The sequence below is a fragment of the Mytilus trossulus genome, chromosome 4 (genome assembly GCF_036588685.1).
Source record: "Mytilus trossulus isolate FHL-02 chromosome 4, PNRI_Mtr1.1.1.hap1, whole genome shotgun sequence".
NCBI lineage: Eukaryota > Metazoa > Mollusca > Bivalvia > Mytilida > Mytilidae > Mytilus > Mytilus trossulus.
Window position 1 is genome coordinate 74,711,039 of NC_086376.1, and position 109,001 is coordinate 74,820,039.

Sequence of the window (109,001 nt, forward strand, 5' to 3'; positions counted from 1 at the left end):
TTTTTCCTGCTTCTTTAACAGGGACGTTAGAAAGAACCCATCGAGCGTATCTTTAGTTTGGCTACATCATTTTTTCCATGTGGACTGCTTCCCAAAAATGACACCAGATAATCTCCAGAAAACTTCAGCATGACATCTCAAAGTCCCCTTCTACAGGCATGGGCAGGAAGCCTGTAGCTGTCGTAGGCCGCTAGCAAACATCCGAGGCCGCCCGTCCTCGCGAGTCTGCGACGTAGGCCATTTCAACATCCATGACTGTCGTCCCATTTGGAGGTCACCAGCTACTTCCAGGAAACGCCACAAGCAGCAAAATCACTTAATCCTACTTACATTGCCTATATTTCTTCAAGTCTTTCACTGTTGGCTGCTTAATTCTTCTGTCCATCCTCCTTGGTAGAATTGGAAATAAAAGAAAGTCATTATTATTCACATTAATGTACACAAATCAAAACATTTTTATACACAAAGTTTTATATCTAAACATTTTCTCATTGTTGAAGGACTGGTCTGTGAACTTGAATATGAAGAACAGCAATACAATAAAAGGGTTTCTTTGCTGTAGACCAAGTAAATTTGACATTTTCCATCTCATATTCTTCTATTTTTTCCTGCTTCTTTAACAGGGACGTTAGAAAGAACCCATCGAGCGTATCTTTAGTTTGGCTACATCATTTTTTCCATGTGGACTGCTTCCCAAAAATGACACCAGATAATCTCCAGAAAACTTCAGCATGACATCTCAAAGTCCCCTTCTACAGGCATGGGCAGGAAGCCTGTAGCTGTCGTAGGCCGCTAGCGAACATCCCAGGCCGCCCGTCCTCGCGAGTCTGCGACGTAGGCCATTTCAACATCCATGACTGTCGTCCCATTTGGAGGTCACCAGCTACTTCCAGGAAACGCCACAAGCAGCAAAATCACTTAATCCTACTTACATTGCCTATATTTCTTCAAGTCTTTCACTGTAGGCTGCTTAATTCTTCTGTCCATCCTCCATCAAGTTGGTAGAATTGGAAATAAAAGAAAGTCATTATTATTCACATTAATGTACACAAATCAAAACATTTTTATACACAATTTTTTATATCTAAACATTTTCTCATTGTTGAAGGACTGGTCTGTGAACTTGAATATGAAGAACAGCAATACAATAAAAGGGTTTCTTTGCTGTAGACCAAGTAAATTTGACATTTTCCATCTCATATTCTTCTATTTTTTCCTGCTTCTTTAACAGGGACGTTAGAAAGAACCCATCGAGCGTATCTTTAGTTTGGCTACATCATTTTTTCCATGTGGACTGCTTCCCAAAAATGACACCAGATAATCTCCAGAAAACTTCAGCATGACATCTCAAAGTCCCCTTCTACAGGCATGGGCAGGAAGCCTGTAGCTGTCGTAGGCCGCTAGCGAACATCCGAGGCCGCCCGTCCTCGCGAGTCTGCGACGTAGGCCATTTCAACATCCATGACTGTCGTCCCATTTGGAGGTCACCAGCTACTTCCAGGAAACGCCACAAGCAGCAAAATCACTTAATCCTACTTACATTGCCTATATTTCTTCAAGTCTTTCACTGTAGGCTGCTTAATTCTTCTGTCCATCCTCCTTCAAGTTGGTAGAATTGGAAATAAAAGAAAGTCATTATTATTCACATTAATGTACACAAATCAAAACATTTTTATACACAATTTTTTATATCTAAACATTTTCTCATTGTTGAAGGACTGGTCTGTGAACTTGAATATGAAGAACAGCAATACAATAAAAGGGTTTCTTTGCTGTAGACCAAGTAAATTTGACATTTTCCATCTCATATTCTTCTATTTTTTCCTGCTTCTTTAACAGGGACGTTAGAAAGAACCCATCGAGCGTATCTTTAGTTTGGCTACATCATTTTTTCCATGTGGACCGCTTCCCAAAAATGACACCAGATAATCTCCAGAAAACTTCAGCATGACATCTCAAAGTCCCCTTCTACAGGCATGGGCAGGAAGCCTGTAGCTGTCGTAGGCCGCTAGCGAACATCCGAGGCCGCCCGTCCTCGCGAGTCTGCGATGTAGGCCATTTCAACATCCATGACTGTCGTCCCATTTGGAGGTCACCAGCTACTTCCAGGAAACGCCACAAGCAGCAAAATCACTTAATCCTACTTACATTGCCTATATTTCTTCAAGTCTTTCACTGTTGGCTGCTTAATTCTTCTGTCCATCCTCCTTGGTAGAATTGGAAATAAAAGAAAGTCATTATTATTCACATTAATGTACACAAATCAAAACATTTTTATACACAATTTTTTATATCTAAACATTTTCTCATTGTTGAAGGACTGGTCTGTGAACTTGAATATGAAGAACAGCAATACAATAAAAGGGTTTCTTTGCTGTAGACCAAGTAAATTTGACATTTTCCATCTCATATTCTTCTATTTTTTCCTGCTTCTTTAACAGGGACGTTAGAAAGAACCCATCGAGCGTATCTTTAGTTTGGCTACATCATTTTTTCCATGTGGACTGCTTCCCAAAAATGACACCAGATAATCTCCAGAAAACTTCAGCATGACATCTCAAAGTCCCCTTCTACAGGCATGGGCAGGAAGCCTGTAGCTGTCGTAGGCCGCTAGCGAACATCCGAGGCCGCCCGTCCTCGCGAGTCTGCGACGTAGGCCATTTCAACATCCATGACTGTCGTCCCATTTGGAGGTCACCAGCTACTTCCAGGAAACGCCACAAGCAGCAAAATCACTTAATCCTACTTACATTGCCTATATTTCTTCAAGTCTTTCACTGTAGGCTGCTTAATTCTTCTGTCCATCCTCCTTCAAGTTGGTAGAATTGGAAATAAAAGAAAGTCATTATTATTCACATTAATGTACACAAATCAAAACATTTTTATACACAATTTTTTATATCTAAACATTTTCTCATTGTTGAAGGACTGGTCTGTGAACTTGAATATGAAGAACAGCAATACAATAAAAGGGTTTCTTTGCTGTAGACCAAGTAAATTTGACATTTTCTATCTCATATTCTTCTATTTTTTCCTGCTTCTTTAACAGGGACGTTAGAAAGAACCCATCGAGCGTATCTTTAGTTTGGCTACATCATTTTTTCCATGTGGACTGCTTCCCAAAAATGACACCAGATAATCTCCAGAAAACTTCAGCATGACATCTCAAAGTCCCCTTCTACAGGCATGGGCAGGAAGCCTGTAGCTGTCGTAGGCCGCTAGCGAACATCCGAGGCCGCCCGTCCTCGCGAGTCTGCGACGTAGGCCATTTCAACATCCATGACTGTCGTCCCATTTGGAGGTCACCAGCTACTTCCAGGAAACGCCACAAGCAGCAAAATCACTTAATCCTACTTACATTGCCTATATTTCTTCAAGTCTTTCACTGTAGGCTGCTTAATTCTTCTGTCCATCCTCCTTGGTAGAATTGGAAATAAAAGAAAGTCATTATTATTCACATTAATGTACACAAATCAAAACATTTTTATACACAATTTTTTATATCTAAACATTTTCTCATTGTTGAAGGACTGGTCTGTGAACTTGAATATGAAGAACAGCAATACAATAAAAGGGTTTCTTTGCTGTAGACCAAGTAAATTTGACATTTTCCATCTCATATTCTTCTATTTTTTCCTGCTTCTTTAACAGGGACGTTAGAAAGAACCCATCGAGCGTATCTTTAGTTTGGCTACATCATTTTTTCCATGTGGACTGCTTCCCAAAAATGACACCAGATAATCTCCAGAAAACTTCAGCATGACATCTCAAAGTCCCCTTCTACAGGCATGGGCAGGAAGCCTGTAGCTGTCGTAGGCCGCTAGCGAACATCCGAGGCCGCCCGTCCTCGCGAGTCTGCGACGTAGGCCATTTCAACATCCATGACTGTCGTCCCATTTGGAGGTCACCAGCTACTTCCAGGAAACGCCACAAGCAGCAAAATCACTTAATCCTACTTACATTGCCTATATTTCTTCAAGTCTTTCACTGTAGGCTGCTTAATTCTTCTGTCCATCCTCCTTGGTAGAATTGGAAATAAAAGAAAGTCATTATTATTCACATTAATGTACACAAATCAAAACATTTTTATACACAATTTTTTATATCTAAACATTGTCTCATTGTTGAAGGACTGGTCTGTGAACTTGAATATGAAGAACAGCAATACAATAAAAGGGTTTCTTTGCTGTAGACCAAGTAAATTTGACATTTTCCATCTCATATTCTTCTATTTTTTCCTGCTTCTTTAACAGGGACGTTAGAAAGAACCCATCGAGCGTATCTTTAGTTTGGCTACATCATTTTTTCCATGTGGACTGCTTCCCAAAAATGACACCAGATAATCTCCAGAAACCTTCAGCATGACATCTCAAAGTCCCCTTCTACAGGCATGGGCAGGAAGCCTGTAGCTGTCGTAGGCCGCTAGCGAACATCCGAGGCCGCCCGTCCTCGCGAGTCTGCGACGTAGGCCATTTCAACATCCATGACTGTCGTCCCATTTGGAGGTCACCAGCTACTTCCAGGAAACGCCACAAGCAGCAAAATCACTTAATCCTACTTACATTGCCTATATTTCTTCAAGTCTTTCACTGTAGGCTGCTTAATTCTTCTGTCCATCCTCCTTCAAGTTGGTAGAATTGGAAATAAAAGAAAGTCATTATTATTCACATTAATGTACACAAATCAAAACATTTTTATACACAATTTTTTATATCTAAACATTTTCTCATTGTTGAAGGACTGGTCTGTGAACTTGAATATGAAGAACAGCAATACAATAAAAGGGTTTCTTTGCTGTAGACCAAGTAAATTTGACATTTTCTATCTCATATTCTTCTATTTTTTCCTGCTTCTTTAACAGGGACGTTAGAAAGAACCCATCGAGCGTATCTTTAGTTTGGCTACATCATTTTTTCCATGTGGACTGCTTCCCAAAAATGACACCAGATAATCTCCAGAAAACTTCAGCATGACATCTCAAAGTCCCCTTCTACAGGCATGGGCAGGAAGCCTGTAGCTGTCGTAGGCCGCTAGCGAACATCCGAGGCCGCCCGTCCTCGCGAGTCTGCGACGTAGGCCATTTCAACATCCATGACTGTCGTCCCATTTGGAGGTCACCAGCTACTTCCAGGAAACGCCACAAGCAGCAAAATCACTTAATCCTACTTACATTGCCTATATTTCTTCAAGTCTTTCACTGTAGGCTGCTTAATTCTTCTGTCCATCCTCCTTGGTAGAATTGGAAATAAAAGAAAGTCATTATTATTCACATTAATGTACACAAATCAAAACATTTTTATACACAATTTTTTATATCTAAACATTTTCTCATTGTTGAAGGACTGGTCTGTGAACTTGAATATGAAGAACAGCAATACAATAAAAGGGTTTCTTTGCTGTAGACCAAGTAAATTTGACATTTTCCATCTCATATTCTTCTATTTTTTCCTGCTTCTTTAACAGGGACGTTAGAAAGAACCCATCGAGCGTATCTTTAGTTTGGCTACATCATTTTTTCCATGTGGACTGCTTCCCAAAAATGACACCAGATAATCTCCAGAAAACTTCAGCATGACATCTCAAAGTCCCCTTCTACAGGCATGGGCAGGAAGCCTGTAGCTGTCGTAGGCCGCTAGCGAACATCCCAGGCCGCCCGTCCTCGCGAGTCTGCGACGTAGGCCATTTCAACATCCATGACTGTCGTCCCATTTGGAGGTCACCAGCTACTTCCAGGAAACGCCACAAGCAGCAAAATCACTTAATCCTACTTACATTGCCTATATTTCTTCAAGTCTTTCACTGTAGGCTGCTTAATTCTTCTGTCCATCCTCCTTCAAGTTGGTAGAATTGGAAATAAAAGAAAGTCATTATTATTCACATTAATGTACACAAATCAAAACATTTTTATACACAATTTTTTATATCTAAACATTTTCTCATTGTTGAAGGACTGGTCTGTGAACTTGAATATGAAGAACAGCAATACAATAAAAGGGTTTCTTTGCTGTAGACCAAGTAAATTTGACATTTTCCATCTCATATTCTTCTATTTTTTCCTGCTTCTTTAACAGGGACGTTAGAAAGAACCCATCGAGCGTATCTTTAGTTTGGCTACATCATTTTTTCCATGTGGACTGCTTCCCAAAAATGACACCAGATAATCTCCAGAAAACTTCAGCATGACATCTCAAAGTCCCCTTCTACAGGCATGGGCAGGAAGCCTGTAGCTGTCGTAGGCCGCTAGCGAACATCCCAGGCCGCCCGTCCTCGCGAGTCTGCGACGTAGGCCATTTCAACATCCATGACTGTCGTCCCATTTGGAGGTCACCAGCTACTTCCAGGAAACGCCACAAGCAGCAAAATCACTTAATCCTACTTACATTGCCTATATTTCTTCAAGTCTTTCACTGTAGGCTGCTTAATTCTTCTGTCCATCCTCCTTGGTCGAATTGGAAATAAAAGAAAGTCATTATTATTCACATTAATGTACACAAATCAAAACATTTTTATACACAATTTTTTATATCTAAACATTTTCTCATTGTTGAAGGACTGGTCTGTGAACTTGAATATGAAGAACAGCAATACAATAAAAGGGTTTCTTTGCTGTAGACCAAGTAAATTTGACATTTTCCATCTCATATTCTTCTATTTTTTCCTGCTTCTTTAACAGGGACGTTAGAAAGAACCCATCGAGCGTATCTTTAGTTTGGCTACATCATTTTTTCCATGTGGACTGCTTCCCAAAAATGACACCAGATAATCTCCAGAAAACTTCAGCATGACATCTCAAAGTCCCCTTCTACAGGCATGGGCAGGAAGCCTGTAGCTGTCGTAGGCCGCTAGCGAACATCCCAGGCCGCCCGTCCTCGCGAGTCTGCGACGTAGGCCATTTCAACATCCATGACTGTCGTCCCATTTGGAGGTCACCAGCTACTTCCAGGAAACGCCACAAGCAGCAAAATCACTTAATCCTACTTACATTGCCTATATTTCTTCAAGTCTTTCACTGTAGGCTGCTTAATTCTTCTGTCCATCCTCCTTCAAGTTGGTAGAATTGGAAATAAAAGAAAGTCATTATTATTCACATTAATGTACACAAATCAAAACATTTTTATACACAATTTTTTATATCTAAACATTTTCTCATTGTTGAAGGACTGGTCTGTGAACTTGAATATGAAGAACAGCAATACAATAAAAGGGTTTCTTTGCTGTAGACCAAGTAAATTTGACATTTTCCATCTCATATTCTTCTATTTTTTCCTGCTTCTTTAACAGGGACGTTAGAAAGAACCCATCGAGCGTATCTTTAGTTTGGCTACATCATTTTTTCCATGTGGACTGCTTCCCAAAAATGACACCAGATAATCTCCAGAAAACTTCAGCATGACATCTCAAAGTCCCCTTCTACAGGCATGGGCAGGAAGCCTGTAGCTGTCGTAGGCCGCTAGCGAACATCCGAGGCCGCCCGTCCTCGCGAGTCTGCGACGTAGGCCATTTCAACATCCATGACTGTCGTCCCATTTGGAGGTCACCAGCTACTTCCAGGAAACGCCACAAGCAGCAAAATCACTTAATCCTACTTACATTGCCTATATTTCTTCAAGTCTTTCACTGTAGGCTGCTTAATTCTTCTGTCCATCCTCCATCAAGTTGGTAGAATTGGAAATAAAAGAAAGTCATTATTATTCACATTAATGTACACAAATCAAAACATTTTTATACACAATTTTTTATATCTAAACATTTTCTCATTGTTGAAGGACTGGTCTGTGAACTTGAATATGAAGAACAGCAATACAATAAAAGGGTTTCTTTGCTGTAGACCAAGTAAATTTGACATTTTCCATCTCATATTCTTCTATTTTTTCCTGCTTCTTTAACAGGGACGTTAGAAAGAACCCATCGAGCGTATCTTTAGTTTGGCTACATCATTTTTTCCATGTGGACTGCTTCCCAAAAATGACACCAGATAATCTCCAGAAAACTTCAGCATGACATCTCAAAGTCCCCTTCTACAGGCATGGGCAGGAAGCCTGTAGCTGTCGTAGGCCGCTAGCGAACATCCGAGGCCGCCCGTCCTCGCGAGTCTGCGACGTAGGCCATTTCAACATCCATGACTGTCGTCCCATTTGGAGGTCACCAGCTACTTCCAGGAAACGCCACAAGCAGCAAAATCACTTAATCCTACTTACATTGCCTATATTTCTTCAAGTCTTTCACTGTAGGCTGCTTAATTCTTCTGTCCATCCTCCTTCAAGTTGGTAGAATTGGAAATAAAAGAAAGTCATTATTATTCACATTAATGTACACAAATCAAAACATTTTTATACACAATTTTTTATATCTAAACATTTTCTCATTGTTGAAGGACTGGTCTGTGAACTTGAATATGAAGAACAGCAATACAATAAAAGGGTTTCTTTGCTGTAGACCAAGTAAATTTGACATTTTCCATCTCATATTCTTCTATTTTTTCCTGCTTCTTTAACAGGGACGTTAGAAAGAACCCATCGAGCGTATCTTTAGTTTGGCTACATCATTTTTTCCATGTGGACTGCTTCCCAAAAATGACACCAGATAATCTCCAGAAAACTTCAGCATGACATCTCAAAGTCCCCTTCTACAGGCATGGGCAGGAAGCCTGTAGCTGTCGTAGGCCGCTAGCAAACATCCGAGGCCGCCCGTCCTCGCGAGTCTGCGACGTAGGCCATTTCAACATCCATGACTGTCGTCCCATTTGGAGGTCACCAGCTACTTCCAGGAAACGCCACAAGCAGCAAAATCACTTAATCCTACTTACATTGCCTATATTTCTTCAAGTCTTTCACTGTTGGCTGCTTAATTCTTCTGTCCATCCTCCTTGGTAGAATTGGAAATAAAAGAAAGTCATTATTATTCACATTAATGTACACAAATCAAAACATTTTTATACACAATTTTTTATATCTAAACATTTTCTCATTGTTGAAGGACTGGTCTGTGAACTTGAATATGAAGAACAGCAATACAATAAAAGGGTTTCTTTGCTGTAGACCAAGTAAATTTGACATTTTCCATCTCATATTCTTCTATTTTTTCCTGCTTCTTTAACAGGGACGTTAGAAAGAACCCATCGAGCGTATCTTTAGTTTGGCTACATCATTTTTTCCATGTGGACTGCTTCCCAAAAATGACACCAGATAATCTCCAGAAAACTTCAGCATGACATCTCAAAGTCCCCTTCTACAGGCATGGGCAGGAAGCCTGTAGCTGTCGTAGGCCGCTAGCGAACATCCCAGGCCGCCCGTCCTCGCGAGTCTGCGACGTAGGCCATTTCAACATCCATGACTGTCGTCCCATTTGGAGGTCACCAGCTACTTCCAGGAAACGCCACAAGCAGCAAAATCACTTAATCCTACTTACATTGCCTATATTTCTTCAAGTCTTTCACTGTAGGCTGCTTAATTCTTCTGTCCATCCTCCATCAAGTTGGTAGAATTGGAAATAAAAGAAAGTCATTATTATTCACATTAATGTACACAAATCAAAACATTTTTATACACAATTTTTTATATCTAAACATTTTCTCATTGTTGAAGGACTGGTCTGTGAACTTGAATATGAAGAACAGCAATACAATAAAAGGGTTTCTTTGCTGTAGACCAAGTAAATTTGACATTTTCCATCTCATATTCTTCTATTTTTTCCTGCTTCTTTAACAGGGACGTTAGAAAGAACCCATCGAGCGTATCTTTAGTTTGGCTACATCATTTTTTCCATGTGGACTGCTTCCCAAAAATGACACCAGATAATCTCCAGAAAACTTCAGCATGACATCTCAAAGTCCCCTTCTACAGGCATGGGCAGGAAGCCTGTAGCTGTCGTAGGCCGCTAGCGAACATCCGAGGCCGCCCGTCCTCGCGAGTCTGCGACGTAGGCCATTTCAACATCCATGACTGTCGTCCCATTTGGAGGTCACCAGCTACTTCCAGGAAACGCCACAAGCAGCAAAATCACTTAATCCTACTTACATTGCCTATATTTCTTCAAGTCTTTCACTGTAGGCTGCTTAATTCTTCTGTCCATCCTCCTTCAAGTTGGTAGAATTGGAAATAAAAGAAAGTCATTATTATTCACATTAATGTACACAAATCAAAACATTTTTATACACAATTTTTTATATCTAAACATTTTCTCATTGTTGAAGGACTGGTCTGTGAACTTGAATATGAAGAACAGCAATACAATAAAAGGGTTTCTTTGCTGTAGACCAAGTAAATTTGACATTTTCCATCTCATATTCTTCTATTTTTTCCTGCTTCTTTAACAGGGACGTTAGAAAGAACCCATCGAGCGTATCTTTAGTTTGGCTACATCATTTTTTCCATGTGGACCGCTTCCCAAAAATGACACCAGATAATCTCCAGAAAACTTCAGCATGACATCTCAAAGTCCCCTTCTACAGGCATGGGCAGGAAGCCTGTAGCTGTCGTAGGCCGCTAGCGAACATCCGAGGCCGCCCGTCCTCGCGAGTCTGCGATGTAGGCCATTTCAACATCCATGACTGTCGTCCCATTTGGAGGTCACCAGCTACTTCCAGGAAACGCCACAAGCAGCAAAATCACTTAATCCTACTTACATTGCCTATATTTCTTCAAGTCTTTCACTGTTGGCTGCTTAATTCTTCTGTCCATCCTCCTTGGTAGAATTGGAAATAAAAGAAAGTCATTATTATTCACATTAATGTACACAAATCAAAACATTTTTATACACAATTTTTTATATCTAAACATTTTCTCATTGTTGAAGGACTGGTCTGTGAACTTGAATATGAAGAACAGCAATACAATAAAAGGGTTTCTTTGCTGTAGACCAAGTAAATTTGACATTTTCCATCTCATATTCTTCTATTTTTTCCTGCTTCTTTAACAGGGACGTTAGAAAGAACCCATCGAGCGTATCTTTAGTTTGGCTACATCATTTTTTCCATGTGGACTGCTTCCCAAAAATGACACCAGATAATCTCCAGAAAACTTCAGCATGACATCTCAAAGTCCCCTTCTACAGGCATGGGCAGGAAGCCTGTAGCTGTCGTAGGCCGCTAGCGAACATCCGAGGCCGCCCGTCCTCGCGAGTCTGCGACGTAGGCCATTTCAACATCCATGACTGTCGTCCCATTTGGAGGTCACCAGCTACTTCCAGGAAACGCCACAAGCAGCAAAATCACTTAATCCTACTTACATTGCCTATATTTCTTCAAGTCTTTCACTGTAGGCTGCTTAATTCTTCTGTCCATCCTCCTTCAAGTTGGTAGAATTGGAAATAAAAGAAAGTCATTATTATTCACATTAATGTACACAAATCAAAACATTTTTATACACAATTTTTTATATCTAAACATTTTCTCATTGTTGAAGGACTGGTCTGTGAACTTGAATATGAAGAACAGCAATACAATAAAAGGGTTTCTTTGCTGTAGACCAAGTAAATTTGACATTTTCTATCTCATATTCTTCTATTTTTTCCTGCTTCTTTAACAGGGACGTTAGAAAGAACCCATCGAGCGTATCTTTAGTTTGGCTACATCATTTTTTCCATGTGGACTGCTTCCCAAAAATGACACCAGATAATCTCCAGAAAACTTCAGCATGACATCTCAAAGTCCCCTTCTACAGGCATGGGCAGGAAGCCTGTAGCTGTCGTAGGCCGCTAGCGAACATCCGAGGCCGCCCGTCCTCGCGAGTCTGCGACGTAGGCCATTTCAACATCCATGACTGTCGTCCCATTTGGAGGTCACCAGCTACTTCCAGGAAACGCCACAAGCAGCAAAATCACTTAATCCTACTTACATTGCCTATATTTCTTCAAGTCTTTCACTGTAGGCTGCTTAATTCTTCTGTCCATCCTCCTTGGTTGAATTGGAAATAAAAGAAAGTCATTATTATTCACATTAATGTACACAAATCAAAACATTTTTATACACAATTTTTTATATCTAAACATTTTCTCATTGTTGAAGGACTGGTCTGTGAACTTGAATATGAAGAACAGCAATACAATAAAAGGGTTTCTTTGCTGTAGACCAAGTAAATTTGACATTTTCCATCTCATATTCTTCTATTTTTTCCTGCTTCTTTAACAGGGACGTTAGAAAGAACCCATCGAGCGTATCTTTAGTTTGGCTACATCATTTTTTCCATGTGGACTGCTTCCCAAAAATGACACCAGATAATCTCCAGAAAACTTCAGCATGACATCTCAAAGTCCCCTTCTACAGGCATGGGCAGGAAGCCTGTAGCTGTCGTAGGCCGCTAGCGAACATCCCAGGCCGCCCGTCCTCGCGAGTCTGCGACGTAGGCCATTTCAACATCCATGACTGTCGTCCCATTTGGAGGTCACCAGCTACTTCCAGGAAACGCCACAAGCAGCAAAATCACTTAATCCTACTTACATTGCCTATATTTCTTCAAGTCTTTCACTGTAGGCTGCTTAATTCTTCTGTCCATCCTCCTTGGTAGAATTGGAAATAAAAGAAAGTCATTATTATTCACATTAATGTACACAAATCAAAACATTTTTATACACAATTTTTTATATCTAAACATTTTCTCATTGTTGAAGGACTGGTCTGTGAACTTGAATATGAAGAACAGCAATACAATAAAAGGGTTTCTTTGCTGTAGACCAAGTAAATTTGACATTTTCCATCTCATATTCTTCTATTTTTTCCTGCTTCTTTAACAGGGACGTTAGAAAGAACCCATCGAGCGTATCTTTAGTTTGGCTACATCATTTTTTCCATGTGGACTGCTTCCCAAAAATGACACCAGATAATCTCCAGAAAACTTCAGCATGACATCTCAAAGTCCCCTTCTACAGGCATGGGCAGGAAGCCTGTAGCTGTCGTAGGCCGCTAGCGAACATCCCAGGCCGCCCGTCCTCGCGAGTCTGCGACGTAGGCCATTTCAACATCCATGACTGTCGTCCCATTTGGAGGTCACCAGCTACTTCCAGGAAACGCCACAAGCAGCAAAATCACTTAATCCTACTTACATTGCCTATATTTCTTCAAGTCTTTCACTGTAGGCTGCTTAATTCTTCTGTCCATCCTCCTTCAAGTTGGTAGAATTGGAAATAAAAGAAAGTCATTATTATTCACATTAATGTACACAAATCAAAACATTTTTATACACAATTTTTTATATCTAAACATTTTCTCATTGTTGAAGGACTGGTCTGTGAACTTGAATATGAAGAACAGCAATACAATAAAAGGGTTTCTTTGCTGTAGACCAAGTAAATTTGACATTTTCCATCTCATATTCTTCTATTTTTTCCTGCTTCTTTAACAGGGACGTTAGAAAGAACCCATCGAGCGTATCTTTAGTTTGGCTACATCATTTTTTCCATGTGGACTGCTTCCCAAAAATGACACCAGATAATCTCCAGAAAACTTCAGCATGACATCTCAAAGTCCCCTTCTACAGGCATGGGCAGGAAGCCTGTAGCTGTCGTAGGCCGCTAGCGAACATCCGAGGCCGCCCGTCCTCGCGAGTCTGCGACGTAGGCCATTTCAACATCCATGACTGTCGTCCCATTTGGAGGTCACCAGCTACTTCCAGGAAACGCCACAAGCAGCAAAATCACTTAATCCTACTTACATTGCCTATATTTCTTCAAGTCTTTCACTGTAGGCTGCTTAATTCTTCTGTCCATCCTCCTTGGTCAAATTGGAAATAAAAGAAAGTCATTATTATTCACATTAATGTACACAAATCAAAACATTTTTATACACAATTTTTTATATCTAAACATTTTCTCATTGTTGAAGGACTGGTCTGTGAACTTGAATATGAAGAACAGCAATACAATAAAAGGGTTTCTTTGCTGTAGACCAAGTAAATTTGACATTTTCCATCTCATATTCTTCTATTTTTTCCTGCTTCTTTAACAGGGACGTTAGAAAGAACCCATCGAGCGTATCTTTAGTTTGGCTACATCATTTTTTCCATGTGGACTGCTTCCCAAAAATGACACCAGATAATCTCCAGAAAACTTCAGCATGACATCTCAAAGTCCCCTTCTACAGGCATGGGCAGGAAGCCTGTAGCTGTCGTAGGCCGCTAGCGAACATCCCAGGCCGCCCGTCCTCGCGAGTCTGCGACGTAGGCCATTTCAACATCCATGACTGTCGTCCCATTTGGAGGTCACCAGCTACTTCCAGGAAACGCCACAAGCAGCAAAATCACTTAATCCTACTTACATTGCCTATATTTCTTCAAGTCTTTCACTGTAGGCTGCTTAATTCTTCTGTCCATCCTCCTTCAAGTTGGTAGAATTGGAAATAAAAGAAAGTCATTATTATTCACATTAATGTACACAAATCAAAACATTTTTATACACAATTTTTTATATCTAAACATTTTCTCATTGTTGAAGGACTGGTCTGTGAACTTGAATATGAAGAACAGCAATACAATAAAAGGGTTTCTTTGCTGTAGACCAAGTAAATTTGACATTTTCCATCTCATATTCTTCTATTTTTCCTGCTTCTTTAACAGGGACGTTAGAAAGAACCCATCGAGCGTATCTTTAGTTTGGCTACATCATTTTTTCCATGTGGACTGCTTCCCAAAAATGACACCAGATAATCTCCAGAAAACTTCAGCATGACATCTCAAAGTCCCCTTCTACAGGCATGGGCAGGAAGCCTGTAGCTGTCGTAGGCTGCTAGCGAACATCCGAGGCCGCCCGTCCTCGCGAGTCTGCGACGTAGGCCATTTCAACATCCATGACTGTCGTCCCATTTGGAGGTCACCAGCTACTTCCAGGAAACCCCACAAGCAGCAAAATCACTTAATCCTACTTACATTGCCTATATTTCTTCAAGTCTTTCACTGTAGGCTGCTTAATTCTTCTGTCCATCCTCCTTGGTAGAATTGGAAATAAAAGAAAGTCATTATTATTCACATTAATGTACACAAATCAAAACATTTTTATACACAATTTTTTATATCTAAACATTTTCTCATTGTTGAAGGACTGGTCTGTCAACTTGAATATGAAGAACAGCAATACAATAAAAGGGTTTCTTTGCTGTAGACCAAGTAAATTTGACATTTTCCATCTCATATTCTTCTATTTTTTCCTGCTTCTTTAACAGGGACGTTAGAAAGAACCCATCGAGCGTATCTTTAGTTTGGCTACATCATTTTTTCCATGTGGACTGCTTCCCAAAAATGACACCAGATAATCTCCAGAAAACTTCAGCATGACATCTCAAAGTCCCCTTCTACAGGCATGGGCAGGAAGCCTGTAGCTGTCGTAGGCCGCTAGCGAACATCCGAGGCTGCCCGTCCTCGCAAGTCTGCGACGTGGTCCATTTCAACATCCATGACTGTCGTCCCATTTGGGGGTAACCAGCTTCCTAAGAGGAAATGAATGTTTTTTGTGGATCAAATCAGTCAATCAAATTGATTTACCTTCTTTTCACTTTCAATGTTGACATTCTTTTCCTTTTAATAACTTTACACATATAATTCAGGTGCTATTCATATCCAGCTAAGATGTCAAATTGAAGTTCACATGAATATGGATTCAGTGAGGTTGAATTATTCACTTGCAAGTGAATAATTAATAGTCAATGTTATTAAGCTGATTTTGAATCATGTTGTCTGTTTACAGTGATTTATTATTTCACTATTTGCTTTTCATTAATGATTGAGCCAAAAAAATAACATATTAGATTTTTTATATTTCTCATAGCTAGTGCCCCTTTAAGAGTAGAATCTCTTACACATTCTAGACTAAACCAATAAAAAAACCTTTAACCAACCAAAAAGGTTTGACATTTAATATGAATTTCCTTAAATATAATTAATTCAAATATAACAAGAAAGGACTAGTGACATTGCCAATTACAAGCCTTTAACATGGATATTCGATTTTAAAGATTGGGTTTTGTAACATTTTCAACATTCACAATGTTAAATAGATTTTGATTCAAAATGTTTTTTCAACTTTATTTTAAAAATTATAAACAAAATTAAAACCACCTTTATCAAAATTAATTTGGCTTGTTGAATTTTCGTAAAGTTTTGACAAAATACTAACTTTGACCCTTTGACAAAAATATAAACATTTCAAAAAAATTGAACCAACCTTTTTATCAGAAAAATTACACTGGTTATATAGCAGTTTGACAAACACTAATTTTGATCATTGAGAAGCTTAATATTCCCTAACAACACAACGTCATAAAAACATTTAGCTGATTTTACAGAGTTATCTCCCTGTAGTGCAAGGTACCACCTTAATGCACTATAATATTTGGTCTTTTCAATCTCAATTAATATCAAATATCAAATGTATATCATTTCAAAATTACATAAAAAGATCCCTCTGAATAACACACACCATATCCTGAAAAACAAGATACCACTGAACTATCCATAGAACAAAAGCAAGAAACAGACAATAAAACCTGACCAATCAGAACTAGCTCAGAAAACAACTATGTTAATTGTTAATTGTTAATTGTTAGAAGAGACTTTGCACTTGAAACACAATGTATTTCTAAAATGATCATTTGATATTTGTTTTGTCAATAGCAAATTGTTTTCAAATTACGATAAATATTCTGTTTCAAAATTCTACTATTAAGGTGGTACATCTGACCTTAGAAACAGAGGTACTCCAAAAATAACCCCTGGTTTTCTGGAAATCTTAAATTAGTATACTATGGAGCACATTAATGCTGAAATTTAATGCAAACTGATAGACAAGTGAATTTTGGCTCAAAATGATTGAAAATATATATATTTCTCTTTTAACAAAAGTTTCATTTCTGCAAATTTGTTGGTTAAATTAAGTTAACAATGATATCAAAAGCACTATCTTGTGTAAGAGTAGGACTTCTTTTACATATGTTCTAAATTTGAGGGAGTAATTAGTGGTCTGACGCCCACATGACACTAAGAAGATAACTCTGTAAACAGAGCTGAACGTTTTAATCACATTCTTTAGTTGAGGAAATATTAAGCTTCTCAATGATAAAAAATAGTCTTTATCATACTGCTATATATCCAATGAAATTTTTCTAATAAAGTATGTGGCTTAAGTTTTTTTGAGATTTTTATATTTAAGAGTCAAAGCAAATATTTTGTCAAAATTTTATGAAAATTAAAAGAGCAAAATTTTTTTTATTCAAGCTGTTTAAATCAAATTAATTAAAAAGTTATGCTGTTTTACAATCTATCACGATGCATTCAATAATGAAAAAATTATTTCACCAATATGCCCGTTATATCCTCAGGATCTTAAAAATAATTTTGACCGAAGCTGTCAGGATACTCTATATGAAAGTTATTTCCCCTTCTGTATTTAAAATTATGTAGAATGTAATTATAATTGGTAAACCACAAGTAATAGAGACCTAGGTTTCTTTTGATTTGAGATCCTTGGTCAAAAAAAAAAAAAAATAGGGTCAAGGTCAAAGGTCAAGGTAATTTCCAAATTTTTGATTTTGGCTTATTTTAACCTCTTTTCAAACAAGATATAAGATATAAAATATTGACAACATATTTTTACTTAACCCTTTTGCCGATGAGTCCCGGTTTACTGGGATTCACGCTTCAGACTGCTGACAATGAGTCCCGTTTTACCGGGATTGGAATACATCTTTTATATTTCCCGCTCAAAACAGTGCAAACATGAGTTATCTTTCTTTGATGAATACCCGGATGAAAGTGTAAACATGGCGCTTCCGTTTGCTGAAAACGATGTCAAAATCAGAGGAAATTTACAGAATTTACGGGAATTTGAAATGAGGGAACATTTTTTGTTAAAGAATATGGAAGAATTGAAGCCAAACTAGAATACTTTTTTTTTACATCAAATGTCGTTTAATGTCCAAAACACTTGGAATGGACATTGTTCAGTGTGAGGAATTTGTACAGCCTCATTATTTTTTCAATATTTTGCCGTTTTGGGTTAAAAAAATTACGATTTTGGGTCAATTAGCAGAATTTTCAGAATTTCACTAAAATAATGCCACAAGCAGCCAAATCATTTAATGGTACTTACATTGCCTATATTTCTTCGCCGCTAGCGAACATCCGAGGCCGCCCGTCCTCGCGAGTCTGCGACGTAGGCCATTTCAACATCCATGACTGTCGTCCCATTTGGAGGTCACCAGCTACTTCCAGGAAACGCCACAAGCAGCAAAATCACTTAATCCTACTAACATTGCCTATATTTCTTCAAGTCTTTCACTGTTGGCTGCTTAATTCTTCTGTCCATCCTCCTTGGTAGAATTGGAAATAAAAGAAAGTCATTATTATTCACATTAATGTACACAAATCAAAACATTTTTATACACAATTTTTTATATCTAAACCTTTTCTCATTGTTGAAGGACTTGTCTGTGAACATGAATATCAAAAGATATAAACAATTCATCAAAGTTCATTAAAATTGGTTATAGTGTTTTTCTGGTTAACATCCAACATGTCAGAATCGGGGGACAACGGTATACCATGATACGTCCCATAAACAGGCGAAAAAAAAATCACTTATCTGTTATCTGCACTTTTTTTTACATTCATGAAGATATAGATTTGATAATAGGTATATATTTTTGTTATAATGACATGTTACAGTCCTCAAGACATAGTTTGAATTTTGTTCGGTCTGATGTTTTGCTGTAGAGTTTTCAGTTCCTTTTACTTTAAAAATTCCATAAAAATAATAAATTTTCCGATTTGTTTCTGATTATATGATAGTATCCAGATTCCAGAAGTATAATTTTGTAAACCAAATCCTTTTTATCCTTATTTTACTTATAAATGGACTTAGTTTTTCTGCCAATAAACAGTACATTCACTCTGTGGTTAAAGTTTTAAATTTCTTATAACTTTCTTCCTACCTTTGATTTCTATCATACCGTACTTGAACGGAAGCTTGTTTATGATCAAAAACTAGTATCTAGATGGAAATTTTGTAATAATTTATTTCCTGTTTTTCTTTATATAACATATATGGACTTAGTTTTTCTTCCATTACGTTATTATACAGTTTGCAGTTAAACAGGTTCGGGAAAAAAAACCAAATGAATGTTATCCCTAAAATGAAGGACTGTTCTTCAGACAAGGGGTCATTTTACTGTTGTAGAAAAGTAGCAGTCCATCACTGAAGATTAACATAACTGATAATGACTGTCATTTTGGTCTCTTGTGGACAGTTGTCTCATTGGCAATCATACCACATCTTTTTTTTAAGTACACAAAGTCAAAATAATTCAGAATACCAGGAGTTTTTCTTAGAGAAAAAAGGAAGGAACCAGAAACAAAATGAACCACATAAACCTTGTTGGCGAAACATGTCGACCAAAATAAACTCTTACCATGCAGTAATTGATGGATGTTGTTGTGTTTATTATGCAGGAGAAAAAATCATTATATTTGGAACAACTTTTCTAAAAGAGGGGTCAAATTATTTTAAATAATAAAGAACATACAAGTCAAGGAATATTACAAAATTCTTGGACATGTTTATTCTTGGACATGTTTTGACCATATAATACCAGATAGCTGTATGGTTCTTTGGAAAATTTCTTCAAAATAATATAAATATGTGCTGATCATATGTACTAAAAAGTATTTTTTACAAAGAAAAAACTGTTTTTTATCACTTCTAATGTACCCCTCATTAAAGGGATAGTCATTTCATTGATGAGAACATTGAGGGTTTTTTGTCGTTCCCAACCTGTTAAAAGTTTTAAAAGTATTTATTTCTTGTACAGAAGCTTTTTACAATCAAAAGATAGTATCTGGAGGAAATTTTTAATAATTTTCCCTCCATTTTTTGTTGATCAGGTTCGTGTTGCTTATTCTTTTATAGTTTTCTATGTTGTGTCATGTGTACTGTTGTTTGTCTGTTTTTCTTTTTTCATTTTAAGCCATGGCGTTGTCAGTTTATTTTTAGATTATGAGTTTGACTGTCCCTTTGGTATCTTTCGTCCCTCTTTTTCTGAGCCTGCGACAAACAGAAAAAGTAGGCGAGACATTGGTTTCTGTGGAACCCTTTCGTTTTTTTCTGCTTTAAATCCATTTTAAACAAATCAAGTTTGTTCCAAACCAATGAATTTTTAACCAGTGCAATACTCACAGAATGTTTGTTTATATAAATATTTGCTGAAGTCTTTGAGGGGTATAAATCTGTAAATTGCCATAAATTTGTATTGTTCAGTTGATTATAAAAATAATTATTCTACAAATTAACAGAATGGGCTAGATTTTATTTCTTTGTTAAAATCATTCATACTTATCGATTTAAATACACTTTAAAATTCAAATATCAGCATGTACATGTATACCGGTCCACTCGATTACCATATTATCTCATTTAAATATGTCAACTTTAATTTTCGCAAGTTTGACCTTTTAACTTTCATTGGCAGGAGTTACGACTTGAAATGAATATCTGGACTGGTAACAATAAAACATAAATGATCTAGCCATACATAGGAGGTGTATCATCAAATATTTACTTGTTCTCACCATTCAACAGTTGAACAAGCTTAACATTCATAATATCGGTTAACATTAAATTACACAGTGATAAGGCCATTTTGTGTCATTAGTCTAATGATTAGAGAAAGAATAAGACTGACCTGACTGATAACATAATGAATTTCCAACCACAAAGTCAGGTTATTAATTAGGTGTTCATTTTTTTGCAGTTCCAGTGTTTAGATTCATGACTTCCGGTCTCGACAGAATTTACCCGCCAAATACATTAACCAATAAATGGATAGCGGCTTAATGAACCGTGAATAGGCAAATGCGTACGGTGAAAACAAACAAAAAAAAAGCAGGATTCAATCGATGTATTTAGTTTTCTGTCCTTTGATCGGGTTTTGTATCTTTGTCACATCCCCCACTTTCATTCTAAATTATATGCACTTAAACAAAAGACAAGTCCGCCTGTAGTCCAGGTCCACGTCATTGATAGTATATATGAAGGGGGTACCTTCGTGACGAATAACGGTAAAATTTCTTGCCAAATGACGTTAATGATTATTTTTGGTGCATAACGATAAAATGTGCACGTTCTTTTAGACGATAAAACAAATCGAACTATTTTGACGAATTGCGTTATTTTTTTCACAAAAATAACGGTATTAACGATACTTATTTGAGACCTCTGACGAATCACGCCGTAATATTTTATTGATTTGACACTAACGGTAGCCGAAAATGACCGTTTGATGCCTGACGGTGAAGGGCATCACTACCCTCACATATATGCCACTGTCTTGACAAGTGCGCCTCCAGGATTTTGGGCCTGATACTCAAATGTTGGAAGTGATACATTTACTTTTTTTTTGCGCCTGTCCCAAGTCACGTCAGGACACTCTGGTCTTTGTTAAACTTGTATGATTTTTAATTTTAGTTTCTTGTTTATAATTCGGAGTTTAGTATGACGTCCATTATCACTGTACTAGTATACATTTTTTAAGGGGCCAGCTGAAGGACGCCTCTGGGTGCGGGAGTTTCTCGCTACATTAATTGAAGACCCATTGGTGGCCTTCGGCTATTGTCTGTTCTATGGTCGGGTTGTTGTCGCTTTGAGACATTCCCAATTTCCTTTTTTTATTTTACTTGTATTTTTTTTTTAATAGTTTGCTTTTAAGACCCATCTAATTAAGTAGAGGAATCAAAACAAATCTTTATAGTAAAAATAACATAGCTTGACCGATGAAGGCATGACTTGAAATCATATAATCACAGCCTACTTCTGTCCTTATGTTGGATGGAATGTCAATATACTATCCTATATAGTTACAAAAGCAATTACAGGTCACTGAACGGCGGTGTTTAGCAATGAGCACCCATAACAAACTGTAAAACATATATGATATAAAAAAGGGGGAGAGTTGATCAATGAAAAAACGGAAAACAGATGTAACAATTTAACAGCAAGCAACCATACAGACTGCGATATGCATGCAAATTATTTGGCGTGGTTTAATATATTTGTGAGCGCTCAACCTCTCTTTAACTTTGAAAAATGATGCTTCCATCAGAGCGCAAAAAAAACTAAACTATATCAACATTTTTAAGCAATCATTCGTAAAAATATTGTATTGATTCTTACTCTTGTTTTCAGTGACGGATCCATAAATTTTTATAAAAGGGGGGCATTGCTGCCCTTAGAGGGGGTTGGCTCCAGTCAAGCGTCAGTGATTCCCTATATAACCACCCAAATTTTCCCACAAAAGGGGGAATAGCTGGATTCGCTTATAATTTTAGATGGGCAAGTAAGCTAGTTTTATATTAGAGTCGAGAACAAATGTGTGTCATATGATTTCCCCCTCACTTAAAACAAAAGAAGAATAGTTGAATGGTTAGTGGATACAAATATGTTTTTGTGTTAAAAATACAATATTAAAATACAAGGAACCTCAGTCTGGTTAAAACAAGCCCCCACTATCCACAAACGCAAGTAGATAGTGGGGGCTGGTTTTAATCATTCTGAATGAACCTATACTATTTGTAAAACGTATATTAGGCGTGTTTGATTTGTCAATGCTTTGAATTGTTTAAGGTCATTACATGTGCATTACAATAGTGTTAGTAGTGCAAGACGGGTCCAGGATTTTAGGTTAGGGGCACACACTTAAATTATGGGTATAACGGGGCTTTATTATGTGTGTTGTTTTAGGACTGCTAATTGTTTCGGGATGTATAGTACGTATTATATCCGGGATCGTACTCCATCTTATTGCCCGTTATATTGTGAACTAGCACTCGCATACTTTTCACCATTAAGTCACCGTTAGAAACGCATGTATAACGAAGTCTACTTTATGTTCACATCTTTAATCTTGTAACAGTACATGTATAAATAATATTCACGTTTATAAATTCCAATATAAAATTACATGTTACTTCATTCTAATCTATGAACTCGAAAGTGGTCTAAATTGCTTTTCCGAAGAAAAAAAAAGTTGACGTTTCCGGAGAAAAAAAGTTTACGTTTCCAATATTTTCAAAATATCTTACTTTTCCGGGAAAAAAGTAACTATTCCGGAAAATATATTATTACTTTTCCTGAAATATTTAAGGAATACCTGTCGAAAGCAAAGCCATATTTAAATATTTATTAAGTTAAAGGTCATCATAACATGCAAGTAAAATTCATTTTTAAAATGTATGAAAACGTATGTTCAAAAGTCAGCACTAATCTGATATATCTTGATATAATCTGATATGAGTTTATAATTCAGTTGTGGCAGAATATTTGTACCCCAACACGTGATGGCTAGCGAAAAACTGCTCGTTCAGGCTTTTCCTCGAGTTCAGGAGGTGATGCCCAAATGGTTGGTGGCTCGGAAATCTCGAATTGCCATCTATATAGAATTCCAATATAGTATAATCACAAACTTCATGCATTTATCGTCAGAAGGAGCATTATCTATTTATATTTCAAATATAATTTACCAGGTAAATTTCCGGAAAAATGATAAATACAAATTTCGGAAACGTAGGCCTATAGTTTAAATTTGCGGAAACGTAGTATTGGGCCTTTGCAAAATTAGCGGAAATGCAATACGCCGGCCCAAGTTAGGGATCATCCTTGTGGTTTTCCAAGCATGAAATGATCATTAAAGCGAATCTTTGTCAATATCAATAAAATAAAAGGACACACATTTAAATAACCATACACACTTTGGGTTGTAACCAGGCAGTCTGGTGGAGAATTAGCTAAAACAGAATCAGCAACCCTGAAAAGTAACGGCTAAACGTCTTGACATGTCTCATACTAGAATATATATTTCTGTTTCAAAGGCGGTTTAATTGCATTGAAAAAAACGACCTCGATTTTATAGTGTGAGGAGCTGAAAATAAATTTAAAAAATAACACTGACTGAAAAAATAATTATTTGGAGATGCTATGAATATTCCACAAATAAGAAACAAAAAGGAGACGACTTTATAAAAGTTTTTCCAAACTTGTTTCCGAATCCCATATTTGTACTTTATGTAACATTGTAATATTTGTCTTGAAAATGTTTATTATTAATAAATATTGTTTAAACTAAGAAACAAAAAAAACTCTTATAAAGATTTACAAACATATCAATAAAATATGAATTTTCTTTATATAATGAAAAGTTATGGGTTATTCAAATTTTAAGATTTTTTTTTTAATTCTTGAAACACGTTCTCCATATGACAGCAACTGTTCCAATTAATGCCGATTGTTCGAAAAGAAGCTGAGCATTACTATCATCTAACCTTTCATTAAAATGTAAAATGATTTCTTATTTGTGTATGCTGCAAGGTTTCGTCGGAAAATTGCAAGACTACCATGCAGCATAACTTATTACCGTGCATTATCAATATTATTACACAGAAAACTCAACACCGGTATCTGCCTTGTAAAAGTTTACACTAAATATAACAATTATACGTCCAGCTACAAATAGTACATTTATAACTGAATATTTAGCGCGATACTTTGTTTAATAACGAGATACGCATACACTCTGTTTTGAAATAGTCCAAAATACTGAAGTGTAAAACGATAAGAAATATGTCACCTTATATGGTAACATATAATTATTCTTACTTTGAGCAAATCAGTCCTAGGCTTGTACTCTTATTCTTGATAGCGGTGGTCTCGGTGTAGACTGAGAAGATCTGGGAAGGAAGTGACTATCCTAAAACACGCTATATATGATCATTAAAGCAATAAATTGTCTCCTTGTCAACATCTATGTACGTTCAACACCTGGGATTGAAGTCATAAACTTTGCTCAGTGCTCGGCGCACAAAAAAACATGCTCGAAACATGAAATCCAGTATTTTGATTGGTTGATTCTTGAGTCTGAGTACAAAAATCGTGCTCGAAAGTTTTATGACTGAAGGCTTGTACATACGTTTCGATAATAAAGTTTACTGACATAGTGTAGGTATTTCTATGGGCACATATTACGCCCCTTAAGGGCATACGATACAGTTACAGGAGAGGTATTGACGTTGCTAACGTAATTTGTTATTTTCGCGACGTCAAACTGTGACATATCGGGAAAAGATGCATTTTTCGACTGATTTTTATCATTCAAACTGATTTAATTTGAAAACGAGTTCATTGACCCCTATTTTTCAAAACCGCAATTTGTTTCATTTTGCAGGGAGATTATGTGGCCAGAATTTCATAAAACTGTAAATAGAGGATTTTTTTAAATTTTGATAAACATGCAGTAAAAAATGACGTTTTTTCCTCAATTCATGAACATTTGATAAATATGAGTTATTTCTGAATAAAAAAATGCATATTTTTTTTAAGATACTTATAAACTACAGAAATTAAAGATTATTTAACAAAAAACAATTTGCGTTTATCTTTTATAACAAAAAAGTTATGTCTTTCTTTCGAAAAAGAAATTACAGCCACAAATCTGAATTTTGAGCAAATATACAAAATTTCAACCTCATTTTACTCAAAAAGTAGCACATGAAGGTATATTTTTTATTACATATTTGATTTAATCAGGTAAAAAATAGCCTATATGCAAATTTTCATGAACTTGTAAATACAGGATCAAAACTGTATCGTATGCCCTTAAGGGCAGCCGTAACAGTAGCCAATTTTCTTCATATTTTTGGTGTCTTGAAATGCATTAGGTATACAAGTAAGGATATACATTATGAGTATTACCAGAGAGACAACTACAAAGTATCCATTTAAAACAAAAGGAAAAAGCAAGTCTTCGAATGGTATTCACTAATGATCTAACACAATCCTGCATCTGTGTTTAACTATATATAAGTCCTTGAAATACAAAATTAGATACAATTCAAAAGAGGTAATCGCAGGCCTAAGATTTACTAAATATTAACGAAATATATACTTAGACGGAACTAACAACGACAACTAACAACCGGCTTCTGGTAGCGGCACAAACAGTTTGTATACCTAGAGTAAACATGTTTCCTATAGTGTTCAATTCTACCCCTTCGCGGTCACTTCACTTTGGACACTGGGGTAGTTTATATTTACACTAATTGTTTGTTAATATTTTTGCATTGTACATAAATCTATAAGGTCTTGGGTTCTCAAACTGTTCACGACGTCTTTTCACTAAATCCGTCGGATGTGTATACACCATCTATCTATTAGCTAGTTGAAATGCATGACTTTGAAGTAGCTCTCCGAAACTGCTGGTACTCCTGTAAATAACTCAATGAGAAAGATAACAAGAACACAAAATAATGAAAAAATATCCCGTATTTAATAGTAAAAATACACACAAACAAAATTATTCTGACAATCTAGACAATTTAAGTTTTTCTAGTTAATATTTTCTTTTTTTTTACAAATGCTGATTTCTCAACAACTAAAAATCACACAAAACTTTCATACTATTATTTAATACTATAATTTAGTGATCTAAATGTATCACATACATTTTTTTTTTTTGCCATTTGAAAAAAGTTTAGCCACCTGTACATAAGATTTGTTCCCACTTGTAAACTATATGTCATTTAAATGTTCATTACGTAGAACTGACTTCAAAATTTTTGGACAATTTTTCTAGCGGTAAGGAAACAACCATTTGACTTCAAAAGGGGGGTGGGGGTGGGAATGGAAATATTCCGATCCCAAATTTGATAAAAAAAAAATGTTCATACAGATGAAAAAAATATATTCTGGATCAAGAGTTTCCCCATACATTATAGTGTTAAATATTGAAAAAAAATGTATTTGATCACCAGCATCGAAAAAAAAGGAATAAAAACGTACGCGCGAGAAAAAAAATCTGACTCAGATACCCCCCCCCCCCCTTTTTTTAAGTTTACTGGTTGCTACTTTATGAAAGCCATTTTAATAATTTGCAGTAGTTTGAATATACTAGAGATGTCTCGATTACGCATTAGAAAACGTTAGCTGCAGCAGCGTGCTTACAGCCAAAAAAGGATTGAGATATTAGGGATCACTACATTTTTATCTTTTCTGTTTGTTTCAAATGGTATTTCTTCTCCAAGGCGTATTTGGTAAAAGAATAGGGTAACGTTTTTTTAATTTATTTTAAGTGTTTTTTAACGGATCTGGAATACTAGACAAACATATCATTTACCCCACACTTTTTTTAGTCATGCATTTATGCGTGAATCGCTGTTTGAGTAAAGACCAGTGGCAAATATTTCTGTGTATGTCAAGTCGATTCGGGAAGACCTTTTAAAATGAATTAGGCAGCAACTATTTACTTCATTTCTTGGGGAAGGGGGGTAGATGGGCGTGGGCTATTGATTTTTTTCAGGATTTTTGTGACAAGTCGAAATAAATTTTAGCATTATATATAGTGGCAGCTGAGGGTGAAACAAACAAACAAATATTTCAGGGCCAAAAACTGGAAACACTTTTTGTTTCCAAAACAAAATTCATAGCTCAACACCCTCACCCCCTTGCTTATATATTTTATACTCAACTATAATAGCCCCCCCCCCGAAAATCAATTTGTTGCTGCCTTATGGGTTCGACAATGATGCTGCTTTGAGTCTTGATCAGGGGTTAATAAAGTACGTGAATTTTTTTTAACAAAAAAAAACTGTAAAATTTAGACAACAATTTCTGTAAAGAACTATACTGATAATTATCAAAAATATCAATTTTACTCAAAAATACTTTCCTCCTTAAATACATACACGGTAAAACTAATGTCCTAAATGCCTAGTTTTGTGTACACTTAACCTACACAAGGCCTACATTGACTATCGACTGTGTGTAGATTAAACATGATTTAAACTACATGTAAACATTGAGTTTTATCAATGGGAACGCAATTGTGTTTAGTTTACGTGTGAGTTACACTAACACAACACCGAATTTAGGTCAATGTGAACACGGCCTAACTCTTGCACCGTGTAGTAAATCTAGAATATTCGCCAAAATCAAATTGCTTTCCAAAAAAACCTATATTTATATCTCCTAGAATTATAATTTGTGATAGATGATAACTATTAAAAGCTAGTAAGTATCCAATGCAAAAGTGTTCAATCAGCAACTTTAAAGCTCATTAGTCAAATTAGAAAAACCAGGGACCAGTAGTTTTAGGGTCTTTCATATATGTTTTGACTGTATTGTCGAGTGTCTGGTCAGTGTTTTCTCCTATTCCAAAATTTTGGGCCTCCATGTTGGTAAATTCATTGTAGCCCGACGAAGTGAGCGGCGGCGGTGCTCCTCTTACAAACGTGTCCTGTTGTTTAAAATTTGGATGAATTCTTTTCTGTACATACGGAGAATAATCAGTTATAAATTCACTTAATTTAGGAATTTTATTCAAAACATGAGAAGAGCTAAATTCGGGTAATGCTTCTGTTTGCTGAATAGAAGACAGCGTATTAGATTGGCTAAGTCTGCGTTTATTTTTAATTTTAGTCCCCTGGTCTGGAGAAAACTCGTCGATATTCTGTTGTTTAAATAATTGTGAATTATCGGCGATACTTTGTTCTTGAAACAGTTGAGAATTATCGGCGATTCTTTGTTCTTGGAATAGTTTTGAATTATCGGCGATACTTTGTTTTTGAGGAAATTGTGAATCGAATAGCGACGGTTCCTGTGATATTGATCTTGACTCGAACTGACTATTCTCATTTTTGTTTAAAAGGTCCATATTGTTTTGATCGAAATTAGGACCATCTGTTAAAGAATTGATTCGCTCGATTCCAATACCTGGATCGACCAATTCTCCAAAACTTGGCCTCCGTCTCGATTTTCTTCTCTTTGAAGTCACCACAACATCTTGAGCTTTTATCATATCAGCCTTTATCATGTCAGCTTGTAATCTATTTGCTCTCATATTGTCTGTTTTGATATAGTTTGCCTGGAGTTCTTTTGCCCTTAACAGTCCATTTGAAGCTTCTACTCTTGTTCTTCGTCGTCCTCCTTCTCGAAGTACGGGCCTTTCGGAAATTTCATTGCGTGGTTCTAACGTGGCTTCAATTAACGGATCTTTTTGTTTTCGTCGTCGTCGTTTCTTCGTTTTACGACGACGGGACACCGACCCAGTACCATCCATATCCATCATAGCTTGGGCTGCGTTACGTTTCCGTAGGACGTGATGTATCCCACCATCTGGATAAAAGTCCTTCAAGGTGTTGAATTTTTCAATAAAAGTTATTTCCCCTGGACTTACACTATGCTTAATTTTACTGAGAAGTGTTTCTTCATAGTGCCTCGGTAACTTCTGGCTCTCGGCTTCTGAAATGACAAAAGGGGAAGATTAATCTTCAGCAAAGAGAGAAAATAGATATATTTCTAAGTACTTTGAGTTCACTTGTTCTCGTCCGTCCAGAACATGCATGAAGTATCATATATTTGCTATATGATATTAATCAAGCTAACATCAATCAATCAATCTGTAAGGTGTTTCTAAGAAAGACTTATTAAACAGACTGTTTAATTATAAAACATGTACAAACCATTTATTAAAGACGATTTGTGTGATAATAAAAGGTCATTACCGGGTTGCATTTGATTCATTTCCTTGTTACGTGTAAAACGACTTTGTTAAGTAATAATTGATGATGGCAATGGATCCGGTAGAAATATTTCTTTAACGAATTTAAGCAGTCATGTTATTTTATTACTTTATCATAAGCCCCGTAAATATTAAATACTGATGTATTGAAGAATATAAATTTTGGAGATGTGTTATGATTGCCAATGAGACAACTATCCACCAAATGACGCGGGTTAAGTCCATTTACTCAGTAAGCAACTGGTAGGTTTCGTACGGCCTTCCACAAGGAACAAAACTTACACCATATAACCGGCTACTAAGACCCCAACGTGACATAAAGAAAAACAGATTTAATCACTTCTTCACCGTAAACCGGTGTATCAGTTTTTTTCAAAACTATAGATTTTTTTTACCATAAATGCCTTGCTCTTATAAACACTTAAAAAACATATTATAACCAATCATGGTATATAATAGCTTACAAGATTTATTGCTTCACAGTATAAAAACACATTTGAAACTTCCGTTTCAAGCAATATTTAGAATGTGTTTTGACAGCCTTTAACCGAATGAAACCAGTTTTACTGTTTGACACATCCGATCTATCTATAATACTAAAATTACGAGGTCCAATTTGTCAGCCGTCATCACGTAAAAACGACGAATCACAGAATTCAACTTTATATATAACTAATATAGTACAAAGGTGTAGATTAAAAATTACACCACTCCAGGCCCTTTTGTTTTCCACGTAATTAATATTGCCAATAATTAAGAAGTTCCGGGTCGAGTCCGATACCGATACCAATAGTATATTCACCTGTCACCTATTACCTTATCTACGTTCCGCATCTGACAGGCGCACCACCAAACGGTGTATCCAGGATTAATATGCTATATACACGGGTCATAATCACAGGGTTGACACTACTAAATTGTCCAATTGTTACCTATTGTAGTATTTTAATCAGTAAGACTTTCTGAGATAACAATACGAATACTAAAAATCTGGACTAAAAATAAGGCGTATAGGTACAGTTTTCAATTTGTTAGTGGGCATGACGTAAAACAGCGAATCTTTATTTATAACTTATATAGGACAATGCTGGTGGCTCCATTCCAGGACCTATTGTTTTCCAAATAATAAATATTACCAATAATTGATAAGTTCCAGTTCGACGGGTTCAAACAGAAAGATTTGAAAGCAGAGAAAACTGTGTATCTTATAATCGGCATGACTTTATCAGATGACAATACTAATTTTAAAATAAGACTTGCGCAAAGTTATATACTTTAATTCAGTCACGGACCCGTGAGATCACGGGTGTGTTCTAGTTTATTTTATTTGGCTGTTATGATTTATTGAAGGTGGTGTAGGATAATTCATTGTTATCAATTCCACACCTAAAGAAAATCGTGCCCCATCCCTTTCCATATTTTTTAAGCTCTAATACATGAAAGGAACAAGATAGATAACAACAAGGAATTTCATACATAAATATACAATTCCTTAAAAAGAATAATATATAAATACATATTAATCAAAGTGATGACGTGCTGTTAACTCGGACGACCCTTATAGATTTGATGAGTGGCGAAAATAAATCATACCGACGATGTCCATTTCCCTTTAGACGGCTTTCATACTAAGAGTCAATGTCAAACATTTCAGCTATATTTGGGAGGATTACAAATTTATCCGTTTATCAATGAGGTTTGGTTCTGTGGGCACAGAAGATCGAAAGGGACAATTGAAAAATGTGTTATTTTGTCCGAATGCCGGATAATGCACTCAACGAATCTTCGCAATCCGATGACACGTGATTGTGTATCAAACAGCCAAACAGACATCTTTCCCTAATACAAGACTTGACTATTTGTAATTGACTAGAATTCTATACTCATGTTACCCTCCTTGTGTAGACAGTACATCATTGTGTGGGTGCTGTCTTTCTTGGTTTTCTTTAATTAGTGAAATAGTTCAAATTTTAAAGTCAATACCCCAACCATTGCATTTCAGTTATGCCATGATCCAACTAATGCAAAACATATATCTTAAAATAACTACTGATTATATTGGCCACTGTCTTGTCCTAACGGAAGCGGTCATTCATAACTATTTATTTGGTTCGCCTATCGGAATCAGTAGTGGATCCAGGACTATTCAGAGGGGAAGCGGTAACATGTGAATTATGGGAGGAGATAGGAGACACACGTTATATCAGTATAATTTTACTTGTTTTCCAATAGTTTAAATAATGTGGGACCCTGAACCTTTTTTACGAGCCCTCTAAAACTAATAATCCTGTTTTATCCCTTATTTGATTGTTCGTTAATTTATTGCCAGTAAGAATAGGCATAGGTTTTTTAATACACCTGAAGTGATGGACAGTTTTCCCTTTTTTAATGGGTTGACATGATCAGTAGATATAAAGCTGAAAACAAAAAATATAGTCTGTCCTAGGTAAAAGTTAGCAGGCCAGCATCCGCGATTGGCCTTTTGGTATGTTATCGGGAAAAGGGAAAAGGAAAAAATATTCGGTTTGTTTGAACTAAAATATCGAAATAAAGTTTTAAGCTTCAGTAAAGTCAAGGGCGTTTGAGTTGTGAGTAGGACAAGGAAGACAACACTATGCATTTGTCCATCAAACTCTTAGACAAAATAAAATAATTGAAAATACAAAACGAAAACTAAATAGGACTCTGACCTATACTTCAGACTGTTAGAATACAGGAAAGATATATTTTTCAGTTGTGTGCTTTTCAAAAGTTTGCCCCCATGTCCCATTTTCAGTTTTATCCTACGCCGTTTAAAGATGTTACAACACTTGTCTGCACGAAAATACATGAGTGACTGACACCTCTTGACTGTTTTATTAACTTGCAACATGTCATTTTGTTACCTACAACAATAAATCTGATCCATTTTTCCAATAAAAGCTTTAAATATTCGGTAGTATGTATGTCTATTTCAAAAATTTAACATTTGAATAAAAAAAATCATACATGTTTCAAAGAGAAAGTTACAACGGAGTGAAACAAAACGAAAGACACCTACAAGTATGTTACTTTTGGATTAGAATAGCTGTTTATAACACACATATCTCTGATAACATGAAACAGATAGTTTTTTGTTCCAAAATTGAAATTGCACCGATTGTGGGTTTGTTTTTACTATTTTCGGTTGCTCTTACTTAACCAAAACACCATGCAGAATGTCATATCCACAGGAAATTTCATTTCCATGAAATGAAAAGCATCGTACTCAGAAAATCCATCGTGACATCGTAATGTTTCCCTTTCGCTCAGTAAAACTAATAGAGTCAGCACTTCGGTGTTGACATGAATATCAATTATATGGTCCTTTTTGTTATAAATTTCTGTTTACAAAATTTTGAATTTTTCGAAAAACTAAGGATTTTCTTTCCCCAGGAGTAGATTACCTTAGCCGTATTTGGCACAACTTTTTGGAATTTTGGGTCCTCAATGCTCTTCAACTTTGTATTTATTTGGCTTTTTCAACTATTTTGATCTGAGCGTCACTGATGAGTCTTATGTAGACGAAACGCGCGTCTGGCGTATAAAATTATAATCCTGGTACTTTTGATAACTTTTTTTTGAATACTATAGAAGCTGAAATTGGATGAAAACATCACTACAGATTGTATCCGAATAATAATTAAAAAGCACCGACGTATACTGTTATCTCAAATCACAAAAAGACCAGAAGGCTGGCAAATGAATAATACAGATTACAATCTCTCTTTCGACTTTATACTAAAAGAAACTTTCATGTGTTTTCTACGTCCAGTGTCAATTATTTGAATACATTTGCGGAGATTACATATTTTAACAGTTACCAATTTGGTAAGCTTTACTGGGTGAGAATAAAGGGTATTCATTGAAAGGGGCAACTAAAAGAGAAAAATATATAAAAAGCTATCGTATGTGTTGTGTCTTATATTTAGACATAAGAAGATGCGGTATTAGTGCCAATGAAACAACTCTCCACCTTAAGTCACAATTTATAAAAGTAAACTAGTATAGGTCGAAGTACGGCATTCACCACGGAGCTTTGGCTCACCCCGAAAAGCAAACTCTAAATGACTCCAACATATAATTAGTGTAAAACCATTCAAACGGGGAAAATAACGGTCTAATCTGTAGAAGAAGAAAAAAAAGAGAAACGAGAAACACATAGGAACCACATCAACAAACGAAAACTATACTGAGCTTTCTTCTCTATTTTGTGTACGTGACATGCCATTCATATACATATATGTATATTAACAGATTTTTTTGTCCTTTCACATAGTAAAATCCAAAGATCTCATTTACTGTCTTACCTGCTATAAAGAAAACTATTTGAAAAGCAAGGATAAAAATAATCAGCTCCTTCATCATCCGAACACTTCCCGTCCTGAAAATCTGACTTTCCTATCCTATACTGTCCTATAGTCTCTAAACAAAAGAACATTGTATATCTTGTTTGATATAATTTATTGTACAGATGTAATGGCCTTTTGTGACAGGTTAAGTATATACAATCAGGTGAACCAAATACACTGATTATCACGGTATGTATAGTGCCCGACTTAGGTCGTGTTTTTTTGAGTGAATCATCACTTAGTATTAGGTGCGATCGCTCAGATTGATTTGCTATCCTCTTTATAATATTTTAATCATGACTGTTAATTTATTCTGAAAACTAAAAACATATGGAGCAAAAATTGACACAAAAAATGACACAAAATGTCCTTGTATTTTACATAAAAATAAGTGTTTTACATTGTAAAAATGCGTTTTTTCGAGTATAACGTACAATTTTTTAACAAATGGTTCTGTTTTTTTTTTTTTTTTTTTTTTTATAAAGACAAGTGAATCAGACAGAAGGCATTGTTGGGCTCAAAATGTACATATCTAGTTTGCAGCTGTTATTTAGCGATTGCCAATATTATCTATATTCCTTATTAATTGTGGAAAAACATACCACTATGCTGATCAAATTTAACTCCTTTCAATCTAATGATAATTTGCTGTTCTGATTTTTTGGTACTATAATCTTGCAGTATTTAGATATAGATTTATTAGAAATGAATGAAACTTTTATAATTTAATTTTATACTACATTTTGTTTTTACAGTAAATTATGTTTGATAATTTATATAAATTGCACCTGGAGTTTGAAAGATAGGGGTACGAAAACTAAGTGACAGGAGTAAAAATCAGTAAAATGCATTATAAACACAACTATTTTACCAAGAGAGAATTGAGACAAGAGGCAAATGACCAAGCATAACATAGGCTTGATTGACTCCTCTCCACGCAGATGTTACATTTGAACATTGTTCTTGTTTTCCATTTTGAGTACTATAAATTAAGTCATCATCAAGACAAAAAGTAAATAAAAACATTTAGGGTGTAATAACACATAGATATAGGAAGATGTGGTGTGAGTGCCAATGAAACAACTCTCCATCCAAGTAACAATTTAAAAAGTAAACCATTATAGGTTAAAGTACGGCCTTCACGCTTTACACTGAATATGCATGAAGATCTAAATACAACATTGAACTGCTTGAAACTTTAGTCTGGGAAAACAAACTTTATTGATTTTAAAAGTCTAATTGGCTTTGAACTAGCTTTCAGTAACTTCAAGCACTCTTACAATGGTACTTTGTGTCTATTGTTTTTATGTTAGTTTGTTTGTATGTGTTTCGTGCCAATCTATTGAGATAAGTTAATAAAAAATCATCTTAACAGTGTGTTCTTATGTGCGTGTCCTTAGTCAAGATCCTGTCCAGTGAATATCGTTGGTTCACGGCCGTCATATTTTTTTAGTTTTAATTTGTATTACTAGTATACAGACTATTTCGTTATTTTTTTTTATTTTTTCTCATTATTCATAGCAAAGTCTTTTATTGCTGGAATGTTTGGTACAGGTTTTTTCTCACTGTTGAATGCAAGTATACCTACGCGTTGTCGTGTTGGATAGTTCCAACATATTTACATGGGTGTGGACATTTTAGATTGATCCAAACATACATAAACCTGTGTGTTGGTAAAATACAATGAATGTGCATGATGTTAACAGTGGTTACTTGCGTGCAGACATGTTTGATCTATCCAAATATATGTTTGCCTTTGTCTATTTTTTAAGATGTGGCAAACAATAATATACCGGTAAACAAATGAACGATGGTTATTTTAATGTACATGTGTTATGTAATACAGCATTGCCATTGTCTTTTAAACGTAAATGCACTGACATATAACATGATAAGTCAATAAAATTGTATTTGCTCACTCGATAAAATCCGAACCGCACTCAAAAAAGCCAGGTCTGATCACCTAAAAACCACGAACATTTAAAATTAGATTTATTCTGAGAATATCCTGAACGCAATAACAAGCATTTCTATATAAAGTGTCTGTATATCTTAGGATATTTAGTTTTTCAATATACATTTGCCTGTGACAGTTGCATATTTGTATGAATACGAAACAGCTTCATTCTACATTTCGGAACTATTGAAAACTTGTAAAGCCGAATTATACTTTTTTTTAACAAAAAATATTGTAGATTTGATAATACATTTTATCACAAATACTAGCTTAGCAGTGTAAGTTATTGTCTTACAACAAAAAAAGTCTGTTTGTTTACCTTGTCATATTCACTCAACAACAAAAAATGTGGTCCCACTAACAACGATCAATTCTCTCGAAAAAGCATGATCCCAGCTGGACACTATACCTACTGTGATTGTTTACTTACAAGTAAATAAAAAATAAAATAAGACAAGAACTGTATTTTATATAACAACTTTAAAAACTGAAAACATAATCTTTTGTCATCGTTCAAATTAAAGAGATATAAAATGTATTTGACGGTTAAAGTGAATACATTTCCGGTATTATTCTGTAAAAAATTTCTTAGATATATATTTGCTAAACATAATTGAGGCTTCGGTTTAATTAATCACTTGACAGTCAACACTGGGGTTGTGAGTTCGAACCCTGCTCGTGCGGGTAAACTGACTCGACCCAATATTAATTGACTAGGATTTTCGTTTTTCCTATCGAAAGTTGGTTATTTTCTACGGGCACTCCGGCTTCCACCACCAATAAAAACTTGCCACCAGGAAATAGCCCAAATGCGGTGCTTAACAGTGGCGTTAAAACCAAGAAAATCAATCAAAACATAATTTGCACTCCTAAGCAACGATTTTCTTATGTAGACGATCGTCGTGAAAGTGTTTAAACATTTTAACCACATATACGTTAAGCAGGCGACATTCAATCAATCTTATGTAGACGAAATGCGTTTCAAGGGTACGAACTTATTACACCAGAAGTTAGATTTTTTGTTAAATACAAAACGAATATCTTGTCAATAAAAAAACCCCCAGAATCTTGATCATATCATATGAAAAATGGGATGTGGAATGATTGTCCATGTGACAACTCTCCACAAGAGACCAAATGACACAAAATTTAACAACTATTGGTCACCGTACAGTCTTCAACAATGAACAAAGCCCACATCGCAGTCAGTTTGAATCCGGGTGTGGTTTTTTTTCTTCATGATTTCCTCCAAGAAGATATTTGTATTTACATTTGACATTCTTTTTTGGTATGTCTTTAAGTTTCACGGGAATTCAACGGGATATACTAGTGTCAAGGGTAAAGAAGTCAAATATTTGTTTTTCTACTGTAAATATACCAAGAGTGTATGTATTCTAACATATCTTTGAGGTTGTTTGGTATATCAACACCAATAGGAAAGGTTTTATCATAAAATCATGAATCGTTATTTAAAGTTAACATGACAGTAACATTACAGATTAATTATGATAATTTAGGTTTGAAAAACAGTGCAAGAAATAATTTTCGATTTCTTAATACAGATTTGTAATTACATAAAGTCTACAGAGGGTAAAAGGGTGACTATTTCGTTACGTGTGTTTCAAATAGTTACGATATGTCCATTGTTTTAATTGCTGTAAACTTCTGTCACTGCAGCGTTTATAAGCGACCAAAATTATCAGCCTCTTACACGAGATTAAGACTGAAATACTCTAAAACACTAACAAATGTATTCATAACATATTCTTATTCTTATTACAACTGAAATTAAAAAGTTGTAAAGTTTATAAAGTGTTTTTAGGTGCACTTGCCCATCGGCCAAATGGTTGAAACATGGGTCTTAATTATGGGGTAAATTGATTCTCCCCGGGTTTTTGTTTTTATCTGAAAGGGCATCAAGTATACAACGAACATGATTTAGGCGCGGTAATTGTTGAGTATATTCGATGAGTAGAAGATGATGATAACATGATTTTTTAAAAGCTAATAATAAATGCGGACTTCATATACAAGCAGACGTAAGCTGAAATTCGTTAGTATGTATTAAAGTCTTGTAAAATAAAGTTGTTCTTTAACAGCGATGATGTTATAGTACGATAGTACTCTGAACGAAAACTACACAAACAAAATGTGGCTGATTTGTTAAACAAGGTTGTTGTTGACAAGTTCAAAACAAAACTGTAAATTATTACTCTGTATACTTACTTAATGTATAATTTATAATTTTGTTACTAACTTGTCAACAACCACTTTGTTTTGACAGAACAGCCTCATCTTGTTTGTGTAGTTTCCGCTATCAGTTTGACATCTACAAGTGTAATATTCAAGTGACCTCAGGTTATTAGTATCCATTTTTTAATTTGTCGGACATCTTCAATTAACGGAAAGTTGACATGTCAGATAAAATCAAACACCGCAATAGTTGGGGAATATTATGTACATCAGACAGATTCTTTGCATATTAACAATTGGTTATCTGACCAATCAAGCACACCCTCAGGTTATTGAAAACACGTGGTTAGAATAGACCACTGCTTGATGTTGGCTTTAATCGAATGTTGATAATCATATAAGGATCTACACTATACATGTAAGTACTTTTAATTTTATTTTGTATATTTCATTTTAACTAAAGCAGTCTATCAATTAAACTTATTAATACACGTTTCATGATAAAAATAAATGTAAATTGCCAAAATAATCTGTACATTGAATTATATGTTTGTAAAGTAGATAATAGGACAGCGTGCTACTGTTAAATGTCGGGTGGTCATTTTAAAAGATAAGTTTGTAACGGGAAAACATTGCAGTAGCTAATCGCAACTGAAAATCGAGCGAGACAATTGCGTGGACAGGCTGAATGAGTATTTGTTGCTTGCAGCAAAATTTGCATGCATCACCCGTTTTACTATTTTTAGTTATATCACTTAGAAAGTATCAAAAGGTTCAAGCAAGGGACATGACGAAATGAGATACAAAGTCAGTTATAAAAAAGTGTACACGAGGGATCTATGACTATAGTTATTTTAGCTGTTATTCATCTGTTCATACATAGTCTTTCTGAAAAACATTCTATCGTTGTGAAATCGAAATGACTAGTACTAGTATTTGCTTTTGAGTATCATATGAAGAATACAGATAGTGAGATGAACTTGTGAAGCTGTATCTTTAGTCGTTCTGCATAATCATGCTGGAATATATTCTATGTTAGTAAAATCGTAATATTGAGTACTTGCTCTTGTTTTCTTTCCGTTACAGTATCAGTAATTGTATTTTTTGTTGGTGCCGCTTTAACAGATTACACACTTCAAGAAGAAGTGTAACCCTACGTACTCTGACTCAGTGTTATGACTCAGAGTTGCTAAACCATGAATTTACTCTTAAATGCTTTATTCTCGCTGCAGCAATAAATTATCTTTAACTAGTATATATAGTGTTTGGCCTGGTTGGGGTCGTTACACATCATCCTAACAACAAAAAGCAAGCAATTCACTCACACAGGTGGTTCTTTCCAGAGCGATGACACTAAATTAAAGCCGTTTTAAATAACGTTGTCGAGGTGGGTTTTTTTTTAACTGTTTTTCAAATTACATAAAAAAAAATTTAAAGAAATAACTTATTTGAATATGTCCCGAATTACAAGTCTTTTGTAAACTGTTAGACTTCTATAAATGTCTTTCTGTTGATTTAATATCCCCTTTTCTTTTGCTTATGGAGAGAAAGATGCATTGAGAGAGAGGTGCGACAAACAAATCTTGGTCTTATAAGGATAATTTAAACTTTCTATATTAAACTAGTACGATTAATTTCGTGGAATTTTGTTTATTAATTTCTTAGAAGTAATTGAAACTATAAGTATTGTCCTTGATTGTAAATAAAAAAAGATTTTTGTAGAATTTTAAAGTTTAAAAAATCCGAATACAATGCCTTCGATTTAATACAATTACACACGCAAATATACTGGTGATTTGCCAGCAAACCGTTTCTATACCCCCTTTTCATAGTTAACCAGCATTTGTTGTTTAAGTAAGAAGGAATAAAAGAATATGGATTGCATCTTTGACTTATCAGAAGTTACACTAACAACTTCATTATTTTAAAGTTGGCAAATTTCGTAATCTTACTACCCATAGTATATGGTCCCAGATAGATATATATATATATATGGAGATTTTGTTTGATGCCAAACATGCAACTAACTAAAGCTGACCATAATATATATATATGTCTCTGAGCTGACAATATGAACAATTACACATTATTTTATAGCAGCCTTCAACAGTGAGCAACACTCACGCCGTATATACATGTAGTAAGCTTTCAAAGAACTAGGATGATAGATGTGAATCAAATCAAATGCATGAGAAACCCAACTAAATAATTTATAACACAGCAATAAACGAAAAACAATTATGACAGACTTGCATTTTTTGTTAGATGCTCCTTTTTAAATCGTGCTATTGGGTAAATGCAAACAATGATCAACCGTCCTAGACTCAGGGATAGAACTTAAGACAGTTAGACTTGAGCAATGGTAGCTCACAGTTTACTGTATATTGTGTAGCCCATATATACAGTCCTATGCAAGAAAAGCAGAAATTTCAGTAGCCCACACCAATTTTAGGGGCCATTGGTCTGTGGGCCCCTGCTTATTTCATACCCTGCTAGAACTGTCAACTTGATATTATGTTTTTTTTCGGTATGATGGCCAATGAGACAACTCTTCACAAGAGACCAAAATGACACAGTAATTAACAACTAAAGGTCACCGTATGGCCTTCACCAATGAAAAAAAGTCCACATAGTTCACATAAAAAAAAGACAAATGCAAGACCATCCAAACGAGAAAACTAACTGACTAATTTGTGTACAAAATAATAAACGAATAACAAATATGTTCCTTTTATAGTGTGTTATAAGGTAAATGCCAAAAAATACTGTCCTAGTATTGTCAGCGCTTTTTCTAGTTTGATTATTTTTTAATTGCAGCTTACGATTAAGAAATTTCACACAGCTATCGTTTATAATATTGCAGTATATCTTTTTCCAAAAATCTCGGGACCAGCTGTTTATTAAAGGGACGTTTATTAATTTATTTTTTAACTGATTCTAATCGGTGATGAAAATGTATTAAGGGTAAAAGGTTGCGGGTTTAATAACATTCCATGTTTAAGGTTTATTTTTAGGAAGTATTTTTTAAAAACCGTCTATCAATTTAAAACTACTTGACCTAAATGGGAAATAATGTTATATGCTTAAAAAATAGTGGACTCAGGCCCTAGACGTCCCTATTATGTTAACTGAGTGTGACACATGTCAATGACAGGAAGAATAAAAGATAGAATGCATCTCTTTTTTTATCTTTTAATCTTTCTGCATTATAATAAGTATAATTCTCAACAGGTCTTTATTCAAGCTGACCTACAAACGTTTGTTTTGGTCCACTGATATTGCATTTCGTAATCCATTCAGCGATTTAAACTGATCATCAGTCTGTGTGGTTATAATCTATGTGGACCAACCTGCCGTATGTAATAAAAGTGCTAATTAGCTGCATAATTGTAGTATTTAGAGACACATTTTTCGTAATTTGGATAGCTAAACGTCAAAAGGAGTAATACTGTCAAATATTTACTCAAATTAAGACTTATATTAAAACAACGACCGGACAATTATTTGTACATGGGAAGTTAAACACGTAAAAGGAAAGAAGTGAGTATTCTTTAATTTCCGAAATTTTTGTATTGGATAAGTTTTTAAAAACAAAATATTTTATATATTTTTCTTCTTTTTAAATTCGATAAAAATACCAAAATACCCGAATCGATTCAGGAAACATGAACATTCATTACAATCATATTTGCAAGACGTTTTTTTTTTAATATTATATGTTAGTATTTAAAAATGCAATGATATTTTATAAAATATTCGAGTATATAAACATGTTGTCTACTTCTTTCATGTGTAGACCAATCCACGTTCCAGATTATTCATTTAGACAATTTTATCTTCACGTAAAAATACCCCCAAAAAATAAATGAAACGTATAAGCTGTGTTCCTTTTCTATAATTCGAAAACAATATTCTAGCTCACCGTCTTTTCAAATAGTTTATATTAATTAATGATATAAACAAATAATGTATAACGATGAAAATTAGACGGAGGTATTTACAGATATCCCCCCCCCCCCCCAATGTATTGAGAAATGCAAATACCATTGTAAAGTAATTTTTGGGGTCCGTTATAGCTTGCTGTTCGGTGTCAGTCAATGCGCCGTGTTGAAGACCGTACTATTCTATATAATGTTTTTTTTCTTTTACAAATTGTGACTTGGATGGAAATTTGTCGCATTGGCACTCATACTTCATCTTCTTATAATTATATCTTTGTATAATTGGGACCGGTTTGTGACAAAACTTCGAAATGGGTGCAATTTGTATGACTATATTTATCTTTCAATTTTAAATTTCAAATAGGCTGACACCTTGAATGAAGTTGTAACATTTTTGTGGTCATCATAGTTACTCATTGATTAATGTCTTTGACATATAGTAGGTTTCAGCTAATAAAGAAAATCATTTGAAGTTAAGAAAGATATTAAGCTCTAAATTCAAAACAGAAATAACTGAAACATTCTTTCAAATTACAACTGCTTTCCAAAATCGTTCCTAACAAAAATCTCCATTTTAAACACATTTCTCTAGTACAAGACTATCGATTTACATTAAGACAAAACATATATCCCCAGGCTCTGAAAAAAATCCGGACATGCAGATTTAACCGGCTATTTCTAGTATTTTACTGGTTTTTCTTCTGGGACATAATAGCTCGCTCGGACAGTAAAAAGATTAAGCTTTTAATAAAAATAGAAATCTTTCATCAGATCCGCTTCAAATGTTTTTATTTCAAATAATTTGCCTTAAGAAATACGATTTATTTTCCCACACAATGCTGGTATTGTAATGTTTTCTCGGGTACCTGGTATCGGGTTCAGAAACTCTCATTAGTGTACATGCTCTTGATCTTTACTGTATTATAACTACTTTAGATGAAGTGTGTACTTTAAAATTCAGGTAGGTGGAATCTATAATTATATGAGGGTAGTAGATATTCATCGTGTGAAGACTTTATTCGTTTGCTTGTCATTTCTCTATTCCTCAAGTTTCCAGTTGGGAAGTCAACATGAACCTTAAATGAAAGGTGTTTGAGTATCAAATTTCGTGCCCTCCGGACTACCTAAACATCATAATTGATTAAATTGTAATCTTGCTTTACAATGCTGCATGTTCTTCTGGGTATATTTTTCAGATATATTTTTCAGATATACCTAAGACCAAAATCGGATGTAGAAAGTTTGTAATGCTTTTATGCTCCGACCCCCACGAGGGACAATAAGGTTAACCATTGTCAGTCCGTACGTCTGTCTGTTGGTCCGTACATTTACCTGTCTATCCGTAGGTCCCGAAATTGTTTTCAGTTCTCTTACTAAGTTTGACTCAACCAAATGTTATATAACAAAAACATAATGTAGCTTGCTCATAACCACAAACCTCAGATCAAGTTCTTATTTTATTGTCGCCACTTTTATTGTTCTGGTGTTATGCCCCTTCATTACTGTATATGCAAGCGGGGATCATCTGTGTCCCACGGACACATTCTAAATGTTTGTCATAAGCAAAGCGTGGACCAAGGATCTTTATTTCAATCGGTTTGATTTTCTCATCACTTGAATTGTTCACATTTGATTTACTCTAAATCCTACAATCATATCAATTCAAATCCATCCAGAATAGAAACAGGTCACGGTGATCCAGTTTGTGTACGTTGCTAAAATGTCAGTTTTGATGTTTGCCTCAATATAACAGTCGTGCTGGAGTTACATCAAGAAAGAAAAAATCCATTAAAACCGGTGCCAGTGACCTTCTTAAACTTGCACTCAGTGAGTGAGGTGACACATTATGCTTCGTGTAGATGTCTTCACTGTGACTTTGAAATGAAGAACCGCAATTAAAGATCTAGCTCTTGCGCTTTTTTATATGCCCTTCAAAACTTTGACCGGACGTTTTATGGTATACAAATGTCCAGCGTCCGTCCGTCTGTATGTATGTATGTATGTCCGGCTTTCACATGCCACGGTGCGACCATAACTTGAGAACCGTTATCAAAATGTCATGAAACTTAACATATAGTTGTTTCTTATGATGGTCAAACGATCTGTATACTTTTTGAGTTAGGAGCTTTTATAACTAAAACAGGTGTGCGTTTTTCTCTCTCGCATGTACGCCGTATCTCAAAACGATTTATGATGTATTTTGCTTCAAACTTTACACATTTCTTATTTATATTAATATCAAGATCTGTATACTTTTTGATGATGTCAGATTCAAAATTTTATTTATTGAGGGGGGGGGTTCACATATCGCACTAATGACCAGGGGCGTAGCTAGAAAGAAACGACGTGGAAGCAACTACCGCCGAGCGGAGCGAGGCGAAAAATTTTTGAAACCCTATTATCGCGGCAGAACTTTTTTTTTCGGTTTTGGGGTCATAGGACGGTTAAAAGAGGCGCTATATGTAAATTAAAATTCATGAATGAAAAACTATTAATTATATAAATCTTCTGAATAGAGTTATGTATAAACAACACATATTTGTGATACAGAATCTACTCAAAACTGTCCAATATCTGCTCTATGGGTCTGGGCAGAAACAAACTTCTCTATTACTTTGTCAATATTTACACTGAAGTCCCGATGAATATGCAGTATTTCTATGTAACGGTCGTTGTTCATTGTTGATCCTACATTTGTTGTCAATTGCATACGTAGTACCGTGGTTGATAGATCTCCATCATGGCATGGTAGCACTCGCAAGATGTTATAAACCAGCGTACGTGTTCGGCATCGAGCGACCTCCCAATCGAATTCGCCAAAATTACATGCCAAGTCAGTTTCATATGTCTCAGACAAATTTCTGATAATACTTGGCGCGATTCCACTCTCCAGTTCCCTTATCATATGATATATGAACGCAAAAAAAATAATGAGACTTTCCAATACTGCTTTGACGTAGTTGCAGGGTAATTGGCTCCGGTAGTCAGTGGACCACATCGCCTCGGCATATTTTTTAACGATATCGAAGGGATCTGATAATTCTAATGCCGATTGGTACATCTCATTACAAACTGATGAACTGTACACTGTAAAATTTGCATCAAAACTTCATGTTTTAGACTGAGTATTACAAATTCAAATCTTGTTAAATATACAAGCTAGTTACTTCCGATTTTGTCATAACCTCCAAAATAAAAATTATTTTGAAACGTTATTTAATGTTATGTCATCGATAAAAAGAGTGACAACATAGTTCTTTCCTTTAACATTCAATTTATAAATTTTTATTTTGCCATTTCTTTCTTGCTTGCCGAATCCATGTGCACGCAATTGTGTGTTAGCGTATAGGGAGCTACGATCTTTTTCTGCATGACTCGAAAACTTGTTACTATGTTGTCAAATTAATATCCGGGATAGATGGATAGACTACAACAGTCTCCGAACGATAAACAAATATCATAATCATAATAGTCTTAGTTAATACATACATCACGCTGTCCGATTCCGATTAACCAACTCATCTCTCTCTCTTCTGTTTTTTTTTTTTTTTTTTTTTTTTTTGTGAAAACGACGTGGAAGCACGTGCTGTCGTGCCTCCGGGTAGCTACGCCCCTGATGACTATTGCTTAAAACTTACACACTTTTAGTTATATTAACCTAAAGATCTGTATATGTAATGATGATTCAAAAATTTATATTAGAGTTATTGAGTTTTTTGTAAAAGAAAAAGGCGTGATTCATATGTCGCGCCCTATCTCCGAAACTGTTTATATGATTATTGCATAAAACTTCACACACAAGACGAAGGGCGTATCATGCGCTCATGGCGCAGCTGTTTATTGCTGTTCATACATTTAGTTTGTGTCGTGGATAGACACTACATATCGAATATGGGGACCAACTGAAGCCCGCCTCCGGATGTCGGGACTTTTTCGCTGTGTTAAAGACCCATTGGTCACCTCTGGTTGTTTTCTGCCCTTGGGTAGGGTCGTTATTCTTTGACACATTTTCCATTCCCAATGTCAATTTTATTAGGTCTCTTTGATATAAATATGAATGTTCCCTTTTTGTAAATCATAAAAAAACCGACGCAAATTCTTTAACTTTTTGGATACTTTGTTTCGTGACTCGTATGAGATGTACTTGTAAAATCTATTTAATTTTAAATTCCATAAAATAGATTAACCTGCAAAATTTCTCAAGAAAAAAAGTTTTACTTGGTCAATGGACCTTACAGTTTCGATAAACAAAATAATTGCTACCTTTGTGAAATGTAACCGATTAGTTAAATTCGAGCGACAAATTGGCGAGTCTGATAAAACGATTTGAACAATTACCACATAAAAGTACAGTACAACTGGAAACAAAAGATGCATGCGATCCCGAACAAAACATAATAAATAAATATAAAGTTTTCTTAATTTTTTGCTTCCTGCTTAAAAAAAAACCCATGTCCTAAAGCTTGTTTTAATTCAAAATTCCCGTCGTGTTGAATAGTAAGTCATTTATTCTACAAAAAAAACAATCCCAAGTAAACCTTAAGATGCACAACACATATATAATTACATTTTGATCATATATCTATGATTTGTAACAGTATTAAACTATTTTTGTTTGTTTCAGATCTTAAAAAAAGTCATGCAAACTCAAAAGACGACACGAGGATTTTCTGTCCGAGCGTTTTCAGAAGGTCTGAAGAGGAGGCTATCCCCAAAGGGAAAAGAAATACAACAACCGAAAGGAATACTTCGGAACAACTCATCTGAATCTATATCATGTGTTTACTGTGATCAAAACAATAATACCAGATCTTACACAGGAACAGATACTCTCCGCAGCCGGATTGGCAATATACCAGGATGCCAGACGTGTGCAGCAATGAATACGGACAATTCGTCTAAAAAGAGCGTTAGATTTAACACCGTTGTTCGGGAGAGGAACTACATAAGATCGGATGAGGAAAATCCGACAAACAGGAAGTACAGAAAAGTTTCATCGGACTATAATAGTGCAAAAACCACAAAACCTTGCTTTCAAGCAGCAATGTTCGCATGCAGTATATGTCACATAACAATGAAAACTGAGAGTGAATTCATAACACATCAAAGAAAACATGGAATGAATAACACTCAAATTTTCCAATATCAGATGCCACACCAGTACCAGGATTATAGACCAATATCCCCACACATGTTTGTTCGACAGTAGGCCGATTTGGCTACATATGTTTGTTCGGCAGTAGACCAATATCGCCACCAATATTTGTTCGACAAGAGGCCAATTTCGCCACACATGTTTGTTCGACGGTTGGACAAAATCGATACTTCGACAGTAGGCCAATTTCACCACAAATGTTTTCTCGACAGTAGGCCAATTTCGTCACAAATGTTTTCTCAACAGTAGGCCAATTTCGCCACTAATGCTTGTCTGACAGTAGACCAAATGCGCCAAACATGTTTGTTCGGCAGAAGACACAAATGCTTGTTCGACAGTAGACCAAATGCGCCATAAATGTTTGTTCCGCAATCATGCAATGTTTGTGATTTTTTAAAATCTAGTCGTTATAAAAAACAATTATGTTCAAGATAAAATGTATAGCATTTATTGCGTATAGAAAGGAGCAGAGTTTAAAATTTTAAATGCATGAAAGTAAACCAACTGTGATTGTCGTCAAAACTTTACAACTATGATGTTTTACGAATCATCGTGCACAACTTTTTAATATAAATCATTTTATCAAATTTTTAAAGTGAAGTTTATGCATGTAACGAGAAGACAGCATGACTATCAAGACATCTGCATTATTTAAATATTTTCGATTTTAAATGTAACACATTTTAAAACATATTTTATGTACTAATGTATTAAATATTAAAATAATGAGTTCCTTTTATTGAAAATTTAAAAATCTCGCAAATGACAAATTTGACACATCAAAATAACACTATCATTGCATTCACTTTATTTATGATCACAAAAAAATGTAGGTGGATATACTTGTCATACCGCCTACGGAAATTTGGTATCAATGCAACACACTTTAATATGAACCTGTACTTAAATATGAACAGGCGGAAACCTAGTTGAAATCAAACAAGAGAAACGGAACTCTTTGTTAAAGCAGGGGAAACAAGCCAAATTGGTGTATTTAAACTTTCGAAAATTCCACCTGACATCAAATATAATTGGCCTATTCCTAATAGAATTAGAAAAACCAAAAAAAAAAAAAATAACATTGGGCAATGAACCGTAAAAATATGAAGGTCAAGGTCAAATAAAATATCCTTGACCTATTGTATACAGTATAAGAACAATAGACAAAAGTACAAACACTTAACTTTAACCACTGAAGCATGACAATAAGGTCAAGGTAAGATAAAAAGTAAAAACACAAAAATACCGAACTCCGAGGAAAATTCAAAAGGAAAATCCAAAATCAAAAGATGACACCTATTAGATGGACATGTACTCCTCACAATCATCCCAAATTGGAACTATTTACAACTTGTAATACTGTAACGCAAGAACACCGGATAGTATCGATGAAGGGCAGAAGTTACCGTTTAGAAAGAAATCACTATATCGGGAAGATGTCAATCATTCAATACATTAAATATAGTTGACCTTTTGCTTATAGTTTAAGAACAAACAAAAACTTAACACTGAGCAATGAACTGTGAAAATGAGGTGACGGTCAAATAAAACCTGCGACTGACATGTTCATCATAAAATATTTCCATACGCCAAATCTACAATGTAGTTGGCCTGTTGCATTTAGTGCTAGAAAAAAAAGACAAAAACTCAAAAAATATAACTTTGACCACTGAACCATGAAAATGATGTCAAAACGGTCAGATGAAAACTGCCAGCAAGACCTGTACACCTTACAATCATTCCACACACAAAATTTGTTAGACCTATTGCATTCAGTATAAGAAAAACCGACATAAACTCAAAAACTTAACTATATCCACTGAACCATGAAAATGAGTTCAAGGTCAAATGACATTGCAAGTTGGACTTGTAAACCTAACATTCCTTCCATACACTGAATATACTGTACCTATGGCTTATAGTATCTTAGATATGGACTTGACACCCGAAACTAAACCTTGTTCACTGATCTATGAAATGTGGTCCAGGTCAAATGAAGACCATCTGAACGCACATATTAAATATAGTTATCTTATTACTCATGATGAAAAAGAAATTAACAAAACAAAAAATCTTAACTTGGCTTATTTTTTCAAGTAGTCACTGAACAATGAAAATGAGGTCAAGGACAATGGACATGTATCAAACAAAAACTTTTAACATAAGGCATATGTATACAAAGTATGAGGCATCCAGGTCTTCCACCTTCTTAAATATAAAGCTTTAAAGAAGTTAGTTGACGCCGCTGTCGCCGCCGGATTACTTTCCCTATGTCGAGCTTTCTGCGACAAAAATGAAAAAAGGTCATATATTTTAAAAACTTTTCTACAATACATGTGAACTGCAAATACTTAAGTTCATAGCTACATTGAAGACCTGTTGGTGACCTTCTGCTGTTGTTTTTTTTATTTGGTCGGGTTGTTGTCTCTTTGACACATTCCCCATTTCCATTCTCAATTTTATCAATCACAAGTAAAATATGGAAACAGAAAAAAATTATCAGGATACCGTCTTTTGTCATAAACACTGTTGTTAAACATATATCTGATACATGTAAGTACAACAAAACAACAATATGCATGCCAAAACTTATGATCGCTTGATTTTTAATTCGACTCATAGTACACGATTTCATAAATCACCTATTTTGGTTTAAATAAATAGGTGTTGTGAAAATGCTACAGAACAAGTTATATATCCTTGATGTAATGACGCTGTTCGCATTAATTTACTATCCATCTTATGATATTTTTAGGAAGTGTCATAACTTATTAATATATAAAAAGTTGTTGATAAAAAAAAGTAATCCAGGCAAAATACGGATTTTACTTTTTTTGCAATTTTCCGTGTTTTTTTTTTAAAGATGAAAATAACTTCTTTGAAGTAAATATAGATAGTTTGATGTTAAAGTTTGTGAGACAACATTTACTTTGTCAAACAATTATAGAATTTCATTAAACTTAAGCAGAAGCCTTTTTTTATGATTAAGCCGGTATAACTGCGTGTCTGCCATGAATAAAAAAAAATAAGCATTAAATTTATTTGTTTTATTATTCTGTCACTGTATTAACTAATTGAAAATATTTTTGTTGTAGTTAGGTTCAGATTTAGCTACAACCTCAGGGTGGTCATTTATTTTAATAACTTTGTTAAGTCTTCATGTCAGGTATTAACATTGACAGAATTCTTTTCAAAATACAGATGTAGCATCTAGAGTAACAAGTCGATTTTGTTTCAGACACATAAACTCAGACTCAAGTCATGACCGTCAACTTGACACTTTAATCTGACAGCAGCAACACAATATTTCGCGAAACAATTGTCGACTTTTGTATCAAATTATTCATTAGAAGTATATCCACTTTACTTTTAAACCTTAAAGACTTTTCTTCAAACCTTACAAATAAGAACTTTTCATTTAAAATTATAAACCTCGTGTACATGTTTTACTTTTATGGCCAATTTAGGTATTAGAAGTATACCTGTTGGTAAGCGAGTTGGAAATTAAAGACATTATTTTACCTTTTTATTTGTGTTATTTATGAGAAAAACAAATCATAGATTACTAAAATGAAAGTTCCGTTCTATCGTATGTAAAGAATTTCCCGGTATCTTCTACACTCAAGGAGTCAATAACTTCAAGCATCATTCTAACAGATTCTTCAGTACTGAACAGTTTGGGAACACCTTTGTGATATGGACGAGACAGGTCGGTATCTACAGTACCCGGATGTAAAGATATACATGTGATTTTATTTTTCCCACGTCCAAGCTCTATGCTAAGATTTTTAGTAGTCATGTTGAGAGCAGCTTTAGACAGCCTGTAACTGTACCAGCCACCAAGACCTGAAATGAAAGTCAGCAAGATTGTTATTGGTTCACATGACACGAAACACTCAAGTTTTAACATATCTTAACAGTAAATTATGACATGATTGTAACCTGCTAAAATAAGACATATCTGCAATGTGCATGGTTGAATAAATTGTTGTTCAGATTGTCTTTCACAGGATATGATTGGTCAAGCATAGGTTCAAAATTTTCCGTAGGGACCTATTTTAATTTCAATTATTCTCTCTTCAGAACGATTAAAGCAGTATTTACTGATAGTCGAGATGATTACGACCGGCTTTGCTCTTACCGACACAACTAAGCAAGCAACGAAAGGAGAGACGGCCTTGTTTTAGCTAACTTATCCAAGTTTTAACTAAATAACGAAGTCGGGCTATGAAGATTAAACTCAGCAAATGATTGCAAATAACTCTTTATTAATTTCGTGCGTCCGAAGCGCTTTTCCAGATTTACATCCATACATTTCTCCAGAAAAGCCCCAAACCCAATTTATTTTCCATTGGTACCAAAGCACAGACTACTGAGCTGATGAAACCATCGGGGACTAACAGTCCATCATGACATCAGTGGTTTAAATCAAATGCTAGTAAAATGACCATTTAGTTTGATCTGCTCTTCAATATTTCTATTAGATATTGGATATATAAATATGTTTTGGCCTGATCATCACCGAAGAGACATTAAATGTCGAAATGTGTATCTGGTGCATCAAAGTGTGTACAATCAATGTTGTTGTTTTTGCTCACCATTATCTGTAATTGACCCAACTTTAGCAGACATGTTGACAAGAACACCCGTATGTTTAGAAGGTTGTTTCCCAATGTCACCATTTCCTTTCTTTAGAAGAGGAGCAAAGAATTTGGCCATTATCAATGGTCCTATTGTGTTTGTAGCAAATGTCTGACTCAGTCCCTGTAGAGAGAAAAATAAGTCCAGAAAATCGAAATATTTTTTTATTTTTCAAAATTTTTAAATGTATTATTGCTAACACCAAATTGCTTTAACAGTCTAAACTTCAAGTTGAATGATTTTCCATTGCCATTGCTTAGACAGAAGGAGCTGTTTTCCGTGTGACTATCAATTTAAGGCCATAGTTGCATTAAAAACAGTAAAATCAAACTGCAGCATAAAAAACCGTGGAATATTGGATAGAAGAGACATGCTATATAGAACAAAGTGAAATGTTTGTTGCAAATCAAATTCTTATATATTCCGTTTTGTTATTTTAAATTATCTTTACAAGTGTTCATTTGGAATTGTTTTGGGCGATGGCTTATGAATTAAACATTTATTTCTTAGACGTGGCACATAATGGTAGTGGATATCTTTACCTCTTCCGTAACATCTCTCAAACTGGTTTCCCCTTTCCCCGATGGATGCAGCATTCCAGCTGAATTGATTAACAAATCGAGTCGTCCATAGCTTTCAGTTGTCTTGTTGCATACGTTTTCAATGTCTGTCGTCTTGGTAACATCTAGCTGGTGTATGTGTAGTCTGTTGGGTACATCACTCTGTAGTTGTAACAGTTCACTGGCTTTGTCTGGAGATCTGCATGTAGCAATAACCACTGACTGTGGATCCCTTGATAATAAAGTCCTACAAAACTGCAGACCAATTCCTTTACTGGCTCCTTGTATCAGTGATATCGTAGTCATTATTCCCGAAAGCTCAACCCTGAAAGATAATTCTTGTGTGAAGACAAATGTATAGAGTTTATTAATAGCGAAGAGTATATTTTAAATTAATAAATGTAATCTTCTGAGAGAATCCCGAGGATTGACTTAAGTGTAGACATTTTTTTCAAAATAGCTGTACTAAACTAAGAGGTCGTGACTAATTGATTACATTTTTTCGCGTAAGATGCTAGTGAAAATAATAATGTATCTGCTTCTATCAAAAAAACTGATCTCGAACTATAAATAACCGGGTTTAAACGGCATGAGGAAAAAGGCAGATGCCATTAGTGGCGCAGGACCAGCTGGCCCTTATATGTAGCACCCGATCCCACTTAATCTTATTGTGGTTCGTGTTTCTCACTCTAGTTTTTATGTAATGTTAAGGGTAATATTTTCTTGTTTGGAACTTTTAAAATTTTGTCATGTCATGTTGGGCCCTTATTTAGCGATTAATACGATATGGATATTTCTAAAATTCAAATTTCTTAAGCGAAATCTTGTGATTTTTTTATAGAAAAAAAGGTTGAGATAACATATTAGGATAATCCAAGACAATTAAAGTTATAATGTAAAACGTTGTTACATATGTCACAAAATGAACACCTTATGAATGAAAAAAAAAATCGTCAAGGTTTCCTCAGAGTCCCGTGTCTCGTCTGTGACTGCTATATTGTCAGTGTAAAAAATGTTGACTGCTATCAAATAAGTTCGTTTATCGGTATAAAAATATAGAAAGAAAATGTTTTCTTTAAATTTTAAATCTTGATCTTGAAGAAACTTCTGTCTAAGTCTCGTTAGATTCCATGAACGTTTGACACAGTTATTGAGGAGGACCATGAAAATGTCGACTTAAAAAAACCTAAGCTTAAATTCAAATCTGTATTTGCTAATCACAGGATAAAAAAACAGACCAACTTTCAGTCAAATACTGAAAATGCTTTCAAAATTTTGCTCCACTTGTGATGTTATTCCTTAATTTGAACAAAAAGTCTGTCAAAGTTTCGTACAATTCTTTGGCTTTATAACCAAATTATTGATGTCTACAAAATAAAATTAGACGGTATCAAAACGTTGACTGCAAAAAATACCCTAACATTTTAATATATAAATAAATAATAAATAATTGTTTTTGTGTACTTTTATATGTATGTTAGAGCCAATGAAACTTTAACCACAGCCTGAATCAAATATTGCCTATCACGGTCGATGCCGAAGACGATGACAATGTAGGACCACTTAATTAAGGTAACACGATACCAAATGGCATATCTCCCGATTTCCAAACTTTTTGGCACGCGTGTTTGAATTGAATTACATCGGAATATGTAATAAAAAATGGGGGTCACCATTTTTGTTTTCTTGGTATTTTCAAATAAAAACGTCAATTTTGGCGACAAATTTACTTAGGTATATAGGGGAAATGCCTATTTTCGGCTTAGTTTTTTTAGATTTTCCAATGGATGGCTATGTTCTGATATACGGAGAAAAACAAAAAACTAACATAATATCCAGGATTGCATACTGAATCTATACACGTATAGAAATTCATAGGTCATCATCCTTGTTTCTGAGATAAATGGCTTCAAAGTTGATTGATACCCTTAGAATTGGCCTACAGACAAACTAAGATGTGACAAAAGACAACCGAAACTTAAGTTACTGATTTCGGACAGCCCGTCGTACCGTTCGTTCGTTCGTCCGTCTGTCCCGCTTCATGTTAAAGTTTTTGGTAAAGGTAGTTTTTGATGAAGTAGAAGTCCAATCAACTTCAAACTTTGTACACATGTTCTCTATGATATGATCTTTCTAATTTTAAAGCCAAATTATAGTTTTTACCCCAATTTCACGGTCCATTGAACATAGAAAATGATAGTGCAAGTGGAGCATTCGTGTACTGGGGACACATTCTTGTTCAACAATATTTAAAAAAAAATAAGATAAAGATAATGTAAGAATAGCAATGAAAAAATTCCCATCAGAGACCAAATGACTAAGAAGAGTTAATAACACAACATGTATAGGTCATCGTACTGCCTTCAACTTAGCTGCAAGTTAGATAATTCAGTTTGTATCCGGATAGAAGCAAGTAAAGGGTTACTCTCAGGTCGTATACATATTTCTCTGCTTTCAGTCTATTTATACCAGTGGCGGATCCAGAAATTTTCAGCCCATTGGCTGCCTAAGAAGGGACCCGATCTCGTCACGCTTCAGTGATTCCCTATATAAGCAACCAACTTTTTTTCTCAAAAGGGGGCCCTGGCCCCCTGCCCCCCTAAATCCGCCTCTGTTTACCAATAGTCTACTGGATATACCAATTATATAAGTACAATGAATATTAATTGGTATTTTTCAGTATACGAATGCGGTTATATAAATAAAATGTTATATAGATATAACCTAAGAAATTGACTTTTTTACAGTGATTTGCGATCAACATGTAAATCTATTCGTGGTGTTTTGATTATTTACTTTACATCTTTGTTAATTTTGAAATGTAAAAAATATATATCTGAGTCCCTTTGGTCCGAAGTTCTATGTTTAATATGGATAATAATAAATAAAAAAAAAAACCAGATATCCCGTTACACGATTTTTTAAATTGGGAAATTCTGGCGGGAAAAAAAGTTGTCTCCCATTGACAACATAAACTGTTTATATAATGAAAAACCTAAACACATAAATTGCAACATAGTATTGAAAAACATACATACCTTTATCTTCAAAGTTGCATAGAAGTAGCTTGCAAAATACCAAATATCCTAAATGTTCACCTGTACACAACAAACACCGGTTAACGTGCCAAATCGAATCGGCTTATGAATATTTTGTTGTAAATTGTGACAAGGGAGATAACTCAAAATATAACTTTATGTAATTTATTATTTTGAACATGATTTGTATATACAAGTCCTTGTTATGGAAAAGCAAATGATTTCCAAATTAATTGACCAACAACAAACAATGTATATAGAATTATAACAAAATCAAAATGATTAACAAGTAGTCCGTCGCGAAGGATAGAAATTGATTGAATTGAATATATAATTTACTGGTATTAATATTTTCGACTAGGAATTTGTGTAGTGGTAAATATATTGATAATGATCAATAATTTGCCTTTTTAAAATCCAAAAACCTTTCTATAATGTAATACGTATACACAAATTCGGGAGAAGGATTCATATAGAATTGAATAAATGACCAAAGATTTTCGACTTTTTAATTTTTCAGTCAAGTCAGATATCTTGGGCCCCATATGCGGGCCAAGGAGGGGCTTGGGGCCCGGACCCCCTTTTGGTGGGGGAAATTTGGTTGATCATATAGGAAATCTCTTAAGCATAACGAGAGCGGCCCCTCTTAGGTCAGTCAGCCCCCCCCCCCCCTTTATGAAAAATTCTGGATCCGTCACTGTTGGCATCGCTCGGCATTAATTTAAAAACTTTATTTATAAAGTTATTGTGATGAGTACCATATCTTAAAAATTATAGTTCGAAGTTATTGCCCTAAAGACTGCCAGAAAACTTTAAGGGACAAATTATATATACAAGTTCCTAGCTAGTCGGACTAGACTTGGTCTAACTCTTGAAGACATGTAACTATTGTTATTGTTATTCTTGTAAATTGTTGGGTACTTCCCTTAAAACAGTTCACTAAATAAAATATATATCTGAACATCCAGTGGTTCATACCTCCAAAAACTTATAATAGGAGTATATAATAGTATAAAAATACTACTTTACCTTACTTACGTTTTTAAAACAGAAAAATAATCTTTATGGATCGTCTTCATATTGCAGTAAAATATTGGTTCTTTAGCTCATCACTTAAGATCTTCTAGAAATTTTCAAAACGGAAAAAAAAGTAAGAAAATAGTTGTCCCCATATGATAACCATTGGATGCAAATTAGGTAACGAACGGTAAACATGTTTTTAGCAAAAACAAAACATATGGCATACGGCAATAAACGAAAAACTAATGTATGACGGGTTCCTCGCTTGGGACAGGAAAACAATGATTGTAGCAGGGTTCAACACATTTATTAAAGCTCAATCTCCCTTTATATGAATTCGAACAGCGGTAAGTGGTGTAAAAGCAAACATTTAGAACATTAAAAACATAAAAATAAGTTGAAAATGCTTGTCTAATCAGACTGGTTCTAAGCAACAATTTCAAAAACTACAAATGACAAAACACAAAGTACTTATCTAAGAATACTCAGAATCACCGAACAAAACACAGAGTACGTATCTAAGAATACTCAGAATCACTGAACAAAACACAAAGTACGTATCTAAGGACATTCAGAATCACTGAACAAAACACAAAGTACGTATCTAAGAATACTCAGAATCATTGAACAAAACACAAAGTACTTAACCAAGAGTACTCAGAATATCACTGAAAGCTAGTTCAAAGCCTACATTCAAATAATGAATAGACTATGATAACTAGACCCTACTGTATCATCTTCAAATGGGCTATGGAAAGAATGCATATGCAGTATGAGCAATTGATCAGTTCCTGCATCGCTAAAATCAAATTATTGGCAGCATGCTGGACCATGAGCGTAAATTAGTGAATGACAATAAAGATTTATTAGCTATAAATCTTTTGAAATAGATAATAATAACGATAGAGATATTAGGTAACTTTGAATAATACTTTTTAGAAGTGTATTCAAAAGATCATTAAGTATTATCTTAGCCTGATAGTGTACTTCAGGTAATGAGCTAGAGATATAAACAACATTAATGGAAAAATAATATATGTGATATCTCGTTTGTAGTAAATATCTGAAGGTACAGCCAAACCTCAAAACCAAATAATTGTATCTATGAAAGAAAATAGTTCAGTTTAAAAATAATTAAGCACAGCAAAATCCCTGACTTTATACATATATAGGCGTTGTTTGTTGCAAGCCAAGACGTTTTTCCAGACACAAGCATAGTCGCAAATGAGAAATATACACATCGTAATACTGGGCAAAGGCAAATTCGTCGTCTAAAATTGGAAAATGTTTTGTTTTATAAATGCTGCAGCCAGTAAATCTTTCAAACCATTTATTTCTATTCTGTCGAAATGAAAATGAATTGTTGTCTGGGACACCGGCAACAACAAATTCATAAACTTTAAAATGGTCCAGAGATGATCTGCCAGGTATTCGTTTAATCAATATACAGCTATCAAATCAGTGTTACAACCATGCTTGAACATCTGAAGGTGATCAACACTACAACAAAGAAAAATCTTGCATCAGTCACCATGTTATATCATGAAAATTCAACATCACAGTCAATAAATACCTAATACCATCAAAAGAACGCATACAGCCATTATCTCCCACACTTTTTTCACTTATATTCATTTTTCACCAGAACAATAAGGTTGTGGAATTCCTTACCATACCAAGAAGCATGTGGCCCAGACTTAGAAGCATTTAAGTCTTGTAAAACCCCATATGTGTTGCTAAATCAAATCATGTTTGTATCTACATATTAAAAAAAAAAAAATGTTTTTGAAATTATTGTAAATATGTTTAGATTTTAATTTGTTTTCCTAGTATGTGCCTTCTTATAATCTTCAACATATTAAGTTAAGAAGTATTATGTAGATAGATAGATACTAGATAGATAACTGATCACGGCTCCTAGTCAATATAAAATGCCGTAGTCGAGCGCACCTGCCACGACGTTTGGTATTCGAACTCACAACTGACCGTCTCACGTTAACTCAGCACGTTAATGTTTGTCACACTATCTAAAAAAATAAATTATACCCGGGAATCTTATATGAAATGAATTCGTATCTTTCGTAGCAGTCATTCGATTCGAATTTCTTGTATTATATGTTTCTGGGTGGGCTAATATGAAATAAATAGTAACTTGAGACATTTGAAGAAAAATAGAATGATTTCTAAATTTTGCATAGATAAATATATAATGACAATCAATTTCTATTAATAAATCTTATTCTGTCAACCATTTTGGATCAAATAAGGATGTAATGCTTGGAACAAAGATAACAGATGATAAAAATCTTTCGAATCGAGACGACAATACCAAATTTGGTCAGATTTTAAATGCGCATGTCTATACCAATACATCCGTTTTTCCAAATTCACTTCCGGGGTTTGCCGGGTTCTGAATCACACCTTCGCTAAAAAACTGATATAAACTAAAATTTCAAGCATACCAGACATTCTGAAACATGACAGATACAATTCCTAGTAAGAATATATATATTTCTCTCTTATTTTTATTTAAATTGTAAGTCAAAGAACACAAATTTGTACTAATCTGATGTTTTCCGGTTTGTTTACATCTGTAAATATTTTCTCTCTCTAAAGTCTTGTATAGCCATAGGACGGATTGCATAAAATGCTGATATAATTGTGTTTCCTCTTTAAGAAAACAATTTGTGAATCAACAGGACGCACTTAGTTTCCCTGTTCTTTCATGTATTGATTAAAAGTTATGAAAGGTGTTCAACTGACAACTTTAATAGTACTACAAAATGTACAGAACTTGTCAGAAGCCCCTCCCTTACCTTAAATTCTCCCTCGCCACGCTCGTCTGAATTTAAAACATTTCTTTACTAAATCCTTGGTATAATAAATAAAACAAAACCTTAGATATAGGTTTAGTTGCTCGCAGTAACTTCGTTTTTCTTTTCTAGTAAGCAATGTTTAATAACATTATAAACCAACATATTATAAATACAAACACATTTGTCCAATACATTTAAATGGACTATAATTAAACAATTCATAATCATATATATGTACACATTCTTATGACACAATAAACTGCAAAAACTGTCGTAGTTACTGTGAGCGAGCAATTTTCGATAAATGACACCCACAAATTTTCTTTATATAATATAACGGGACCCCACTTTTTAAACCGCCAAAGTATTTCACGAGCATATTTTACCCATCTATATTTATAACCAAAACAAGAACTTGTTATACAACTACTCTCACTAACCAACCTTGAACTTATAAATAGTATCACAGGGGAAAAACCCCAAGTCTCAACGAAAAGAAATTTAATTATACACCATGCAGATTCATGCAATTTTGCCAAGGTGACAAGTTCAACATGGATATGGTTGAGATTAAACAACATATTTACTTATGTGGAAACTAACAACAATCCTTTTAGTTTTTGGGTTGTGCATATATATATAAAAAAAAAGATGATGTGGTATGATTGCCAATGAGACAACTCTCCAGTCTCCACAAGAAACAAACGACATATGAATTAACAACTATACATGTAGGTCACCATATGACCTTCAACAATGACCAAAGCCCACATCACACATTCAGCTATAATTTAAAAGGCCCAAAATGACAATGTAAAACAATACACCTAATCGCTATTTTTTCCATGGGGGATAAGTTCTAAAATTACACAACTTTTTCATCCAGTTGAAGCTATCTGGGACCCTGTTTAAACAATTCACCATGCATGATACTTTTTAATGAGACCTGTTTAAACTACCGTAAATACTTCAAATAAAATATTTTTTTACTTCAATTTTAATTTCGAAAAAAGTGGATCATACTATATCAAAGTTTCTTGATGATCACTTTCTAAAGTTTTTTCTCCCTCAGCTCACTACTGATGACCTCCATTTTTCGGCTGGTGACCTAAACAGGAAGTTGTATAAATGACTGTTTTTCCCAGAATGGACTAAATAGCGATAAGGTGTATTCAAATTGACAAAAGAGAAAACTAATGGCTTTATATATGTACAAAAAAATAACAAAAAACAAATATGTAACACATAAACAAAAGACAAACATTGAATCATTTACAGAATTCATAAGAAGAATTATGATTCGATAAAAATTTTTGCTCTTGGAAATTTCAAACTGCCATGAGCATAAAAAAACACTTTCTTTTTAATACATATAAATGATATTAAAAGTGGTTCTATACAAATGTATCCCAATTTTTTTATTTTATATAAAGTCTTTGGATTACCCATGATTGCTTAGGCCAAATAAAAATATATGTGTGGTTCTAGTGACCCTACCTTCCCTACTTTTTCGTCTTGAAATTAGCCTACCCTAAAGATTTTATTGTCATTTTTCATCAAGCACTGTTAAAGTCAGAATGATGCTCCCATAGACTCAATGCAAAAAAAAAACATAAAATATAAAAAAAAATCCCTACCTACTATGCCTACCTACCCTAACTTTTTTCAGATGTAACTGGAACAACACATACTATTTTATGTTGCCTTAAAGCAAAGGAAATTGTCAATATTTAAAACTCACGTTATATCTTCAACTTGCAGGAATTAAATATGTTTTACAAGTAGCTTCAGTAGTTTTTACAAAGTACAGGGATACAGAAGCTGGATTAACTGACAAAATTATACTAAAAATGTTCAAGAATTCTGCAAATGACAGAAAAAACTTGAAATGTTATACATTTTGTATATAAACTGTAATATGTATCTTTTGTCTAGTTAACAAGAGAAAAGAATCGATTTTGAATAAACTTTTTCTTTAACAGGATGTATTTTTGCTTCACTGCCAAGGACAACCAGAGGTGTCCCGATAGTGTTAGGAGGAGATCCCAAAGGCAAAAACTTTCTGTACACAAATAACAACAGTGTTTTTATTAGGGATATTTCAGTAAGTAAATCAAGTGGTTGCCCTTGAATTTGAATTAAACACTCAAAAGTCTGTTACCCATTTTTGCTTTTTATGGGAAAACACACAATATGTATAATCATGGTAATATGTATATTCTTAAAATTCTAACCATGTTCAAATCAAGCAATTTATTGATAATAAATCATGCTATATAATTAGGATATGAACAAAACATTCTTTGTTTGATGTTGCTGGTTTGTTGCCTTGTATGATTGGGTAGATAATTAGGGCTTATTTGGTAAACGGCATAATATGTTTTAGACAAGAATACTACAAAAGGAAATGAGTTTATTCACATATTTTTCACTACATTAGTTTTATCAAAAATAACAAAAGTTGCAGAAAGTAGTACGTACTTGTTGTGTGAATCTATCAGGTCTATATAGACAAAGGAAAATAACTTACAATTTGGCGTAAGTATCATTATGGGTGTTTCTTTGCTAAATACAAAACAGTGATTAATTTTTAAAAGTTTTAAATTCAAATTTGAAGGAATATTACTATCTCGTTGTGTGATACCAAGCACTTTGATTAAATTCTGTTTGGACTCTTTGTGATACTGTAAATTAAGAAATTATTGCGTGCATTTATTATTGCGATTTTTTCATTTAAAACTTGAATGCAATTTTAATTTTTACGATTTTGCGAAAAGTCATGCTTAATTCAGTAAAAATATTACAAAATGCGAGATTTAATTATTGCGTTTACAACTCTTGCATTTTTCGCAATAATAAAAACCTCGCAATAATTTCTGAATTTACAGTAATTAATAAATGATATATTTTAGGACCCATCAGTAGCAGACATTTATACACAGCACTCACTCAATGCTATTTCAGCTAAATATTCTCCAAGTGGATTCTATATTTGTAGTGGAGGTTAGTAGCTCGATTAAATCTTAAGATAGAAAGTAGAGCATTAACTTAATGTACAAACAAAACAAATGTATATATTTTGTTGACAAAAGAAAAGAAGAAATTATTGGCTTAACATACTGATCATAACTTCTTAACTTGTTCCCAGAAAAAATTAAATGTTTCTCAACTTACAAAAATCTAGAATTAGTTGTTCGCAATAGTGAAGCAATCTATGGAATTGACAAAAGTTTATGATGTACAAATGTCTTCTCCAAAAGTGGCGCAAGAGACTGTCTAGACCTTGCATGAGGTGTTAGCTTTTACTAATTTTTGCAGGCCCTAATAAGTATAATTTTTGGGGGAAGTAACGTCATTAATAATTTAATCATGAAAAATTGATAAAAAAAGAAGTATGGATTTACCATAAAACAATTGTGAAAAGTTTCAAACTGAAATACTTTAATTCCACTATACTTGATTCTGTGTGTTTAACTATTACATGTAAAATGTACACAAATAGATAAAAAAAAAAAATTTGGCATGAAAACTTGAAATACTTGATTTAATCAACAATATCTAAAAAAAGAGCCAGCTACAAAATTACTGACTGTACTCACTACTTGGGGCACTCCACCTTATAACATGTATAAAAACTGACAACCATGATATGAGCAAAGCTGACATTCGTCTTCAATGTTAAAAGACAAATAAACAATCAAATGTCAATATAAATTAAAGCATGCTTTTGACATACATGTAGCTGTTTGTATATTTTGTAGATGCCTCAGGAAAGGTCAGAATTTGGGACACAGTAAACAGGGAGCATATATTAAAGGCAGAATACCAGCCTTTAGGGGGTTGTGTCAAAGACATTGCATGGTCAGGTGACAGTACAAAGATTGCAGTATGTGGTGAAGGAAGAGAAAAGTATATATTTTAAAATTTTAGGTTTTGTAAAACTAAGTCTATGTCTTAAGATGGTTTAAGGTTTTCTATGAAGAAAAAGAAAAAATAAAGAATTTAAACGAAATTTCTTTTAATTAAAAAAGGGGTTTGCTTGTGAAATACTAGAAATTGTCAATTTTTAATGTCAAGTTTTTTGTTTAAGTTAGTTTGATATGAACCAATTATGATAATATAGTTTATTTATACATATCAGTATGAAGATCCTTAAAAGGCTGCCCTCTTTGTCGAGCAACTTTGAATTACCAGTAGTAAGCAATGTTGCTGTCCATCAGATTGCCTTTTTCTGAATTTTCTGTCAACAGGCAAAACATCTCTCTGTGTGAACACTTTAGTTTATTATTTCAACAAAGCTTTCTGTATTTAACATTAAAATGATAGTCTATTGCATAACTGGAAACACATTTTTTTATGGAACAATTATCATCTTTATACAAATATCTCGGTTTTGAATTGGAATTACACAGAAAAGTCATATAACCCTTGTTATGATATGATTATTTTTTTTTATAGAATTTAAGGTTATAAAAAAATAATAAAATATCTCATTTTTCATTTAAGGTATGCCCACGTGTTTAATATGGACTCAGGAACTTCAGTGGGAGAACTAAGTGGTGTGGGTAAATGTTGTCTGACAATAGCATTTAAAGAACAGAGACCATTTAAAATAGCTATTGGTTGTGAAGATAAGAGTGCTGCATTTTATGAAGGCCCACCATTCAAATTCAAAACATCATATAAGGTATGATACAATGTATATAGATTTGACTTTAGGATTTGATATAAATAACCATTCCCAACATCACATAATTAAATTTTGTTGTATAACTCCTAATCAGATGTCATTTATCCTGAAAAAGAGGTAATACTGTACCAGAAGGAACTCTACAATCTTCTTGACCAATTTTTAAGTGTTCTATATTGTAGATAAAGCATCTGACATTGTCCCAGTATTATTTTCCCATGGACAAACATAAAGAAAGGGGAATAAAATGACTTTTTGGCATCTTTAATGATTCTGAATCAACTGAAACAAAACATGCACCACCCTAATCTTCATTTGGTCCTTTTATTGATGAGTATATAAATTTATTTTCTGAACATCAAGAATATGAATAATTTCTATCCAGTCTAGATATATGGGGATTAAGCAATTATAATCAGTTGCATAGAACAGTAGAACTATTTTTTTTCCATTTGGTAGTACTATAAAATCATGTCTGGCAGTACATTTGTCAGAAATTGAAACTTTCCTTAGTGAAGGTATTAGCAAATATAATCTTGAAGTACACTTTATTTATTATTTTTCAGGACCATACCAATTTTGTTAACGCAGTTAGATATGCACCAGATGGAAGTGTATTTATAACAGGAGGTGCAGATTGTAAGGTAAGTAATGAGTGTGTGCACAATTTGATAGTTGGTCAAATACATACCTCCTGTTTACAGATACTGGAATTTATCCATATCCTGGTATCAAAGAAATATTTTCACACAATTGTCAATTGCTATTGAACAAAATTACTTTATATTTAGTCTGCAGTTTGACAGTGATGAAATGTAAGGTGTGTGAGCTTTTCCCCATAGTTCAGACACCTGCTTCAATGCATTACCTTACTCTGAATTAAGAGTTGGGTAAGCTCTGGGTATAATCTTTTTAAAAATAAAAAAAATCAGTGTTTAGTGTGAAAAAAACTTCAGATTATTTTCTATTCATGAAAGACTCCAAAATAATTTACCCACAAACATTAGTTGGTTTACGGTAGTAAGAGAGCATGCAAACATGAAAATCACATTTTTAGCATACCTGACATACCTTCATTTTCTTTTTTTCAGGCTTTTGTGTATGAAGGTAAAACTGGAGAAATGATTGGAGAATTGGGTTCTCCTGCCCATAAAGGTGGTATTTATGGAGTAAGTAGAACTAAAACCTATGTGACATGCTTCTTCAAAGTGGTATCTGTAGCATAAAATAACTTTTATGTCATGCCATAGACTGAATTCTCAATTTTTGTTCATTCAATATTGAGTATTTTCAACAATTTGTCTATAATACTCAATATTCAAGGCAATCATTTATGAAAAAAATTTCTGTACTGTATGTGTAGGAATTGTAATACATGAAAGATAAAGTAAAATGTATACATGTAAATGGATTTTGATCCTGTCACACATTTGATTTTCATCAAAACATTGGTTAATTTAGGAATTTACTGTTAGTGTTATAAAAAAAGGGAATGGACTAATACCCCAATGAAGAGAATTACCATAAAAAAAAAGGATAAAATTGAAATGTTTCATCAAAAAGTTTATAAAATTGGGAAAGGACCATTAACTGGTTTAGAAAAATTGAGTTTCATTACTTTGTTACAGATGTGTTTTAGTCCAGACAGTTCTGAAGTGTTAACAGTATCAGCTGATAAAACAGCCAAAATATGGAATGTGGCTAGCAGAGAATTAGTTGTGTAAGTAAATAATAGTGAATTAGCTTATATGTGTTTGTCTAAAATTGTACTGTCCCAAATTAGACTGTTAATTTTCTGTTATAGCTGATTATAGTGTATGGGCTTTCTCAAAATATATCTGCTTACTTTTATAGTAACATTTTTGTTTAATTACAGTTCCTTTGAAGTGGGGAAGACAATGGACGAAATGTTGGTTGGTTGTCTATGGCAAGGAGATAATATAATGGCTGTAGCTCTCTCTGGATACATATATTACTTCAACAAAAATGATCCATCTACACCACTAAAGGTTACAAAGGTAATATAAGATCACTTTTACATTATTTGATATTATCTCTAATGAATCTTGGTGTTCTCAATTCAATGATCCAGAATTCGAATGCACAACTTCCTGCCTGTAGGAATTCAAAGTTTAAAGAGAATTTTTGAGTTATGTAAAAAAGTGTGAAGTCTTATTGATTAAATTTATTTTGGTTAAACTCTCAGCCTGATTGATAACAATATATATAATTTTCTGACCATAGAATAAGTTCAAATAGGAAAGGATAGAAATTATATATTTATAAATACCTTGTTAGCAAAAAAATGAAACATTATGAATAAAAGAAGGTTAAAAAGAAACATCATTTAGGGTGATTAACCGTATATTGCCCTCATGGAGAGGAGACAGCTAAAAATGATATGCAAAATGAGATCTACCAATAGGCAAACAGTAATGCATTAAACATGTTAAAGGTAAACACAATTATCAAAATGGCATAAGTTGTCATGTGAGCAATTCTATCTCTTAGGAGCCTGTTGTCAACAAGTTCTTTAAAATTACATAGAAAATTACATGTTAAGGAACCCAAAGAAAAGAAATCACATGCTAATAATAAAAAACGATGTACAAGCATTTTTCTTTCTTTCAGGGACACAACAAACCAATTACAGCTATGGCACTCAGTGAAGACTGTTCTACTATTTATACAGGGGACCAGTCTGCCAGAGTTGATATCCTTGCATTTCATCTTTGACTTTTATCATATGATATGAAGTTGTTGTACAAAGCAATAATGCAAAGACCTAGCCTTTGTACAGTACTGCTGAAAATCCATTATTTTGAAAAGCAATGGAAAAGATTTTTCATTTATATCTGGGTTCTTTCTGAGTATTGTGTATGAGTATTTTCTAAACACAGTTTTTTGTTTTCTCCGTTTTAAACAAAAGGAGGGACAGTTTTAATCTTTTCAATGTCAATTGTTCATGTGTAACTTTCTCCTTAAAGGCATGGAAATAAGCAGAGAAATGTAAAGTAGTGCTAATTTGCAGAATCAAAATTCATACTGTAAACATAACAAAAATTAAACTCTTGTGAAAATTTCCCAAAAGACAGATGATAGGCATTTCTCAGGTTTGCCAATCACAGATCTGTTTTCCCCAGAGTATCTTGAATAGAACGGTTGGTATACCAGCATGTGCAATGCACAAAGTTGTTCTACTCCTTTTTATTAAACAAAATGTTCCTTAACCTTTTTTACTTCTGTGGAATGCTGCATCTGGAGAAAATGATGTGTTTAATGGTAAAGGCCATAGCAACCAAATACAGGATATGGTTGTTGCAGACGGTAATCTGATCTCTGTTTCCATGGACGACACAATACGATTTACAGATCTTAGTCAAAATCAATTTGGGTAAGCTTTTTCACAAGATTTAATGTTATTGAAACAGAATAATAGTTCATGAAAAACCATTTCAATAAATTCAAGTCTAGATGCTAAATTCAAACCAGACACATTTCATTAAGTCATGAATTAATTCCAAGATGTAATCTAAAAATCTGGTTACTTTACAAAAAAATACATGTACTGAGGATTCATTATTTATTTGGATACCAATTTTCATGGTTTGTTGGTATAGTTTAACCACAAAATTAAATGTTCAAAGAATGATGAATTGTCGATAGGTTTGTACGCAGACTTTAGCAAAACCACGAAATTAAATATCCACGAATATGCAAGTTTTCTTTAGTCCACGAAAATTAGTACCCACGAAAATAAATGAATACACAGTATAATAATTTACAGACCTAAAAACACTTCATTTATTCTTGATTCCTGGCTAAATAGAAAAAAAATAATAAGAAATGAGAATTGTTTATTTACAGGGATAACAGTATAAAATTAGATTCTATGCCAAAAGCAGTAGCAGCTAATGGTTCAGGACTGGTAGCAGTAGCATGTATTAACCATGTAAGTACTTCTCTATCAAATGCAGTCTTCAAAACTGAAACAAAAAGTTCAAAAGTTTTATTGATTTTCTGTATTAATATAGACAATTTTTAAATTATTTCATTTTAGCTGAATTTGAACAATCACATAAGATATTTTTATTTTTGAATTCAAACTTTTCAACTTAAACTTCATTTCAGATCATAGTATTCAAGAATGGAACGAAGATAATATCTCAAGGAGTAAGCTTTGAGCCTGTCAGTGTAGATGTTTTAAAGGGAGGTTCAATTGTAGCAGTAGGAGCTCAAAAGGTATGAAATTAAAAAAAAGTAGATTTTGTGGTTGAACTCTTACAAGCAGTTCACCTAAGATAGTTATATCTCAAAGCTTTTGGTTTTGTACATTAATGCTGCTTTTAGGTAGATTATTTAAAACAATTTTTGGATTATTTGACAAATTGTAGTTAATATCATTTTGATATTTCAAAAACTTAATAAAAAGAACATGTCACAGGGCTATTTTCATTATACAGATTGTGCAAAAGTTTGTTTGAAGAAAATTAAGAAACATAAAGGATAGAATTATCATAAAATATGCTCTTTGAAAATAAAAATAAAATAAAAATGGGGTCAAATGTATAAAATAATTTCTCTTTTAATTCCAGGGCAATAAAGTACATTTGTATGATGTTTCAAGTGGAGGGCTGACAGAAGTGCATGTTTTAGACAACACAGGTGTTGCATCAGCTGTCCAATTCTCACCTGATGGGCAGTATATAGCCACAGGGGGTGCAGACAAATATGTTAGACTGTTTTCAATGGCAAATTATGAGGTAAGTGTAAGAAACAGGGGAAAACAGGGGAACATGCAAATACACAGCAAAATTTGCTCACATGAATTTCACATGAAATTCACGTGAAAAATTTCCATTGTAACCATTAAAAACTTGTCTTGACCTTAACTTTAAAAAAATCTAAATAATTTCTAATTTCTAATTATTGAATACATATGTAACTTTTGATATGAAGCTTGGAAACTTTCGTTGCAAGAATGTTCTTTTCATTTCATTGCCTTCAAGTTTTTGCTTGACTTTTATTCTATTTAATTGAAACAGGGCACAGATAAGATTAGAATCAGGAAATTATTTTTAAATATGGCGTAATTCCACAATACCAAGTTTTAACTGGAAGATACTGTAGATTCATTTATTTTCCTGGCTACCAATTTTCTTGAATTCAGTTAAACTAGCATTTATGGAGATTTATACATGTGAGATTCACCTCAATCGAGCTTATACATGAAAATTTTCATGTGAATATCAAATGAATCTTATGTGAAATTTTTCACATGAATTTCACGTGAAATTTACAACAAAAAATTTGAAATTTTTCAAGTTTTTAATTAAATTTGAAAATTTAGATGTTGTTTAAAATACTCTATTTAAAAAATTCATGTGAATTTCACATCAAAATAATTTACGTGATTTTCATTGAAATTCACAGAAACTCATTTCACTGAGCTTCACGTATAAGCTTGTTTGAGGTGAAATTCATGTCACATGAAATCCATGTGAGCGAAATTTGCCTGTGTACTTTCGAGTCATTATTATTTGTGGGAAACCAATTAACATGGATTTCATGGATAGAATTGAACCACAAACTTTAATATTTGACAAATTACAACTTATTATAGTATTATATGCAGATTCTTTTAAACCAAAAAGAATTATTAAAAATCTCCATAAATGCTAGTTTAACTGAATTCAAGAAAATTGGTAGCCAGGAAAATAAATGAATCTACAGTATCTTCCAGTTAAAACTTGGTATTGTGGAATTACGCCATATTTAAAAATAATTTCCTGATTCTAATCTTATCTGTGCCCTGTTTCAATTAAATAGAATAAAAGTCAAGCAAAAACTTGAAGGCAATGAAATGAAAAGAACATTCTTGCAACGAAAGTTTCCAAGCTTCATATCAAAAGTTACATATGTATTCAATAATTAGAAATTAGAAATTATTTAGATTTTTTTTAAGTTAAGGTCAAGACAAGTTTTTAATGGTTACAATGGACAGACTTAGCACTAGTAATCAGTGAATTTAAGTGATGTCTATTTTTCATTTAGTTGGCTTTATACATTACTTATATCAATTGCTTATAAGCATTTTTTTCACTTACAATTTGTTGTTTTTATAGTTAGAATGAAAACAAAGAATATGGGGTATCCATCCATGACACAAAATCTCTTATAATTATCTATATCAAAAGATGAAATCTGTGATTTGTACCTTATAGTATCAAAGAGTGTAAAATACTGTGTCCTTGGATTGCTGTCTCATTTACATACATGTATATCTCCTGTTTGTAGAGTCTCTAGTTGTATCATGCATTAAAAATTCAATTCAAAAGTATTATCTTTTAAAATACATGTAATTTCAATGAATAATATAGAATTCTGTATGATATTTTGATTTCTAAATGTGTTTAAAACGTTATGTTTCAGAATCTAATTAATTTCCCAGCACACACAGCTAAAGTTACATGTCTTGCATGGAGTCCTGACTCATCAAAGTTTGCTACTGGTAGCATAGATACTAATATTGTAATTTGGAAACCAAGTCAAGGAATGTCACCAAAAATTATTAAAGGTAGGTTAGATATATTTGTAGTGGTTAATAATAAAGTGACATAAACAATAGTCCATTTGCAAATTACCGATTTGATTCAGTTATTACACACTTTTAAAAAGAATTACTTCCCTTTGTGAATCCCTGACTGGTTCCATACCGGACAAAATTGGCTTTTGCCAATGCAAAGCATAGCAAATTGAATGTGGTGTATAGGCGGTTCAACTACTTGTTTATGAAAAACAATTTCTGATGACAAAAGAATTTAGCTTAACAAATTAATGTAATTAAAGGATTTAAAAACTTTAAAGTTTACTCACACTACGCAGAGGTATTTTTGCTCTTTCTGCTAGCTTCCCATTTGAAAATAAAAATTAATGTCTTTCCTAAGGGAGACAACTAAAAAGGGAACTCTAATTACAAGGTCAATTGATGGGAATTGTCAAATAGCCTATTGAAATCTATTTTATTGAAAATAACAATAGTTAGTTTAACAGTTCTCTTTCAACGAATTTAAAATTCAAAAGGATGATTATGAAAATAAGGAGATTTGATATGATTGCCAATGAGACAACTATCCACACAAGGACTAACTAAGGACAAGGGGGTATGTAACTATAGGGTCATGCTTTCGTCTTCAACCATGAGGAAAACTAATTTTTGTGTTGTCAGCTATAAAAATCTTTACATTACAAAATGTTAAATGAATCAAACAAAATAAACCAGCAACATTATTTAAGACAAAACAATAATAAAAAAACAAATATGACCAATAGCAATCACTGACATTCACTGACATCCACTGAACAATAGCTACCAGACTTGGTACAAGCCCATCAAGAATGTGGTGGGGTTAAACATGTTTGTGAGCACTCAATCCTCTACAGTATTGTTACAGCACAATATAATAACTATGTTTGATCTTGTAAGGATGGTTTTTAAAATTAACTTATGCAATACATTTCTCTTGTGGTTATTTAATCTAAAATTGTTTAAATCATATTGATGTTAAATGTCCAAGCCGTTTTTTTCTGGACTTGAAAAACTCCTTATTACACCATAGTTTATATGCTTACACCTGTTATTTGCTAGTTAGATACAGCATTAACTATTTTAAAGATATTGAACTTACTACGTTGTTATAGGGCTCTTCACTATTAGTTCTGCCATATTGGATAGGGGGGGGCAGATTTTCATAATGGAGGTAAAAATGGTGTGAAAAATACGGGAAAACATCATTAAAATAGAGCAGTTGTTTGGAAACACAAATAAGATTTCCCATACTTTCATACTATTTCCACCTCTTTCTAAAAAATCTGCCCCCTATCCAATATGGCCGAACTAACCGTGAAGAGCCCTATTACATTACCAGTTGAAGATGTTTTTTATTGATCACAGATAACACAGTATATTCTGAATGATTTTATGTACTTGTTGATTCCCAAATGATATATATTTGTATTTTCAGGAGCCCATCAAATGAGTGTAGTAAACAAATTAGTTTGGTTAAATGACAAAGTGCTAGTATCAGCAGGTCAAGATAGCAATGTGAAACAGTGGGATAATGCATAAACCAAAAGACATTTGGTGTATCATGTGATTTGGTGCAGGAACTACATTTGTATCATGTGATAGTCATGTGACCAATAAATCTTATGTTGATACTTAACATACTTCAGCTGAGGATTGTTGGTACAGCCATTCCCTAGATACTTTTTAAATAATATTTATAGTCATTCTTTTCAGTATCAGAAAATCAATAATGATACTCTTTTGTACTTTTAGTATCCAAATTACACAAAGGAATTTTTATAGCACACAGATGATACATACTGTTTTACACCCAAAAAAAAGTAAACAGTAGATCTCTAGATTAAATATTACTATTCATTATTATTCGTTGGATACCAATTTTCGTGGATTTCGTGGGAACAGACGCACCATAAAATTAAATGTTCAACGAATACCAAATTTTCTATAGGCTTGTATGCAGATTTCTCCAAAACCACGAAATTAAATATCCACAAACATATAAGTTTTCCTCAATCCACGAAAATTGGTATCCACGAAAATAAATGATTCCACAGTACTGTAAATTCATATATTACATTGGTGTACTAGTTTTTCATGGAATTTTGGGGTTAAGGTGAACAATGATTTTGAGTACTGGTACTCAGTATAAAACTGTTTTTTTTAGGCTTGTATATAGAATTTATTCTAACCACAAAATCAAAACTCCTGAAAAAATACTAGTTTCCCCCAGGCTTTCCCCTCAATGGAAGTCTATTTCCCCTCAATGGACAATAAAATTATACCACTGAAAAATAAATGAATCCACAGCAGAAAATCAGAAAATGAATTTTGACCTCTTTTTGTAACTATATGTATAGACATAATTAATATAGAAATTTTCATAAAAACATAATCTTCATTGTTCTGTTTGGCAGTGATTATATGTGTAAAAAAATAACTAAAATTGCACAAAAAGCTTTTGTGGCAGTGATTAAGGTGTGTAAATAGCTAAAGTTGCACTTCTAGATTTAATAACAGCATAGTTTCACAATCATACACACAATGACTATCAGTTTGAATCTTTTCCAAGGTAATTGATGTACCAATATCTAATACAGATGGCTAAGGTGCAATTTATTAATCATGACAAACAATTTACATTTCTTGTTATTCATATAAATCTTACTTTGTACTTAAAAGTATGTTTTAATTGTAATAAAACAATAGATTATATTTTTTTGTTTTCATGGAATGTATGAGTGATCAACGAGGACAAAATTGTATGCACTTATGAAAAAAAGCATTTGCTGTTCACACATGTATTGAGTTAAATATCTAGGAAATCCAAGGAGTTTAAAAATGTAGCATACCATATCTGAATGGGTCTTTTCAAGTAAAAAAGCACATATATATGATTTTATATTTATAATACATAGAATTCCTGTAAAGAGTATAAAACCACAGATATTTGTAATAATCAGGTTCTCTGGAATAAATATGAGTGATCGAACAACAAATTATTCTATGAATAAACATACTGCTTGAATAAAAATTCAGAATCGGCAAAAATAAATTGCATAGCACAAAGGCCTAGAATAAATGTTTTCTGCTATAGTTGTTATCTGATATTGTTTACCTTTGTTATTTGTGTAACCATAGTTACAGCAATATTATTTTTGTTGCCTACCATTGTTTTTTAATTGTATTAGCTAAACACTATTATTTGTATTTTCGTTTGATCTTCAAACTTTATTTCTTTGAACTTGATATGATAAAAAATATAGAAAAATCAAACACAAGGTGACCTAGATATAAGATTAACAACAGTCAAAAGATGGAAAATAAAATAATATTACTGGTAACAGTGCAATGATATTTTGTGTTACTAATCAAGTGATTAAAATGTCAAGTTAATTTGTATTTATTTACTTATTAAGGTAAAAAAAGAAGTCAATACATACAATTTGAAATTACAAAAAAGAAAATGAAGTACAGTTGTGTGAAAATATGAAGAAACTTTTGAGTCTGTGAAAGTTCATAAAATATTGGAGAATTTAAGAACATGTATATAGCTTCATGTGACATGTCGAATAATATGAGGTAAATTGATGCATTGTTATCCTAAATTCTTTAATGTAAATGTCATATCTTTTGTTATTTTTATTATTTTCATTATTGTGTTAATTTCTACCATGTGATTTTTTTAAGAACAAACTATGCAACTTATTTTTGGAAGGTTAAGCTTTTTGGTATATAGATTTGCTGCCATGGTCTGAATGTATGCATGTATTATCTTTCTTTTATTATAGAAAAAAGAAAATAAATATATTTATATAACTTTGCAGTGTTACTTTAATGACATAATATATGACTGTATTTATACAATGGAGTTGTGAAAAAAAATCTGTAATTGCTATTTTCTCAAGTTTTCCTTTTATTTTTTTCAACCTGTGGCCAAGCCTGAAGTCTGATAAATAGAGAATTCATGGATACACCTAACTTTTTAGAATTTCACTTTAAGCATATCAATGTACAAGTTATCACTTTTCAAAAAGAATTGACTGTTCATCAATAGATTGTTATTTTAATTAGTCAAGAAGCCAGGAGATGAAAACATATAAAAATAATGAGGTGTGTTATGACTATCCATTAAAGACCAAAGGACAAACATATGAACAAAAGTCTAAACATTGAACTGTCATGAATTGAAAACACATAAACAACATTGAAAAAAACCCAATATGTTGAGATATCAAGACAAATCATAAAATACAAAATCAAATGAAGAAGTAAAAAACCTGTAATATTAAACCTTGCTACCACAGCTGAGGTTTTCCTTAGTGATTACCTCCCTTGGACCATTGAAAAGTTAAATAAATTAATACTTGGTATGATTTTGACTTTTCCAAATCAAATCGCTCAGAAAAGGATGGAATCACAGATATGTTATTGTTTAATAATTCTTGAGGACACCAATTTCATATTTCACTTGTAAAGAGTTGGCATATCAACCTCAGTGTTCAATTAATTCTTTTCTAGATACAAAAATGAAACTTTATTTTACAAAATCAAATACAAACAGTTTTCTCTTTTGAGTGTTTCCAAAATATATATATTCCAACAAAGCATTTCAACTTTTGGAAAAATGAAATAATTTAATTTTGTGATGGTTTACAGTATAGGTTCGACTTGCAGGCACTTTTCATAGATTAAAAAAAAACATGACAAGATCCTGTGGTTTGACTCATTGTTGAAGATGCTGCTCTGACCTATAGTTGTTTATATACTTGCCTTTTGGATATATAGTTGTCTCATTTGCATCAGGCATCATTGTAATATTAAACCAGAGTTAAGTGGCTTTTTTAAATCCAATTCTATGCTTCCTTTCTTTCGTTATATTTCTTGATCAAATTGGGAGGTGTTGAATACTGTGGATTCATTTATTTTCGTTGGTACCAATTTTCGTGGATTACGGAAAACGTGCATGTTCATGGATATCAAATTTCGTGGTTTTGCTGAAGTCTGCATATAAGCCTATAGAAATTTTTTATTCGTTGAACATTTAATTTTGTGGTTCACTTGTAACCACGAAAATTGGTATCCAATGAATAATAATGAATCCACAGTACTAGAACAACACCTGAGATTAACTCCACCACATGCAACAAATTACTTCCTTAGATGAAAATTCAGATGGATTCAAAGAACAATTGTTGTTATAACTGATATGGTAGGTATGAATCTTGGTTGAAATATGTACTACATATTGTATTACTTGAAAAATCGTAAAGATAAAAGATATCAAAGGGACATTCAAGCTTATAAGTTGCAAAAATAAATAGACAAGACCATGACAAAAACTAAATATGACCAAAAGACACAAAATACAAAATAGAAAAAAAATGAAAGGATAAGCAACAGGAACCCCACAAAAAACTGGGGTGATCTCATGCTCTGGAAGGGTAAGCAAATTCTGCTCAACATTTAGCACCCTTTGTGATGCTCATGTAATTACAAAAGCAATGATAAGTCTAATTCCATAGGTCACATTTGAGGAAAAGAGGATTGGGATAGTGGTTATCAAGTAAAAAGTCATGATTTTAAATGCAAACTCTAGAATATAGTATAAACTTGGAGATATTATACACTCCATATGCAGGTATTGCTTGTATGTTGAAAAATTTAATTGGAAAGTTCATAATCACAATTGGGAAGCTGAAATCATCTATTGCCTATTGTCATAAAGTTTTGTTCTCAACTGACTGTGACACTCATAGTCATTGTCAACTTTTAGATGATGCCTTTGTCTATTAAAATGTCTATTTATTTTCAAGTTAGATGAGATGAAGATGTGTTCAACATAGTAAAAAAAATGAATAAGGGTTAAGTTTCTTTTGTAAAAAAAATGTGATCCCCAATTTGATGACAGAAAAAAATCTGAATGCTAACCCTTCCATACGTGGTAGGTCTTTTCACAACAGAACACCACTGCGAACTGCCGAACACCACCGAACACCCCAAAAGTTTACATGTTTACAGTTTCCACACATTATACCTTATATAGTGTTTAATGTTTGAAAAATAAATCTGGTTGATAGCATTGAAAAACTATTGAATTTGTTCACTCTATTGTATGTTTTGTTTGTTATTCTTTTTTTTGAAAAGGGAAAGATTTATCTGTAAGGAACGATGTATAATTTAAGAGTGTTTATTTTCAATTTCAATCTTTTTCTAGATATAGGCCCCTAATCCGGAAAAATATCACCTACCAACCGTTATCGACTTTGGATTTTCTGATGCATTCTGGGAGGCCAACCTGTTAGGTCATATTTTACATCTTTAGGGAGTGCCTTTGACAAAAGAATCACTATAATCAACTTTTTTGTTCTATCCTTAGTTGAAACTAAACCAGATATACCACTACCCGATCCTTGCAATGCTTAAACTGCACTTACGATACACCCCCTAATTTACATATCGCACAAACATGGCGGACCTTGATCTGTCAAAAATGGGAGGAACAACAAAAACATCTGAATATAACAACAAAACATGGACTTATGAAACAAAATCAAGTGTCACAGTCTCTGTTTATACATCATTTATTTAAGTGTGAGTTTAAATAAGATAGTTTGGCTCTACTCTGCCTCAAGTTATATGGCTTCTAAAGCATACCCGACAACAATAAATTTTTGAAGGAAAGAGGAATGTTTATTTTAGCGTGATGTTCTTTGAGCAAACCACAAAAAACTATGAATAACCTTTGTAAAACGTTTTATTATAATGGGAATTTTCCAAAATTCTTTTGACCATCTCGAAAATAGAGAAAAAATGCGCATTGGAATGTCTGAGAACACAGATTCAACATCTAGTTTTCATTTAGTTAATTCAAAAGTAGATATGGGGCCAACTGATTCAGTGTCATTTGTGAATCCAAATCCAAACAAACTAATTCACAAGGAGGTTGAAAAAGGGAAATTCAGTTTATCTCTCCGTAATGACTATGAAAGAGATCTTTTAATAAAACGCTTGGATGAAAGTGCCGACATTTCCAGTGGTGATGACAGTTCTCCTTCCAAAAGTCTATGTCCAGCAGATGCTCAAAACATAGATGATTCACAGGGGTCATTTGATAAAATGGAGATTTATAATGACGATGAAAAAGAAGCATATGATAATACTGACGATTGTGACAGTGATGGGAAAGAAGCAAAGTCCACTTTGAAACCTGTTGATTCAGGATTGATTATTTCACCAATTAGATTAACAGAGGATATGCCTATCAATATCAATGATGATGAAACAAAATTTTCCTCAGTGACTAGTAATATGCAGCAAAAATTGGTATATATTCCAACAACAAAACAACTTGTAGCAGAAAGCTCAAGTCATGCAAATTATTCTAATACTCATGATCAAAATGCACAAAATACAAATAGACCTGACCAGTTGAATGAAAAAGATAGCAATGATTTAAGTTCTTCAACAGAAACAATTTTGAATGAAAATGGTGGTGTTAAATTCAGTATACAAGTGAATGACACGTCTAGTCTTGGTGGTGAAAGTGATTCCCTTTTGTATCTTAGTTTAAGCAAGAATAAAGACAATGATCAATTATCGTTGAATAATTCTGAAAATGATACATGCATGCCCCGTATAAATACTGGAGATTCTTTACTTCGGACATTCAATGATACTACAAGTCTTTCTAGTCTTAGTACATGTACAGATTTTTCAATATCAGCAGCATCTATGGACGAAGGTTGTGATGGAACTGGACTTTGTATAGATACTGGGGATGGAGAATTTATGGAGATTAGTTTACATTCCAGAAATTCTTTTGAAAGAAAAAAGAACCCATCTCAGGATAGTGGGTTTGAAGACAGAGGTTCTAAATCTAAAAAGAAAGGATTGTCTGTGTCAGATTTTTTAACCAGGTATGGTTATTTTTCATCAATATCTATGTACATTAAATGTTAGTTTTCTTCTCAATTAGCAGTAATAAAAAGAAATATTTTATATGAATCAAATTTAAAGTAGATACAATTTCAAAACTTTTGGATATAAGTCCATGAGCAACATCCAAATAAGTCTCAAAATTCTAATGGTCAATATATGATTTTCAACAATAGACAAATTGTCTTAACAACATTAACAACATGCTTTTCTCTGAATCGTCTCTATTCTTGAAAAATTATCAATAAAAATATTAAAAAAAAACTTTACCTAAGCTGGTTCATAGGTTGACTTGTGTTCAGTATGTAAACACATGCAGCTGTGTCTGATCTGATGTAGGACATTAAATGTGAAGCTGTGTAGAGAGGGAGACCCTTTTCAGTTCAGTATTAACTATTCATGTACATGTAGACATACATGTACATGTACATTTATTTTCTGATCATGCCATTTGCTGTCATTTTCTCGCCTTCATTCTGTTTTGAACTACATTTTTTCCGCACATTGCAAATATACACAAATGTTGTACATTGCATTAATTGTTATTTTTCTCTTCATGAATACTAAGTAAATATATGTGTCTTGAATATTGGCCCACTGGACATTGAAGTTGAACTGTACAAAGCTTTTAAGAAACAGTATGTGTATCTTAACCTGCATGTTCATGTACAATGTATATGTATCAGACAATACATGTACATGTGCACAACCATTGAATGAATAAATGTAAACTTCAATCTTGGTCCTGTACATGTACAAATGTACATCATGTACATGTACATGTGTATTTGCAAACTGTTCCTGCTTTAATTAAAGCAATATGAATGATGTACAGGTACATTTCATATACATGTACATGTAATCATGAAGAAATTGCTAACATGAATGTTGCTTAGAAATTATATATAACCCCCTTCCCTCCTTAGATTTTATAATTAAAACCAGTTATTAGACTTGCACAGGTCATCCTTATGGTAAGAGCTTGTTCTCAATTTGTTTAAACAATTCACATTTGATGATACAAATGTATGAATGACAAGATGTGCACAGAACAGGTTTAATACATTTTAGGTATGGTATTTTACATCAATACAATGATCATTTTAATAAATGCCTTTTGTCATGTTTGTAAAAGTACGGTTAACCTGTATATTTTCTCTTAGTTTGCAAATGTACATGTATAGGTATGGTACATGAAATAAAATTCAATACATGTAATAGCAGGTCAGTTTAAAAAGGTTTGCAGTATATTGTGTACAAGCCCTGTTAAATTTACACACACACACTTTATAAGGAAGGAAATCTTGTAGTTATATCCTGTTCTAAAAACACTTGTTTAAAGTTGTGTAAGATTATAAATTATATTTTAATAATGTCATGAATGTTCAGCAGAAGGATCCTTTTATAATCTGTTTCTCAAATATATCTTTGTTAAATTTATAAGTCAATATGGATTCAGAGAAAGTGAGGAAGGTAATAGGTTGAGGTAAATATTATTTTAAGATTTTTTTCTTCAGAGTTTTTAATTTTTTTGTTTGTCATCATTTATCATACCTCCCCTTTTTTTGATGATCAATACATTTGAATGGGTACATGTACATATATATAGTTGGAACTCCCCTATATCCTGGGTTGGAAACCCCCATTTTAAGAATGACTGGATCTGTCTCTGGCTTTTGGTGACATATATTTGCTTATATTTACAGCATTTTGTCTCTCCAATTAAACCACATCTCATTATTTTATAATGTATATATCATTGTATATATTTGGGATGAAATTGAAAATTATGTTTATTTTGGATTTTGTGAAATTTGAACTGTATTTGACATTTCTTCATGAATGTGACAAATGTACAAAGTACATGTATATATATATGTTAAATGTGTCAGGTTTAGATTTAAAACCATGAAATACATTAACAAGCCAGGTAGATTGGCTCCTCCAGAATCATTTGAAAATGTGTCATTCAAAACTAAAAAATACAAGACTTTGCACTATGTATATTTACATCATGTATATATACATGCATATTGTATGTCATGAGAAATATTTTCTGAATTACAAATTTCTGCCAACTAATAAAGTTATTCTCCTCGAATCCTCAACCCCTAGATTTGTCATTGCTTATAAAGAAACTATAAACTAGAATCAGTACTACAGAATTCGACTTTCAGAACTATCTGGGGTAAACATTTACTGGTAATTAAAATGTCTACTTTAATGAAATTTGGATAACTTTTTATGTTATGATTAACGTAATGTGAATGTGAGCCAATTGACCAGATGTCCAATATGTTTCTCCGTTAAGAATGTATCATGTATTTCTAATACCACATAAATACAACAGGGAAAAATGTGATTCTACTTTGTAAACCTGTAAAGGTTGTAATGAGCCCCATCATTCAGGATTGATGTAGTGGTACATGTACACATTTAAATAAGGTTACTGATTTGTGTTGCAATATATACAGATATACATCATGTACAGTGTACATATATATAATTTTATCTTATTGCAAGGGGAGAAAATTTATGCTGTATCACACTTAATGTGATATTAAGTTTGATTTATAACTATTTTTAACAAACAGCCTTACATGCATGTACTTGAACTGCTTAATTCATCTGTTCATTAATAGTATTTATTAAATCTCAGTGTAAATCATCACACATATATGTTGTACATTAATACATGCAGGATTAATTTGATTTTTGAAATGGACAAAGAAAGGTAACTCTCAAAAAAGTTTGTTTATAACATTTGACTTTATGCAATATTTAAGTGCATGATTTGATGTGTAGTTGAAAAAGATGTGGAAACATTTATACTTCATGGACATGATGATGCATAAGTATTTTGTACTTATACCATGTATACACTTCTTTCACTTGAAGTTAAAAGAATATGTACAGTTGTACATGTATTATGAAGCCTGAAGGTTTTGTTGGCAAACAATATTGGTCCAGATCATTTGTATAACGAATCACATAAAAAAAGGAGGCATTGTCACTGTCTTTGGCCACATTTCCAAATATACATATACATTTGTCAATTAGAATTAGATCAAATTGTAGGTTAAACTAACACATCTTGTTATATTTGAAATAAAATACACATGTATTGAACATTAAAAGATACATTAGTACAACAGTTCAACTTCTGTTAAATAACTTGCTAAATAGTGAATTCGACAGCCCAAGGCTTTTGAATGTCCACTAGACAATTATGATTTTAATTTAGTCATATATGGACAGTTTAGTTTTATATTGCATTTCAAATATATATTTAAAAGCTGACTAAAAAATACTAGTAATAGTTGAATGCATGCCTATTACATGTACACAAGGAAACAGCAGAAATAGACCGATATAAGTATTGTCATGCTTAAGGAAATCTTTTAGAAAATCAGGAAATAGATAAAATCGAAGACAATTGATTGAGTTCAGTATTTTTTTTCGTAATTACATGTTCATCAAATTGATGTTTAGTAATTAACATGCAATACATTAAGATGGATTATTTACCATCATAGATATAACAAAAGTTGGGGAAAGTAATAATTATTTTGGTTTTCTCACCAGTCTTACTAAATAAAATGTTTGAAACAAGTTTTTGAATTAAAAGTAAATACTAGTACTTATTGGACCTTAAAATTTGTATTGTGGCAAATTGTTCTTGCAGTTTAAGTTACAATTTAAAATTGCTTATAGATTCTGATGGTTTATGCACCTTCAATATCTAGGTCTTTGATGTAAACTGGTTAGATCTAAGATTTATTTTGATATTTTCCTGCACCTGCTTAATTGATTTATGTAGATGTTACATCATTTTAAGACACATTTTTCTCATACAAAAATAAATACAGTTTCAATTGATATTCTTATATTCACCAATAGTATATATAGTAAGACACTTTCAATTAAAGACAGTAAAACGCTTGCCAAAGTGGGGCGTCCGTTTGGCTGTGCGGGACGTATCAAGTTCGCAGTCACGTCCGGTTTAGAAGGGGGATGTTAAATCCGATGCCTCATGTACATGTAAAGAGAGTGCCACGCTCTTTGCACGTTAAGAACCCTTGCAACAAATCTTTGAGGGGTCCGTAGGTGGCCTGTTGCAAGGCAAAATTTCTGTCCCTATCCAACATACGCTTATTTTCCAGTGGCAGTCCAAATTTCTCCGACCATCATCCCAGATGGCCTCTATTGTATCAACCTACCTATTTTATTTATTGTGAACTTGTTCTCGTCCTGAATATGCATGAAATATTTGCCACTGGACGTTAAGCAACCAACAATCAATCAAATCAATTAAAGACAAGTTTTAATTAAAGATGCCTAAAATTATGTAAAAAGCCCTATGAACATTGATGTAGAGACAGGGTCCCCCCATCAAAGTTGAATAGTAGCAAGGTCTCTACTCCATGAAGAAATGTTAGGAACCACTATTTACAGATAAATATTGAGTTTGACCCATTATACATAATAACAAAGAACAAGTTAAATATTTGCTTGCATTATATATAAAGACACTCATTGACAATATGCTTTTATTCATAGCAAATTTAAAATGAACTTGTGAATGTTCATACCTTAGTTAGAAATGTGGATATAAATTTTAATCATAATTATTATTTAAACAAAATTATGTAAAATTGTGGCTAGAGTAGCAATCTAACAATCTCAATATATCTCAGGATGATAGATAGATAAAATATTGATTTCATCAAATTATCATATAGATCATTATTTGTTTTTGTTTTTCAAATCAATACACTTCCTTTTCCCTTTTACTTAGATTGTAGTTCTAGGTTATATTAGGTCTTCAATACTGATCATTCATTTTAAAACTGAAAATACCTCAAGTGTTCAAATTTGCCTTAAGCATGTAGAGATATTTACGAAGTCATTTAGATTACATATATGGTTGTCATAAATAACTAATGACCTTAAACAATGACTATGAAGCTTCTTGTTAAATATGTAGATCACATTTTATGTTGCAGAATGTTTTAAAATACTTCAGTAATAAAAAAAAGATTGGGTCTTGATTAGAAGTTTAACTGTATAACATCTAACTGTAAATTTTAGGCCTTTTAAAGATGAAAACAGAAAGTTCAATTAAATGTTGAACAAGCTATTAGGATAGAATTGATCAATCCATGAATTTCATTAGTGTGAATATTGATAAGAACTGGAGAACTGTAAATTTTAGGCCTTTTAAAGTGAAAACTGAAAGTTCAATTAAAATGTTGAACAAGCTATTTGGACAAAATTGATAAATCCATGAATTTCATTAGTGTAAATTTTCATAGAAACTAGATGCAAATTCACTGTATTGTTATATAATTATATAAAAGGTATCATAAGAAACTGAAGGTACCATTTTAATTAAGCCATATATAGGAAATTGACAATCATAAAAGTAAATTGAATCTATCTTGTATATAGATTTGAATTAGATTTTATAGATGCACTTTGTTCAAATAGCCTAATGACCCTTAAAAAAATGATTTAGAAATATTTTAAGCTGATATTGAACAGTTTTTTTTAGGTTATATATTATTAAGAATATAAACAGGCAGAGAGTCATATCATTTTTACATACAAAAAAGTCATGACTTATTAGTTAACAATTGTTTGAATATGTTAGAGAAAATTCTGTTCAGATAAAGCTTCATGTGATAAATTCATTCTTATACAATGTTCTAGTTTGTTATTTCAAATCATTGAAATGGATTAAGTCAGTTTAGTGGCCATGGTATGTCAATGATACATGGTATGCAGCATATATATAGGCACATCTCATTCTACAGGGATATTATTTGCTCCGGCCCCCTCATGCAGTCCAGGTCCAATGAACACTAACAAAGTCATCTTGGGATAACATTTCAGTCATCAGCTTCATGGAACTCGCATATTGATATTATTTATAAAAAAGCATGCTCTCGTCTATCTGTGCTTCGTCAAGTTAAATATTTATTAGATAGGAGTTCACTTATACGTATTTATTATGCTTTTATTAGACCTATATTAGAGTATGGTGATGTTGTATGGGGCAATTGCTCCCAGCACGAGTCTGAGCTTCTTGAAAGTATTCAGATAGAAGCCGCTAGAATTATTACAGGCTTACGACGTAATTCCTCCAGACAAAAACTTTATATTGAATTAGGTTTAGAAACTCTGGAGAATAGACGTAATAAACATAAGCTTATACTATTCTATAAAATATTAAATGGGATGACACCTGCATACTTATATGAGTTAGTCCAGCCATATCTTCCCAGACAAACCCCTTATACTTTGAGGAATGAAAATAACACTTTTCATCCGCCTCTTGCTAGAACTAGCTCTTATTTTAATAGTTTCATTCCTTCCACTATAAGACTTTGGAATAGTCTTCCTTTGAGTTTACAAAAATCCCCAAGTTTGGGTATATTTAGAAGTGGACTGGAAAAGTTTTATAGGACTGATGATATATTTAAACCTTTCAACTATGGGATAAGGAAACTTAATATAAGTCATTGTCAACTCAGAAATAATGCTAGCAACCTAAAATCTCATCTGTTTAACCAGTTCTTATCAGAGAACACTGTTTGTGTAAACTGTAATCACCCTGTTGAGGATAACAAACATTTCTTTTTCATTTGCCCTAAGTACAATGATGTAAGACAGATCCTTCTTGATTCCATTAACTCCATTGCTGACAATGTTGATATAAATATTGAATTATTACTTTTTGGAAACAGATTATTTTCATATGATATGAATATTGCTATTTTTAAATCTGTTCATAAATATATCAGTGACACTCATCGTTTTGTTTAAAACTTACTTATTTTTTGCTTCATTTAGTTTTATTTTTTATTTTTTTTTCTTCTCCACTTAAACATTAATTCATTTTATCCACTAAGCAAGCTTAGTGTCTCTTTCAAGCCATATATATATATATTTCTAATGACTTATAAAGGATATTTGCATGTTTCAAGGTTCTTGAATATATGATGAGTAATTGCCTATATATACTTAAATATACTTTGCATTTAGTAAGTAACACTGTAAACATTTATTTTCTTGTGTGTGCTCATAAGTAGCATGCATATTCCACTATATTGCATTATTTTAAATACAGTTGTTATAATTGAATTATACCTTGAACATGTAATATGGAGAGAGCTTTTATAGGCTGTGCCTGTTGCTCAATCCTTTTCATATCTTAATGAATAAAATATGTTTAAAATCTAAAACAAAGTACAGAAGAGATAAATTTTGAATTATTTAAAACACTAAATTTTCTCTAAGATACAAGAATATATCTGAATTTTTAGACTAGAGAAAATTGTATATACCGTTACATTGAGTATTCTATGTTAAGATTTGAATGTTATAGATATTATCTAGATTCAAGCCTGAGGCCTTCATACATAGAAAATGCATTTACAGTTAAATAAGGCATAAAAGTTATTCATGAAAGTCAAACAATTTACATGCATTTTACGACGCTGAAAATAGTGAGGATTAATATATGTACAAACCTATAAAATTTGTTAAAAAAATGAGAGAATGAAAGAAAGGGTTTGGAGGAAGAATACTGGTGGAACCTTGTGATACAGGTTTATATCTAGTACCCTGGGGTAAAAGCTCTCTGATTTATATACCTCTGTTATATAATGTTTATTGCATATGCAGAAATATTTGTTATGATAATGCACTATGCAATATCACCACCAGATGGTTTTTTAACTAAATCACTTTGTGCATACTATGCATACAAATAACATCAGTAAACTGCTTTTGTTTAATGGAGCGATTTTTTTTTAACCACAGCTATCTTCGAAGATTTACATATGATGTCACGTTGGCTAATTATCCAGCAACAGGAACAGAGCGATACTAAAACTAAAGTTAAAAAAAAAACTTTGCTCACTTTCTTCAATGATCATAATAATCAATAATGTTATTTTAGAAAATCTTAAGAAAATCATATAATAAAAAGAATGTAATTGGTTATTTTTTTCAGAAATCTGTTTTCCAGAAAAGCTAAAGAATCTGAAGATGATGCTGAGCAAGGATGGAAATTATTTGGTAGAATTCCTCCAAAGCAAGCTCCTGATAAAGATCCTCAACAGATAACACAGGAATTCAATAACAAACTCAGATCAGTAGCTCAACCAAAGAATAGTAAACATACTGATATAGAAGTCATGTCTACCACTGCTCTTATTCTAGAGAATAGACCACAGTAAGTCTTAACTCAGATCAGTAGCTCAACCAAAGAATAGTAAACATACTGATATAGAAGTCATGTCTACCACTGCTCTTATTCTAGAGAATAGACCACAGTAAGTCTAATACAGTAACATACTGTCAGTGTTCTGTCTTCATACCCTCCCCCCCCCCCCCCCCCCCCCCCCCCCCCCCTTGAAGACAAATGTTAAAGCTCTGTTAAAGTCAACGTTCTGTTTGAAAACTGTTAAAGTCCAGTTTATGAGTCCAAATAAAGCCCCCTCCCCCCTTGGAAATTCCTGGCTACATGCCTGGTCTTATGTCACAGGTTAAAAGTTGAAAATTTTTCTTCAATTTCAGTTTTGAGTTTCAGATTTCAGAACTTGCACATTTCAAATTCATGGGGAATGTCATATGGGGTTTTCCAATAGCACATCAGATGATCTGTATCAACCTTAATTAAACACCAATAGAATCCCAAGTGTTTCGCTCAAGGAATTATAATGATTGAGGGTTGATCATTTACACTTAATTATACACCTCAAATAGATGTTTTTCATAAGAGTTGTTACATGATGTAAGACTGATTAGGGGTTAAAGCCATTGCAAGAGTGACTGATATCAAATTTATTTTGTATGCTGGATACAGCAGAATTGTCATTTTTTTCATACAATTTACTTGTACTTACATTGACTTTATACAGCTATTTATATAATAAATAAAAAAATAATTTAGTGGAACAATTTATAAAATTCATGGTTAATGTTAACCAGGAAAATACTAAAAAATTGTCTCTCTACAAGAAAAAGGTAGATGAAGCTAAGTCAACTGCTGTCAAGTCTTGATATATACAAGTATTGGTGGAAACTGCTTCACATCCTCATGAATCTTAGCACTGAATAAAGTCTAATAAATGTTGCTTTATGTCAATATTTTCAATATTTGATTTTCTCAGCCTGAAATTATGTGATCAAATGAAACAGAAGCTAAACGTTTAAACAAATGATAGTTCAGTATGTATGAGGCAGAAAAGAAAATGATGATAATCGCAATACAATTATGAATAAAACTTAACATTGTAAGATCTGTGCTATTATTAAGATTCATGTAGAAATCAAAATAGTTGAATTTTCCCCCTTCATTTACATAACTATATGTTGTCGACTATATGTTGTCCGTAATAGAATGCAAAGCCGTAATAATTATGGAGAAATTGGAACGAAAAAAGATTTTAAAAGCTAAGATAGTATAATTAATATCTTCCATGTCTTAAACATTCTATCTCGGTTATTGATTTTTCCTAAGAATAATGTTAATGCTATCTTTGATGATTGTACAAGATTAGAATTTCCAATAAAGCATAGAACAAAGTAACATGATAGCTAATTAAGCCTTTAATTAATAGGAATCTACCAACCAAAGATCCAGAAGAGGCAGAGAAACACAGACAACAGTATGAAGCAATGGTAGAGGCTGCTAGGAAAAAGGGTAGGGGAGAAACATCAGATTTCAACACTCAGACAATGCTACTATAATTGGGCTTGGGCCTTAATTATTAGCTTAAGATGTCTGCAGTGCTAAATGTAATACTTCAATTATTTGGGCCCCTAGATGAAAAATTATTGTCTTTTTCCTTGCTTGTATACATTTTCATTTTCAACCAATGGTAATTATGACCATCCAATATGTTTACTCAATGTAATCAGACAGACATCAGACAAACAAAGTTACTTGATTGTATAGGTAATTACTAGAAATCCTTATCTTTTGATCAACCAATTTCTGTTGGTTTAAAGAAATAGATGATATTTGATAGAAACCTTAATTTTATATTTTCATAATTATCTAGATTATGTCCTCATCTTGAGGCCCTCTTTTTTAAGTTTTATGTAAATCCTTTACTTAAATACAGATGCATACATTCTCTTTAAGTTTACTTAAATCAAGATCCAGTTTTGTGACACGCTTATTGACAAGTTCTGTCTGTCTGTCTGTACAAATTTTGTTCAGGTCTGATAATTTGATGAAGAGTTATGGTCCTTGGACTTAGAAAATTCACTGAGATAAGCAGTTTTCCAGTATTCAAACAAGAAAACTAGCGGCTTAATTTATGTAACAGAAAATGAACATAAAACAAATGAATTTGAATCTCAAATGAACCAAGTGTCTCTATCCATTTAGCTATCTGTTTTTCTGGGTTCTTTAAGTAAAGCAACCACTTTAATGATCCGTGATCAATTCTCACTGCAAACTTTCTTCCGTTCAGGTATAAGGTCAGATTTTGCAAGATGAGATCCACAGTTGTAAACTTTGACTTGTTAGTCATTGACAAAATAGAGGGGGGGGGTATGAGGTCCAAACCAGTAATTTGACTTTGGTTCTTTGTTTTAGTAGGCACTTTATATAGATTAGACCGTTGGTTTTCCCGTTTGAATGTTTTTACACTAGTAATTTTGGGGCCCTTTATAGCTTGTTGTTCGGTGTGAGCCAAGGCTCCGTGTTGAAGGCCATACTTCAACCTATAATGGTTTACTTTTTAAATTGTTATTTGGATGGAGAGTTGTCTCATTGGCACTCACACCACATCTTCCTATATCTACTTGATTGATGACTTGATAACAATATTCAGCACTTGCTTATTAAATTTTTATGACATGAAGGTGTGGGGGCATTATTATTTTTGTCTGAGCTTGTCCATTCATTCCATAGCAGGTCTTAAATTTGATTACGGTAGCTTGCAATGAAGTTGTGTTCAAATCCAATAGACCACTTTCGAGTTCATCCGTCACCGGAAAAAACTCTTCAATTATACGCGCCTTTATCACCGTCATTTGTGCGTTTAGGGGCGTCGTCACTTCCTTCCAATGTTGAGCGAGTGGTTGGAAAACTATAATTCTATATTGTACGAATTATTCGGCAAATTGAATTCTCAAAATTGACAATCAACACTGCTGTCATTGGGGAATTGTCAGTAAGTACCTACAGAGCAACCATTATTTCTAGTTTATCCTGCACAAAGACGATCACTAAGACGCTTGATGAACGTAAATAGTGCAGGGATACAGGCGAGCCCCTCTATCTGGTAAATGACGTCATAAAGGCGTGCATAATTGACGAGTTTTTGCCGGTGACGGATGAACTCGAAAGTGGTCTATTGAAACTAAGAACATGTTCATTATGATGTAAACTTTTAAAAACTAGAGTTTTAACCCACGTTTGCATGGTTCTGTAACCATGAAATAATTAAACAATTAAAAATCGAATTTAAATCAAATATACACACGTTCTTTAATATTGAAGGTAAACTGATATTTTCATTGTTTGTCATTTTAGAATTAAAGGAATTAAAGATGAAGAAAAAACAAAAGCAACAACAATTGAAAAATGAAGACAAAGTTGTTTGTGCAGCTAAAAGATGGACAGATGAAATATTACCAAACTGGGAAGCAATGTATGTTAATTTCATTTTGTTGTTAACAACATGTTTACATTATGTCATAATTGAAAATTTATATTGTACAGTTACATTACATAATATATTGTAATAATGTTTTCTTGATCCAAGAAATTGTATCAAAAGTTTGTAATCAGCAAATTAAATTTTAAAATGTTTAAGAAAACTTTAAATTATATTAAAACAATGAGTAAATTATCAAGAACTGCCCACAAATTTCAATTTAATTTTCTTTTTTCTGTTTGTTAGGGGTGTTCTATTGAAATAGATGAAAGGGTTAAGCAGGGAAGTATTTTTTGGACATGGTTGTTAGTCATTTAATGTGAGATGAAAATTTGATGTATGCAAATTATTTAATGAAAGTATCTTAGTTGATATCCTTTCCTATTCTCCAATATCTTCATGGAATATCCTAGCCATCATTTATTGTCTGTATGTAAGACTTGCTTTATAAGATGGCTCACTAGCTAAACCGCATTAATAAAAATCAACCAAACTTGATAATCTACTACATATTATGTAGTGTTGTATATCATACACTTCATTTTAATGACAACCTTTTTAGAATATATTCGAAAGATATGAAATAAACAAGGAAAAAGAAAGTAAAAAGATAGGCATGTCAGTATGATTTAGAATTATTATTGAACACTTATAAAATATTTTCACAACATATTTCCTGTACAAATATAAGAAGATGTGATATGATTTTCAATGAGATTTCAATGAGACAACTATCCATCAAAGTTCAAATGAAGTTGATGTACAGTGTCTGTTTTGAGTCAGTATAGGTTTAGCTGCATTATATACTTTTTTACTCATCTATTATCCTTATGTAATTTGATTGATGTCTAAGGAGGGGAGAATTAAGTACATATCAAATGCATAGATTTATTAGTAAATACTTAGAAAGAATACTTGAAAATTTCGGTGAATGTGTTTTTGTGCTTGCCGGGAGGATTGAAAACACAGTGACGATTGGATCACCACTTACATAAAGCTGGCGTTGATTGGTCCGCATATCTTAACTTATGATACTAAATAATAGGATTTAATATCTGAATTAGGGAAACGGGGATGTAGTTTGTATATATACTTACATCATGAACTTGAAAAGTGTGAATAATTTAAAAGAAAAAAAAGAAAAAAAATAATTTAATGGAAACATCGTGAAATTTTCATGTAGATTTTTAAACTTGGAAATATCAAGTTTTTTTCTGCTTCATTTTTAGCAAGACAACTACAAGATTTAATCGCATTTTGTAACAATATTAAGAATCTTATTACCGGATATATTTAAAAAAAATGAAGGAAAAATAATGATAGCATATTTATTGACTATAGTTGCTTTCCCTTGCTCATAAATTATAAATGAGGAGATGTGATATATAATTTCCAATGAGACATCTAACTTCCCGAGTCGAAAGAATGAGGATATAAAGTGTATACTGCATATAGAATTAAATCTATAAAAGGTGCTTGCATGTCAAAATGTGAAACAATTAAAAAATATAACATTAATTTATAACCTAGGCCTTATATAATAGATCTTTTTGAACATTTTTCTCAGGAAATCACAAAAGAAAACAAGAGAGTTATGGTGGCATGGTATTCCTACTAATGTTAGAGGAAGAGTGTGGCAGCTAGCATTTGGAAATGATCTCAATGTTACTAAAGGTATGGTTTAATGCTAAGCAATATATGATATATTAAATTTTATTAGAAGTCCCTAAAATTTTTGGGTTCCATGGTTTCTTCAATAAATCATCTAGTACAAATCCATTTAAAATTTGTGTTTTGTTGATCAGTTTTATAGATATGCAAGTTTTACAGCGCTATCATTATTGAGGATTGTTGCTTGGTTCTAAGCTGATCATGATGATTAATGTGTCGTTTGTATTTAGGGATGTTCAAGAATTAAATGCATGGTGGGCATGGGAGGCGCTTTTTAAGACCAAAATCGTGCATACTTTAAAATTTTAAAGTTCTTACAAAATTCTATACAACCACCCATGAGAAATAAAATTTGGGTGTTGGCTATTTCCCAGCCACAATCCATTTATGAATAGTCAAAAGGCTCTTTATTCAAATAATTGATCAGAATTCAATTATGACATTAAAATTCAATACCACTTCCTGTTTTGCTATTTCATGGCAATACATGTAAAGAATTTAAATTTTGCAGATCATTAGGAAGGAAAAATGGTGGCCTATATGTATTATTACTAAACAGTTAACAGAATAAAAATGAGAACTACTTAGACCACTAAGCCACCATAGCTTGTTAAAAAGACTATTTTTATTGTTGCATAAGAGATTTTTCCACCCAAAATAAATCAAGTCGTGATCTACAAACATATAATGATCCAAAACACAAAACATTTCTAAATGAAATACTATAAAGCAAACACTGTTTAGATTTGGTCTGTTTTTAATTCAAATGTTTGGAATGATAGTTTATGGAATCATCACGTATTGATATAAGATCAAATAAAGACTGCATTATATATTGCTAAAAATAATTCAATATGATAAAAGCACTTTGAAAGAATATAAATTTCAATTCTTCTTTGAAATAATGTTAAACTCTGGATTCATTTTATATATTCGTGGGTATCAATTTTAGTGGATAAACGAAAACTTGTGTTTTTGGAGATAGATTTTATTGGTTTGCCAATCACTACATACAAAGCCTATAGATAATCACCCTTCTAAAATGGAAAACATAACTAGAATATTAAATCTATATTTCAGTTATGATAAGTGTAAACATCTTTGATCAGTTAAAACCATATGAAAAACTAGGTTTAAATTATTTGATTATTGTTTCTTATTGTCTTAAGAAGGAGTTGTGTTAAGTTTTCAGTTTATCCAACTTTACCGGTTAGGAAAAAAAAATCTTATTTAAAATTACGCAAGATTAAACTATACCTGCATGTATGCAATTTGCTTTTCTACATGTGCTGTTGTCAATTTAATCTTTTTGTTATTTTCAGAATTATATGAAATTTGTTGCAGTAGAGCTGATGATAGAATTAGAATGACTATTGAAAGCTCTGAAATCTACGGCAATTCTGAAAGTAAGTTTAGTAACAAAACATGTATAATAAAACAAGCAGGTCCTGGAGTTTCAAGTAATTGTTGTAACAAATGTGACAGGATTCACATTTGAAATTTGTAAAGTGGTATTCTACGACAACATGTACAGAATCACAATATTATTCGTCAAAAACATGAACTTGTAATTGCAAATATAAAGTTAATGAATAAAATGTCCTTCATTTGGATTTGTTCTTCTCTTAATATTTCAATTTATAATTTCAGCAACATTAGGACCTATTTCACTGTGACTGATTTATGATTCAGTGGTTTTTGACAATTTGAATCATTTGATCTATTGTCTATGAACTTAAATCAGCTTTTTGGACAAAAAAATACTGATTTATTTGTGGTTTAGTTGAAAGAATGATGTGGTCAATAAGATTTTAATATGTCATTCTTTATTTCAGCCTCCTCAGAGCCTCCGTCCAGTAAAGAGTCCAGTGTAGAACTTATCAAATTAGATGTTTCTAGAACATTCCCACAACTTTGTATTTTCCAAAAAGTAAGTTTGATTAAGAAAGTATTCATGCTAATATCATAAGAGGACTTTCAAACCTGTAAAAAAATTAAATGATGATAATTTCAAAGACTAAACCTGGTTGTTGTTAATCATAGAAATATAGGTTGGAAATACTGTGGATTCATTATTATTCGTTGAATACCAATTTTCATGGGTTTCATGGGTACAGATGAACCACAAAATCAAATGTTCAACGAAAACCATATTTTTAATAGGCTTTGTATACAGAGATTTTCAAAACCACGAGATCAAATATCCATGAAGTTCAGTCTAGTAAATGTTTTTTCATGTCAAATCATCTAAGTATCTTGTTGCTTAATATTAGAAATAGGAAAAATGTATATAAATAGAATAGAAAAGCATCAGCATTTCAGATTTCAACTACTTAAAAAAAACCAAGAAGACAAGGGACCATTTATAAAAAAAACAACATTAAAAATAGTTCACACCATGGCCAAAATAAAAGATAGGAAAAATGAAATATTCTTGACTTTATTGTGAAATCAAACTTTGAAAGGATACAGATACAACTTTAATATGATTAACTTTTTCAGGGAGGTCCGTATTATGATTTACTTCATAGTTTACTTGGTGCCTATGCATGCTACAGACCAGATGTTGGATATGTAAGTAAATGTATATAGGTTCTTATAAATTCTATAAATTGTGTGATATATATAGAGGTACTAGTAGATTCTATGAACTGTGGGATAGTATTTATCATTGTTACACAACAGGTGGGTTATCTTCTTTATAAAGATAAAACAAAGTGGAATGATTGCCTTTTAGACAACTCTCCATCAGAGACCATATGATGTAGTTTTTAGCATGTGTGTCACCATTTAGCCTTCAACAATAAAAAAACTCCATACAGCATTGCAATCTTGAAAAACACTGAATGAAAGATTTAAATTAATCCAAATGAGAAAACAAACAATATACGAATAACAATTATTAATATACGAATAACAATTATGATATACAGCAACAAGCGACAGAATTACAATCAAAATCGAAACCACAAATTAGGTATCTACAGTTTTCCTCAATCTTTGAAAATTGGTTCCAATGAAAGTAATAGATTCCACAGTAATCTAGGATATTTAATTTTGTCCCCAGAAGATTCATATCCATTAATCGACAGTTATAATATTTCTACTTTCAGGTCCAAGGTATGTCTTTCATTGCTGCTGTATTACTCCTCAATATGGATGTAGCTGATGCCTTTGTTTGCTTTGCTAACCTTCTGAATCGTCCATGTCAAGTAGCCTTCTTCAGGGTGGATGAGGAATTGGTAAGAATTGGTTAAATTGCTGTTTGTATAAGATTTTATAAGACGTGTGAAAAATATTTGAAATTGAAAAAATTACTAAAATTAAAAATGGAAATTGGGAATGTGTCAAAGAGACAACAACCCGACCATAGAAAAAACAACAGCAGAAGGCCACCAACAGGTCTTCAATGTAACGAGAAATTCCCACACCTGGTACGTCCTACAGCTGGCCTCTTAACAAATATATACTAGTTCAGTGATAATGAACACCATACTAATTTCCAAATTGTACACAACAAACTAAAATTAAAAAAAAACAAGACTAACAAAGGCCAGAGGTTCCTGACCTCGGACAGGCACAAAAATGTGGCGGGGTTAAACATGTTTGTGGGATCTCAACCCTCCCCCATAATGCACAGAATTGACAAAGTTCTGATCCAATATAGGAGCTCCAGTAAAAGCCCCTTTTAGGAAGTTTGACAAATCTGATCTAATCACTTCTGTGTGTCACCACTATAATATTTTTTTGTCTCCCTGATTGTTTGCTAAAATGGCTATGTTTTCTGCCAACCTGATAAACTGTCCAATACTCAGTGTAGATTGTAGATTACAGCTCATTTTGAATGTACATATTTTCAAAGCTTAAGTTTGTCATCAACTATATATAAGTAATTTGTTTTCAAGATATCTTTTTAAAAACATTTAACATTGGTTTTTTAGCTCACCTGGCCCGAAGGGCCAAGTGAGCTTTTCTCATCACTTGGCGTCCGGCGTCGTCGTCCATCGTCTGTCGTCCGTTGTCTTCGTTGACTTTTACAAAAATCTTCTCCTCTGAAACTACTGGGCCAAATTACACCAAACTTGGCCACAATCATCTCTGGGGTATCTAGTTTAAAAAATGTGTGGCGTGACCCGCCAAACCAACCAAGATGGCAGCCATGGCTAAAAATAGAACATAGGGGTAAAATGCAGTTTTTGGCTTATAACTCAAAAACCAAAGCATTTAGAGCAAATCTGACATGGGGGTAAAATTGTTTATCAGGTCAAGATCTATCTGTCATGAAATTTTCAGATCAATCAGAGAACCCGTTGTTGGGTTGCTGCCCCTGAATTGGTAATTTCATGGAAATTTTGCTGTTTTTGATTATTACCTTGAATATTATTATAGATAGAGATAAACTGTAAACAGCAATAATGTTCAGCAAAGTAAGATTTACAAATAAGTTAACATTGCCAAAATTGTCAGTCGACCCCTTTAGGAGTTATTGCACTTTAAAGTCAGTTTTTAACCATTTTTCCTAAATTTTATATATCTTTTACAAAAATCTTCTCCTCTGAAACTGCTGGGCCAAATTACACCAAACTTTGCAACAATCATCTCTGGGGTATCTAGTTTAAAAAATGTGTGGCATGACCCGCCCAACCAACCAAGATGGTCGCCATGGCTAAAAATAGAACATAATGGTAAAACACAGTTTTTGGCTGATAACTCTCAAACCAAAGCATTTAGAGCAAATCTGACAGGGAGTAAACTGTTTTAGGTCAAGATCTATCTGCCCTGACATTTTCAGATGAATCAGAGAATCTGTTGTTGGGTTGCTGCCCCTGAATTGGTAATTTTATGGAAATTTTGCTGTTTTTGATTATTATCTTGAATATTATTATAGGTAGAGATAAACTGTAAACAGCAATAATGTTCAGCAAAGTAGGATTTACAAATAAGTTAACATGGCCAAAATTGTCAGTCGACCCCTTTAGGAGTTATTGCCCTTTAAAGTCAGTTTTTAACCATTTTTCTTAATTTTATATATCTTTTACAAAAATCTTCTCTTCTGAAACTGCTGGGTCAAATTACACCAAACTTGGCCACAATCATCTCTGGGGTATTTAGTTTAAAAAATGTGTGGCATGACCCGCCAAACCAACCAAGATAGCTGCCATGGCTAAAAATAGAAGATAGGGGTAAAACACAGTTTTTGGCTTATAATTAAAAAACCAAAGCATTTAGAGCAAATCTGACAGGGAGTAAAATTGTTCATCAGGTTAAGATCTATCTGCCCATACATTTTCAGATGAATCAGAGAACCTGTTGTTGGGTTGCTGCCCCTGGATTGGTAATTTTAAGGAAATTTTGCTGTTTTTGGTTATTATCTTGAATATTATTATAGATAGAGATAAACTGTAAACAGCAATAATGTTCAGCAAAGTAAGATTTACAAATAAGTCAACATGACCAAAATGGTCAATTGACCCAATAAGGAAGGAGTAATTGTCCTTTATAGTCAATTTTTAACTATTTTCATAAAATTTGTAAATTTTTACTACCGGTAACATTTTCAATAGAAACTATTGGGCCAAGTTCATTATAGATAGTGATAATTGTAAGCAGCAAGCATGTTCAGTAAAGTAAGATGTACAAACACATCACCATCACCAAAACATTATTTCGTCATGAATCCATCTGCTTCCTTTGTTTAATATTCACATAGACCAAGGTAAGCGACACAGGCTATTTAGAGCCTCTAGTTTTATATTCATATCACATATCAAGACATTATTATGAATATCTCTGTCAATTTTCCAGCAAATCTTATTTATTATGTATGGTTATATCAGACTTTTCGTAATTGTTTGTTTCTTTATTTCAGATGAAGGTTTATTTTCATACGTTTGAAGATTTTTTTGACGAGAATATGCCTGGATTATACTCACATTTTAAAAAACACAAAGTCACTCCAGATCTGTATATTACTGAATGGTATGCATTATATTATTTCACATACATAATACATATATTTATGGCAAAGTATGAAAGATACTAAAGCCCTGTTAATACTATTATTGTGAGGGCCATTTCTTCTACAGTGTGCTTTAGAATGTTTCACAGCCAAACTCAATAGATTAGTATAAATTATGATTCTAATATGACTTACTTCTATTGCTTTATGAATAAACCCGTGCTCTAAATCCAATAAAAAAATTTTGCACATCCGTATTTTGACTACTGCAGAATAATGAATTTTATCAAATTTACATGCATTTAATATATTTCATTAACTTAAAACACTCCCAAACTCTTAAATGATGCACATGTTGTTACTAATTCATTTATGATGACTGTAATGTGTTGCATTCTGAAATTGACATATTTGACCTAGATACAACAACTGTTCATGCTGGCTGTTCAAAAACTTCTCCCTCTGAAAAATCACAGTGCCAAATGTTTGCTTCTTTACAAACATAAAAAAGGGGTTCATGGAAGAGCCTACACAATCACTTAACCCTTATACATATCTGACATAAAAATGACCTTAATTGTCCTAATCAGAATCGAAATAATTGATGCAAGCTATACTTTATTGTCGTTTTAACATGGGTAGGCATTATATTCATGTTATTTTAGCCCTTACTGTTGCTAGGGCAAAAATAATCACAAATATAATGCCTACCCATGTTAAAACTACAATAAAGTATAGCTTGCAACAATTATTTCTTAAATAAACAACAACTAACTCAAAAACAATAGACATAACGCACTGATAAAAGAATTCTCTCAGTTTGTAGTCTTGCTGAAAGTCAATAAAAACTGACAAATGAATCATGTTCTACCCCTACTAAAGTATATCAGTACACATCCAATTTAGTGTAAAGACATAAACAATCTGAGAAGGGAATGCTCACGTTCCTATTCCATACCTTTATACACTGACAATTAGATATTTTATATTCATGTCATCAAACTTTTATAGCACTATGATCTGCATCTACTTTATATATGATATTTATTTTTCATTTGCAGGATATTCGCTTTATTTAGTAAATCACTGCCTTTAGATATTGCTTGCAGAGTATGGGATGTATTTTGTAGAGATGGTGAAGAGTTTCTGTTCAGAACAGCTTTAGGTAATAAGAATGAATAACAAACAAGTTGCTTTCTTTAAAAAAAGAAATGCAATTGTAAACCCAAATGCTTGTTTGGCATTATATATATATTAGATAATTGTTTAATAAAGATGTATTGTCTTATATTACTTTTGTTGTGCAGAAGAATTAGAAACTGACATTGCCTGTTTACTTAATGTAATACCGGCACCACACATCAACGTATAGATCCGACGTACGTTGGTCGAGGTAAAAAAAATCATGCACGCTACCAATTATACGCTAGTAATTTTGATGCATTCAACCTGTCAATCATATCTGTATCGTGTGCACAACGAGCTTACAGCGTGTATTGGGTGTGCGTGAAGCGTACCTAAGCGTTTCTCCTAGTCTTTCTACATTCCCAACTGCAGGTCTGTCTATATGTGAATGTTTGTCAATAAGTCTGTCACATTCGCCCGTCTGTTTACATGTTTACCAGTCCGTCTGTGTCCACTGGTTCGTCTACATGTTCACGAGCTTTGAAATAGCTTTCGGTAAGTGCGATTATTTCAGTGATTTGTGTCTATTGTTTTTATGTAAGTGATTATTGTGCACCGTACCCATATTTTTAGGGACGCGAATCGCAACTGATATTTTACAGTTTTTTCTTGCGATGTGATGTCCTTAAGGTTTGGTTCATTTGGGAGGGTTGGGTTTATGGCCACCACATTGTTTATGTGCCAATGTACATTATAAAGCCAGGAACCTGTAGTACAGTGGTTGTTGTTCATAATTCATGTCGGTCAAGTTTTTTTCGTAAATTATTTTGTTATCAATAAGGCTGTTTAGTTTTGTTTGATTTTGAATTTTGTTTTTAAATCTTAATGGTCGGGGCATTTAATAGCCGACTAAATAGTGTTTTTTTCATTTTTGGAGGCCGCTCGGTGACCTTTAAAGACTTACTACCACGTCATTGTAACTCTGGTTGGTACTTGTATCATTAGTGCTGGACCATGGTCGATCCTATGCACCTTTGAGGCAGGCGGGATATTTTTGTAGATCTTGTATAGCTCAAACTAATGGGAGTAGTTCCTGTACTTCTATGTCTAGTCCCATGTTGCATGGTTGGAGAGGGTGTTATATCTTCTGTAGGTTTGATGTAGTTTCACGCGTATCGGACTTCTTCTCCTGAATGAAAACTTTAAGGCGACGAGTATTTTTGTATGCAATGCGCTGGACAAACGCTTGAGCTGAATGAAAGATTTTTTTTTTTTTTAAATAATCGTTTTTACACCTATTTGAGGCACGTATTTATGATTATATTTCCATGTCCTTGGTCTATCATAGACGTAAAATTTCAAAAAGTGCTAATACTTTTTTTTAAAGATTTTATCTTTAATTGTCCTCGTTCAAAATATTTTATTTTTTCATATTCGATATCTATTAAATTTTATTTTTAATAACCATTTTTTTTTTATTAAAGACTTTTAAGTTGCAATATTTCACCAAAAAAAATAACTGTAATTTAGTCATATGCAAGAAAGACTTCCCTTTAATTTCAGTATAAAAAAATCAATAGCTTGCTTTTTACAACATGTACATCTTCACTAAACGTAAAATTTAAAATAGAATGCTACTAAAACTCTTTCTAAAGATTTAATTTTTAATTTTTAATTATTCTCGTTCAGAATATAAAGCGCATTGTTTACATGAATTCTGATCTCATATCTAAACACAGCTGGTTACATCGTTTGACTAATTAAAATACTACGCATGTAGGTTAATATTAGCAGCTTGTAATCGTGTACAAGAAAATATTATATCATAATAAATTTCAGATCATACGTAAAATATCTCTTTAGCAACTTAAGATGCTAATGCATATTCAACAGATTAGTAAGCTATTGCGCATGCATTTGAAAGGTGGTCATAGCTATTGCGCATGTATTTGAAAGGTGGGCATAGAAAGAACAGAAGTGTTCCGAATAACATCCGGTGTTCCGAAAGACTACATCACTCGTCCAATATATACTGCGTAAACCCTCAGGGGTTTACGCAATAAAATCTGTTATTTTGACAAAATGGTATGCTGTAAAAATAAACTCCTTTGTAATATTATTGGATGGGTCTTTTGGTATGAAGGTATGTCAATAAAAAAGGAATAGAAGCAGTAATTACAAGGAAGGCTGATTGTTACAAAGTCAAATTGTCTTAATTTGAGCAATTTCCTTAATATAATAAATTTTATCCCTTGTGCTGTTTTTAACTTGTGGTGAAACATACTTAAATCTACACCAATATTTTGATGTTTTATATCAAAGTATATGTGAAGTCATCATACAGTGTACTTAATGTATGTGTATCAGATAAAGTTTGGGTTTCCAATCTAATTGTGAAATGTTTATGCTTGTTTGTCTCAAAGATGGCAGGGTAAAATTAGTCCCTGCACTATCATCTAAATCAGTATATTAAACAACCAAAGATTTATGAAATAATGTTATTGTGTCAATGCTTTAAAAGGCGACTTCTTCCTCTTCCAACATCTTTTCTGTAATATAGGCTATATGATGTTTGCTTTCTCTGTTTTATATTGTTGTCTTTTTCAATCTATCTGTCTCAGGTGTACATGATAAAGTAAAATTGAGAATGGAAATGGGGAATGTGTCCAAGCGACAACAACCCCATCATAGAGCCGACAAAAGCCGAAGGCCACCAATGGGTCTTCAATGTAGCGATAAACTCCTACACCCAGAGCCGTCCTTCAGCTGTCCCCTAAACAAATATGTATACTTGTTCAGTGATAATGATAAGGGTCTTCTAAAAACATGTTCTGTGCTTTAAATTCACACCTTTTATTGGGTTGGGATCATATTGATTACATTACACCAGCATTATGTATTTTAAGCTTGTCAAAGAATGCCTGTATATTTTGATAGCAAGCTTGTTATATATCTAAACTGTTGATAATATCTGTGCTCATTTTTTACAGGTATATTGAAGATGTATGAAGATTTGTTATTACATATGGACTTCTGTAACTTAGTGCAATTGTTGACAAAAATACCAGAAGATATCTCTAGTGATACTCTGTTTAAACATATAGACACGATACGAATGAATATTGACAAGAAACGATTCAATCAAGTGTTGGCTGTTAATAAGGAATCGTGATGATAATTGTATGCTAGCTTTCCAAGTCTTTTTTTGAGTCGTGATGAAAATTGTGTGTTAGATTTCCAAGTCATTTCTTGAGTCGTGATTATAAGTGTGTGTTTAGATTTCCAAGTAATTTCTTCACATGTGCATTGGATGTCAAGATGTGTATTATGCATGATATCAAATTATTGCTTTATCCCAAATGGAAGTAGTATTATGATGGTGTGATATGTTAGCTGTGGGAGTGTATGCATGTAATGTTTTAAAATGTCAATGGTCAGTAGTTTTTCTGTAGTACACCAAGGATATGAAACCTTTTTTTACTGAGAAACAAAATTAAGATGGAAATTGATATGGTGAATATTTTAAAGCTAGATATTTTAGTTTGAATTTGTGAAAAGAAAATAACTTCCTTTTTAATTTTAAAACGCTATTTAAAATCTGGTGCAAAAAATGAAAATTGTCTATCATTTATCACTAAAAAGAATGAAAGGTATTACATGATATTATATTCACATTCTATTATATAAACCTTCATTCAACATTGAAAGTCTTTCACTGGTTTGTTAATTGTTTATTATTATGTATAAGTTGTTATCTGTTCACACATTATTTCCTACCACTGTATGTGCAATTCTAGTGTCAGAGATATTATGTATAAAAAGATAAAAGCCATAATTTATTCAATTTGTACATTAATCCAATGTGGAAATAGATATTTTGCATGTCAATATTGTATACACGTATTACCAATTTTTTTTGTCTTTTATCTTTCTGTGATGTATACAAATGGAATCAAGTTTTAAAATAACTCTTGAAATATATTTTTTTTTCACCAATTGATTTTGGTACTTCTTCTGTATCATGCTTTCTGGTATTGATATGTTAGCAAACATTAAGTGGCAATTGTAATAATTAGAAATGGGGAATGTAACTTTTGCAGTGAAACTTAGATGAGTATTTCTAATACGTTGTAAATGTGGCATTGTTATGCTAGATATTTTTCAACATGTTAAAATTTCCTTTTTCTTCTTACAAACAGAAATATTTCTAGATCAGAAATTTGACTTACAAAAGATTAGGGTTATTTTAGAAAAAGTGTCTCCTGGAGGCAGAAAACCCTTAAAAATAAGTGTTACCAACAACATATTAAAATTAAGGTGCAATATTTGTTTTACATAGAAAACTTTTACCTCCACCACCTAAATAATTAATCTTGGTGTTGTTCTCCTTGAAAAGCCCTGATGATATTGATAATAAAAAAACAGCTGATAAATTGGCTGACAAATAAAGATAAGAATTTTGATGTGTTGCAAAATCTGATGAGAAAGGAGTATTAAAAGGGAACTTGCCTTGCCATTTGAGCTTGTAAACCAAAATGTTATATAAATCAATCAAATAACATCCTTCTTATTTTTACAAGACAAGCTGTCAAATTTTAGTTTGTTTTTTGTCTTTGTTTTTGTCTTGTTTTTGTCTTGCATATTTGATAAGCCCATCAAATTTTCTTGCATTCAAAACTTCCAAAAAAGCATCGTGTTGAGATCTTCAAAGTTATGACATGAGTGTAAGCAACAACCCTCCTACCCTACAAGAGGTTCTCTACGAGCTGTCTTTTACAAAGATGATTTTTAAAGTGAATAAACTAAATTTTTAGTAAGATATAACATACATTTAAAATTTAAATTTATCTAAAACTCTGTTATTAAAAAAAAAGATTTTGAGGATCAAAGATTTTTTTACAATTTTTCATTTTCAAGGGCAATATGACTGGTCATACCTCTTACTATTTATGAATATATTTATGCTATTTTATTAAGTAAGCTTTGTATCATGTTGGTTTACTTGTTGATTGTCATCTCAATAGTTGAGCAAGAAATATGTGCCATATTAAGTACAAAAATGAGTTTGAATTTTATTTAGGAGCATAAAGCTCTAAGTTACTAAATAACTAAAAAATAAGAGCAGTGAAGCTCTGGCTTCTATTAATCTTTATTATAAATACAAATGATTATTTAACTTCTTTTTTGCAGTCATTTATTTATGAACTGTTGTTATAATTTTTATAAAGAATTATGCCAAGCATAATATTGTCTTTCATTAATGATGAGATTATTTGTAAAGTATATATGTATGTATAACTTACTAACCAGGTCCAGTTTTGTTTTGAAAATCTCACTGTTAAGATATATAGTTGATCCTGTTAACCAGTCTGCAATATAGATGCTATTCTTCCAGTTGTGGCAATGTGATTTTTTTTGTTGTTATTTGAAACAATGATCTTTAATAAAGGTGAACCTGTTAAAACATTATAAAGCTAAGATGAGTTTTAAAGACAGTGTTGTGGTCTTTATGTATTAGGACAATGGAATATTCATCTGGTCTGAAAATTTGTTCATTTTGTCCTATTCCCTTTTCTAAATGATTATGAATTTGTAGGTTTGATATGCTTCTATCCTGTGGGTACACATTGTATAGCATTGTTTTGAAGTTTTTGCAATCTATCCAAGTTTGGTTGGTTGGTTGATAAGTGTATTTCCTCAAAAAATAAATTTTGACTGATAAACTATTGTCTCCCTTAATGTAGATTTCTAAAAATATGAATCAAAACCTTTTTAACCGGATTTTTGTAACAAAAATGTCGGTTATTGATTTGGGGATGTACGGCGGTCGGGCAGTCGGGCAGGCGGGCGGGCGGGCGGCAATCAAATGTTGTCCATGCATTATCTTATGAACCGTTAAACCAAAGCTTTTAAAATTTTAATATGTTGTTACTAACAACTAAATGAAGGTCAAGTTCAATAATGGCGATTTGAAAATTGAAAAATGGTGTTTCCAGTAGTGTCTGTGCATTTTCTCATGAACCATTCAACCTAAGCTTTTGAAATTTTTATATGTTGTTACTGATGGCAAAATAAAGGTCAATTTCAATAATGACGATTTTACTTTTACCGTTCAGGAGTTATGGTTCTTGAAAGATTGTAAAATGGCTTTTCCATTCACGTTAATGCATTTACTCATGAACCATTCAATCTCAGCTTTTCAAATTTTAATATGTTGATACTGATGACAAAATGGAGGTCAAATTTGATATTGACGATTTTCACTTTCACCATTCATCAGTAATGGTTCTTGTGATATTGCCAGGACACTAATAAATATTAATAAATCCTGTTTGCTGTCGTTGTGACAGCCTCTTGTTGACAATAAAATAGGCAAAAGTTTTTCAAGCAAATATTTACCTCACATTAATTTTAGCTATTTATTTTTGTTTCCTTTTGGTGCTCTTATTCAAGTATATACTTCCTTAACTTTGAATTTTGGGGGTTTGAGTATTCCTGATGAAGGTAAATCCAGAAAAAAAAGCTTCAAACCTACGAAATATTTTAAGTGTTATTTTCATGTCTGATTTAAAAGTTTATAACAGATAACTTTAAGCTACAGGAAATATTAAGGTGTTTTAGAGTTTGACCTTTGGTAAAGAATTCTAAACATCTATTGGTAAATAGTTCTGCAAAATATTAACATAATGACTCACACATACAATGTTCAATGGGTACAAAAAGCTTGATACCACAGACAGGCAATATATCAGGGAGAGTAAAAAAAATTCTCATGATAAATTGCAAAATTGAGTTGTTATGTACTGTATTATTTGTTTTCAAACTTCCATCAGAATATTCTGTCAATTCAGAAATCATTTTTGATGTGTTCATTTAAACCTCTCTTCTTATTCAAGTTTGGCTGCTATCATCTTATTTTCAAACCATAGTGTTAGCCTGGGTTACACTTAGTAATTAACTAACCAAACAAATCAAAATCTAGAATTCATAAATGATAAGAATAGAACAACATGTTAAGGGTTACTAAAGGAAACACTCAATTAACTCCTCCTAATATCCTAATAAATCATAAAACATGTTCCTGGTTCGACCAGTTTAATATCATACTTTGAACAAATAGTGCTGACTTGTTTTTATGTCATTGAGTATGGGACCATGTGTATTTTATGTAAATAGTCCGATGGGCATTATATTTCATCAACATGTGATATTTGCAATGCAATATTGAAGTCTTTCCAAAGATATCTCAAAATTATTCTACATGTATATGTGTAAAAAGGTATCATTAAAGAAGCAAAACCATAAGTTATTAATATATATTGCAATGTTTGTAAATACAACTTTTATGTTTTCTGATCAATCCTTTGTACAAATGATGTCTTTATGAGTGAAAAAAATCTGATTGGTTTTTAATTGTGTTCGACAAAGTTTTTACTTAATTGTAAGGTTTTAAGGTCGTCATAAAATAGAAGTTCCTTCATAATATAAATTCCAAATGGGAAAAAAAAAAATCTGTAATATCACAATATTTGTTCCATCAGAAACAGATATAATGGCACTGTCTATAAAAAAGTTTCCAGTGGAAGCTTGAACGACTACAGATTTCTACTCCCTGATGTAAAATACTTATTTAATGATCATACAAGTCATTTTGATATCAATGTAAAGATTATTTTTTTGTGATATGTAGTAATTTTAACCATTTTTTTTACCTATACAGAAATCATATAACATAATATGATCAAATTGACATATAAACAAATAGCAGGCATGAAACTCGCTGAAATTCTGACAGGCTAAAAAAAGAGTGTCTCATACTATGAATTCATTTATTTTCGTGGGTACCAATTTTCGTGGAATAAGGAAAACTCGCATGTTCGTGGATTTTTAATTTCATGGTTATAACGAAGTCTGCTTACAAACATATAGAAATTTTGTTATTCGTTAAACATTTAATTTTGTGGTTCACCTGTACCCACGAAATACACGAAAATTGGTATCCAACGAATAATAATGAATCCACAGTATTTGTTTGAAATTTAACTTTTTTTGGATATTATGGATACTAGTATTATGATACAATCTGACTTAATATATGTGGAATTCACAAGGCATTTGACTAAGGGATAAACTCTTCCTTTGTTGATGTAAAAATGATTATTGTTTCATGTAAAATGTACACAAACTGTAATAGCTAGATGTATAGAAAATTTAAATTTATGAAAGAAATCTCTTTGGATTTTAAAATTTGGTTTACATTCAAGATCTAGAGTTATCTGACTTGAACCATTTGATTTAAGGCAATTTTTCACATAGTGATTTAACTCATACTCAAGTATCCTGAATCACTTATTGAAGCATTTAAGTTTTATTGATAAAGAATTTGCTATTATCGGCAGGTTATGCTTTATGTATACATCATTGTACATGTGGATATTTTTTACTTTACTTATTTTTGATAAATTTTTATGTGTTTCCTGAGAATCTAAAATTTCACCATCTTTAGTGATAATCATTTGACAGTAGAATGGCATTGCCATTATAATTGTATAAATATAAGTATCAGGAAGACTCTTTTCATGAAAGATAGATATTAGCTTCAAACCTATACCAGCTTGTAATGTATGTTCTTGATAAGGTGTTAAAACCTCACAACTCTTTCAATGTCATAGAAATGGCATATTGCAAAACGCTTGTAGGCACAATAATGAATAGAATATAGGATTTACTGCTCATCTTTATCAAGATTTAATCATTTTAAATCAGACTCACAAATTTGTACAGTCCATTATATTACATGATAGGAATCATTCTTTTTGAAAAAAATGTAGTTTCATAGATTGGGGAAAAAAACTAGCAATACTGCATGCACAAACTGTAGTTATTCATCTAGTTGTACAGCAGTCACAAAAGTATTGTTACAGATATTAGATAATAATTTTCTCTGAAATATGTGTTTACATATGTTTGAAATAACAAACTGAATTTTCATGTTCACTCAGTTAGATATATAAAGATCATAAATGTTCTTCTTACTTTCTTAGGAAGGTTTCAACTCTGTCATTTTTTCAATAGTATTTAATTTTGAATGTGTCATTTGTACATATGATTTTTTTGTAAATCTGTAATATTTGAAAAAAAAATGCAATGCAATATTTATATTTTGCATTATTAAATTTGTATAGAACCATCCAGTCTTGACTTAATTAACTTTATTTTCATTTTCCCCCAATAGATCAGAACTGAAGCACCAGGTAAAATATCATTCTGCTAGTGGAGAAAATCACTTTTCCACCAATTTATAAAAAAAATCACATGGAATTGCCTTTGATGACACACTGATATAAGTGTGCAAAACAGACATAATATTGGTAAAAGTCGACCCTCTGGTTTAGTGTCATTATTGTCATTTTGTGAAATTCATCTTAAGTAAACATTCTTTCACACAGGTGGTTGAATGGGCTTTTCTCTGTATCCTATGAATGACTCATTATAGTTTAAGATACTGTGTGATGGATAAAATGTTTTATTGATATTTTTGGTTCTTAGTAATGTTGGCAACAGTTTACAATGACTTATGAGTTAGGTCAAATCATTTGTTATAAAATTTTCACTAGTTTCTAAATGAAGTGTTATGCCATGTTTCAAACAACTGTTAGGGAAGAGGCATTTAGTTTGACCCTTGTCTGGCAGTCCATCCCAAAGTTGGTTTCACTTCTCTTACTTTATTTGCCAGAACCAAATGTTATGAAACCTATTCCAAATATTTCCTGCTGAACATGCATGAAATAATATTTGCCACTGGACGTTAAGCAACAAACAATCAATCAATATTTAAAATGCTTAATACTAAAAAGACAGATCAAATTTGAATTTTGGTGGCATCACTTTACTTGTTCTAAAGTCATGCCCTTTGCAAATGGAAATATTGCTGAATATTTTGTTTCAGTTTTCCAACTTTAGTTTGCCTCAAGTAAATCATATGAAACTTGTACATAATGCTGATTACCACAAAATACAGACCAAGTTAAAAAATATAGTGGTGTCACTTCAACCTTTCTCAAGTTATGCCCCTTTATAAATGGAAAAATATTTCTGATCTCTAATCTAAGTAAGCCTCT

The 109,001-nt window shown here is 33.0% G+C and overlaps 5 protein-coding genes across 6 annotated transcripts; 3 read left to right on the forward strand and 2 right to left on the reverse strand.

The window, feature by feature from the left end:
• Nucleotides 1-25,923: 25,923 nt before the first annotated feature.
• On the forward strand, nucleotides 25,924-47,878 carry LOC134715968 (uncharacterized). Its single transcript, XM_063578577.1, has 2 exons — nucleotides 25,924-25,961; nucleotides 46,622-47,878. The coding sequence occupies exon 2, from the start codon at nucleotides 46,637-46,639 to the stop codon at nucleotides 47,204-47,206; it is 570 nt and encodes a 189-aa protein (XP_063434647.1). The 5' UTR covers nucleotides 25,924-25,961; nucleotides 46,622-46,636; the 3' UTR covers nucleotides 47,207-47,878.
• Nucleotides 27,503-34,011, reverse strand: LOC134715966 (uncharacterized). Its single transcript, XM_063578576.1, has 2 exons — nucleotides 33,865-34,011; nucleotides 27,503-29,256 (listed from the first exon to the last, which is right to left on the reverse strand). The coding sequence occupies exons 1-2, from the start codon at nucleotides 33,920-33,922 to the stop codon at nucleotides 28,082-28,084; spliced, it is 1,233 nt and encodes a 410-aa protein (XP_063434646.1). The 5' UTR covers nucleotides 33,923-34,011; the 3' UTR covers nucleotides 27,503-28,081.
• Nucleotides 47,879-50,194: 2,316 nt separating the features above from the next.
• On the reverse strand, nucleotides 50,195-55,512 carry LOC134714181 (C-signal-like). The gene is made up of 4 exons (XM_063575419.1): nucleotides 55,392-55,512; nucleotides 52,336-52,678; nucleotides 51,751-51,916; nucleotides 50,195-50,998 (listed from the first exon to the last, which is right to left on the reverse strand). The coding sequence occupies exons 2-4, from the start codon at nucleotides 52,657-52,659 to the stop codon at nucleotides 50,718-50,720; spliced, it is 771 nt and encodes a 256-aa protein (XP_063431489.1). The 5' UTR covers nucleotides 52,660-52,678; nucleotides 55,392-55,512; the 3' UTR covers nucleotides 50,195-50,717.
• Nucleotides 55,513-58,786: 3,274 nt separating this feature from the next.
• On the forward strand, nucleotides 58,787-74,322 carry LOC134715969 (actin-interacting protein 1-like). The gene is made up of 16 exons (XM_063578578.1): nucleotides 58,787-58,907; nucleotides 61,210-61,331; nucleotides 62,140-62,230; nucleotides 62,989-63,136; nucleotides 63,734-63,914; nucleotides 64,484-64,561; nucleotides 65,009-65,086; nucleotides 65,546-65,637; nucleotides 65,794-65,935; nucleotides 66,549-66,630; nucleotides 67,158-67,311; nucleotides 67,785-67,869; nucleotides 68,049-68,159; nucleotides 68,513-68,680; nucleotides 70,350-70,494; nucleotides 71,942-74,322. The coding sequence occupies exons 1-16, from the start codon at nucleotides 58,889-58,891 to the stop codon at nucleotides 72,043-72,045; spliced, it is 1,800 nt and encodes a 599-aa protein (XP_063434648.1). The 5' UTR covers nucleotides 58,787-58,888; the 3' UTR covers nucleotides 72,046-74,322.
• Nucleotides 74,323-76,786: 2,464 nt separating this feature from the next.
• LOC134715970 (TBC1 domain family member 14-like) lies at nucleotides 76,787-103,501 on the forward strand. 2 transcript variants are annotated; one of them, XM_063578579.1, is made up of 12 exons: nucleotides 76,787-78,422; nucleotides 86,462-86,683; nucleotides 88,074-88,156; nucleotides 90,002-90,119; nucleotides 91,693-91,799; nucleotides 93,119-93,202; nucleotides 93,632-93,726; nucleotides 94,299-94,370; nucleotides 94,910-95,038; nucleotides 97,666-97,775; nucleotides 98,817-98,920; nucleotides 101,871-103,501. In XM_063578579.1, the coding sequence occupies exons 1-12, from the start codon at nucleotides 77,269-77,271 to the stop codon at nucleotides 102,050-102,052; spliced, it is 2,460 nt and encodes an 819-aa protein (XP_063434649.1). In that variant the 5' UTR covers nucleotides 76,787-77,268; the 3' UTR covers nucleotides 102,053-103,501. The 2 variants fall into 2 exon arrangements, with proteins under 2 accessions (XP_063434649.1, XP_063434650.1); XM_063578580.1 differs by having other exon boundaries at nucleotides 86,477-86,683.
• Nucleotides 103,502-109,001: the final 5,500 nt, after the last annotated feature.

Coding starts and splice junctions, on each gene's coding strand:
- LOC134715966 (XM_063578576.1), bottom strand. CDS start 33,922: ATGATGAAGGAGCTGATTATTTTTATCCTTGCTTTTCAAATAGTTTTC. Junction 29,257..33,864: donor AATAGTTTTCTTTATAGCAG/GTAAGACAGTAA, acceptor TTGTCATTTCAG/AAGCCGAGAGCCAGAAGTTA.
- LOC134715968 (XM_063578577.1), top strand. CDS start 46,637: ATGCAAACTCAAAAGACGACACGAGGATTTTCTGTCCGAGCGTTTTCA.
- LOC134714181 (XM_063575419.1), bottom strand. CDS start 52,659: ATGACTACGATATCACTGATACAAGGAGCCAGTAAAGGAATTGGTCTG. Junction 51,917..52,335: donor TGAGAGATGTTACGGAAGAG/GTAAAGATATCC, acceptor TTCTCTCTACAG/GGACTGAGTCAGACATTTGC. Junction 50,999..51,750: donor TGGGTCAATTACAGATAATG/GTGAGCAAAAAC, acceptor CTTTCATTTCAG/GTCTTGGTGGCTGGTACAGT.
- LOC134715969 (XM_063578578.1), top strand. Junction 65,087..65,545: donor ATAAAGGTGGTATTTATGGA/GTAAGTAGAACT, acceptor ACTTTGTTACAG/ATGTGTTTTAGTCCAGACAG. Junction 65,936..66,548: donor CACCACTAAAGGTTACAAAG/GTAATATAAGAT, acceptor TCTTTCTTTCAG/GGACACAACAAACCAATTAC.
- LOC134715970 (XM_063578579.1), top strand. CDS start 77,269: ATGGGAATTTTCCAAAATTCTTTTGACCATCTCGAAAATAGAGAAAAA. Junction 78,423..86,461: donor GTGTCAGATTTTTTAACCAG/GTATGGTTATTT, acceptor TATTTTTTTCAG/AAATCTGTTTTCCAGAAAAG. Junction 86,684..88,073: donor ATTCTAGAGAATAGACCACA/GTAAGTCTTAAC, acceptor TTTAATTAATAG/GAATCTACCAACCAAAGATC.